General features: G+C 43.7%; 1 protein-coding gene across 1 annotated transcript; it reads right to left on the reverse strand.

Moving 5' to 3' along the window:
* Positions 1-2,531: 2,531 nt before the first annotated feature.
* Positions 2,532-111,353, reverse strand: TRMU (tRNA mitochondrial 2-thiouridylase). The gene is made up of 11 exons (XM_069229731.1): positions 111,183-111,353; positions 100,527-100,692; positions 98,556-98,662; positions 80,223-80,345; positions 59,580-59,752; positions 55,161-55,214; positions 54,433-54,499; positions 43,516-43,616; positions 36,827-36,971; positions 29,557-29,639; positions 2,532-4,317 (listed from the first exon to the last, which is right to left on the reverse strand). Exons 1-11 carry the CDS (start codon positions 111,262-111,264, stop codon positions 4,162-4,164), a joined length of 1,257 nt encoding a protein of 418 aa, XP_069085832.1. The 5' UTR covers positions 111,265-111,353; the 3' UTR covers positions 2,532-4,161.
* Between the last annotated feature and the right edge of the window lie 21,460 nt (positions 111,354-132,813).

Here is a 132,813-nt window from a genome sequence, read left to right on the forward strand (position 1 = left end):
AGTCCCAGCGACCTTCTAAAAGCTCACATAGGTTTGGAGTCCATTCGTGGTTCATATTCCACTTTTGGAGCATATGGTTTGTGTTGCCCCTATACCTATGTGCTCCTATTGCAATTTATTGTAACTTTACACTGCTTGCATTACTTCCTTTTGCTATTACTGCATATTTTTGGTATTGTGTACATATATCTTGTGTATATTTGTCATCCTCATACTGAGGGTACTCACTGAGATACTTTTGGCATATTGTCATAAAAATAAAGTACCTTTATTTTTAGTATATCTGTGTATTGTGTTTTCTTATGATATTGTGCATATGACACCAGTGGTATAGTAGGAGCTTTACATGTCTCCTAGTTCAGCCTAAGCTGCTTTGCCATAGCTACCTTCTATCAGCCTAAGCTGCTAAAAACACCTCTTCTACACTAATAAGGGATACCTGGACCTGGCACAAGGTGTAAGTACCTCTGGTACCCACTAAAAGCCAGGCCAGCCTCGTACAGGAAGCCGCTGGTGCAGAACCGAACGGGTGTCCTTCTGACTCTGAGGGGCCCAAAGGTTCACCAGCGGTGTTGAGCAGCATCATAAAACTCTTGGAGTTTGGCAGGGGTTGCTCCGGCTCCCGGAAACTCAGGGAGGTGCAGAGTCAGCCCAGACACAGGTTTTGCAAAACGAGGCCTAGAGTGTCGACTCTCCCTCGTCTTGTCGTCCAATGGACACGGAGAAGTCAAAGAACGCTTTGACTTCCTAGATTTCTTTCTATGGCTTGTCTTACTCAATCGCTCCGAGTGCTTGGACTGGGGTGCTGATCACGGAGGACTCTGCAACCAATCCCGGGACCATCCTCTCGACCGAGATCTTGACTTGCGTGGAGTCGAGAGCCGGGCCACCATCAGCTTCAGGGAACGTTCCCTCAAAGCCTTCGGATGAATAGCCCAGCACTTGAAGCATGACTTTGGTTATGGTCGCACTCCAGGCACCAAAGATACACAAGATGAGGATCTGTCATGGACAGCGCCCGATGACAGGGTCTGCAGGGCTTGAAGCCGGTCTTTCTGGAGGACACCCTTGATGATGAGTAGAAACTTGAAAAAGAGTCAACAAAAAGTCGAAAAAAGCCAGTCAAAAATTGATTGAGGGTAGCTCTCTTTGGATCAGTGCTCGACGACGCGGAAAGGCCAGCGTGCCACCTATATAAGACATGGAACATCATACAGGGGGCGGACAGCGCTGATGACAAATGCAGAGCTTATCGGGACCACCTAATGGCGGGCAGGGGTACTTCTCACAAAAATCTTCCAGATCCAGTCTGATGCCTGGGGAGACTTTAAAAGGTAAGGAATCTGCAGATAGAAGTCTCTATCAGATTCAGTTTTACAGGCAAGTCCTCCAAAGGATGGTATTTGGATACCATATATGTGAATCATTAAAAAAAAAGTTCAAACTACTTCTGAGTCAGAGGTCTGCAATCAGATTCTTTTGCCGGAATTCAATGTAGTTCATGTTTTTTCACTTTGCAAAGTTGTGAAGTGCTGAACTTTTGACCCAATTCTGATTTGTAAAAGTTTCAATGGCATTAAAATTATTTTTGGAAAGTGTCTTCGCCAAATTGTCTTTGCGACTTTTCACAAACAGAAAAATAATGTGCTGGATTGTTCTCTTGTAAAACCAATGTTTCTGTATTTTCTCGTTTGCATCTAAAAAAAGAAAAAGTATAAACAAACGCTGACGAGAGTTCCCCAGAAGAAAAAAAAGTATGCAGAAGCAAAGTCCTGTGACTATGCACTCCTAGTAATTAGGATCTCTTAACTCTGAATGTATGGATGAGATTGACTTGGTAGATAGCAAAAAAGGTCTGACGAAGTATATACTTACTGTCTTGAAGATGGAAGATAATGTGGGATGGCCACAGATTCAAGGTAACTTTTCAAGCTAACTGAATATGAAGAGGATGCGGGGGTTGAACTCTGATAAACATCACATGCAATCCGTGCTTCATTTGAAATAAAAACATGCTGGTGTCCAAAGCTTTCCTCTGAAACACGGTGTTGCTGCAATTAAATGTGCAAGCACAGAAAACTGAGGCAGTGTAATCCTAAAACCATCTCAGACCTCTTTTACCCATTTACAGCCACTCCCTGCCCCTCCTACTCACTCTGCAGCATTATGCTTTTCTCCCTTTGTGAAGCTTTTCCATTTTTCTTTTCTTCCGTCTTTCCCATATGTGTCTTTTGCTCACAGTAAATTCCTGATACAGAAAAATAAGTTCTGGCCCACAAAAATAAATGCTGGTGCCCCCCACCGGCAACCACCAGCTCAAATTAAGCACTGCATACAATGCATGACAGGGTTCTATTGATACCGTTAAAAAACAGAAGCTAAGGGAAACACATTTTCAATCCCAAAAGCAATGTAATGTAACATAAAACCTTTCACAAATAATATTAACATAACAAGGTTCAACCTCAGCCACTTCATGAATACAAAAACGACCAAGGAGGAATTATAAAACAAAGCAAACAAGTCATATGTAGAAATAACCATTTTATTTATCTTACACAAATATCAACAGTTTCAGGTTTCCAAGATTTTTAAATACATGTTTTGTATAAAACAGCACCACATAAATGTTGTGAGACATTCTAGAAATGTTTTTCATCACTTGTAAGATGTACTACATACAAGTCACCCACTCGTATGCATATGTAGGCCTTTGTGCCCCTGAGAAGTCCTGAGCAGATGGAGAAACAGTATGTCCACCAGAAAGTCTGCAATACTAAAACGCTCCTGGTCCCCACAATTAAGTATCACAGGGAGGTGGGCTTATTTGCAGAGGCAGAAGGGGGACTAAAGACTACTAGTACGAGCCCTATTTTTCTCTCTGAGGTAGTATGAATTAAGTCCTCGAAAATATAAATTATCAAGTGGTATCAAGTTTGTGGTGGCGGTGCCTTTTGGAACTGCTGAATCAGAAAACAGACAATAGAAATATGCATCACAGTGGATGTTGATGCACATACCAAGGATATATCAATAGCATGCAGTGTGTGTAATAGCATTCTTTGTAATATATGCTCAGATACTCTACATCACTCTTAGATGACCCCAGTAGATAGATTCTGAAAGCCATACGCTTTCAGGTATCTTACAGGTACACAGGCAGAGCTGGTGCGAGCATATAACAACTCTCCAGATGCTAAAGAACACAGTGGTTGCAGTTCGTTAAGCTCAACTTCCTCTTGCCCTTACCATGCATTTGGGATTTCTGCTGTAGAAAGGCCTCCTCCATCTCCAGAATGTTGATGTGAATGAGACATCTGCTTGTCCAGGCAACCACCGTGGCCCTCAAAAAGACCTAGCAATGCTTTAGGGGGTGCTATGGTGTAGGGAGCAACAGACCTGCCAAGACACCTCAGGATTCCCTCAAGTGTTGCAATCACCAGTGGTATTGTGGCTTCAGGGTCCCCTCATCAATGGACAAGACACAGTGTCTTGGAAAAATAAGGTTCATGGTCGGCATACGTTTTAAAATCAATTATGAGTAAGCTGACAAAACTGATGCCTCTATTTGCACTTGGTGATGTTTGCCTGAATATTTTGTTGGCTGTCAAATCTAAAAATGATCTGCGATCCATGAAACTGATTTAAAACTGCCCTGTAGGAGAAAGCCTTACATTGCATTCTTGGCACCAATATGTAGGCCACCTTCAGAGAATGGGCCTTGATATTAACAATCTGGATAAGGATTGAATGGATTCCCCAGCAGTGAAAGGCAAGCTATGCAGCCACTACTGACTGCCTTGAGTGGAAGGAAGAGCAAGATGTATTGCAGTCAACGAGTTCATAAGTTAGCAGAAGTTCATAAGTTAGCAGAACCTGTAGTGTGCATGTTCCAGACTCGCATCTATTGAAGTCTGAAGACTGAACGATGTGTTCTGTAACTTGCTTGTGTTTTGGGACACGCTCAATGTCTTGAAGAAAAGAAGACTTAACAAATGAGTAAGTTGCATCAATGTTTTTAAATGCTTCTCAGGCAACAAGTCAGCAAGTATATTCCAAAATGACTTGTCCTAAACTCATATCTTGCCTGCCAACCAAAATGGGTACTTAGTTCTTCATATTTTCCAGGGCTAACAAAGACCAGATGGGAATAATATTAAATCAGGACAATGGGCCACAAGTCTCCGCTTCCTCCTTTGACATATTTGTTGAAGAAGTATTTTCATTTTTACTTTGCCCTAATGTGTACAGAGATGGACCCAGTCTCATGATTTTCCCGCTGCCGAGGCATTTATCGCCTTTGTAGAATACAGCAAACTAAAAATAAATACAGACAAAAACAGTGATTAAAAAATAATTCTAGAACAAAATATATACAGTAAATTGAACATTGTAGTGCACATGTGATTGTTACTGCTGGTTCGTTTTTCATATTTTTAAAATTGAAAAATAGGATTTCAAACATAATACTTAGCAATGGACCTCCACGTTCTGTTTGTTATAGATGGTAACTGAAAACGTTCTCTGCTTTGGTCAGTAACTCGCTGAAATGTTTAATTTCCTTATGTTAAGAGCTTAGGGGGAACTCAGTGGCTACTACCATTCCACCCTCATTCAAGCCATTATTTGACATCCGTACCTTCACTCCTGTTTTAGATAGATTTCGATTTACGAAATGGAAAATTGTCACTTTTTTAAATTGTGCGGTGTTCAGTTCACGTTCAATAACATCTTTAGAATCCTGTAATTAAGCCTTCAACATTGTTGGAAGTGCAAGAGATTTGAGTATGTACAAATAAGGCATTGGGTTGTGGATTTGGAGACACAGAAGAGAAATAAGTGGACCCTCACGTCACTCAAACTTTTCCTACAGAATTCCCAGAGAAAAACAAATTTAATCTCTAAACCTCATAAATGTGTGATGGTGCCTTGATAGGAGAGAAATGGTCTTAACAAGAAAAACAGTCACAGGAATTACAAGAAGTTCTTGCTGACAGGGTGGTTCCTGTCAGAGACGAAAAAGCGTTGCTCCCCCATGTGAGGGGCCCAGTGCCTAATTTTAGAAATAATTAAGTCCTTTCCTAGGAATGGGTGCCTCACTGTGCATGCAATGCGGGCAGCTGAACTCCAGTGTGCATGTCGGGTTGGACAGGTCTCGAACGGCGACCAATTTGACATGCGTACTTCAGTCCTTGAACCAGCATTCTGTTATGGAGCTAGGGGCAGCACAGGCCTCCTGGTCTCCTTTGGAGTGCTTGGTGCACCTATCCCAACCAATACTTACTTTGCTCTCATGCAGCTTAAGTATAAAAAAGTACGTCAGCAAAGCCTGGTTGGTTTGGGAAAGGCTACCTGTCCCCACGCCTGGGTTTTGAAGGCAGCGCAGGGGTGGGATCACTAAAGACATGACCAATCACTCTGTGGCTGTATTTTAATGCCACACAGTGGTTGGTCACGTTTCTTACATGGTGTTGCCACGATGACGCTGCTTTTCCTTCTATACATGAGGGGAGTTGAGAATATCAGTTGCCTTCTGTTGTTTTCACTTATCACTTGTCGTACAGGCCTACTTTTAGGCCTGGTGGTTAAATGAGTCCTTTCCTTAAGTGAATCAGGTCGACGCACGTACTTTGAGACTCAGCGGAGGTGGAGTTCCGACATCCAGCTACTGTGAGGCCTGATTTAGGTAAATTTAATTTAGGACTTCGCTCTGTGGCGGCGAGGCACAGCAGGGGATTATTTGTCTTTGAGAACATGGTTCAAATACAAGCAAGCAAATGTACTTTCACAAGGAGTGCAAAACACCTTCAAAGGAAACATAATTGCACCGATTGCTATTTGCAACAGGGAAAGAACAGCTGAAATCAGACGTTTGCTTAGATGAATTCGATGAGAGAACGATTGCATTATCTTGAAATAAAAATCTTCATTCGTTTATGCAGGGCTGTCCACATTCTTTTTCAGGAGCAAAGATTTACTATTGTTGAATGTTTTGTAAGCTGGGGAGGAATTTATGTCTGACCCACTGTCACAGTGAAGTGATTGAGTCATTTGGGGAGGGGTGTTTCTAGGGCTATGGTATTAGTGGGATAGTCTGAGTGTGACATGGATTCTTCAATAAAAACCTGCCTGTGCTTGGGGTGGGGTTAGTAAACCTAATACTGTGCTCTTGCCTCTTTAAGCTGCAAGCACAGATGCCAGGCTCACCAGCACCCTATTATAGGGTGACCAGATCCTCAAAGGAAACAAATTGGGACAGGTCATAGACATAGAAGTAGGACTTCAGTTTGCTGCAACCATTGACATAATAGTAGGACTACTTGAGAGCTGTCATAGACATAGAAAAGGGACTACGACAGCCTCCTCCACTGACACATATGAAGAATTACAGATAAATTAGAGGTCTTTTATTGGTAGTAACCCCCACATTCAGCAGAGTTGAATGAAATAGAAATAATTTTTGCTTCAATAAAAAAAAAGGTTCACATTTCCAAGATACTTGCACATAGGGCCGGCTATAGGGCGATGCAACTTTGTGACTTTGTGTGGCAGCTCCATGTTTGCAGATTTATTATGGTTTTAAAAGCACCAGCTGCCATGTTCCTTGCCTCTAGCAATTTTTAAGCAACAAAAAATATGGCAACATATCTCTGGTTATTATTGTTCTGCCTGGCCGGAAATCGGATTCTTGACATTTTAAGGCAGCGTAGAGGCTGTAAAGAATGTGAAACATGCAGATTAAGTGCCTATAATGCAACTAGGTCAGTGGCTTACTTAGTATGTCATAGAAATCCTTTTAAGTTAGAATCCTAATATATATCAGTGAGCCATTACCGGTCGTTAATGAGCTGCATGCAAACTGCAGGTTATAGTTTAGAGCGTTATGATTTTTCCCCAGTCTCATTATTCTAATGTTGCAAAAATTATTCATTTGGGTAGGAATCAATTTTTTTTTATTAAAGAAACCCCACAGCGTGGTGTTACATTTTAAATTCTGAGTTTGTGTTTTTGCACACCAAGCACTCAAACTATACTGCCTACCAGTATGGATGACATATGACTCCCGCAACTTGTAGTCCTCTGCCATATGTAACATTTCTTATACACTGATTTACACACATGATTGATTGTCAGTGTAATGTGTGTGCAATGGAAAGTGCTCTGATGCCCTCGACTACTATGAGTGGCACTATAAATCTTACCAGTGCTTAATTTGTAAATAAAAAGGTGCCGGTGCCCAAAGCCCTCCTCCTAAACATGTGGCTGCTGCAATTAAATGCGTGAACATGGAATAATGAGGTCGATTAATCCTGAAGCCGTATCGGGCCACTTCAATCTATTTACAGCCGCTCGCTGCCCCTTGAGCTCCCTCTTGCAGCTTTCTGCTTTCTCCCATTGTGAGCTTTTTGGTTTTTCTCTTCCTCTTCCTCCTTCTTTCCCATATGTTTTTTGCTCTCAGTAAATGCTTGAGGCAGAAAAATAAGTGCCGGCCCTCAAAAATAAGTGCCGGTGCTCCGCACCGGAAACAACAAGCGCAAATTAAGCACTGAATCTTACTAAATTAGTCTGAGAGAGAGGGGTTGGGGAGACTTGAGGGGTATTAGCCTATATTTGAAGTGTGGTATTGAGGGAATTTGTGGCAGAGGTGGTCGGGGGGAGTGAGAACAAACACTGCCCTACTGGGTGCCACTAGCACTAAGGCTGGCCCTCCTCACACATCCGGCTTGTGCCCATTAAACTTTAAACACATTGGCCATCCCTCCTAAAAAAAAAAATACTGGCAAAAACAAGCCAAACAGAACACAAATCGCAAAGTGAAAATTTTGCATTGGCAGCTGAAGCAGCTTGTCCTGAGTCTTTTGCTGTCTTGCCACTCATAGGGCAAGTCTGTGTGGCTGCCGCAGGATCTGATTCCTGGATGGAGCAGCTCCGATGCAGAGGATGGGTCCCGGCTTGCTGGTGTTGTTAGGGCTGGGGAAGGATCACGCAGGATGATTCCACTCCTGCCAGGCCCCCTTAGACTTTGGCAGATGCTGGACGTAGAGCGAGGTATAGCCTGTGCTGCAGTAACAGAGTCTATAATTTCCACCTGGGGATATTTTGAAAAGTCATCTATCACAACAAAAGTGTGACGACCATCTGGCAGACTGCCAAAATCAACACTTGCTCTAAACCAGGAAACAGGATGGATGAACTCGGTAATAATCGGTGGAGGACGTTCACCAGGACCAACAGCTTGACACATCATACTCTGACATACCACCCGCTCAACATGGTCAACCAGTCCCGGAAACCACACCTTACTCCTCTGTCTGGATTTAGTCTTTACCATGCCTTGATGAGAAGCATGGGCCAGCTCCATGACCGAGTGTTGCAATACCATAGGAATAACAAGCCTATGTCCTCTCAACAAACATCCATCAGGTGACACAGCCAGTTCTTGTCGTACTTTATACAGCGAAGATAACATGGTACGTGCTGCCGCCGCTCGGAGAGTCAGGTTCCTGAGAAGGGAATGCCACTTTCCAGATGCCACAGCTGATATCTCCATCTGCAGACACTCATCATCATTCGTTGCTAACCGAATCTCATCAAGAGACATAGGCAGCGGGCGAGACCGTTCCACAATCAGCCTAACGTACTCCTCAACATCCTCTGCATCTGCACCCTTGCGAGACGTAGCAGGCCTGGCATGTCGTGACAGATAGTCAGCAGGATTCAAACTGCCAGGACGAAAGACCACCAAAAAATGATAATCTTGCAGTTGCAAAATCCACTTCTCAATACGTGGTGGAGGCTTGGATGAGGATCCATTAAGCAACTGAATCAAAGGCTTATGATCAGTATATATCACAATGGGTTGACCATACAAATAGAAATGAAAATGTCTACAGCCCCAGTGTACTGCAATGGCTTCTTTTTCAATCTGTGAATAACGTTGCTCAGTCTCTGTTAAAGCTCTGCTGGCATAGGCCACAGGAGCCCATTCCCCATCCATCTGCTTTTGTGCCAACACTGCTCCCAACCCCGTAGGACTAGCATCAACCGACAGTTCCGAGTCCTTAGTAGGATCAAAGTAGACTAAGGTGGTATGCTCAGAGAGTGCTGATTTAGTGGCCTGAAAAGTAGCTTCTTGATCAGGCCCCCACTCCCAAACAGCATTAGCCTTAATAAGATCTCTCAGAGGAGCCGTCAAAGCTGTCAAATTTTTGATGAAACGCCCACAGTAATTTAGCATACCCAGATAACTGCGAACACCAGATACATTGATGGGAGCCATGGCAGCTTGAATATCCTTACCTTTGTCCGGGTCAGGCAACACCCCATCTCCCGAGAACCGATACCCAAAGAAAGCCACTTCTGATTGCAAAAACGAACACTTATCCTTGTGGAGCGTCAGACCATTATCATAAAGCCTCTGAAATGTGGCTCTAAGTCATCTAAGATGCAACTCCTTATTTGGTGCATGCACCAGAATGTCATCGCTGATATTGATGACTCCGGTTAGACCAGCAAGCACCCCACGAATAGTGTCCTGAAAAACCTCAGCAGCGCTAGAAATCCCAAAACTCAAACGTTTATAGCACCTGAGGCCCACATGAGTAGAAAACGTGGTAATGTGCCTAGAATCAGGATGTAACAGTAGCTGATGGTATCCTGCCCGTAAATCCATCTTCGAAAACCATTTTGACCCTGCCACCTCAGCAACATGGTCATCCACAGTAGGTGTCAAATGCCGTACACGCTTAATGGCAATGTTGGGCAGGGGCATATCAACACAAATCCTCACCTCCCCAGGTTGACGGGGTTTCCTGGCAATCACAATGGGTGACACCCAAGGCGTAGGCCCATCGACCTTCTCAATGATATCAGCTTGTTCCAGCTTCTTCAACTCCTCCTCCACCTTAGGCCTCAGATGGAATGCAACCCTACGATGTTTCAAAGCCACGGGTTGTATGGATTTATCAATATGTAAACACACCATGCGATCCTTTAAGCAACCTATGCTTTCAAACAGTGATCGAAACTCGGTTATCAAATTCTCCACAGTCCCCAAATGAACACTGAAAGCAAAAGATATAAGATTAAGCCGCTCTGCCGTCCGGCAACTTAATAGCATGTCTGATCCAGTGGTGGTAACAAATACATTAGCTTGTACCAACTGGTTTTCATGAGACAGTATCGTTGTAAACACCCCTGCCAATGGCAATGGTTTTGAAGATCCAAACGCATACACCTGAGTCGTCGTAGGACGTAGATGGGGCTGAAGAGGAAGACGCCGCAAAACAGATGTTGCTATAACATTAATGGAAGCACCAGTATCAATCAGCGCATCAACTTTATGACCCGCCAACAAGACTGGACATCTTGGTACTCGCTTCCGAGGATGTCCACTGGGTTGCAAGGCATGTATCATATGCACCGTACCTTCACCACTTTCATCATCGTCCAAATCGTCATCATCCATGACAACGAACAGCTGCACTGAGTGGACAGCCTTGAACCTCTGTGACCGAGGACGGGACACAGACTTGCAGACTTTAGCAAAATGATTGAGTTTTTGAACATGTTTTGCCTTGCGCCGGACACACCCCTGGATGAGGAAATGGACCCCCACAAGAATAACAAAAACGGGCCGACGTGGGGGTTTAGACTTAAACTTCTTCCTCTCCCCAGTTGCTGTAGTAACAGCATTCACTGGCTCCACTTTGACCTGTGTCTGCAACGCCGCTTCCATATGGGCTGCACGTACCTTAGAAAGCTCTTTAGACCACCCCAATGTAAGAATGTTCACCATTGACATGCCAGGCACCTGCAATATAGGTTCCCTCAATTTCACAGAGGTGCACCCTTGTATAAATTGCACACGTACTTCATCCTCCACATCCACCAAAGTGCAAGTACGAGCCAGGTCTTTAAGCCTAGCATAAAAGGCATCAACCGACTCATGCGGAAATTTCCTCGCTTGTCTAAGAAGTCGTCGTTCATAATCAGGATTCGCCAAAGGCTCAAAATGGGCTGTCAACGCCTGTTTCAACGATTGATAAGTATATGGCGGACCCTCCTCAACCACTGATCGTCCCAACTTATGAATTGCCGCACCCCCAAGATGCAACAGCATAGGACGGCGTTGATCATTCTCCAAAGCCGTTGCAGCAAAATAGGTTTCCAAATGGTCCACCCATTCCTTCCACCGGGCAGCAAGGGCAGACGGAGGGCCATCAATGACAAAAGATTCCAACACAGGGATGGATGCCATAATTACACCAACCAACAAAAATAAATCACAGCAGGTGCAATATCACAGAGGCACACCCCCAGTACGGTGAAAAGACAAAGTCCAACTTCCGTAATACAGTGCCGGGATCACTGTCCTGCACCACCCCGGGAAGCACAGTCACGTAGAGGCACAAGGATCCAGCAAAATACGAATGAGGACAGAAGTCGAGGGACCAGCCAAGATAATCTCAGTCAAAATCGGCCATCCAAAGGTCGTGGAAGCCACATGGGAACCTCAGCCAACACCAAACACCGCAGCGCTGGAAGCACAATCACTGCAAAGTAGGCCAAACTCACCCTACAATAAGGATGACAGGACAAGCCTGAGGGGCCCGAGGACCCATCAAAAGTCACCGTAAAGTTCCAGGACTCCAAAACGGCTGGGAGCGAAGAAGAAGCTTCGTAACGCCCCGGGGCACAACAGGTTGCCCCGACAACCCCCACAGCACCACAAGGCAGCGTCCTCCAGGCAGCGTCAGATGCGGTTGCTCCAGCAACCACCAAAACACTCCAGCTCAGCGCCGCAGGAACAACACAACGCGCCCCCAGGCAGGCGCCTATCACCACCAGCCGAAACCGGCGAAGAAAGAAAACAAAGTCAGCGAAGCCGAAGAAAGAGCCAGAACCACCCTCGTCGTCAATCTGTGGTGTTGAAAGGGCCGCGAGAGCACCCAGCAGCAAGCAGCAACCAACCGGTAACAGAAACACTCCACATCCAAATGTTCCGTTGCTCCACACACCTGGGAAAACCTCCCAAGGCTATTTATTTACAAATCAAACAATTAAACAATCAATTACGTCACTGACCCTTCCATTGCTTGATATCACGATAGGGGGAATTAAAGACATTCCTCCTCACTAATACGAACCATGGAAGAGTCCATGTACAAAACGTAACAACGTCATGCCGCAACTTTTTCAGTGGTGAAAAGTGAGCATGCGCACCCAAAATATATTGCAAAGCTGGGACATTTATTAAAATATCCCGAACGCTCCTCAAAAACCGGGACATTTCTGTACAGAAACGTCTGCAGCGAATACAAAACGCCTCCGCCCGCCTCGTCCTCGACATACCCCGCAGCAGCCACATCTCCGCCCACCTGAGACACCTGCACTGGCTTCCCGTCAACAAAAGGATCACCTTCCGGCTCCTCACCCACGCACACAAAGCCCTCCACAACAAGGGACCCGAATACCTCAACCGTCGCCTCAGTTTCTACACGCCCACCCGTCAACTTCGCTCCGACAACCACGCACTCGCCGCCGTCCCTCGCATCCGCTGCACCACGGCAGGTGGGAAATCCTTCTCCTACCTGGCAGCCAAGACATGGAACTCCCTCCCCGCCAACCTCAGGACCATCCAGGACCACCCTGCATTCCGGAGGCAGCTCAAAACCTGGCTCTTCGAGCAGCAGTAACCCCCTACCCCTAGCGCCTTGAGACCCTCACGGGTGAGTAGCGCGCTTTATAAATGTTTTTGATTTGATTTGATTTGATACTTTTCAGAAAAGTGTCGGGACACTGAGACATTTCTAAAAAAAAACGGGACCGTCCGGGGAATCCCAGACGTCTGGTCACCCTAACACTATAACAACCCCCTCAGACCCAGGACACATGCTGTTAGCTGAGCAAAAGAGCAGCAGCTCTGGGCCAATCATGAAGGGTAGAGCTAGCCTGCATCTCCGGAGGCGGGCTCCCAGACTGTTATCTATTCTGCCTTTTCTGCAGTGTACGACGGCGATGAGCACAGCGGGTGACAGAAAGTAGCAATTAGTTATTGGTTCGACCTCTCATCCTGCTTCAGTGCAAAATATATAACAAACTCCGCTTGCAGCACAGGCCATGAAAGGCTAGTATGAAATCACTGCGAAAGGCTAGTATGAAATCACTGTGAAATGATGCCAATGCGCATAGCGGCATAACATAGCGGCATAACTTGAATGCTTGGACCCCACCGAGCTTTGTGGTATACAACTATGGGCAACACCACCTCAGGGACTGAATTTCAATTTAATGAGGATCTGGATTGCCCGCTACACCAACAGGAAAGAGTGGTTTCCCCCAGTAAGAGGTGCCCGTGGTTACCAGTTCAGATACTGAGTAGTGGGTGCCACCAAGCGCAAAACACTCAGGGCCATATTTATACTTTTTGACGCAAAACTGCGCTAACGCAGTTTTGCGTCAAAAAAATTAGCGCCGGCTAACGCCATTCTGAAGCACCATGCGGGCGCCGTATTTATTCAATGACGTTAGCCGGCGTTAGCTGCCGGCGCTGCCTGGTGTGCGTGAAAAAAAACGACGTACACCAGGCAGCGCCGGCGTAGGGGGATATGGAGCTTGGGCGCCAAAAAATGGGGCAAGTGAGGCTGAGGCAAATTTTTCGCCTCAACCCGATTTGCGCCATTTTTTTGGACTCCCAACCCCCATAGAAATGACTCCTGTCTTAGCAAAGACAGGAGTCATGGCCCCTTGCCCAATGGCCATGCCCAGGGGACTTCTGTCCCCTGGGCATGGTCATTGGGCATAGTGGCATGTAGGGGGGCACAAATCAGGCCCCACTATGCCACAAAAAAAAACACTTACCTGAACTTACCTTAATGTCCCTGGGATGGGTCCCTCCAGCCTTGGGTGTCCTCCTGGGGTGGGCAAGGGTGACAGGGGGGGTCCCTGGGGGCATGGGAGGGCACCTCTGGGCTCCTTCCGAGCCCACAGGTCCCTTAACGCCTGCCCTGACCAGGCGCTAAAAAACGGCGCAAAAGCGTCCGTACGTCATTTTTTTTTACCCGACCACTCCCGGGCGTGAATTTTGCCCGGGAGTGTAAATACGGCGCACATGCCTCGGAGTCACTTTTTTAGACGGGAACGCCTACCTTGCATATAATTAACGCAAGGTAGGTGTCCACGCAAAAAAATTACGCAAACTCCATGGACTTTGGCGCTAGATGCGTTTAACGCCAAAGTATAAATATGGAGTTAGTTTTGCGTCGGAATTGCGTAAAAAAAAACGACGCAAATCCGGCGCAAACAGAGTATAAATATGCCCCTCACTTCTGTCCTCCTTTGGAACTCGGAAACCAAGTTTGTGTCTGGACGTCGACTTCAAATTTTGTGTTTCTTTGCAGATCATTTGATTTCCTGGTGCTTAAAAAACACCCTGACTTTATGTAATGCAGAGTTCCAGATTTAGATTTTTCAAATTGTGCAGATTTCATGATGCAGATACTGCATGGCAGTCGTCTTGTTTTCGGAAAAAACGCTGTTGTCTACATAAGAACTGAGACTTTACTATGTCAAACAACTAAAACGATACTCGAAATTTCAAGGCTCACGTTTTAATATAGACACTGGTAGGTTTGGAAAGTAAACTGGCATATTTATGAGCCATATGAAGCATGATGTCCTCTCTGATGTTACCATTACTGAATCTTTCAATGCGTCTCAGGTTTTAAATGCTGCAAATAAAAATACTGTCTTTTGCATTCTAAGAGCAGTGGATGGAAATAGGCACATTTTGAAACTACAGTTGTGTCTATGAAGAGTAATTTTTCCTGCAATCGAACAATTACGTTATTGGCTATTTGGTACATAAATGTATTTGGCCATTTCAGTCAGAGTGGGCACTACAGTGCTATAATCTCGCACTGATGGCCGTACGTCAGGCAAATGTGCTGTGTATACTTAGGCCTGCTTTTGTTCTGTACAACTGGTATGGAGAGATACTGACCACTTTGGCTGCACTTATTTACAATTTTTTTTAAACGATTCCTTGATTTACAACAGCCATTACTGTAGCTTAAGTATTGTTTAATGTTTTAATCTATAGAAATGCCGTGCATGCCGGGGGATTTGTGAACCAATGATGAAGGCTCTCACTGTCTGCACCTCATAAAGGTGACTGTTTTAAATTGATGCTCCTCAATCTGCAAACTTCTTGTGACCTTTTAACAATATGTAGGGCAAGAAAATTCAAAGCCTCAATCAGTTTTATATAGTAGGCTGAGTAGATAACTTGATGGGAGAGCATGTGTAGATGAATTGAGGCTACCTGGATAGGTGCATGGAAAGATGGATAGATGATAGATTATTGGATGGATGGATGGATACATGGATGGATGGTTGAGAGATCTTCTGGGAATGGCTAGATGGTCAGGTGATTGACCAGTGGTGAAAGGATACATACATGGATTGATGTGGGGAAGGGTTACAGAAGAGTGTGTCCAGGAGGGTGAGTGAATGTATACATGAATGACTGGATAAATGTTCTATAAAATGGACAAAAGAATGGATGATTTTCTAGTGAATGGATACATGGATGTATGGGTGGGTGAATGAGTGAATGGGAGAGCCTCTAGAAGGATGGATGGATGCATGAACATATAAATGCAGTGGATGATGGAAACATGGATGAATTAATGGGGGGGTGATTGGGTGAATAATGAATGGGCTGAACGCCCTTATGTTGGCCGAACTCACACGCTGCGTAAAATTCATCCCCAACTTTTACACCCCACCACTTTGAAATGTCACTATCCGCCACTGTTTGCTGATGTTGTCTCATATCACATATGGCCTAGGGCATTTAAAGTTGCCAGGAGTACACATAAGGTAGATGCACTGTAAGGGGTAGCCAAAGGGGTGCCTTACATCATATAATTCACAGTTGCCCGAAAATCTCACACTTATGACCAGAGAGACTGGATGAAATACATTATAAAATGAGATCTGATATCCTGAGTGAACCGGATTATGTTCTTTAGGGTCCCCCTTGATCGAAAGCGTATCCACTTCACCGGAAAAGTCATATCAGCAACTTACTTCTTATTGGTCTGTCAATTGCCCATATTATCCAAGTGGAGTACACTGTTATTTCCAGTGTGTGATGGATGGTGTGAAGGATCTGGAAGATGATGGGCATGAGAAAATTGACTTACCTATGCAAACAATTCTCACATCTTTTCTGCAATATGAATACCAACAATACGATGCAAGTCCTCGCAATTCAAATATATTCCATGTCTTAAATGGATGACGTGGCTTCACTAGTTGAAGATGCTTTGCCAAGTCCTCTCTGAAAATTTGGGCAAGGAGACCGTGTTGCACCAGGACACTGTTACATGTTAAAAAACACTTCAGTGCGAAATGCAGTATAGGCCCAACGCAAGACTTTTGGTTGGAGTAGAGAGAGGTTCAGGTTTACATTTTTTTTTAAATGTCTTAATTCTATCATGTGTAAAAATAATAATCCATTCAAGATTGCCACTGTTTGCAAAGGAAACATTTAGTGGCTAGATTGTATTATGGTTAATTTTGTTTTATGCTTTGTGAAACACCAATAAAACCAGTCTGAAAAACAAAAATAAAATACCTGGAATAACATGTAAAAGAGATGTATACATGTAGTGAGATATATCACTGAGCTAAAGACTAAACCAACTCCGATTTCTGACTTCCAGGGCATGATAACCGGCTACTATTCCAAACCGAAAAATAAACACTTCTCTGCATTGTGTGTGAGACTTCCCTATAGGTGTAACTCATGTTTGAAGAAGGTGACACAGAAATAACAGTACATAGCAGCGGCTTCTCCATCAGGGTGGAGAGGCGATGCGCCCCGTGCCGCCTGCAGAGAAAACAAGCAAAATAAAATGGTAATAAAACCATTGTTACCATTTTATTTTTTACTGCTGCCAGAGTGTGAGGGCAGGGCCACTGATGCTGAATGGCACAGGGAGGAGTAATGGTGGCTACTCCACCAGTCTAAACTGCACATTTCATTTTGGCCGGCTGTCTTGCAATGGCCAGTAAGACAGGCACACTTTAAACCTCTCCTCCCAGAGCAGCCAGGTGGAGAGCAGGCACAGGCGCCCAGTGTCTCAAACATCAGGGAGCCAGGCCACTCCAATCAATTCTAGCGCTTCTCTCATGATGGTTAACATTATTAACAGCTCAAGAGACACAGTGCTCGGACGACTGGAGAAAAACAGAGATCTGGAGGACGCAAAGCCAGTGGGTAAATAAATGTTTTCTTTTTAAATATTTAAGCAATGTAAACAGTAACTAAATCGCTGACATGCATTACACTAACATATTAAAGCTAAACATTTTAACTTTAAAACGTTAATGTAATGCGTATCAGCGGTTTAGTTACTGTTTATTGCATATGTTACTTATAATTTAATCTTGCTTGAGTGGACACCTTCCTGAGCCACTGACAGGCGATGTGAGAAACTCGCACTGCCTTCAGTCTCAACTCCAAGCTCTCAGTCGCGATCCGTCATAAACACTGTCGATAATGAGCCACGATTGAGACCTCTGGCACTGAGACTAATGACTTGCTGGTTTCTGGCAGTGCCAGGTTGCTTGCCCCACCACTTCCAAATATCTCCAGCCGCCACTGCGTACTATTCAATATTACATCAGTGTGATAGACAGTCACATCTAAAAACTGGTTCCACTTGTGGTTGTACTAAAACCCAGTGAAGTGCATCTTGGCAGCTGGCATAAAGTGCTAGTCTAAACCAATCAAGGTAAAGCATCTATAGGTTCAAGGCCCAGCATTTATGCTTAGATGTAAAGTGGAAAGAAAAAGATTCTCCCTTTTCACCACTGAAGGTAAAGACTCTGCCTAGAGAGAGTTGCAAGATTAAGTCACTGAGAAAAGATGCCATCTGAAAAACATATTTGCTCTGTCTACATTAGAGCAATTCAGATCATTTTACAAGGGTTGTTGTGCCTCAGCATTCAGATGTATTTTTGAATGACTCACACAATAAAGTCTGGATGAAACAAGTTGTCGGCTACCACCAGTGGCGTAGTGTGGGTTGTCAGCACCCGGGGCAAGGCAAGTAATTTGCGCCCCCTAACCCGGGGCAAGGCAAGTAATTTGCGCCCCCTAACCTGTGGATTTTAGCACTCGAGTCTCTTCCAAGATGTTGCACCCGGTGCGGCCGGCCCCCCCTGCACCCCCCACGCTACGCCACTGGCTACCACAGGAGAAACGACTGGGTGACCTAATACTTTGGCTTCATGTTGATGGCCAGCGAGGATAAACTCCGTATGGGGCGGTCCCTGGGGTGGATGCCTCACTAACTTGTCTACAGGAAATGGACTGTTCTACGGCTGGTGAGAGTGACTGGCCCATCATCCTGAAGATATGCAACGTATCTTGATGGGCTTCTGAACCCTTACTCACACTTTAGCCAGGCGACTCCAGAGGACCTCATGCTGATGCTAGAGAAAAGAGCACAGGGGAGTACTGGATGCCTGTACCTTCAAATACGAGACACGCCCCACAGAAAATGACACTAAGCACATGGATTCAACCAGAGTGATGCAGGTACGCAGGCTGTAAGAAGAAGAGGATGGAGCTAAAAAAACAATAGAAATAAATGCATAAAGACCCAGAGCACTGGGTTGAGCAGTGAAACGATATTGCTAAGCAACAGATAAAAAAGGAACTAGCAGGGATGCACATATACGGAGGGACGAAGGCAGGCATGTGCTCACAGCACAGATGCATCTTAACAACATTAGAAGCAGATGTCAGTCCTGCCACTCCCAGCAGAGGTACCAACAATCTGAGAAGGGCAAAGAGCCAGGATGCAAGAGTAGGTTTAATGCCAAATCCTGTGAGAAATTCCAAGTAATATTGCTTAGCTGTACGAAGTGGTGTGAAATGCTAGTTGAGCTACTGCTATAATATGAGAGAAGACTGCTCACTATCACAAAAGCAGGAAAGCCCAGAGATAGACCAACAGAGAGAAGTGAATGTCTCTGCCAGAGATTTATTTTATCATAAGAAAGAAAGCAGCTTTGAAATTAAGAAGAACCATTAAAATCAGTCAATGCAGACACATACACTGAAATCATGAGAACGCTTGAAATCAGAAAGAATACCAAGACACACACAGAAAAAAAACTCTCTTTTGTGGCTATAATAATGTGGACGGTGCACTATAATTTTTTTTAATTCTGCTCACTGTAGTAAAATATCCAAGAAACGAAAGATGTCTTGGGGAGTTCATGAGGAAGGCATTGTCTATTAGTATTAGACAAGGCCAAAACAACAGTTTAAAAAAAAAACCTTTTGACTGCTGTATTGACATATGCAGTTCAAGCACCTGTACGCTATATGCCCTTATAAGGTATTTACCCGTCAAGGACACAAGCCCAGCCTTTAAGAAGATTGCCCCTAGAATGTCTGTGCAGGGTCTGTGCAAACCTCGCATAAACCACTTGACACACAAGGGTACAACCAGCCCGGACATCAAAGGGTTGACATTCTGGGGGTTTTCCATGAGAAGGACCAGATCATTGTAAATCACAACAATAAATGAAGTGTTTATTATCAGCCGGGAATACACAGCATGAGCCCATTGACAGGCTGCAGGCATTGAGACTTTTTAAACTGCCTGATACTGTGCACTGTGAGCAGAACCGTGCACCAATAATGCCACTTTAAATCATAATTACAAGCACTGTTTTTATGGGTCCGGTATAAATTTAAAAACATGTTTTCTACAGACAAATGATAAACTGATGGATGGTCGACATAATATGCAGTGAGTGTGCTTGGAACATAGATAAAGTGAAAAGGATATATTGATTCAGAATTAATAACAGAATTAGGGTTGATGTGCAAAAAGGCGATGCAAATGTAAATCCTTGGACAGAGGACAAACAGGAACAAGTTTAGGAAACTGTATTCCTGATCAAATTTCAACTGAAGCGATTCTTTGTAATGCTGCACCGCAATCTGCATAATAAATAGTGATTTTTTCTTCTGCTAAAGCATGTCACAATTACTTTACTTTAAAAGACGGGTCACTGACCCTCTCCAGGGTGAACGGAGAGGATCAGAATCAAAATTTGGAGACATGAAGAGCGTGGCCGGGCCCTGAAAGCTATATTGGCAGATCTTAGTTTAGCTACTCGTACACAAAGTCTGTGCCATTAACCATGCAAAAGTCAACTTTCATGCCCAGCTTCGGCAGCTAACATTTGCATGCCTCATTTGCCTGCCTGAAAGTAAAGCCACAGTAGTTTATTTTCTTGGTTGGTGGTGACACAGTCATTCACGCTGGGTCTCTGCCTCTATGCAATGTAGCTGTGGAGCTCACTGGATCATTACATGTGCCGAACACAGACCAGTTCCGTCGCCTGGGATCTGAGCTGTATGCTAAACGGCTTGACTACTAACGAGGAAATGTAACATTTTATCAGAGGGGACAAAGAACGCCCAGGAAGTCCTTCTGAATGTATCTATTCTTTTAAAATTATTTTCAAAAAGCACCAAGTTGAAAACACATTTATCAAGATATCTGTTTGGGTCCTTCACATCAATGACCAGAATAACTAGTCATCCTTCTGGGATGTCTTAAACAAATGAATATCTACAGCTTCTGAGAAGAAAGATCTACTATTATTTAAAAAAAAAAAAAAAAAACTAAATAGCTTGAGGACTGAAAAACGTTTTAGCAGACCAGATGCCAGCCAAACTGTCACAGCTACTTGACCGTTCTTGTCTATTTGATAAAAAGAACTAAAATGAAGAACATAATTATTTGGATTCTGCTGAATATCGTGAACATTTGTTAAGATTGCAGAGTCGGGACGTGAGTACCAATGTCCTCTGTGCTTGTTTGAAAAGTAAAACATTGCCATAATGAAGAGCTGACAACAGCGCCATATTTTTAGCTTTGATGTGTAGATTATGAAGGATACCTACTTTGTTGAAGAAGCTGCTATATTTGGTTTCAAACTGAAAAATTTAAAGGGGTGAAAACTTACTTAACAATAACAAAACTTTTCAAGCTATGGAATGCTTTAATAGTTTAATGTGCAGGGAATTACTCCCCCCTCTATAACGAAGGGGACTTTAGAAATGCCAACTATAAACTGAACAATACACTTAATACATCTGCCATATGCAACCTTAAAAGCAGAATGAACACTGCCAGAATGCGAGAGAAGCTGCACGGTTCAAATAAAAGGGGATATGTGGGAGAAGAGTCATAATTAAAATAGTCCCACAGCAAAGAATCTAGCTGCAAGATCCCAAGAATTCCTGACTTGCTGTGGCACATTTTGCAACACCGAGAATCCTCTAGACCAGTGGTTCTTAACCTTTTGACTTCTGTGGACCCCCACTTTATCATTACTGGACCCGGGGACCCCCACTGAATCATTATTGGAGTCTGGGGACCCCCTCTGAGTCATTGCTGGAGGCCTGGGACTCTGGCCTAAACACTGTCAATGATTTGAACCACAAAACAATACACAAAAAATACAGAAACAAACATTCATAAAAAACATACACATATAAGACATTTTATTTAATTTTGCAAACAAACTAGAGCATTTCTAAATACAATTGAAGCACACATCGTCCATACTATCATACTATATTGGGTTTGACGAACCTGCACTGCTCCCACGAATCAATCTGAAGATACTAATTTAATTTTCTAGCTTCCAATTTCAAATTCCTTGACATTTACATCACGTTTTAAAATGTTAAATTGTACATCTAGCCACCTTATTTATATACACTTTATTAATCTGTTAATATTATTAAAATTTCAAAGCAGTCACAGACCCACTGAGGAGGCTTTGCAAACCCCCAGACCACAGGTTGGGAACCACTGCTCAAGACCAGAAAACTAAAGCCCTCATTACATGTTCAGCAGTATTTCGGCATGACTGCTGCGCTTTCGGCTGCCGACATACAGCCAATGATGGCAGTCTCCTGACCGCCGTATTACGAGACAAACACGGGAGACTACCCAAATATGGTCAGATTACAAAGACCGCCAGGGCAGGAGAGAGGCGGTCCAACCACCAACACCGCCATAATGTCATGACTCCGCCCACCATATTACGTGGCAAATCACTGCACGGTGGTCACTGAACATTGGTGAACCATTGGCGGTTCGCACCACCGTACACCAACCAATGGGGCGCCGTCATCAGCCCCCTACCAGACTGCCTCCTCGACGTGGGCCACTGTGTGGTTCAGGTAGGTAGGTGGGATGACTGTAATGGGGGGGGTTGCGAAAATTGTATATTTGAGGTGTGTGCATGTGCAGGCGTGTGTGTGTCTGTATGGGTGCCTGCAGGTGCAACAGGAATGTTTTTTCCTGTTGACAGGTGAGTTACCACCAGGGTTTTCGTGGCGGGGCGACTGCTGCGAAAACCCTGGCAGTTTGCACCATCGTAATACAGCCAGCGGTGTGAGGCATGCCGCCGGCCCAGAGAAATATTTCACCAGCCATGGCGATCTGCCAGCACTGGCGGGACTGGCAGCGGTGTGGCTGTTTCCAGTCGGCCACACCGCCATGCTCATTATGCAGAAGTCTTTACCACCGGGCCTGAGGCGGTGATACTGCCACCTCCACCACAACAGTCCTCGGACTAGTCGTAATGAAGGTCTGCGTCTGAATTCAAAATTAACTATTCCTAAAGGAGATCGTGAGGCCATGGAAGAACTCCACCTGCTCCACTCCTCCCACAACCAACAGAATCATGGTTGCATAAGAGGACATACATGGAGGGAGGCCTTTGGCAATGGCAGGTTGACATTAGAGTTCTAGAACATTTGCAAACCTACAGTTATATCACTTCTTAAAAACGAAAAAAGCAAAGCATTCCTGAGTAGGACAAAGACAGAAATGCATCTAACTGTAAAAATAAACAGTTTAAAAGCCATCTTGCCAACAGCACTCAGGTTATTTTCATAAGTATTCCTGTTTTTTCGCTTGTGTCACGTTTTGCACACTCGCCCTAATCCAGAGCAAAGTCTATTAAACTGAAGGAAAAATTGGGATCTTCGGGTCTGGGGCCAGCAGCTCACCATGTCTGTGATTACCTTTCAGTAAAGTAATTTTGTATTTCTTATATGCAGCCCATTTCCCTTAAGGGAAACAGGACTGTGTTTAAAAAGAAAAGTTTAATGTTTTTTTTAAAGAGTTGGCAGTGGACATTTGGACAACTCCTTACTCTTCAACAAACTTTTACATTGACAAAGAGGAAATGGTCCCAAAAGGACCACTTCGTTTTTGCGAATGTATTACCATCTCCATGAGGAACCAATAAAATATCAATGTTTTAAACCGAATTTCTGTCGCAAAACACTGCTACATTGGACACCGATTTGGTATTTACAACATGCCATTTCCTGATAAAGAATCGGTATACATATGCAATCCCATTTTAAGATCTTAAAAAACTTTTCTGACTCCTAAAATGGGATTAGTACAGAAGGAAAAGCATGTTAACAGTGACAAACGCCGACCTCGAATGTTTGCAACATTAAAATGCTCCGAATATCTGGCCCTAAAATCACTCTTCATTTAATACTTCAACAGATTTTTGAAAATATTAATAACATCAATGAAATCGCATATAATTTTAACCCGGTGAATTCTAACTAATGTCCTTTGTCTATCAGACTATTTATTAAAATAATGACGATTGATGTGATTTTTTTATCATGCCACTGATGTATGGATCTTTCACGTATGGCACGCAAATTCACAGCATGCGAATTATAGATTTATTTTTTTAAAAAACTAATCCATTTCCATTTACATATTGATCATTTTCACATAATAAATGGCCATGCACAAATTATCGGATTTATATACTTAAAAGTACTGCCATCTACTGGTGAATGGTATATTATTCTACATTTAAAGATCGATGATGAAAATTGAAAACACCATTTTTACCTTCTCTAACAAAACCCTAACCCATTTTCCTAGCAGACTTCAGCATCGGGCATGTTTCAACACATCCTGTTTCATCGTGTGCAGGAGTGGACCTTATTTTTATTTTTTTAAAGCTGTGAATCACAAAAAGGGATCTTTTCAAGCTTGGTTAAAACTGTCCGGGATGTCTAGTCAATTGAGTTTCCAAACCTGGTATTAACTAAGGCTACTTCTTCACGCAATATAAATTCGATTTCAATCAGTAAAGAAAAACCAGACAAGGAATGATGCTGAACAAGTATTAGAAGTTTCTTAATAGATGCAATTGAAGGAGAAGAGGCCCAGGAATGATGGTCATTCGGGTGAACATAGGGTGACGTGTCACTGAGTAAAATTTTGGACTATAACTGAAAAAAGTCCTGACAAAGAGGCAATTTTACAAAAATGCACTCTAGACCGGGTGCCAACCTTCCAGCTCCAACCAAAGCACAGAAAGTAATGTTTACAACTGTAAAAATTAACAAGTGACTCAACGAACACAATACATCTCATTTATAAATCTCCCAATTGTGTAACAAAGGCAATTAGATTAACATTTCAAACTGTACTCTTGTTTTAAACACCCAACACGTGTCCCACAAAATAAAGTATGTGTTCTTTTCCAGACCTCTTTTTCTCAACCTGGGGCATTATCTATGACCTGGAGTGCATTCAGGTCCTCCGCGCCTTAATTCTGCTGTGCACATCCGCCGCAGGTCTGTCTGCAATAAGCCTGGCCTCTAGCTTCACTGCCTGGATTCTGCGTGCATACAAATCAAGCTGGAGAACGGGGTCTGGTGGTCCCGAGGTTGGCAGGTGGAAAACACACAAAACAGAAATGTATGGGAGCCGCTCCTCTCACACTCAACTGGAGATTGCCCCTGTTGTGATGGTACTGCCCATGTACTCCCTCCAGACTGTCCACTTGGCCCATGCAGCTGTTGCAAAGGATGCTGGTCCTTCCCTGTGGTTTCCTTCACTCCTGGCTACGTCCTCCAACGCCCGCCCTGTGCCTTACAGCACAGAGGGTTGAGATCAGACAGAGTAGGGGGTGACATTGGGATTCCGGAAACCCTGATGTACTGCCATCTACAAGATCCCAGTGTATCCACATCCAGGAGTTTAGTTAGGGAGCCGACAGGTGAGTGGCAAGCAGAGAGTGCCCCAACCAGCTTCTCATTCTTTCACCTGTACCAGCCTGAGAAGCTCGAAGGACAGAGAGGGAGTACGAGAAAGGAGCAGACAGTCTTTTCTTTTCCACTGGGTAAGGGGCTAACCCTGTAACGAAGCTAGACTTAACAGGATGACTACCAGTCGAAGGTTTAGATATTGAGCCCTTCCTCATTACACAATCATGACCTCTAGTTGCTTAAATGTTTTAATGGTGCTCCTAAAACCACCGCTGCTTCTGAAAACTTCTTGTATATCATCGGAGACTCTTCCAGAGTTAAGAACATTGCTTAATTTGGATTCAAATGCCACTCCGGATTGTGGAAACTATTTGTATCATGTCAGTGTTAGACCTGACCTGTTTTCCACTGTCTTTTTGCTTCTGACCTCCTGTTTTTGATCCTGTGCTGAATTTTGGTTTTGCTGGCTTTAGGACTCTGGGCACTTTACCACTGCTAAAGTGTTCCATATCTAAATTGTATTGGTGATTGGCTTATCCATGATTGGCATATTTGATTTACTAATAAGTCCCTAGTAAAGTTCACTATGTGTGCCCAGGGCCTGTAAATCAAATGCTATTAGTGGGCCTGCAGCACTGATTGTACCACCCACATGAGTAGCCTTGTGAACATGTCTCAGACCTGCCACTGCAGTGTCTATGTGTGTGTGCAGTGTTAAACTGCTATGTCGACCTGGCAAGTGCACCCACTTGCCAGGCCCAAACATTCCCTTTTATTACCTGTAAGTCACCCCTAAGGTAGGCCCAAGGCAGCCCCATGGGCAAGGTGCAGTATATTTAAAAGGTGGGACATGCTATGGTGTATTTTACATGTCCTGATAGTGAAATAATGCAAATTTCGTTTTTCACTATTACAAGGACTAGCTCTCCCATAGAGTAACATTGGAATTACCTTGAAATATCTTTTAAGTGTAACTTCCCATTGGGAGCAGATAGAAGTGGAGTTTGGGGTCTCTGAACTCACAAATAAAAAATACATCTTTTGGTGAAGTTGGTTTCTGAATTGGGAGTTTGAAAATGCCACTTTTAGAAAGTGGGCATTTTCTTGCTTAACCATTCTGTGCCTCTGCCCGTCTGCTGAGTACACGTCTGGGTCAGGATAACAGTTGAGCTATTTGTGCATTCACTCTAGACAGTCACACAAAGGGAGCTGAGGTGTGCCCTGCATATCCTGATGGCCCATCACCAGGCGATGGTGCTAGATTGGTGGGAGGAGCTGACACTTGCACCTGAACAGTTCTATGCCTGTCCTCCCACAAAACAGTCACCACCCCACTGGAGTGTGGCTTGAGTCAGGGCCAGGGCAGGGAAAGGCAGGTTCTTGTGCACTACAAAGACTTCTCTTTGAAGTTTGCCTACTTCAAAGACAGAAATGAGTATGACCTCTGACAACACATAGTTAGATTTCTTCTGGACTGAGGAAAGTCTGACAGGAAGAAGAGCTGGATGCTGTCGAAGGGACTGCCACTCTGCCTGTTGCTTTGTTGTGGTGCCCGCTGCTTCTGTCCTGGGAGTGAAAGGACTGGACTTGGCTTTCTACATCCTGCTTCCAAAGGTTTTACAAGGGCTTGGACCGAGCTTGAATCCTGATAAGAACTCTCAGAGACATCAAAGACTTCATCTGCCAGTACCTGGGCTCTTCTGCTGAGAGTCCTGAATTGCCAAGTGGTGCCAACACCAGTCCCTGGGCCCTGAAGGAGAAACCTGACACCTGAATGCACCAGAAGAATCGATGCAGAACCTGTCCCACGGCTGAATATTAGACGCAGCACCTGACTCATGGCTGCAGAATCGACCCAGCACCTGTTTCCCCGTGTTCTCATCAACACAGCGCATTTTGTTTTTCCACGCATCGTCCATGGGCAGCAATTTTTCATCAACCGCGCACCGCTGTAAGGAACTGAGGCCGCATGTCTGAAAATCGACACATTGCCTTTCTTGTGCAGAAAGAATCGACGCATCACCTCGCCTGCCAGTAAAGAAGCGATGTATCTTCTCACCTGCGAGGAAAGATTTGATGCATCACCTCCCATGCGCAGTAAGGAACCTATGCATCCTTTAGCTTTTCCGGCACCTCACCTCCCCTGTGGCCTTCATCGCCTTTGTTTTTGACACATCCCAGGTACTTTGTTCTAAAGTGATAAATCCACTGATTGCTGTGGATTAAGACTTGCTTAAACTTTTAAAAAGAGTTATTTTGACATGTGTATGTTGGATTTTTTTTCGTTTTGGTCTTGTTACACTAAGAACATTTTTTGGCTGTTTTTCTAAACTGGTGTGGAGTACTTTTGTGGTGTTTTCACTGTGTTACTGTGTGTGTGTACAAATTCTTCACAAATTGCCTCAGAGATAAGACTTACTGCTTGAGCCACGCTACCAAGGGGGTGAGCAGGGGTTATCTTAGCTATGTGAATACCTTACCCTGACTAGAGTGAGGGTCTCTACTTGGACAGGGTGCAAACCACTGCCAACTAGAGATCCCATTTCTAACAGTCATGGATTGTTCCTTACTGCTTGCCTTACTTGTGGAGAATGTCTGAAATCATACAAGTGGGCAAAAAAAGGCTGCCTAAGTATAATTCGACAGGGATTCCCTTCTGTGCTTCCGATATGAGAGCATATTTATGTAACGCTTCAACAACAATTGTGGAGGAATGGCATCCAGAACAAGAAAGCCCATCGTCTCCTGCATTGAACCAAACAAAGGGATCCTAAATAGCCACGGAACCATACTTAGGAATAAAGTAAAAACTATGAAACAACTTAAGTTTCATTTAGGGAATCTTGGGTGTGTGTTGGGGGGTGGGGTGTGTGAGTTTGTGTATATATATCTTCAGACAGTGCTAGTGATGGGCTTAGTGTGGGGAGGGAGCAGGGGTGGAAGGCATGGCGTCTGGCACTGGGAGATTATCAGGACTTTGCTAGTCCCTGATCTTTTTTTTTCCTATCCTGGCATCATTTGTTGCAGAGACTGAACAACTTTCCAGAGCTGCACATGGCATTTTAATATAGATTTTCTGTGGCACTAATAGGGTGAACTTCAACAGAATACCAAGGGTGATAAAATAGATAATGTGATGTTATTGCCACTAAGGATCAGTTAGCCTGTCTTCACCATCCTGTGCGAATCCTAAGGCTTGTGTGCCAATCTTTCTGGAGAGCTGCCAGAGAAACATGTATCAGAACTACACCTGAAGGGAACTAAGGGCCACGTGTACTAAAGTTTGAAATAGCAAGTTCCTAATTGCGATTTCCCACTAATCGCAATTAGAAAAACAAGATGTATGGAACTCTTTTGCATTTCATTTTTGATTCCCAGTGCGTCACAAATAGACCTACCACATGAATATTAATGAGGTCGATCTTGATTTGCGACCCATTGGGAATCACAAAAATCACTGCGATGGTGGCCTGCTGGGGTCTGCAGACCACCATGTCTGTGATTGCTTATAAATAAAGCAATCTTTTTTTTTGTTTTTTTAAATGAAGTCTGCTTTCCTTAAAAGAAAATGGGATACGTTAAAAGAAAAAAAAAAGAAATGTGTTCTTTTCATTTTTAAAAGAGCAGGCACTGCCTGCTCTTAAAAAATGCTTTTACAAACATTCAGAAAGACGAAGGGGTCATTTTCATTTGCAAATTTGTTACCCCCAATTTGAAATTGGTAGTAAAATGCAAATGTTTTACAATCACATCTCGGTCGCAAAACATTCATAAATACTACTGTGAGTCACTATTAGGAAGGGACGCCCTCAACGCGCCCCTTCCTAATACCAAACCGCAAACCCAAATTGTGATACGGTTACCGAATCGCTATTTGGGTTTGGTACATGTCACATTGCCTTTTTGTGTTGCAAAGGCTTCACACATGTGACCCCAGGAGAGGTTAAAAACAGACTTTTGAGGCATTTTACTTTGTGTGACTACGTCACACATACTTTTTAAGTATGGCCTAATCAATTTAATATCAACCAATAGCAGCGCAGCTGTGGAGGAAAAAATAAAATATTCTTTAAGTGTTTCGATACAACAGGTATAATTCAATTAGATTAAATGGCCTGAATGGGAGTCACATATAGGAAAAGCAAAAACCACCATTACCTCCAGTGGAGCGAAATTACAGAAATGTAGGTGCATTCTTACACTTTTCGCTGTTCTGCTTCCCGACAGGAAACTAAGACACTGATTGCAGGGAACACTGTAGTAAGGGTGCGCCATCCCATGGCTGTTCCATGCAAAGTTTGAAGTAGGAAATGGATGCAAACAAACATCTAAGAATACGCAAAAGTACAAAATGTTGTCAGCACTTAGTAAAAAAAAAAAATCCAATTGATCAGACTCACCTGGCCCTGTGTTAGTGCCCGAATTGGGTTGTTTAACGTCACCCATACAGTCCCGTCCTGATTGAGAGTTAGTGTGCAAGGAACTGCAAGGGGTGAATGAAAAGGAATGCAATCGACAGTTAAATGTACATTATGGTAAATTTCATTTTGCCAAACAAGTATGAAATAAAAATTAAATATATCACAGAAACAGGACATAGCAAGGAGCACATTTCTTTACGATTCCTAAATGACAAAGGTGCATAAGTAGACAAAAATGAAGGCGGCCTAAGTCTCGCTCTGCAAAAGGTGGCGACACAAACAGATGTGAGTTGGATACATGGGGCTAGACTCACTTTGAGCACAAGCAAGATTACCAGCTGGCTAATCCCATTTGTGGACCGGAGAGCAAAGTCGCTTCCATGAACAGCAGTTACCAAGACGCTCTGTGCATCTGTGTCAGGGACTAAGGGCCAGATGTATCATTAATTCCAATAGCGATTACCAAATTGCAATTTTTTGCAAATCGCAATTAAGTAATTGCTATTGGAATGTAAGAAACTCCAGGAGTTTCATATAGCAATTCGCAAGAGCTCGCAAATGGACCTACCTCATTAATATTCATGAGGTAGGTTGCAATTCGCGACCCACTATGGATCGCCACAATCACAGGGATGGTGGCCTGCTGGGCTCAGCAGACCATCATGCCTCTGATTGCTTTTAAATAAAGCAATCTTTTTTTTATTTTTTTTTAATTTTTTTTAAATGCAGCCCGTTTTCCTTAAAGGTAAACAGGATGCGTTTAAAAAAGAAAAATGAAAAGTTTCCTTTTCATTTTTTAAGAGCAGGCAGTGGTCGGGCTCTTACAAAATGTTTTCGCATGCATTCACAAAGAGGAAGGGGTCCCAGTACTGGTGTTTGCAAGGAAAACATTTCTCCTGCATTCAGGAGACATCGGCAGTGAGACTGCAGTCAACATATTTTCTGAGGACCTTTTAATGAGCAAACCTTGCCGCACTGCACACAATACAGCTCCTTCAGGGAACTTCAGTGCAAACAGAGTGTGTTGCAATACTTGCGAGAATGATGGAAAAATATACCACTTCCTGATAAGGTCCTTTTACCTTACTGTGGTGATTTTTGCTTGGGCAACACTGAATTTGACAGGTTTATTTTGGAGATGAGAGGGTTCCTTATTATTTACTGTTTTAACAAAGGAGAGGACTGCTGGAAATAGTATGTGAGAGCAGCAATGTCGTCATGCATTGGATCTCATATCTGTAAACGCACACTGGATGATAGTCAACATTTTGTTGTAGAGTGTGAGCACGTGAGGCAGATGTAGAGAGCAGGTAAGGGGAAAAGGAAAGAAGAAATCTATGCAAACACTCTGAATGTACAGACACCTACGTACTTTTGGATGAACACTGGGAAATTGCATTAAAATGGGGTCCCTGGAAAAATGATTTCTCCACTTGGTCATGGCAGTCTCCGGGCAGAACCTTTCTTATCAGAGGACGAGGTCCTTACCCTTCCATTTTTCCGTTCGGAAGACTGAGTGAGTGTGTAGAAGGGTTACTTGGCTTCACAGACGAGGAGAGAAGCAGTGAAGCGATGAATGGAGCTGAAGAATCTTTGAAGCAGCTGCAGGAGCACTGCTCCTCCAAGGGACACCTGAGCAGAGAGAGGAGGGGTCTTTTGAAGATCGTTTGTTCGCGTTTTGCGGGTTAGGCAGCAACCCACGCATTTGGTGATAACTGCAATGGATATTTTAGGATCACGTCATGAGGAGGTATAGGAAAAATGAAGGACACAATTTTCTTGAAAGGTGCGCCAGGATGGAGAAGGTAATAGATAAGGGAAAATTAGTGAATCCACCTCAGAAAGTGTGAAATCTTCGGACGTGTAAAAGAAGAGGGAATATAGACTAAATACATTTGAAAATGTCAAACAAAGGTGGTGCGGAACCAGTGGCATGTCATCCAAAAGCGAGGCAAGAGAATAAAACAAGAATATGTGGTAACCAAAGATTATTTTCCCATTTCGCAAGCCACACACATTCTGCGAGTGCAGACAGTGACCTGGATGGAGGGTAAACTGCAATATGTGTGGGAGAAAAAAACATTTTGCCAAATGTCGCAATTAAAGCAAAGGTGTGGTACAGGTTGTGAGGGATATATCAGAGGGAAGCAAATGAGAGGACAGATCTTTGAAAAGAAAGAAATGATTCAAAGTATAATGCTCAATCCCCAATGCTTACAGATTCTTGTGCTCTACCATGATTTCTGTGGAAATGCTGAAGGTATTTGTTGAAGATGTGATAAAGATGGTGAAATCAAACATGTCTCCTAGGATTCCAGGGGAGGGCGTAGGGTGTGGTGTAGGTGTGGGGAGAGGTCGTCCCTCCATCCCACGATATTCTTTTAAGAATGTGAAGCTAAAAGGAAGAGTATATGAGATCAGTGTCGTTGAGTCCTTTTTGGGATCTTCCTACCAAAGACAATTATACTGAATTGTATTATATTTCTGGATTTATATAAAGCTGCATACGCCTGATGAGGCCAGAATTTATTGGACACCAATAAAAAGGAAGTTACGTCACAGAGAAGGAAGGGACGAAGATTTATGAAAGTAGTGTGTGAACATTTAGGAAGACCATGAATGAAACTCTGTAGACAATATTAATCACAAATGTGTTTAGGAAAGAGCTGGGCTGGGTGAGTTGGTTAGACGGCAGTAAAGTCTCTAACTGCTGGTGTGTGGAAGGAGAAATGATTTGGCAAATTTGAAAGAGGCAGTGACAACGAAATCTTAAAGGGCTGAACAGCAAAGGGATCATAGAACCGACTACTGTAAACATCACTCTCCAATACATAGTTTATGAACATTTTGGTAAGTCACAAGCAACGCGCTGCTCTACTAGCCTAATTCATGTTTTTTGCAGCCCGGTCATGCATTGTTGCCACCAACCCTGAGGTGTGTGTGGTCTAAATATCTGTGCCTGGCTGGACATGGGAAAAGGGAATTTTGGGTTCAGAAAGTTGACTGCACCAAAATGGAAAGTATTGGCTACAGACGGGCGTGTTTGGGAAGCAAAGGGAAAACGATGGAAGGTAACTGATGTGCAGATTTTTTGTCATGCTGATGGAATACTCCTATTAGCATCACCTTTCTCTGCCCGACTCATCTGCACTGGTGCATTCATGTAGAACCCTTGTCCCTCTAGATTTCACTCTGTCGGTTATGAGAGTTGAGGGGAGTTAGTGGTTTGTGATGTTATGTTAAGATTACGCTGAATAAAGAGTTACTTTTTTCCTTTATTTCATGGTCCATACTACAAATTGGCAACAAGTTTGTTGACTCCAGACCTGAACTCTGCCACCGTTTTTAGATGAGCACCATCCAGCATCACCTTCACCAGTTGGCGCGCTCTACCTTACGTCTATGCTGAAAGCCAGTCCAATTGTGGCATCATCATTGGGCACTAACTGCAGGATGGACAATGGCTGCACCGGTGACGTGAAGGAGGAACAACTTTACCTTCCATGCAACTGATTCTCCCAATGACAAAGGTGCCACCTTTCGCAAGGCGCAATGTTCAGGGATCCAGTAAGTCTTAGTACAGCACAGTTGCATTCAATCATTAAGGGCAAAATTCTACGCCCTGTTGCCTTCTGCAACCGACTCCTCAGTTGGCTATGTAACAATATGTCTGCTGTCTAAAGCAGGCCTGCTGTCTAAAGAATGGAGAGGGGTGCTCTTTAATGACATCCAGTTCTTTCATCACTCCGTGACGTGAGGTGAGAAGCATCACCGTCATCTACTTTAACCTGCTCTGTGGTGGGAAGAACAGCAGCATCATATTATTGTGCTCCTCTATCTGTGATTCCCGTCAGAGAGGCGGCCATCTTGGAACGATGTGCTCACCGATATGCGCGCTCTACTTCTGGCAGCACAACCAGTGTGCATGTTATCAGCAACATATGGGTCATTTACAGGACTTACAACTGACTGCATATAATCTTTCACATCCCTACTGTGATGTACACAAATGAGATTTAATGGTTAAAAAAGGAAATAAGAGTGAAAACGTGTAATGTAGAAATTTCTACAGAGAGCACTTCCTTATTAACAATGTAACTTGTATATTTTCAAAAAGCTGATTTTCCACACTATCATTTTCTTTCATGTGCACATTGTTTTTGATAAGGATCTCAGTGCGCTCAAGACACTGAACTCTCGGTTGCTAAATACGCACTATTCTTAATACATACATGTATACTATTGCCTCAGTACAAGTTGCTGGTATTGACCGCAATTGTAATTAGTGTCACTGTAGTAAAAACCAAGATGTACTATAATTATACAAGCAAAATACTAAATAATTTCCCAAGGAGGTGAGAAAGGAAAAAAGAGCCATGTGCCTTTAGGTACAGGATTTCTTTCTACACTGCTTCCCTTGGGGGGTGTTATGTTTTGAGTAAGAACTAAATCAATTATGGACAAAAAGGTCATTTTTCAAGATTTGTAGGGAGAAATGAAGGATGTAGAAAAGTAAGGTAGCCCTAATTAGCCAAGGCAGTCTGAAGAGGATTGTTTGAAGCACAGAGATATTACTGTAGCTGTGATTAATGTAATGGTATTGCCAAGGAGATCAATTGGGACCTCCCATGTGCATTATCCACACAAGAAGCAAAGACTGAGGTAGTGGTAGATCCAGGCTCCCTTTTACCATAATCACCCAAAAGCTTTTTGACTGCAAACGTAAAGATGTGGTTGATGTGTTACAAATCCCAGACATGAAAGCAGAATCAGTCAATGTTATAAGACAGAATTTGTAAACAATATTCCTGGCGAAGCGTACTTCAAGAATAGAACTGCAATTTATCAAAACTTGTGCCAACATGAACTGAGATGGTATACTGGGATGGGGAGATCAATGTATGTTAAAATGTTATTTAACCCGTGCTCATTACAAGTATTGGCAATTAGCAGGACACTAAAGTACATTCTGAAGTAACTGTCAGAGAGAACTTTGGTGCAGCATTTTCATGAGCTCTAGGGAAGCTGTCCATTGACAATCAAAAAGCTTACCACTAAATTTGAAAAGGAGCAAGCACTCAATAGCAAAGCCATTGCGAACAGAGTTTTGACAAACAATTTTAATGCAAAATGACTCACAGCAAAAATAACAAAGCTACATCTGAATTTATAGAAGGAGACCTGGTCAATTTAATGCTCCATCAATCAATAATTTGTTAAGCGTGCTACTCACCCGGTAGGGTCTCAAGGCGCTGGAGGGGGGGAGAGGGGGTGCTACTGCTCAAAGAGCCATGTTTTGAGGCTCTTTCTGAAGGCTAGGAAGACCTGGGTCTTGCGTAGGTTGGTGGGGAGGGAGTTCCAGGTTTTGGCGGCAAGGAGGGAGAAGGATCTGCCGCCGGAGGTGGTGCATTGGATGCAGGGGACTGTTGTTTGCCACCCCTTCCTGTGCTCTGGCTGGTCAGGCCAAGATTTTTCCCAAGCTTGCTGCTGCCAAGACAGGTTTCTGGCCTCCTGCCAGGCAGCGTGGGCGCTCCCAGGAGTCAGAGACAATGCTGAGGCAGGAAGGAGGTCACACCTCCATATCCCAGCCGGGCCAGTGAAGAGAGCCTTCACAGCAGTGAATTACTAAGGCTTCCCTGCCCGTGATAGCTATCTGTGCTGTTCCCCAGCAGAGGAAACAGCCCTCTCCTGCCCCCAGGCACATTTGCTCGTGGTCAGGCAGGAAATTAGGTATGCATGACGATGCACACCCCCAACAGGCTGACCACACCTCTACGGTGAATAGCCCAGTCTGCCCACTAAATTTTGATTTCTGCCATCTTAGGAGTGGCATAATAGAGGGTTCTGGGTAGCTAAAAGGGACCTGCCCCCGCTAGATTTGGTCACTACAGTGACAGATTAGCTGTAGGAGCTAGCTGCCCGTTGATCACTAGTCTCCACACCCCTAACGCCCCTATACCTAGCATTTAAGGGACACCTCAGACACCAGAACCTCAGTTCTGATCGACCAACTTCGAAGAAGGACCAAGGGGAGTTCTGCATTACCGACAACCAGATTTTTGACCACTGTACCAAAGCAAAAGAGGGATACTCTGTCCTTGAGGCTACAGACTGGGAACTGGGTGAACCTTCCTCATCCTTGGCTGAAGCTAGACACTTCAGACCAGGGGGACCCTTGTGGAAGCCAGAAGCACCTTCTTACTCCCTTGGACTAGTGACACTAGTCCCCTGTAAACTTTAGGTAAAAACGCTCACAGGATCCGAAGTTTCACAGACCATCAAGCTCCATGTGGGATCGACAAAAGCCAGGTGGTCCAGTGACTGCTGGGAGTTGTAGTCTTGCCTGTCTTTAAGTTTAAGGCCGCTATGTCGCTCCTGCGGACACTGTGACGCTCCCAAATGATTTCTGCACCTTGACCCCTGCCAAGGCATGCTGGTTGCCAGTCCGGTAACTAACCCTGACAATGGATGCTGCAAGATACAGGCTTCTCCCAGGGGGGCTGAGTAGCATTCCCCTGTGTTAAGAATGCGTGCACCACGATCCCATCCCCAGCGGTGCATACCATGTCTTGTGTTGGGGTTGTGCATTCTACTGAGGACTCCATAGCCTCAAGAGTAAAAGGCAGCACAAGCGTCAAGAAACCCTCTTACGATCTCATACAGGGTTTAAACTCTATTTTGGTCTGCCACTGGTGTTCAGTTTGCTTGGGTTTATTCAAAGGGAAGGGATGCGCTATATTGCAAGTGTTTTTTCATTCTCACTTTATCGCTCCCATAACCTCTCCACTCCCCGATCCAGTTAGGATAACCTTGTACGACCTTTCTCCTTTTCACTGGAGCATTTCAGTAAAACCTTTGTTTCTTTAGATTCCATTCTGTCAGTTATGACTGGCGAGGGGTGTCACTGGTTTGTGGGGCTGAGCCGAGATTATTCTTACTAACGCGCCCTTCTTTCTAAACAAGTACTTGGCCCCCAGACGTTCCCACTACATGTGACCCATGATCTATAACAATAAAGCTGCAATCCTGGTTCACAATCATTACTGGTGGATGTGAAGGACCTGAAATCCCCCTGTGGTCGTAAAAACATTTTAAGGTGCCAGTAGTGAAAGAATGGCCGTTAGGAGTATGCTTGATTTGTCAGCAAACAGGCTGTTTTGCAAACAAGTGCTGCTTCTTTGTATTAGCATGCACTTCTCGGAAGTTAATAAAGGAAAAAAAAACACAAATGAGGGTGCAGCACGCTCACCTAGCGCCATCTGGTGCTGAAATCGAAAAAGGCACTCCATCATCTTATTAGCAACAAGCTCTGCCGGGGGCTCCTCTGTTATCCAGTGTACGCGGTCCGTCCGAAGCAGGGCTCTGTACAGCGCGGGGTGATCTCTGGTGGGAGCCTTAAAACAATTACATTTCTCAGGTCACAAGAACAGTAGCATAAAATAACATGCAGGTCTTATAGGCCGGCCACTTCCACTACTGCAATAATAGATGACGGCAATTATTAGTTCCTAAATTAAAAATGAAGTTCTATGAATATCGTCTCATCGTTCAACGGAATAACTGAAACGTTAATAGGTGAAAAGTAACTGCATATACTTTAACACATAAAAACAATTCGTTCCAGCTGTGAAAATAAGTTAAACGGTTCCTCTGATAATCACACAAAATGGAACCATATAAATGATCCTGCATGGATGAACAGTGCAGCTGTTGGAAGGACACATTCAGCAGAGTGTTTCTTTGTAACCATGCCTTCTGGGCTTAATTGAGCCAATGGCCCCTTAGGGTGAGAGAGGCGAAGCTTCATCACTTCTGACAGTCACCGCCAGCGTCGCACTGGGACAAAAAAAGGCCCGGGTACCAAAATAAAAGTAACTACCATTAGCGAACTTGGGGCCGTATTATGGAAGTGTCCCAAGGACGCAACAGGCATGTGCGCCCACTCTGCACTCCCCTGTGGGCACTTTGGAATTACAGTAGGGGCCGCAGACGCTCGTGGGGCCCCTTCTGTAATACTGATAGCACTGGAGCACATATGGCATCAGCAATATCACCAGAGGGTGTTGCCTCATTTGCAAGGGGGCCACAGTAATTCCTTTGCCTCCCACACCCACGCCATATTATAGATGTGGACGCAGAATTTTAACCAATAACAATAAGACAGAACACTAACCAAGATTTACAAAAACAGGTTCCCAATTGGAAAGTACTACTAACATTGTGGATTGATAGAAATTACATACATATGCTGTGTATATCTAGGAACACAATGGCATTGGCTGCTTTGGATATATTTATAAAAGAATATCATTTACGGAGAAAGACGTACATGTACTAAAACTTATAACATGGTATTTCAAGACTGAATAGTGTACTTTCAAGAAATGAAAAAAAAATATTTGAGAGCAAACAGGTTTATTTACTAAAATGACGTGATGGTGCTGCTGTCAGAAACATACAAGAAGGTGTTGGAAGGAATGCTTGAATTATTCTCAGCCGCTGATGATCACTTTGGACATGGGCGTAGGAAGTGTGGGGGACGCGGGGGATATGTCCCCCCCAGATTTTGGAGTGGGGGGGACACGGGGGACAAGGGTGGGGGGGACGAGGGGACAGAAGAATTTTCCCTTCTCCTGTAATTCGCAGGACCATTAGCGCATGAAAGCGCTACCTATACTGGCCCTGCACTTGACCTGTGACCTGGCTCCAGGACACTCGCCCTCTGCCCTTTTGTTGTGCTGCAGCACACAAGGGATTCTTTCTCACCTTGCCCCTCAGCAGTCTGCACTTCTGAGAACAAAGGGAGAAGAGAGGCCCTTTGTTGCTTGCTGTCTGCATCCCGTCCCTCCTGAGCTCTACCCTTCCCTTCCCTTGAAGATCGAACCCTGAAGACAGCAGCAAGATTTGAAGAAGGTAAGGAGGTTTGTGTAATTAAATAAAGTATTGCCAAGTAACTCCCTTTCTTTTTAAATACAGTGTTGTGTTGCAGAGTATCTCCCTTTCTAAAAACAGTATTGTTGAGTTACTGTGAGATATGAGCAGGGCAGGCTTTAGCGTGCTAGTGGCACCCTGTGCGCCAATGTTTGTTACGGCTCCCCTTTCTTTTGCCTCTCTCTCACTCTCTTCCCTCCTCTGTCTCCAGCTTGCCTGCCCCAGTGCTAATTATTGTCCCCTAAATTGACATCCTGCCCCCCCCAACATTTCGGTCCCCTGTCTCTCCCTCAGCCTTCCTGGTATTTGTGAAAGCCTGCTCTGAAGGCCAAGGGCTGTCTGTAAACCTCATTTCCTGCCAATGGCCTGTGCATGCGAAGCCAGCACTGTGGCAGCTCACAGGCTTTACAGGACTTCACAGGCTGTGGTGGAACAGAGCCTGACACTGCTGGATGGACAGCGGAGAGACCAGCACACAGCATGGGTCCCAGAAAGAACCAGATGGCCTGAGAGATGCACAGGACTAGGTAAGGCAGCTAGGGCGATGCAACCGGTGCTGCCGCACTGGGTGCTGACTTAGGATGGGGGTGCTGTGTTTGCAAGTATATTGTGACTTTAAAAGCACCTGCTGGATGTTCCTTGCCACCAACAGTTTTCAGGCAACAATAAAAATCTTAAAATAATTCCGGTGATTAATGGTCCTTCTGGAGAGAGATTGAAGTTTTGTCTAGTGGAAGTTTTGACTCATCATACCGTACAGGGTTACTATGCCTGCTACAAAGGCCGTCTACATGCAGATCACAAAGTGTATATAATGTGAATAGGTTAGTGGGTTACTGCTTTTGTCAGATGCAGAAAAGTACCCTCTTTTTGGCATGGTTACCCCACTTTTTGCCTGTTGTCAGTATGTTTTGACTGTGTTCACTGGGATCCTGCTAACCAGGACCCCAGTGCTCTCTCCCATTCAATTTGGTTGCTTGGACCACACACACCCCACACTTGGCATACTGGTGCCCCTTATAAGTCCCTAGTATATGGTACCCAGGGCATTGGGGGATCAGAGGTTCCCCATGGGCTGCAGCATTTATTATGTATTATGCCATCCATAGGAGCCCATGTAAACTGTGTCTGCAGGCCTGCCATTGCAGCCTGCGTGAAAAAGGTGCATGCACCCTTTCACTTCAGGTCACTGCACCAGGTCACTGTATGTCACCCCTATGGTAGGCCCTCCTAGCCCAGAGGGCAGGGTGCAAGTACCTGTGTGTGAGGGCACCTCTGCAGGAGCAGAGGTGCCCCCACGAACTCCAGCTCCATTTTCCTGGACCTCGTGAGTGCGGGGACGCCATTTTACGCTTGTACTGGACATAGGTCACCACCTATGTCCAGCTACATAATGGTAACTCCGAACCTGGGCATGTTTGGTAACAAACATGTCAGAATCATACCCCAATACTATTGTCAGTATTGATTGTATGATTCCATGCACTTTGGGGGCTCCTTAGAGGATCCCCAGCATTGCTCCTACCAGCTTTATGGGGTCTTCCGGACAGCCCACGCTGCTTCCACCCCTCAGACAGATTTCTGCCCTCCTTCTGCCACTTGAGCAGATCATGCCCAGGAAGGCAGAACAAAGGATTTCCTTTGGAAGAGGGAGGCAACACCCTCTCCGTTACAAGGCTTGGGAGAGGTAGCCTCGCCAAGCTACTAGTATGCTCTGAAGGGCACATTTGGTGCCCTCCTTGCATAAACCAGTCTGTACCAGTTCAGGGACCTCAGCCCCTACTCTGGCGTGAAACTGGACAATGGAAATGACGTAACCACTCCCCTGTCCATCAACACCCCAGGGGTGGTGCCCAGAGCTCCTCCAGGTGGCCACTTGATTCTTCCATCTTGAATCCAAGGTTGGCAGAGGCCTCTGTGAGAATCTGAGTGGCCAGTTCAGGGAGGTGACATCACAGCCCCTTCCTAGGTGGTCACCAGGCTAGGTGACCAATCCCCCTTTCTGGGCTATTTTGGGTTTCCCTCTTGGGTGGGTCCTCAGATTTGACGTGCAAGATTCCAGCAGGACTCCTCTGCAATGTTTACTTTGACTTCTGGCTACTGGAACCGCAACTGGACTTCACAGAAACCTGCAATCTGCAGCTCCAGTGATGACTTTGCCACGCAACATTGTTTCTCTGACTCCTTCCAGCAACTGCAACATTTGCCCAGCTGTGCTTCCTCTGAGGGCAGCAAGTCTTCGGTCTGCATGAGAAGAAAGAAGGAAAATTCCTTGGAGTGAAGGAGTCACTTACCTGCATCCGCAGGCACCAACTGCAACAACAACCGGCTGCGGGGATCTCCTCTCCTCCTGAGCTGCGTGGATCCTGCATCAGGGGTGGTAGTCTGGAGTGGTCTCCTTGGTCCTCTCTACCAGCTGCCCAACTTTGGGGTAGGTAGGTCCTTGCCTTCCCATGCAGGACAGTACCCCCATGCACTGCGTCTCTTGCAGCTACCAAGGCTTGTTGTTACCTCCTCCAAGGGATCTTCAGGCTCCGTGTAGCCTCACCACCTGGCACTCTTCTCTGTGAAGCACAGCCCTCAACGTGCTTCATCTGTGAAGTGGGACCTCTGTTCATGTGTGCTGTGGGCCTATCTACAGCTCCTGGGCTCCTTGCCTGTAGGTCTTCTGTGGGGGCTGCCTCTCCTACTCCAGACTCTCTGCCTTGCTGATGGTCACCTGGATCTTGCTGGTCCCCGGCAGCTCCACTTTTCTCCTACTGCGACATTTGCTTTTGCCAAGGCTTGTTGGTGGGTTTTCCACACCACAGACTGACTGCAATTCTTCATCTGGCATGGGACGTCAACTGCATCACCTAGGAACTCTTCATCTGCTCCAGTGCTGCATTGCTGACCATCTTCGTCTCCCCGTCGACCAACTCCTGCATCCACAGATGGGTGGGTAGTGGCTCCTGCCATGACCGGACCATCCTATGTAAACTGGACTTGGTGCCCTTCTTTTCCAGGTCTTACTCTTCCAGGATCCACCTCTAGTTTCTTGCAGTCTTGTCTCCCCCGTGGTGATCCCCTCTCCTTTTTTATGGCTGGGCAGCTGTCGGCCTGGATGGACATTGGCTATGGTTGGGGACTGCTTCCAGCTGGGAATTTTGCTCCTGATGGAGGATTTGGTGACCCAATATGATCTATCCCCTGGGCCAATTTTTAATTTATGAAGCACAGACCTTCGGGGACTTGTGGGCCAGAGAGTGTGATGAACCAATGACATATGCAGTACTACGACTGTTGATGGAACATTGGCACACACAGTGTCGCACTTGGTGAAGTGGTTCTATAGGTCGCTGACCAGAATGGCCCGGAAACTCCTGTTGATACCTAGGCGTAGGTGGGGAGAGATTTTTGGACGAGACCTTACAGATTCGGAGTAGCGTACAGTTCATGGTGCACCCTAAGAAGGCCTCCAGAAATATGAGATTTAAGTATACTCAATCTAATTATGTTCATATGACTTACCTGACTCCCCACAGACTACAGGTTATCTATGAAGATAAACCGCATGGCTGCCCCAGGTGTAAGCTTCTTGGACACAGACTTCTGCCATATGACCTGGAGCTGCCCCTGTCTGCGGCTGTTCTTGGGCGTAGTGATCCGAACTCTGAAAGCCACCCTGGGCCAAGCTCTTGCTTGCATACTGGAGGTCTGTTTATTGGGATTGTTTCCTAGACCCTGAAAATGAAAGGTAGGCTCTAGGGTCTTAGATTTGGCCCTAGTGCTGGCCAGGAGATGGATGTGATGGCATGGAAGTCCGCGATAGGGCCAGTGGTGGGTACATGGACAAACAATGTCATCAAGTGGGCTGGGGCAGAGGAAAGGGCCCTGATTTGTGAAGAGATTAAAGGGGTGTGGGAACATCTGATAGTGGGGTTGTGGACTGAGGTGATGGATCCTTGGGAGCATTCAGAGAGTGCCTGAGAGGGGAGTACCGACAGACGGGATGGATTGGCTGAGAGTGACGGGGAAGACTCCTCAGGAGATTTGGAAAAGGGAGTAGGGTCTAAAGGTAACGGTCTGCTGTGCCCTTTGGTTGCCCCCACCTCCTCCTCCTTTGGGTGGTAGCTCTACTTGTTATGTGCCCCCTCCTTCCTTCCCCAGAGTTCCGGTTTCCAGCTCTTACGGCCCAGGGTCTTCCATAGGTTTCCGTGGGGTTATTCTCCTTATCCGTTATGTTGCTTTCCTTTGTATAGATTGGCCTGTGAGACTCCTGAGACAGTTTGGTATACCCGTTTTAGTTACTAATTTTTAATATGATGGCTTTTGTGATACCCTTCCCCCTTACCCCTGAGGTTTAGTCTCTCATGACAGTGAGACTTGGAAGAACCAGGTACTCTTTTGGGGCATTGTATATTCTGTGTTTTAGGTCATAAACTGGATGGGACACAAATGGTGGAGAGCTGAGGCGGGCATGGTTTTCAATATCCCTCTGTGCTAGATCATTGAGTTGTGCCTCCCATGCGAGGTTATTCAAGTCAAGGTTATTTCTGATTATTACACTTCTGTGACCTCTGACTGCATATCTGCTGGTTCTCCTTGATAAACCATGTTTTTGAGGGGATACACATAGAAAGATATGTCAATACTTGAGTGTATTGTTTATTATAAATGACAATAAACATGTTAAAACAACTGTAAAACGTTTTCTACATAAATGCTAATAATAAATGTCACAGTAACCAAACATCAAAATACAATAATACCAGTCAAAATGACCATCCATTTAACAAGTGGTAATCAATAAAAGCGCCCCTTTAGTACCCCACACTCCGCTGCACATTCAAAACTCCATGCATTTTAGTCTACTGTCTACAGTCTACAAATAGTTACATTTATCTATTTGTGAGATATATTTGAAATAAATACACACAACACTTGTGTATGTGCCAGTGCTGTCCCAGGTCATAAAACAGGGGTACAGACAGTTGCAGTTCCTTTCAAAATGCCACAGATACTCACCACAAATACCGCTCTTGAAGCCACATCTTTATCCACAACAAACCATGGATCTCGCAAGCCCCCTATTCTGGCTCTCTGCCCCAAAGTAAATAGAAACCAACCTGTATGAACACCAGAATGAAAGAAGGAGGTTATTTTAAATAATTTTTAAATATACGTCTTCACATGTTTGCACCGGCCAGAAAATCACAGGGTGTGCAGCTACATGCTCGTACATGGGGGAAACCCACTGACTGTAGTCTACGTACTCAAACATTAGCCTGTGTGTATGTGTCACAGGTGAAAAGGCAAGGTTCTCAGTAAGAAGCTGGTGTTGAACACTGGCCATTTCACAGTCCTTCAAGATGATACAATGCTGAGCTGGACAGTCTACACCCCCCCAACTAGTGACTATTCAATAAGAACCATGTTAAATGCTGTTAGACCTTGAAGGACACTTCTACAAACAGCATAAACCTCCGGTAAGCTTACGGAGTTGCACTTTTGAAGGATGACCTGGTTTCAGACCTGTCAGATTCCAACTGATGATAAGACCTTGTAGAAGAAGAATGGGAAGAAGGAACACAAGCTGAGGTACAGCTCCCTAAAACATGACTACCACAAACAAAGGTGTCCACAAAGACAAAACCTTGCAATGACCAACGAAGAAACAAAAAGTACACTTGCTGAACAGAAAATACTGGCCAATACCTCATTGTCCCCAAAGAAAGAAGAGAGATATCAAGCATGCGATCACTATAGTCAGGGGCAAGACTTGAACCTACTAAAAGCACTTAGCAAGGTGTCACCCGTACATGAATTAAGACATCAACTGATACAAAATAAAAAACCTCATAGAAGCTGAGAACAGATGACAAGTAGAAGACATCACCTCCGAAATTGCTTCTCCATTGCCCGTTTATAAACTTGAGTAATGCTGACTATATTAAGAGATGACCTTTCTCCTTGAAAGTTGTCTATACCTGCTTCTCGGACTGTGCTGCTTGCATCTTTATACTTCACCAAAACTGATATCTTGGATTGGTTTTGTTTAATGGTGTAGAGTGCAGACCTCACAGTACTTCAATGTTAAACATGGCAACATTTCGGCAGGTGGAGACCACTTGTGAATTGGGTATTTGTGATAGCATGTTCCAATGATTTGTCCCGACAAGGGACAGGACCTTCCTCAAAGTATCCATGCATGAGTTTAAAGTTAAATTATTGGTTGGTTTTGGCCCACAAATAGTTAAATCAGGTCTCGAATAATTATTATCCAAACTGAGCTCATCCATAAAAGAAACAAATACATCAATAATTTATTTTTAACCATTTACAGTTTGGTGATAACACAAAGTCATCTGCGTGGAGCAGAACGGAAATAGGTCTGTGGGCAATTTGTGGTATGTCTTGCCCATTAATATCCAAATGAGAGTTCAAATTGTTTATGTACAAAATAAAAAGCAGAGGGACAAGAACACAACCTTGGCGGACCCCTCTTTCTAAGTTCAAATAATGGGTACTATAAAAAAGCGCCTCTCTTTTTATGATTACCCCCAATTTTGTTTCTAACAGGTGCTGCTGGTCTTTGGTCTCGAGTTGCACTGGGCCCTACTGATTAGAACCAAATGCACGCGCTGTGACCTTTAACGTGTATGTTCGAACTGGCTAATCCCTGATTGGCATATTTACATTATCTATGTGTACCCTGGGCTAGTGAGTTAAATGTCACAAATGGACTTCAGCACTTATTGTGCCACAGCTGCAGTGCCAACGTGAAGACAGGGCTCTAGGTTTGTCACTGCAGACTAGTCAGACAGCTTTACACTGCCATCTCAACGTGGAAAAATAACACTCTTGCCAACTTGAGACCTTCCTTTTGTAATGTTCATAAGTCACCCATAAGAAAGAGTGATAAACATTAAAAAGAAAGCCCTCTGGCCAGAAGACATGAAGCACTCCCAGAAACAGGGAACAAAGGGACCTATTGGGGGAGAGGAGGTGGGACCCTCTCCGGCCGGATGGCTAGAGGGTTGTGGCCTTAGATGGCCCAGCTTCAAAGAGGCCACTACCTCGGATAAGCAAATGAGAATCACACTGTAGCTGCAGGCTCCTTTGTGTAGGAAGACAGATTGGCATATCTCCCAAAGGGGGAAACCTGTTGTGGAACCGGTTTTCTAGGAGGGCTGGCTCAATATACTGGACACCCCATCATAGGTCTGACTCAAAATAAGTGACTCGTCATTTTGGATTTGGGCAGAGAGGTGCACTGTGGGATTGCTTAGTGCCAAACCCACAGGAAAAGTGGAAGAGTGGGTAGGTTTGGCCCGTGGGAATTGTAGCCCCATTGGCTAGGGGGGTCCTTCTCATCGACATTGAAACTGGCATAAAAGTGGCACTTTGAGATACATGCCTCAGTTCAATGCCGGACTCTGAAGGAAAAGAAGGACAGCACCTGCTGAACCTGCGGACCTCAGAAACAAAACGATGCAACAAGGAAGACTGCACCTAACACATTCACAGAACCATGACAGGGCTTAAGAAAGAGGAGGACTGCTCCTGCTGTTTAAGCATGGAGAAAGGCACAAATGGCTGGACCTGCTCCCACTTGTGCCACGGATCAATGAGTGGGCTCAGGGTCCTAGTTGGCTAGCCTCCTGTTAAGCTTCTGGGACATAAAAGCTAAAGAAGCTTGCACCAGCAGAGTGCCCAGCTACCAGTTCGCACTGCACTTGTCCTGTTCTCCGCTGGTATAGCTCATGAGATCAAATCTTTGCTCCCAATATGTGCCTCTGAGGTACTGGACCATTGGCTGGAGCTAGAATGTACTCTTTCTTCCCAAAGAACAGCAATTTGAGTCCACGGCTCAGACTACTGCCACATGCTAGTTTGCATGTAGCCTCAAATGCTGCTGAGAGACTAGACTCTTCTCTGGACCACTGGACTTTGAGTGTCCTTCAATGTCAAGCCCAATGATGGACTCAAACTTCAGAGGACCCCACTAACCTGACCGTTAACGAGAAACAGAACCAGCTAAATTTTTAAGTGCAAAGGTAAAATCTTGACTTGGACTGACCCGAAACCTACATTCTACCCAAACGTCCATCGTAGTCAGTCTGAAACTTTGACTTTGCCACAGTCCCTAGCGTTCGAGGCTCATAGACTACTGCTAAGAGTGAAAAGCAGCGATTTATGAAAATCTTGCAAAAATTATAACTTAGGTTACCTTCATCAGATTTTTGTTGTTTTCGCTCCTATTTAAGGATAAAAACATACACACTGTTTATAAACTGGATTGGAGGTTTTATTGTGTTGTGTCTCTTACTTATTAACTATTTTGGTACTGATAAATGCTTTGCACTTGGTTTCCTTTGAGTTAATCCTGACTCCTCTATGCCACAGCTACCCAAGACTGAGCGATGGTTTGATTTAGAGCATGGGTACTCGCAAACATTTTCCCAGGGGCCACAAAGTTTGGTTTGTGATGTGACTGAGGGCCGCATTGATGCTAGCAGGGTGGGGGGCGGTGGCGGGGAGGGTGGGGGGGGGGGTTTGGGGTGGTGGGGGGTGTTCAGTATGGTGGGTGTAGGAGAAGCGAAGCATATACATCTAGTGGCTGAAATGCATAATGTGAAACCAGAAAACCTGCTATGAATCCTGGCTTCCCCACTTTACCAAAATGCGTTATCCTAGACAATTCTTTTATTTCACTTTCCCTCCTTTTTCTTCATTAGTGCATATACGAGAATCTCAAAATACATGACTTCAGGATGTGCGCTGTACAAAACCTTTTCCTGGGTTTGATTTAATAAACTATAATAATGTTCATGTGTAATATAAACTCAGGCCACCCAAAGAGTGAATATGAAAACCAACTTGACTCTTAGTTCAGTATTGGCATTGTTTTCAAGTGGGGGAAGGGGAAATTAATGTTTCTGGATTTATGTTTGAAAACCATCACTTAAAAAGAAAATGCTTATCCATGCACTGATATAATCTGATGTACTATGTTGAAACGACTCTGCATGTTAATGATAAACAGTTTTTGATTCTTGAAGAGCCATTATTATATATTTTTTAATTTTGGTGTAGCGTGTCTTTAAAAATGAAGGTGTTCCTACAGGTGCTGGACAATGTACTTACTTACTTTCTTTGCCTCCGAATAACATTTAAATAAAGGCATGCCTTTTATTTAACATATTTTGAATCATTGTGCAGAGTTGAGTAAACAGCAGCCCAGTCTTGCTGTTGAGCAGGGGGCCGCATGTAAAGGTCAGGAGGCCGCATGCGACCCCCGGGCTGTACTTTGAGTATCACTGATTTAGAGAAACCAAACTTCACCTGATAAGGAATAGTGGCATTATTACTTTCTCAGGACTCACAACCACCCCAACTAATAATCCACTTTTTTCAAAGGTACATTCATCATTATACCCAAACCTAACTTTAGCAGAAAGTTCAGCATGCACGCTGTAAGAAACTGGGTTGCTGGTCGAGGTGGATGAAACCCTTCTCAAGTAGGAACCACAATCCTCGGCAAGGTGAAGTCACAAGAAAACCCCAAATTAACCTGTGTTCAACATTCTGGAAGCTTGGCACAGAGCAGTCAGGCTTAACTAAGAAGCAATCTGTAAAGTATTTGTGCAACACTTCAAACAGTAACAAAGTGAAAACACATCACAAAAAGAATCCCACACCAGTTGAGAAAATTGAAGTAAATTTTAATAAATAAAACAAGGCCAAAATGACAAAAATCCAATCAGTAGAACCAGTGGTTATCTGGTCACGTTAGACCGGGTAAAGTCATAAGTTCATAATGACCTAGATGGAATTCGGTCAACGACAGGGACCCAGTTCGGCGAACTGAACAAAAGTACCTTGAATCCTGGCTGAAAAGGGTTGAGGAGTCCTGTGTCAAGGATGCATCACGCACCCAAGGGGATGCGTTGGTACCGAGGTGCTCGACGAGGGCTTGTGATGTGAAGGCAGGCGCAGAGGATGTGCTGCGCAGCCAAGGAGATGAGTCTGTTTGGAGGGGCTGCAAGGCTGCGACGCAAGGTCCTGCATCGACAGCATGTATCCCATCAACAAGAGATTTGCGATGTGAAGGCCTAGGTCACGGGAGCATCGCACAGCAGGGGTTCCAATGAAGCTGAGGGGCTGCGTTGTTAAGTCCTTGCATCAGAAAATTCTGCACAGAAGAGGTGATGCATCGGTTCTGCTTGGGGTTGAGCCGTGCAGCAGAGGAGATGAATCAGGATTGCCGGATACACAGATAGGCTAGCAGTGCACTTTCAAGTCCACTTCCAAGGATCTAGGACTGGGGTGGCACCACTTGGCAGGGCAGGACACCATATTGCCAAGGCCAGGTACTGGTTACAAGAGACTACCATTGGAGTCACTCTGGTGCTCCTGGTTACAGGTTCAGTCCTTCTCATCCAGGCAAGAGGTATGCAGGCAGCAGGTCAGTATAGCAGGCAGCAGTCCTTTAGGGCAGCAGTCTAGTATTGTGACAGTCCTTTTAGCAGCACAGCAGTCCTCAAGCTGGCAGAGTCTTTCAAAGAGACAGAAGTGTACTCAAGAGTTGATGTCTGAAGTCCAATATTTATAACTGATGCCTCCTGCAAAGTAGGAGAAGCTTCTAGAGGTTTCCTGCCTCCCCTGGCCTCACTCCAGACTAATTACAGGGGGTATGCAATCCTTTTTATGCAGTCAGGACACAGCCTATTCAGGTGTCTAAGTAGGGCAGTGCCTAACTCTACCCTCCCATCCTGCAAGTGATGGCCCATACAGGCACACCTTGCCTCTTGAATGTGTGTGGTTGTCTAAAAGTGGCTTTTTCAACATTGTAATCAACATCTGACTTCACCATGAAATAGGATTTTCCATTACACTTCCAAAGACACCAAATATGAACTGTTTACCTGTTTCCATTTGGAAGTTACAGCTTATTAAATGTAACAAGGTAACTCCAATGATATCCTATAGGAGCAGGATTTGCAGTAGTGAAAAACGAATTTAAGAGTTTTTCACTACTAGGACATGTAGAACGTAAAATGACCTGTCCTTCATTTTAAATACTTTGCACTGTGCTCTGTGAGCTGTTTAGGGCATACCCTAGGGGTGACATGTATTAAAAAGGAAGGTTTGGGCCTGGCAAAAGGTTTAATTGGCACATCAAAATGGCAGTTTAAAACTGCACACACAGGCTGCAATGGCAGGCCTGAGACATGTGTCAAAGGGCTACTAAGGTGGGTTGCACAATCGGTGCTGCAGGCCCACTAGAAGCATTTAATTTGCACGCCCTAGGTACACATACTACCACTTTACCAGGGACCTATAAGTAAAATGAAAATGCCAATCGGGGATAAGCAAATGTTATTATGTTTTAAGGAGTGAGCACGTGCACTTTAGCACTGATTAGCAGTGGTAAGGTGCACAGAGTCCTAAGGCCAGCAAAAATGAGATCAGCAAAAATGGATGAGGAGGAAGGTAAAAAAAAGTGTCGGGAAAGACCACAAGTCTAACACAGACATTGCAAAACGTTGATTACTGCTGGATCAATACCCACTGTTTCGAGACTGACCATAATCTGAAACTGTTCACATGAGCAAAGGGGCTGCTAAGGTCTATTAAGACCAAATGAATCACACCCTGCCAACCACTGTGCATTTAATGATGAGCAAATGACAATTAAATTGTCCCTAATTCCTCCCTGATGTCATACTGAACATCAGCAAGAATGTTCAGTTGCCCAGGATCAAATTATGTGAAGAAGAAACCTTCGGACAACTTTAACTATCATTGATCTGGGCCGGAAACACAAGGCTCATTTCTACTGCTCTTTTAAAACACAGAACTATAACACAATGAGACAAGGAAACTGGCAGGGTGGGGGCTACTGGCTGGAGTGAGCACATTTGGTGTTACTGGATCCCAAAACCCTTTGTTGGATTTATAAAGATTCATACCCAGGGCAGGTGTTTCTCCCGAGGGGCTATTACTTACTGCACAGGATACCTTGTCAAGTCTGAAAGGAAGGTGAGTACCTACATTTCTCAAAGGAGGCACATTAGACGGAACATCAATAAAGGGGTATTGATAAATGCTAGTGAAATAAGAAACACAATATTAGGGTAAAATGTGAGCATCCCGACACTGGACCAGGAGAACACTTTGCAAAAGAGTTATTAATCACCTTCCAACACAAGGAAACATCTTTCAATCTACTTGCATCTAGCAAACGAACAAGGCATTCATTCTATGACAGATTTCCTATGGTGCAGAGCTATTTTATAAAGAGCTCTGCAGCAGGCAACCTCTTCCTTACCTCTGGGGGACCACTTTAAAATGGTGCGTGTAGAGCTGTCAGTTAGCAAATTAAATTCAAACTATTTGTGTAGGTTGTGTAACTTCTCTTTTTTTTAGAAAAATGTTTTATTGAGATTTACCTGACACAACACAGTTACAGGTATAAATTTGGATCCTCAAGCACAATGGCTTTTGGCTTAGGGAGTAGAAATAACAAATTATAGATTTTTAAGAGCATGAAGGATCATGTATTAGTATGAAGCAATCTCAGATATATGAAGAAGTAATTGTAGAGTGCTGCCTGGTGTTAATATTAAGTGTTAATATTGCTTTCCCACTTTTGTGATGAGGCTTTGCAAGACAGAAGGAAGGACCAAGAAACAAGTCTATATTCCAATCAACGTGAAGGATCAGTCAGGGAAACCTTATTGAGCACCACCCTAACATAGGCCCTTATTACGAGTCTGGCGGTCTTAAGACCACAGATAGGCCGGCGGTGAAGACAGTCAAATTATGAGTTCGGCAGTTTGGCCTAAGCCAAACCGCCGATACTCCTCCAGTCCCGCTGCTTTTCTGCGGTCCGCCGGGCTGGAGGTGAGCACCTCCAGCCCAGCTGATGCAGTAATACTGCTAGCAGTATTATGACGTGGAAGACCACAAGCATTTTCTGCCGGTTGCACCGCCAGAAAAATCTGGCGATCTTGTATCCCGGTGACAGGAATCTGCATTCCTGTCGCCGGGATACTCCTGCACACACGTCCACATACCCGCACACATGCACCCACATACTCCCACAAACACTCCCCACTCACCTACGCACTTGCGTCATACACCCCAATTCACCCTAACATACATACACAAACACCACACTCACGCATGCATTCACTCTCCCCTCCAGCGCATATATACATTTACACCCCCTTCCTCCCTCCAGCGCATACATACATTCACTCTTCAAGAGTATTAAGGTTTGTGTTTACATAGACTTGTGTTCAGAATTCAACCTTATGTGCGTAAGAAGGCTAGTACATAAGAAGGTGTTATCTGGTGTGTCTTCAAGGGAATACTTTTGTAACACACAGACAGTATATGTTCTGAGGAGAAATAATGGATACATTTCTGAGTTCATCTCTAGGTTGGCTTTCAACTGCTCCGGTCAGTCTTGGTTCTATTACTTTACACTCCTTAGCTGTTTTGCGGTTTTTAAGTTCTCCATGCTATATTAGGGTAAAATAATACTTCCCCCTCTCATGCAGCTCTGGCCTGACAGACTTTTCTGGAGGTTTCTTGCTTATATTTCCTATTCACAGTAAGGGAACTATGTTTATTTTATCTAGTACATTTTTGTGCTGTGCACATATCACTCTCAGCGACTTCAGATTACTAACACAACAACTACCAGGATGTCCTTACTTTTATTACTCAACGTGGAAAAGCTGTGCGTCTATACAGTTCATCTAGTTCAAGTCTCCATTGAGGCTCGTTCTCAAAGGAACAACTTCCCTCGCCCCCTAAGACCTACATTACCCTTCAGTAGGCTCTAACATATTTTGAGGATTACCTGGTTAACTGCCTGGGGAGACTGTAGATTGTCCCAGCACTTGTGCATTCTCTGTACTGCATGGTTCTTGGCGAGCAGGAGAATACAAACCCAAAGGGCTCAACTGGCCTACCTGCACACCCTTTCTGCACCTTGGCCAGTGGAAGTTTACTGGACCAGCAAAATCTGGCCACCACAACGGCACACTGGTCCATACTAGCATCATCTACAAAAGTGTCAGGCAGGAGCCTGATACATTACTGACATATTACAGGAGAATAATTTCTTAACGTGGCATAACTTTTAATCGGCTACTTACAGGTTAGAGTTACTATGAAATAGGATGATAGAAGATCTGGTGAATGCAACCCCTTGCAAGATTTTGAAGTGGGCATTCTATTCTTCCTCGAAACAGAGAAGGCACAATTCTAAAATATTCAGGGGTGCAACACCAGATCTCGAGCATACTGTACCCAGAGAACACTTATCCATTCTCTTGCTGTAAATTGCAGGTAGGTATTTCCTGGTTGAGGCGCCACCTCAACAATGCTATAAAGCAGTGGTTCCCAACCTTTTGACTTCTGTGGACCCCCACTTTATCATTACTGCAACCTGGGGACCCCAGTGACTCATTATTGGAATCCGGGGACCCCCCCACTAAGTGATCACTTAAAGAGGGGGACCTAATCTGTTAATAATATTTCATTTTCTAAGCAGTCGCGGACGCCCTGAGGAGGCTTCGCGGACCCCCAGGGGTCCCCGGACCACAGGTTGGGAACCACTGCTATAAAGCTCCCAAGAGAATTCAAAATGCTTCCATTCAACTAGTAGCCATTCAGGCAAACACCTTATCTGTACTCTAATGGTTTCTTAAATGATCCATTCAGTGCTGGATTAATTGAGTATGCAATGGAGGGTGATCTTAAGAGCACGAGTTATCTACATCCTGGATGTACTGCCAGCTTCGCTTCAAGCAAGTAATGTTCTGCGTATATATATATATATATATAATTTTATATTGGTGCACACAATTCGCCTATGGTACATCAGTACCACAGGGAAACCTACTCGTGATCCTGGTTTAGAATTATTACAAATAGGACACCATGGTAGGCACGGCATTCTTTCATTCTAGAGATCAAGAGCTCCAAGAACAAGGGAGCCGATACTGCCAGCCTGGAACAGACAGGATTCTGTGAGCTGAACTTGGCTCAACCTTGGCAGCAGATATACAATTGCAGTATTTCATCTAACAGTAGACCTTTTACCTGCTAATCACTAGTAGCAGAGACTCAGTAGGAACGGAAATATCGAAAATACTATGTAAGTTCCTTAGATTTTCTACAGCCACAATAATAGTGGTATTTGCTATTATTATTGTTTTGCCTATGTTCTGTACTAGATTGGGTTCTAATAAAAACCCCTAATTCCGCTACTCCAGATGTCTTGTCTGTGTGCTGGCTTGAGAGAAAGGGTGATGGGCGCCCAGAAAAATATACCAGTTGTCAATGGAGGGTTTGTTTGCTCCCAACGTAGATTCTTTCCAGGTAAGATCTGGGAGTGGTTGACGGGACCACGGACCCTATTCAACACTTCAAATAGTTATGTTCATATACTTGCACTGCCTCGCTGCTAAGGGAAATCTACTGGAAGTCACCAAAATAGTTTGGCAAAACATCAAGGATAGGATCATCACACTAAGCTGCTGCAGGTACTCCTCTAGAAGACTTTTCTCTCTACTCTAGAAACCACTTGGTACGTGCTTTCAGTTATGGCAAACAAGGGAACGTGTCAAAACAACTTGTGCCATGTGAAAAATGAACACAGAATATTCTTGCATACCACAACCTCACTTCATCCTTCCGAGCTGAATAGTTATGATCCACCTAATGGATCCAGTTTTCTAGTCTTCCCTGAAAACTAATAATTACAGCCACACAATCACAAACTGCAGCCATTACTATAAGTCTAAAGATGAGGGGGGGGGGGGGGCTCCAGTCTGTTTGGACCTGTGCTACCAAAATGTAGATATTTGCACAAACAAAATATTTGTTTTAAAAAAAACAAGAAGAGGAATAGTTTCTTACCTTTGTGTGTTCCCATGATTTTTCCATCTTCTATAGACACAAAATTACCAGGTTGAGGATGCAAATACTAAAAAAAATAAAAACAACACTATAAAATGTCAATACATTTAAGGCAATTAGAGGCAACATGTTGCTTGAAATTGAAGTTGCTTGAAATCTGAGCATTTACAAATTCCCCAATAACTTTACATTCGAAATAGGGTTCTCATTCTGAGTTTGACTTCTCGAGAATGTAACTGCCCCAGAGAGAAACATTCACCACACCTTGGGTTTTTATTCATGGTGATTTTACCACCCATTACAAATTTCACCGGTTGCAATGGGAATACTGCACTCCAAAAACCTGCACATTTATTTTGTTATAAACATGCTTCCCCTGCGTCAAAATGTGTCTGGAAAAAATGGCGGAAACCTGTCATTTTGCACCACTCAGCAACCAGATTGAGGCATCAACACTGTTTAAAGCTGAGTTTGATTTATCTCAAGACTCAGAACGATGGTGTAGGAAGTTGGGCTACAACCCGAGGGTCTGGTATGTTATGAGTAATTTCTGCTGTTCTTCAGCTGATAACAAAGACTCTAGCACTTAGGGAACGATGCAAGACTCATATTTTCCGATTAACTCTTCCTTAAATAAATACACGTAAAGGACAACAATATGATGCAAGTTTCATGTGAGAAATGTTTTATATTAACATTAATAAAAGGAAACGAAAACGATCACTCACCTCAAGAATAAAGTCTGCAAAATGTCTTTCACCAATGAAACATATCCCCATGCTCTAGAGAGGAACCAAACACAAATAGCATATTAACCAAGCGGTAAAGCTAGACGAAGGTAAAATAATGTTACTTTATCATTCACTGCAGAACTCCAGTGAGATCCTGTCTCCGTTGATCTGTAAAATCTGAATTACAATCCACAGTGGGAAGACGGCAGGACCCTTTTAAAATGTCTTGACAACTGTAATTCTCCATACATACTAGGTGGAGCATAGCCAGCAGTAATGTAAGCTAACCAATATCCTCACAGAAAAGATACATCGGTGCTAAGTCCCTGACAGACTACAATGTACTTAAGGATACTCATGGCTCTGGCAGCCTCAGTGCCTGATCTGCGTTCACGCCGTGGCCTGACAATGCTTATTTTGATACTTGCTATTCTGTCCAGCGATCGGGGCTACCAAAGATATAGGGAGCGAATATTCATGCAACAACCCTTCTTCACAATTTTTCAGCATTGCAATGTGATTGGCTTGTATCAAGAGGAAGTATTTAAGCTTGGGTCAGCCCCAAAGCTATTCACCAGTTAATGTAAAGGATGGCTGGAGCGCAATGACTATTTGTCCACACTCTGTGCTACACGCATTACATCAGCCAGGCAAAGCTAAAAGGTAGACCTTGGGGTACTCCTCAGGAGGGACAGAACGCCTACAAACAAGCTATCTTCAACCACCTTTTTGATACTCTTGTATACAATGCATAGTGAAACTCAGAAATTTGGGAGGGGAGGTATCCACACTGCAGTTGGTGTAAACTACTGTAGAGTAAGTTATACTAGTTCACACTAAGTTGGATAGAATACACATTTATGGAAATATTCAGCTTAGTTTGTGGATGCCATCCTGCAGCAGCCACTTCCTTAGATGTGTCTCCCTCTATCAGCCGACGCATTCTGGGAGAATCCAGACACGTAGACCATTCCGTCAAAAGCCAGCCGACATAGAGGCCTACATAATGAAAAGCGGATGCAGCTAATGGTGCAGGGACCCCAGAACTGAAGCCACTGTGTATTTGATGATGGTGAGCAGGCACAGGCACCTATACCACTTCAGAGCTCACACAACATCCAAATACAAGAATCACAGTCTCTCCTGCCTAGGAGTCACTGCACTACAATCTATTTCTGTATAGCATTAGTTGGCCCTGTGCCGGAACACCATTACTGATTTTCAGAACTTGGGCTCAACAGACAACCAGCAAGCTTGGCTGCTCTGGTGTTTCCTAGCTTCAGAAGCACAGTTCCACTGCCTGCCTGGGGTTGTCACAACTTGGATCTTCTACAGCAGTGGTTCTTAACCTTTTGACTCCTATGGATGCCCACTTAATCATTACTGGAAACCAGGGACCACCACTTAATCATTATTTGACTCCTGTGGCCCCCACTGAATGATTAATAGAAGCTAGGACCACAACCAAAGCATTTTGGATGATCTGAACCGCAAAGCAATACACAAAAAAATATAGAAACAAATATTCAAACAAATACACAAATTATGACATATTTTAAATCATAAATAATATATTTAACAAATAATTTTTTTTATTTTAATGGAATGGATAACGATTTTCCAAGTTCAATTGAGGCCATTTATCATCCATAATATATTTGACGGGCTTGTGCTGCTCCTACAAACCAATCTGAGTATATTCAGTTAATTTGTAGCCTCCAATTTCAAATTCCTTCACATTCACAGAATAATTTAAAATTTACAATTTTACATTTTGCCTCTTTACTTTTATACACTCTGTGCTAATATTATTTAATTTCCTAAACAGAAGCGGATTCCCTGAGTAGGCTTTGCAGACTCCCAGGGGTCCCTGGATCACAGGTTTAGAACCACTGCTCTACAGGACTGGATCAGGCAGGGGGAGGCCAGGTAGTGCTGACTGATGTGAAGCCACTCTCATCCCAACAGGGCCTGAAAGTACTCCTAAATGTATAGTGGGAAATGTTGCACTATTGATCTGCGCAGGGACGGAAATCCTGCCACTCAGCAAACAACTGTCCTGCCATTTTGTGTCTGACAATTTTTTCCTTCTAGGGCCAAACATATGGGAACATAGTGAGGGTGGTCATCTTTGTTTGCTCAACGGGTAGAGCTAAAGGCACTCATAGGCTCCAAATAATCTTCCTGAGGGCAGCATACCTTTAGCAGACCCAGCGCCAGGACACCTCCGGGTAATCACGTGCTTTATAAATTAATTTAACATTAACATTAACCCATAGCAGAGGGTGAACCCTGCACCTGCCAATGTCTATGGGGAGACTGGTGATTGATCGCAGCTAACTATTATACAGGAGTACAGACCTGAACATCTTGGGAAAAGTGTTTGCTGACCTTCTGTATGCTGTGTGAATGGGTCCTTTGCATGTGCTACACAAGATAAAGGGAGCTTGCATTAGAGTTATGGCCATCCAGGCATCTTTGCATCTCAGAGACCCAGAGTGTTTTCACTGATATCTAGTTTCTGGGATGACTGGCCTACAGTTTCCTAATTCACATCCAACAAACACATTCTTTCCCCTCCAGTATAGGAAGCCAAAACTAATACTAGCGAAGATTATCTATCTAGCTGACTATATGAATTCAAAAGTGGCATGCCTTGCAATTGAACTTTTGGAAATTTAGCAGTGTTAACTCTAAAAATGGCATACCAGAAACAGGACACCCTGTTACTGCTGCTTAAAGGCTGAGACTAGGCCTAGGACAAGACAATAAGGCTAACCCTGCTGCCCCAGGTAGGATGTCAAGGAAATGGACTGACCATTGTAGAAGATCTTGAGCAAGGCCCAGCTAACTCAGGCGTGTGTGAAGGACCTAATTAAAGAAAAAGCCTGTTCAGGATCCAAGAAGATAAGTAGCTGAGCTGATCTGGATAGGAAACGAATTCCAAGAGCAATATCTGCATCTTAGGAGGGTCGAAAATGTGCACGAAAGAAAGTTCTCTATTCGAATTTCAGACTGGACTGTGATATTGCTGCTACCTGGATGGAATGACTTGGTGGAATGAGGCCCTAAGGCCTCAATGATCGGATGGATCCAAGTTGTTTTTGACTAAGGAACCTACATTAGAAAAATGAAGAGCTGTCTCACAACAGCACATGATCAGTGCGAGCACTGTAAGACGGGCGGGAAAGAGATCAAGAGTTAAGTCAGGCTTGGAGCATAGGGTGACAATGTATGGAGATGTACTTCTCGGCATACAAGACTTTGAATGGTTGCGGTCATGGGTCACAAATGTAACTCAAAAGCAGGACCAAGAGACAGTAATAAGGCTTTGTATTATTTAATTTCATTCTGTTTCTTTGCAGGAATTGTTATTTGCAAACCATGTTGATTAAAAGATTGTGAGCTTTCCTGATGTTGCAGACAGTCGTACGAAATGCATTGAAACTGACCTTCCGTAATCCTTGTATGTATTAATAGACTTTGATGCAAACAACTTCAAAATACTTTTTTAACATAGCTAAATGAATTGTGCTTAATTTCTCAATCCGAAAATGATTTAGTTGATTGACAAGCTTCCAATGAATGCAGGCATTATAAACACCGAATCACTTGACTGAAAAGAAAACTCAATTTGATTAATGTGCAGGGTGGGTCTGAAGAGAAGCTCTCTCTTCAGCAACCGTTCGTTCTGCTTCTGACCCATAAAAATGAGCACATGTCTAAGAAACAAAACAGTTGAAGCGATGTTAAGGATCAGTAACAAAAGATAGAAAATACTGAAATTTGCCAGTTATGATTATGTGCACAAACTATAACGTGCACCTCAATGCGCTGCTTGTGACTTCACACATGACATGAGAAAAGACAATACTGAGGTTATCATTTAGCAGCTCACCACTGACATCATCTGTGACACCACTATGACAACATAGGCATTGTGGCTACTCTACCAAAGGACTAGCAGGGAAGCAATACAGTGCCAGTGGAAATAGGGCGTGGGTCCACAAAGTGCTGGGTTACAGCCGCTCCACTCAACCAATCTTGTGCATGTCTAAATGTCATGTGCAAGAGATATGAGAACATTTGGTTGACCGCTCAACCCTTTTGTACACAGCCACAAAGTGTGAAGGAGTTTGGCACAGGGCCTGGCACTATGCTCAATCCTGTGCACAGTGGTGGATCAGGCACAGTGGATAACATCTATAAAAGAGCTTTGCACACGTCGGTCAAACCTTGCAAACAACTTCCACTGTATGAGGCTTTGCCCCGGCAGTGGGTTAAGCCTACTTGCAGGATCTGTGAAGAGCTGGCCGAGAGACAGGCCCAAGCCCTGCAACGTATGGCCAGATGGCCATCTGCAGTTATGTAACGTGTACAGTAACACAATCACTGCAGGACACAATGTTCACTCACCTCCTTCCTCTTCAGTACGTGATGAAAACCAGCTTCAGCTGCCATCTTTTTTACAAAACCTTTTGTTAATCCTCCAAGTGGGAAAATGGTCCTTCTCAAAGCATTCTGGGAAATCTGACTCAGGAAGAATGTCTGGTCTTTAAAATGGTCTGCTGCCTGAAGAAGGTGGACAACTGTAGCAATAATATTGATGATGATAATAATAATAAAAATAACAATAACAACAATAATAATAATGTACACTAGTTTATTCAGTTTAAATTAACCTAATACAAAATTCCACACAAGAAAAGACAAATGCAATAAGTACATTTTATTTTACAAAAACGATTTTTGAAAAAATATCCCAGTGTAAAATCATGTAGAAACATTCATTACAGCTATTTAAATTCATTACAATTGTAATAACCTTTTTTTTCCAGTCGTACGTATTAATACTACCCATCACTAAGTATAACAACTTGTTACACCAATAAAACATTCGGTAACAATGAATCAATATATAGCTTACTGTCTTCCTATAGTTGCTACACAATTTGCATTTATGGTCTGCCTGGCATATAACTATCTGGGCGCCCACTAGGTCTAAAACCAGAAACTGGCCCAACTTGAATACTGCTACCCTATGGAGGTCAGCCTTTTCCACTTTTCAAATAAGAAAAATATGGGAATATTACTCCCAAATCCACATAAATATGAAGGCATATGAATGACAAGCAACTTAATGAAATGCTTAGTGTCAAATCTTAATTTTGATATATGTTGGACCTGAATGCCACTGTTCGAGAAAACTGCACTAGTGACTTTCAATCAAAAGTTAACTACAGCCAAAAGACACTGTGGAACAAAAAGTGTAGTATGAATAGTATATTTGTGATTAAAAATTAACTTGTACATTGTATTGTTGCAAGACCTTTTACCAAGAATATACCTGGGGTAGAGTGCCACCTGTCATGTATAGATGAGAGTATACCCTGACTTTTGTAGCAACTGGTGACTTTTGTAGTATTGTAAGTCTGTAAAAGAATTCTGCTGTGTAAAATGGCCACCTGTATTAATTAGTATGCAGAAGAATATGAATAATACAAACTAGTTATTTACCCAATAATAGTTTTTTTTTTTATAGTAGGTAAAGCTCTAACTTGATCCACACTCTGTACTTACTTCCCTCTAGTGGCAGGATGTGAAACCCTAGGTGTTACATACAAAGGTGGAATGTGATCCACACAATTATGTACATTCTTGGCACAGTGATCAATCAATCAATCACTGCATTTGTAAAGCGCGCTACATACCCGCAAGGGTCTCAAGGCGCTGGGGAGGGGGGCGGTGCTACTGGTCGAAGAGCCAGGTCTTGAGGAGTCTTCTGAAGGCCAGCAGGTCCTGGGTCTGTCGTAGGATGGTGGGGAGAGTGTTCCAGGTCTTGGCGGCGAGGTAGGAGAAGGATCTGCCGCCGGCGGTGGTTTTTCGGATGCGGGGGACTGTGGCGAGGGCGAGGTTGGCTGAGCGGAGGCTTTGGGTGGGGGTGTGGAAGCTGAGTCGGTTGTTGAGGTAGGTGGGTCCGGTGTTGTGCAGTGCTTTGTGTGCGTGGATCAGGAGCTTGAAGGTGATCCTTTTGTTGACGGGGAGCCAGTGCAGGCCTCTCAGGTGGAGTGTGATGTGGCTGCGGCGGGGGACATCGAGGATGAGTCGGGCCGAGGCGTTCTGGATGCGTTGGAGTCGTCTCAGGAGCTTGTTTGTAATTCCTGAGTAGAGGGCGTTCCCGTAGTCGAGTCTGTTGGTGATGAGGGCCTGAATAACGGTTTTTCTCGTGTCGAGGGGGATCCATTTGAAGATCCTGCGGAGCATACGGAGGGTGTTGAAGCAGGACGCGGAGACGGAGTTGACTTGCCTGGTCATGGAGAGAGTGGAGTCGAGGATGACCCCCAGGTTGCGTGCGTGGTCCGTGGGTTCCGGGGCTGTGCCTAGTGACGTGGGCCACCAAGAGTCGTCCCAGGCTGATGGGGTGGGTCCGAGAATGAGGACCTCCGTCTTGTCTGAGTTCAGCTTCAGTCTGCTGTCCTTCATCCAGTCGGCTACGGCCTTCATTCCTCGGTGGAGGTTAGCTTTGGCGGTGTGGGGATCTTCGGTGAGGGATATGATCAGCTGGGTGTCGTCGGCGTAGGAGATGATGTTGAGGTTGTGTTGTCGTGCGACGTGGGTGAGGGGGGCCATGTAGATATTGAACAGTGTCGGGCTGAGGGAGGATCCCCGTGGGACGCCGCAGATCATCTCGGTGGTTTTGGAGCGGAAGGGTGGGAGGCGGACGCTCTGGGTTCTGCCGGAGAGGAAGGATGTGGTCCAGGCCAGGGCCTTCTCTTGGATACCGGCATCATGGAGGCGTGCTGATAGGGTGCGGTGGCAGACCGTGTCAAAGGCTGCTGATAGGTCCAGGAGGATGAGGGCGGCTGTTTCTCCTTTGTCCATCAGGGTCCGGATGTCGTCAGTGGCGGCGATGAGGGCGGTCTCGGTGCTGTGGTTGCTGCGAAAACCGGATTGGGAAGGGTCCAGGATGTTGTTGACTTCGAGGTAGCGGGTCAGCTGTTTGTTGACAATCTTCTTGGTCACTTTTGCCGGGAAAGGGAGCAGGGAGATGGGCCCGAAGTTCTTGAGGTCCTTGGGGTCCGCCTTGGGCTTCTTCAGAAGGGCGTTGATCTCGGCGTGCTTCCAGCTTTCTGGGAAGGTTCCTGTCTCGAAGGAACAGTTGATTGTTTTCCGGAGGAGGGGCGCGATGGCTGCGCTGGCTTTGTTGAAGACGTGGTGAGGGCAGGGGTCCGATGGGGATCCGGAGTGGATGGAGTTCATGGTTTTGATGGTGTCTTCATCGCTGACGCTGGACCAGACGGTCAGGCGACTGGTGTGAGTGGTAGTCGCAGGGGTGGTGGACTCGGTGGTGGGTGCGGGGGGGGGGGGGGTCGAGGTTGAAGCTGTCGTCAATGTCGGTGATCTTGCGGTGGAAGAAGGTGGCCAGGGAGTCGCACAGGTCTTGAGATGGCGGGATGTCGTTGGTGATGGAGCTGGGGTTGGAGAGTTCTTTCACGATGCTGAGGAGCTCTTTGGTGTTGTGTGCGTTGTTGTCTAGGCGGTCCTTGAAGGCGGTCTTCTTGGCGGTCCTGATGAGTTGGTGATGTCTGCGGGTGGCGCTCTTGAGGGCTGTGTGGTTGTCTGGTGTTCGGTCATGGAGCCATTTCTTCTCCAGCTTCCGACAGGTGTGCTTGGAGATCCGGAGGTCCTCGGTGAACCAGGCGGCTTTCTTGTTGGTGTGGTTGGTTGTAAAGGTCTTGAGAGGGGCGAGGGTGTTGGTGCAGTCGTTGATCCACTGTGTGAGGTTGGTTGCGGCGGTGTCTGGGTCGGTGGGGTCGGTGGGTGGTCTCAGGGTGGTGTGTGGTGGGTTTTCTGAAGGTGAAGTGGACGCATCTGTGATCGGTCCAGTGTGGTTCGGTGGTGTGGTTGAAGGAGACGTGGGGGCTTGCGGAGAAGATGGGGTCGAGCGTGTGTCCAGCGGCGTGAGTGGGTGTCGTTACGAGCTGTTTGAGTCCGAGGTTGGCGAGGTTGGCAATCAGGGCGGTGGAGTTGGCGTCGTTGTTGTTCTCGAGGTGGAAGTTCAGGTCCCCGAGGAGGATGTAGTCCGTGGAAGCGAGGGCGTGGGTGCTGATGAGGTAGGCGATGATGTCACTGAACTGTGGGCGGGGTCCGGGAGGTCTGTAGATGAGAGTTCCTCTGAGGGTGGTGTTGGGGTCGGTGTGGATCTGGAAGTGCATGTGCTCGGCGGTGGTGAGGGTGTCATCGGTCTTCGTTTAGATTTTGATGGAGTCTTTGTGGATGATGGCGATTCCTCCTCCCACTCCGTTGGTGCGGTCTCTGCAGGAGATCTTGTAGCCCTGTGGGATGGCTGTGGCGATGTCTGGTGCTGAGGTGGCGTTCAGCCAGGTCTCAGTCAGGAAGGCGACGTCGGGGCGGTGGAGTCTAGGAGGTCCCAAAGTTCGATGGCGTGCTTGCAAGCGGAGCGGGTGTTGAGGAGGATGCAGCGGAGGTGGTTGGGTTCTCTGGCTGGTGGTGTGGAGGGTTGGATGCTAGTGAATCTGCAGTTCCGGCAGGTGAAAGGCCCCTGGGTGTGTTTCGGGGTGGCCCGGTAGCAGGGGTGGTCTCGTCTGGTGTTGAGTGCGTGGAGGGTGCTTGCGTCGTAGTGCAGTCTGGCGTTGCGGGGGGTGCTGGTTCCAGGGGTTCTGGTGCTGGGTGCGGTCCAGGCGCGGACGGGCGCAGACGGGCTTGCCTTAGGCGCGCCCGCTGCGCGGGTCCGCTTCGTGCCCGCTTCGCGGCCTCCATATGAGGGCAGAGGGAGGGAGGAGCAGCTGGGAGGTGGGAGCGGGGCGGCCAATGGGAGTGAAGGGGGCGGGGCAGCAGGGGCTCAGCAGCAAGGGAAAAACCCGGGGGAAAACCCGGGGAAAAAACGGCGGGAAAAGATGGCGGGAGAGGGACAACAGAGCACAGGGGTACAGAAAGCAAAACACAGGGGCACAGAATGAAAAAACGAAGTGGCACAGAAGCTAAGCGCAGGGGTACAGAAAAAAGGGAGCGAGTAGTCAGGCGGCAAAAGCGGCAACGGAGGTTCAACCCACAGGGGGCTGCGTGGCAGATGGGGGGAGCGCCCTGCCTGGTGATGACTAAGACAACAAACATACAACTGCTGAAATCTTCTCAGAACTTTGTAACAAGCTGAACAAATGCTAAGCCTATTGTTGGTGTGGAATTAAATAAAGTATCTACTTGGCCATGGGACAGGTTGCTTCATAAATCTACTTGTCCTGTAAACAAATCCACTTGTCCCTTTAGTGCCATGTAATGCAGCAACACATTATGGCAGCAATATAATTATGGCTCTGATAACAGCTTCTCTGGGCTCATACTATAATAGGATTCAATACTAGCAATTTCCTTTTTTTTGCAACCTTTCCGCATATTAACATACTGGAGCTGGAGGTAACAGTAAGCAATAGGTCCGGGGATGAATTGCCATTTTGAGTCTGCAATCCTAATAACTTGCATGTTTTAGGGGTTTTCACCATGTCTTTTCTAATCTTTTCTCATACTGACAAAGGTTGGAAATGTATTCCTGACAAGAATAAAACTTCTTAGAGGGTTGGAAAAAAAGTAGTTAAAAGGAAAGTGAACTTGTAAAAGCTCAATAAATGTTTGCATGAACCAATCTACACAACAATATTTGAATTAAATTAAAATGCAGTTCACCAGTATTTTCTAGTAGTACAATGTAATGGCCTACTTCTCTAAATTCTTGAAAATTCATAAAAGCCGTACATCTGCACTAGTGAAAGACATACCATGGGTGCACTTTTGTGACTCTCTGTAAGGACTGAGCCACTAATTAGGTCTGGCTTAACCAAGACCTTTTTTTTATTTGTATTAAAAAGTGTCTGTCTCTCTATCGACTGGCTTCACTGAGTAGTTTTTTTGAGTGCCAGGAACTACTATGGCAATATGAGCTTTTGAGACCAAAAAACATCTTTGCTTTTTACCATTTTGTTAAAATGGTGAGGGCTTGGCAGCTTCCACAACAATAACGTTTTACAAAAACCGTGTTAACAGAAGAAGGATTGACAAAACCAAAAGGCTGACCACCAATGTCACACCTTTGGCTTTGCCAATGCTCTCTCGTTTTTATGTTTCCTATAATCTTGTTGAAACTGGTTACACTGATGTTATATTTCACTATAATTGTTTGGGGGAAATACTAGCATGCATCAACACATTTTATTAAATGATGCTTCAAAGAACCAGTGCCTAAAATTTCACAATAGTTTAGTAAAACATTTTTTTCCTAGTTGCATTTTGTTTGTGGACATCTTATTTTGAAAGCAAAGATTCATCAATCTTGCTATCAAGCTTCTGCAAATATCTGCATCTAAGAAGAGAGCATTCTATGAGCATTAAACATAGCCTTATATTGTTAAACTTTGTAAACATGTGCAGATATTTTTATACTGGAACCACTGTCATTAGTGCAGTCCGAACTAACATTTTCTTAGAGCGCTCATCCTAATAATAAAGGCTTTGCATTAATGAACCATAAATAAAAGTTTGAAAAGCATTAACATATGGGCACAAATATAACCTTAACAGCAGACAGTGCCCTGGCTGATCCATAATGTGGTACTGTAAACTAGCAGCCAAAAGGTTTATGCTGCAGGGGGTTGGATCTACTTGTCCCAAGGACAAAATAAAGATGAAAACATGTTGTCCTTGACCCCAAATAATATGTCTTCAGAGCAGGGCTATAGGAATTCCACACCCCTGCCGTGGGTATCTATCCCTTATCACATGCAGTTTAGACTACCATTTTTGCTCTTAACATGACAATCAATGTGCAAGCAACGTGTGTGTGCTCCTGGCAGATCAACTATTCACCCCTCATTCAGTTTATAAACAACAAGTGGTGTTCACCGGAACACAATATGCATTGTCAGGAGCAGGAATTGTTAATGTAAAGCCTTACACCTCTTCTCCTGCAGGACATACAACGAATAGTTCAAGGCGTACTGCACCCATGATTATAACCTTGTTACAAGATTGAGGTCTTCTGTGGCCTGGCTGTCAGAACATGTGTGCCCACATTGTATTTAGGGGTCCCCTGCTGCTAACCTGCTGTGCCAATCAAGTGGCACATAACATCACAGGTAGGAACATACAGAGTTTTTACTTGGAAAGTAGGATTTTAGAGAGAGAGAGAGAGTGTGTGTGTATGTGCGTATTAATATATATATATATATATATATATATTTATATTCACTGAAAAAAACAAAGGTTACAGGGACATTATAGTTACGTTCTAAATTTACTTGCACGCAACCATAGAGAATCAGCAGTTACAGTTATTTCAGAAAACTATAACTCACACTCTAAGGTGACTTTAACTTGGCGCCCGCCATGCACAGTTTTCTCTTCAATAACTTGTCTGCTAATGTTTCATTTATATTTTGAATGAGGTTATAGAAGTTGTCATGAGTGCTTTAACACCTGGGGTAATTAGCAGTGCATGGCGGGAGTGCAAGCTATAGTTACTTTAGGACGCGAGGTATAGTTACTTGAATTAACTCTAACTGCTGAATTTCTATGGTTTTGTGTGAGTAAATTCAGAAACTAACTATAACATCCCTGTAACCCTTGTTTTTTTTTCAGTGAATTTCTATGTTTTTTTTAACGTAAAGTAATTTTAATTACGTACGATAATCCAATCACCACCGTGCATAGCCTTCAGCCAGGCCCCTGTGAACAACGCCCTATAACCACTCAACCCCACGATGAGCAAGCCCTTTTGATGTGCGCAGCTGGAGTTGGCCTCAGGGCCTGTCTCTCTGGGGGTAAGAAGAACTGTGAGAGGGTGTCTCTGGGTGTGAGAGTGGTTGTGTGAGTGTTTGTCTGGGTGTGACAGTGAGTGTGAGAGAGTCTATGTGGGTGTCTGATCGCCATAGAGGAAAGATACATTCACCTCCACAAAGGATTCCAGTTAATTTTTCAATATGGAATCGTGGAGTAAACACACTGCTTTACCATCGCCAAGCCCAGGAGCTAGGATCATTTGTCCTTCCCGGAAGTGGAGCTTCAAATGGAGAACCTGTGTTTATATAATGGGCCAGGGTGTCTCTACCTTGGTCTCTTTTCTTTTTTTTTAATCTTCTTTTCTGGGACTTGGCTGAACAGAGTCCCAAGATGGCTGCCAACACTTCCTGGATGAAGTGTTGGCAGCCAATCAGAGGTCTGCAGATCTCTGCATGAGCGTGTTATTATTCACAAAGGCTTCATGCGTCCAGATATCTATATTTCTTTTTCTTTTAGTTTCTCAAAAACTACTGAAAGGATGTACACCAAATAACAAAAAGCACTCTTTCTGGCCCGGGAGCAACATTCCTGCCACATTTGGTGTAATTCCGTCCAGCAGTTCGGTCTGTAGTCATGTCTAAAATCTCTATGGGAATTAAAACAGGAAATTGACTTTTTTTCACCCCCCCCACCTTTTTCTTGGCCCCCGCTTGACAGATCACCCCAGAACTTCCCAAGTACAATAAGATTCTCAAGAACACTTTTTTAAAAACTTTGGTGAAGATTCGTCAGACGGCGACAAAGATACAGGCAAGTCAAAAAAATGCTTTTTCTATGGAAACATGACCCTAACTATAACTACCTACTGGTGACCGCCAGTAGTTAATACACACACACACACACACATATATACACATATATGTGAGTATGTGTCTACATATATATAGCTATATATCTAGACACAAACATATCTATTTATATACATATGTATATATATATATATGTATATATAGTCATACACAAATATGTGTATGTGGGTATACACTAAAACATATATTTTTAATGTAATGTCACTTAAAACACGTAAAGCAATAATAAACTCAAATTACAAGTAATTAGTAAGAAATATTAATTACACATACATAAATTAATTTTAAGTAATTAACAAACAAAAAATAATTTAAAAATACATATATAGGTATACCAGGGGGAGTAAACAGCTTTTAGGGCTCAGAAAAGGTGATTTGTAGAGGTACAATAGATGTTTTTAGTGTTCCAGAATTGGTAGTTATAGGGGTAGCAAGGATTTTTTAGGATTCAGAGATGGGTAGTGTGCAGAAGTAGTAAGAAGTGTTTAGAGCTACGGGATTAGTAGTGTGTAGAGGTAGTAAAGGATTTTACGGCTTAGTGATGAGTAGCGTATAGGTGTCGTAAGGAATTTTTAGGGTTCGGGATGTGTAGTATATAGGGGATGTAAAGAGTTTTTAGAGTTCAGGGATGGGTATGTATAGTAAGGAGTTCTTAGGGTTCAGTTATTGGTAGTGTGGAGACGTAGTAAGGAATTTGTAGGTGAGAAAGAGTTTTTAAGGTTCAATGATAGTTAGTGTAGGTTAACCGCTTCCACTCCCTTTATGGTGATTCTTGGGTTCCTTCCCCTTCACATCCCTCAGACCTGTCTAATAAAGCAACTGTTTCTTCCTTAACACACAATTCAATTTCATCCGGCCAAGACCTAGGAGACGTGCAGGGCTTTTTCACCTTCGAAGAAACTTATTTGGCTATTTGATCCAAGAACCCTGGTAAGGCTACAGGATTGGAGAGAATCCCGGCTGGCTTATTTATCTCCGAGCCAGTTATCTGGGTACCCTATCTTAATCCTATAGCCACTGCAATAATGGCAGGTGCCACAATCCCTGTCACCTAGAAAGGTGCAGAGATTATCCCAATCCACCAGAAGGGTCCCAAGTGTGATCCAGCTAATTATAGCCCCGTTAGTCTTATTGACTCCACCCAAAAATATTTTGTAAGCAGGTTTTGGACCGTCTGCTAGACTCGATTGATCACAACAAGATTTTATCTCCGTTTCAGGCTGGGTTCCGCCCAAGAACCAGCACGCTTGATCAAGTCTTTAGGTTTCAGTTCATAAGGAGGTCGATGTTAACAAGGGTAGTTTACACATTGCCTCAAGGCAGAGTTTGAGATGGTCTCAAGGACTAACCTCAGGTCCACCCTTAAAGATCGAGGTCTTCCTGGTCCCCTGTATAACATCATAATTAGACTCCATAGCGATAATTTGCCCAAGTCCGTTGGGGAAGTAATGGGGACACCACTGACCGCTTTGGGGTTGATAGGGGAGTCAGGCAGGGATGCGTTCTTGCCCCTACCCTGTTTCTTCTTTTTATCAACAGTTGTGTTGATTTCCTTATGGACTGCAACAATAATTTCCCTGTGCTCGGAGGTATCTAAATACCAGCATTATTGTTCGCAGAAGACATACTGCCACATGCATAAAAACCCTCCTCCTAAGGTTCCAGTCATTCTGTGCTACCTCTGGCCATACAATTAATGTGTACAAAACTAAGTTGATGGCAATAAATCCTCATTACTCATAGGGGTCATACAGGGGCATTAACCTTAGAGGGGTCCCAACTGCAGAGAGACCGTGAATTAGATTATGCTGGAATCCAACTATTTGCTTTTCTTTTGTCCCCTCTACTCAAAGCAGCATAAACGCTGGATAGTATCCCTACTTCACTTATTGGGTGTGCACCAACATAGGGGTGCGCTGAGAATCTACAGGGCTGACACCTCACCTGCATATTATATTCTCGATTGCTAAGTTCCTAGAAAGTGTTTGGCTGATCCGGCGCAAAGTTATCTCGTATCCATCCTAATGGTTGAGTCTAACTTTTTATTGTTACAGCTTTGTAGTTTAGAGTATGGACTATGTGTTGTTTTATATAGAGTATCTTATTATAGCAATTAGGCAAATTCAATGTGTTGTTCATACTTGAGGGTATTTTTAAGTTATCACATGGTTGTTTTTAATTATCACCTTATCCCACAGTTTTAAGATTTTAAAGGCGACTATTGTCATTTTAGCGAGCCCACATTCTACTTTAAACGCTTCTGCTTAATAATTGTGTTATCAACTTTGACTTTTATGGTCAATGACCAAAATAAAGTAATTCTACAGATAGGTAGTGTTTGATAGTGTTTAAGGTAGCAAGGCATTTTTAAAGCTCAGGTATGGGCAAGTTTATATTATTTTAACATAAAAAAGAAATTAAATTTTACCAGTTATAAGTACTACTTATCACCTACTCTACAAAGTAAAGTGCTCCTAAAGTAAAATACCACAGGGTAATAATTATAACAATGTGATTACTGCAATATAATGACTAACTGAAAGAAATCTGATTATTATTTGGGGTGGGTGACTAACCACTTCAAGCAAACGCCACAGCCCTCATAAGGGTGAATCCTAGAATTCACTAAGTTAACCTGAGCTCAACCCTTGGAAGCTACGACACAGAGCAGACAAGTTCAACTTAGAGCAATATGTGAAATATTTTTACAGTACCAAAACAGTAATAAAATCAAAATGCTTAAAATAAAAATCCTACACGAAATTATAAAATTGGGAAACATTTACTAAATACAAAGACACCATAATGACAAACAACTCATGCATGGGGGACCTGAGATATAGGTTTCTAAAGGTTTAAGGGAAAATAGCTGCAAAATTCCCAAAGTGTCAACATAGTCTATTGTCGACAAGAATCTATGTGCAATTTCAGTCTGATCGCAAAAAGGAGCTTGTTGGATACACTAACCGAGGTCGTCACAGTCAAAGATTTTATCTTCTGACATAGGGCCTGATTTAGAACTCATCGTGTTATCTTCAATGAGATTTAGATTTTGACGGACAGGATATGCGTCACTGTTGTGACAGAGTAAGTAAGTATTACGCTTAGGGCCTGATTGCAACTTTGGCGGAGGGGGTTAATCCGTCCCAAATGTGACAGATCACTCGCCCGCTGTATTACGAGTCCATTATATCCAATGGAACTCGTAATACGGTGGGCAGGATATCCTTCACATTTGGGACGGATTAACCCCTCGGCCAAAGTTGTAATCGGGCCCTAAGTCTTTAAAATTCCAACCAACCAAATAAGTACACTTCTAAACTTCCAAGGACCCTTTGAGACTCAATGGGTGTCAGGCAGAGGCCAAAAGCAGGGTTCAATCCAGAGTCAATTGCCACTGGTCAGCTAGGTACTTCCAGGAAAGGTATCCTGCAGCTTATTGTCTCCCTGTAGCCACACAAGCCATTAGAACTGTGGGATCCACTTCTTTGTCCAGAGTACAAGAGGGAACAGGTCTGATCATTCAGGGCTCCTCTCAGGTTGGAAGCCCAATCCTCTTCTGATCTTCCGCAGTTCTAGAAATTGTTCTGAAGAGGATGCCTGGGAATGCCACATTATTACCTGGCACTAGCTATATGGTGCGGGGTGACAAGCCCCTTCACTAACCAATGGGATAAAAGTTCCCAGGGCCTGATCTACCTACTTTTGCAGCAGTTTCTTTTTGCCTTACTTCAACAGACTGAAAATGCAATGCTTCAAGGCAAATTCAAGATGATGAGGGTCTTCGTCCAAACTAAACTTGGACTCTAGGGGTGTGAGTGGGTAGAATACTATGGTAATCCTAGTGCCCTCCCACACTGAACACTAAAATGCAGTTTAAAGCAGGTACTACAGCCACAACATAGCCAGAGACCGAAGACATGTAGGACAAAAGTATGGGCTTTCAGCAACCAGTCAGGGGGATCCACAAAAATTGCCTTGGCATCCTGTTCTCTCTCTTTCAAGTGTACCCCAAGTGTCACATGTGGCCCAGCAATCTGTCAAGCAGGATTTGACACTGTGGTGTCACAGAATGCCCACAGCCCAAACTGAGAATATTTAGTGGTGTTCAGATAAGTAGTGTATCCCTGCCCACTCAGGTCAGCCTATTGTTTTCTCCTGAGAGGCATTTCACACCTACTCAAGGCTGGCAGAAGCTTATGTTAATTAGTCCTCTGACAGTTCAGGCAGGTAATGGATAACTGTCTAAAAGTTACTTTTTCTTAATATTTATTACAAATCCGACTTCACCACTGGATTGGATTTTTAATATCTATTATAAATAGTTGCTTAATTATTTTTCTAGCTTGACCCATTTCTGAGATATAGAACTAGAGCCCGATTGGCAGCCAGGCAGTCACTCAGGTACAAAGCGGCAAATGTCACAAGGGAGAAGCACCCTTCCAGCAGTGTAGTCCACAATGGCACGCTCCGTGCAAGTGCCAAAGGTCAAGTAACGAAACAAGTGATTTTGGGCACACTTGGGTTAAGTTCCACAGGCTTACACTGGTTTCTGCTTCAGCGGTGCATACCGCTCTGGCACACTTAGGGCCAGTGCCATGGTTGTGACAGCAAAGTTATATAAGGCACACTTGGCGAGTGCCACAATTTAGTAATAGTCTCAGCACATTTTGAGGCAAGTACCATGGCTGCAACAGCAAAGTAGCAGGGCAATACACTCGAGCACACTTCGGCAGTGCTGCAAATCCTCTGCTAAAGCAATGGGCACTGGCTGCAAGCTTGGAGTGGGCCAGTCATGCTTCCACAAGTCTCTGTTAGATGGACCCATAGCACTGGTGTCGCCTGCTCGTGCCCATACACATGTAGTCCTCTCCTCCTGTAAATCTGGCTTGCTCCTTCCCTCTTCTTCCAGACTGGATCCTACAGGCATTCCAGGATAAGCAACAGATCTTCCTTCAGGTCAGACTCCAGAAGCTACTGCCCACTGAAAAGCTGGCTGTCAGGCAGACAGCAGGCCGGGCTCAGCAACAGCTCTCTGGCTACTCTGATGAGCATCCCCTTCTTGGTCTAAGAGAACTTAGAAGTGGGTCAACAGCTCCCACTTTTATACAAGTACAGCAAGCAAGGGAAAGTGAATTTTCAGTCTGCATTTCCAGAACCAGTTTGGGTCAGTTCTTCTTTCATGCGTCCTTCTCAGGCTTTTTACCAGACTGAGCCTTTGTTCAGCACCCACAACAGAGGCAAAATGATGTGTTGGTATTCAGCATCTGGCTATTACAGCAACACTTGACAGTGATCAGGAACAGTAACAAAAGACTGACCCATTTCTAAAGAATGCTTCACACTCTGACAACAGGAACCGAAGCTCAGCCACTGGCCTCGTCATCCACCAAATGGTAGTATTCAGGGAGACTAATCAACATCCCTCAAGGACCTCACTGAATTTCTCAGGGAACGTTGTCTTCTCTTTCCCCGCTTCAGTGTCTAGGTCTCCTCTGTCCAGCCTCAGAAACATCAGCAACACACTTCCACTGCAAAGGAAAATAACTTCACCTCTGTTGTAGGTGTATGGGCATGCCAGAGGCTTTTAAATGGAACCCACAGACCTCCTTCACTCAGACATACCCAGTGTGCGCAACACGCAAACCACATAAATACACACAAGTGCACAGGATGTCAGCATAGGGATCCCGGTTCACTTTTAGCAGTGGAAACTTACACAGATGAGCCAGTAGGCCACCACTCGTGACTCAGATAAGAAGGTCTAGTAACACTGAGATCACTGCAAAACACAGTATCACAGTATGCTGCCACCATTGCTCTACATGCTTGAATCCGTGACCAAGACAGTGGTCCCGGTAACTTTGGAGAATTCATTTGTTGTACCCCTCCAGGTCCAGGAGAGGGCAAGGGCAGATCCTTTGTGCACACACTAGATTTGCATAAGGCCGGCGACGAACATCCAAACATCAGGATACCATATACTCGCATATGCGCAATCAGGGCATGGAGCACAACTGCACACCATGCAGGTGACAGTCCCTTGTGCTGCCAGACACTGATTTCTTTCATACACTGTCAATTCTCACTTCTGTATTGGTGGCTTCCAGCCTCTAGATCAACTTACAGGGTAAGCTCTCATCCAGTTTTTGCAACTCCTTCCTCCTTTTTTTCTCTCTTGCTTATTATCATAATAGAATGAGGCAACACCTATTTTGCCGTAGTGAATATTCCTTTTTTCAGCTAACCACTGGTGCTTCTCAACCATTTTCTGTATACATTAATATTATTCACCCTTAGCGCCTTATTATTTATTTCAGTAAGTCATACCTCGTCGATGGCGCAGTTAATGTGCTTTTAAGCTAGTCTCCACATTCAATTATTCAACCATTTTTCATGAACTAATCTAATATCCCTTCACTGGTTTGTCTTGTAGACGTATTCTAGTTCAATCGCGATGTTTTAACTGTCCTGACCACCACCTTATAACTAATGAATAGGTAGATATGTCATTGATGCTTCAACAAACAGATGACAATCCCTCTCATAAATTCAAAAACTGTACTGTGGATCCACGCGTTTTAACCAAGGAACACCATTTGAACCACGGTTATTTTTGTTGTAGATACACAGTAGCAGTCAATACTATTGGTGGGGAGATGAGGGAATCCCTCTGTCAGTTTCGACCCGTACCCCCCCAACCGTGGCCATCACCAACAGAGCACACTGCACAGCACCTCTTACACCTGAATACGTTCTTGATGACCTAGGACTGTACAGGTTTAGGGCGAGTTTAAAGTTGGTTTAATTTCACACAAATGGAATATATTAGGTGGTCATGATGGTCAAATGTCACATTTTCCCTGCACACTCACCCAAGCCCTGTTGGGACCATAGCTGCCACACTCCCATCCTAAAGCACCACACTTGTTTGGAAGACTGGCCATGTGGTATTCATACGAAACTCCCGGAGATGCGTACCACAAACTCTGTACTAAAATTGGCAGATGAATATGCCAAGCCCCAAACTGTACTCATCTGTGTAAGTGTGATAATGAAGGAAATAGACATGCCTCGTTGTCTACCTCTGTTTATGAAATGCCAATAAAATAAAAGTGCCTTTCCACTGCATGATCACTTGGGAGATATGAGCACTACACTCATCGTCTTATTTGCTAATATTTTTTTGTTTTTAATTAAAAAACATGTTTCCTGGTTAGTTTTTCTTATGACATTTATAGCCTTGGCAATTAGGTTACTACAAACTGTGTGAATGCATATCTTAAAATGAGTCCCCAATGAACCACTGTTTCCAATAGACTCATTACCCAGGTTCCATTAAGCCATATTGGGTTGTCCTTGTTTTTAGGGTCGAGCTTGCGAGTGCTTGTGCATGCGTCTCACATGTGAGACACTGTTGTGTTCAGTAAAGGGCTTGGAGCCCGCCTGTTGCTCACCGTTTTTTGGTTTGCATGGCACTCTTTTTTACAGCCTCATAAATCGCCAAGGCATGTTTGCCATTCTTTCCATTCCTCTGTGTGTAGCAGGGATCAAGCACTAATTGATTTCAACTTATTTAGTTCCCGTCTGCTGCTCCCGATGTGATTGAGGTACTATTTTGTTCTAACCTCCAGTGCCCCAAAAACAGATGGCTAGTGACTGGCAAAAACGTGCCCAGCATGACAAACAAAATTCCAACTTTTTTTTCAAGGCTAACTTTATTTTGTTAAGTTGTCTTTTCTCAGTTTCCACTTGTTTTTCAGGGTTTTTTTTTGCACGTGGGCGTTGCTGTCAAAAGATAACAATTAACTTGTTAGAAATGTGCGAGACCTGTTGCATTGCAAATGTTTGTTTTTAGTGCCTCCCTATTACGATACATTTTATCACAAAAAACAGGAAACCAGCGATCTAGTCAATACAGAAGCTTGCTTTCACATCTTTACCATCTTGGAAGAAATGCTACCAGACAATATATGTGCAAAATAAAGACAAAAAAGGGTGACAGGGTGGCTTTTGGCATTCAGAACTCATTGCTCTAAAATCATTTTACAAATCCATGGATATTACGGCCACTTTTTTATGCTAAAATCTTGAAAGAACTGCAATCTTCAGAAGAAGTAGCACTCTAAATGCCAATGTCCTTTTGGTATCGGACTTTAATTTGCTAGGAAAAGAACTGCAGCAGAATAATTTATTGAGAGTTTTTAGTGTGGCCCTACTTGTCCAAGAGATCAAAGATAAGTCAAACTCTGGATTGGGCAATTGTTTCTGGTCTATGTTTCAAAGACTTGCAGGTATTGAAGCTAAGTTGTTCTGTTCCTAAAGTAATCAGATTTAACAATACTAGTAGTACTTAGGTCAACCAATCACAACCCGTCGTTTAATTAATGTTTAAGACCAGCCAAGACCCAACAAACAGCAACACCATAGATCTTAAGGTTCACCTAAACCACTTGCCAACATGAAAAAGAACATCCTAAATCGTTCTTGATAGCAAGATAAATATAATGTAGTAATCACAATCTTTTTATATTGTATTTATCCCGGCCTATTCAAACCAGACAACAGTCACCGTAGACATTACAGACAGAGCCCTCTGTAGACACCAACAATATATTCTTTAAAAACTGTTTACAAAAACACACAGACACTTTTCAGGATTATAACAGTGCCCAGCATCCATAATGGACAGCCTTTTACGTTTTATGACGCTTTCAAGCCCTCTGCAGAGAATAATTGCACTTCCTCACCACAATCTCTTTGAGAAGGGGTACAGGAGTGTTTGGGGCAAAGATCACATTGATCTGTGAAAAAGTATTGTTTGATCAATGGGAAAACACTAAGAAAATCATTCCATCAGTTCTGGCTTAAATGCTGGAACACTGTAACAATTATTTTGGTCATTGAATCACAGACTGTACAACCAGTAAAAAACTTAACACGTCAAGATCACCAGTAGGACCTGGACCAGCCATTCTTGTAAGTCCCATCCAACAATCATGGATCCCATTCTCACAGAAACTAGAAACTCCTGGTGACTGATGTTTCCTTATCTAGCATAATTCATCCATATAATTACTATGCCATTTGACAATACAATGAGACTCAACTAAGGGTTAATATCCTTTCTCCATTTTTTCTGAAAAGCCATGGGAAAACAAGTTGTTACTCAGTAACAACCAAATGGTCAATAGTTGGACGCAAAGGTCATAGCTGCGCCTCATGTGGAACCTGCCAGAAGTATGGGTTAAAGTATGGGTTAAAGTATGGGTTACTTCTTCCTGAAACCATTGTTTTACTTTGTACTTAGGAATATCAAGTGAAAGTGGCATGGTTGTCACAGATGCTTGCCTCCACCCCATTCATCTCTGGCCCTGGTCATTACGATTAGCCCCTTCCCCTCCTTGCTCCGGGGGTTGCTACTCAGGATGTTGTCTGTGCTGGCTGCCCAAGATAATAAGTGTCACAAGTGTGCTGTGCAGTTGTTAGTCACCCCCCCCCCCCACCACACTTAATCATGTACCCATGTAGACACCTCAAAAACTGTGACTATGTGCCTCATCTGAGAGAGAGGCTGAAACCAGATTGAAGAATTTACTGCAGTATTCTAGGATCCTGGGATTTGTGGATCTAACACCTTACCTCAAAGACTCCCCTTGCATCTTTGGAATTATTCAACCTATGTCATGGCTGTCTCCATAGGCCTCAAGTCAATGATAGCTAGTTGGATATTACTTGCTTGGTTTGTGGGACTTCTGTTAGGGCTCTGTATGGCCCACCACACAAATGTACTGGGAACCTATCATGTTCTCAAAGTTGTGCTGTTATAATGGTCTCTTGGGCCTCCACAGTGTTATATGTAAGTCCTGTCTGAATTTTTTTTTCTGATCACTGCATGGAGCATTACCAACTGCTACGGGACATCAGCAGAAGACCAATCTCATGAAGATTTGTTTGGCTCTGGCAAGATAAAAGTACAGTTCCATGAGAGCGAATCTAAGATCAATGCAAATGGTAAACACAAAGGATAATGTTGTCACTATTTTTTTCTTTTTATGCTCAAACTCAACACACTGTTAAGGACTCTGATCTCCCCCTAATTTGCTTCAAATCATCAGGCCAAATTAGAAAACTAAGTATAGGGTTGAGAAAACAGTGAAAACCTCTTGAATTGGCACAGAATGAGGCTACTAGAATGATCTATGGCATGAAACCTTGAGACCAAATTCAACATGCATTAAAGAGCCTGTAGTGGATCCTGGTTCACAACAGGAATCATTTGAAAATTCTGAGTAATAATCACCAAATACATTCCTTAGAGATCACGCTTAACCATAAATCTGGTAAAAGTGATGCCTAAACGATAAAGCCTAGGTAGCTTGAACCAGTGGAACATCCTACCTCTCCTTCTGAGCACCATACACCGTCTGCAGTTTTTCACTCTTACAAACACATTAGTCTTAGAACGTATAACCTTTCGTCACTGTCTTTTTTTAGGGCACAACTGCCTTGTCTGAAACTGGCACCTAGCAACCTGCAAACTGAGGCTGCCCTGCAACCCAAGGCTCAATATAAGAAACACAAGCATTAGCAAATCGCAAGTAATTTCGCTAGCATTTTGAATGTATGGCCTGCAACACCCACACAAGTGCACAAGGTGGCGCCGTTGCTCTATGTACGTTATACTGAAAGAACTACTTTAAGTCAAGAAAAGCCATTATGTAAAGTCAAAGGGACAGCTTTTGGCCAAAAAAACATCGGGAGAATGCAAGCCCTGAATGAATAATGGATTACATCGGTCCTCGGAAACAGCAGCCACGGCCCATCCATTGGGGCTGAGGGGTCATGCCCCCCCCCCACCTTTTGCCCCTCAAGAAGAATGTCTGTCAGGCTGAGCAAAGGTCAGCCTGACAGAAACTATTCATTTTCAGATCAGGCAGACAGGAGCTAGACATGCACAATTTGCAGCAGGCTCCTGGCTGCCTGAGCTAAACTTTGCTGGGCTGAAGAGGTCACCGCTTCCTATGGGTGTGACCTTTTCAGCTGAGCAAAGGTGCCTCGAGGCCCTCCCCCTCGGTTACAAGGGGAGGCGTCACCCATTGACTTCGACCTGGGCACTTCTGGTTTAAGACCTGAAGCGCCCAGGGCGAGTGTCAATCAGTGACACCTCGTCACAGAGTGGGGTCGGGTCAGGCGTCTCACTGACCCCATCCCACTCTGTGACGAAGTTGGGACTGGTACCTTCCCTCAAGGCAGCAGTCCCACTCCTCCTGGCACCTCCGAGGCAGAGCTAAAGGTAAGTGTGTGTGTTTTTTAAAATGAATGTTTGGTGCGTGCGTGTATGTTTGCAATACTTGATAATGAGTGATGTGAATGGATGAGTGTGTGTGTGTGAATGAATGAATGAATGAATGAGTGAGTGATTGAGTGAGTGTGCATGTGTGTCCCCACCTTCCTCCTAAATTTACCGGCTGCCACTGGGAAACAGACAACTAAAGATTTCCGTGAAAGAAAGCTTACAGGAATATACCATCAAATTGTATTTTGTAGCTCTAAAGCACCCCTGCTCGAGCACAACAGTTGAAAGACAAAGCCCCTTGCACCACTGAAGCGTCACTTTTAGGGACGCTCCAGTGGCGCAAAGCCCTGTGCCATATTTAAAAGGCGGCGTTAAGCCACTTCTTGTGGCTTGATGCCGCCTTGTTAAAAGGCCCCTCTACACGCATCACTTAGCGTGAATGGGGCATGCAATGGGTGTTGATGTGGGCTGTTCCACTGCAACACCCACTGCATTTTGAGCTGTCCCAGATTTACAATAAATCGTAAACTTGAGGTAGCACCAAAAACTAACGCCACCACAGGGGTGGAGTTAGAATGGCGTAAAAAGTTGAAATACTAATCATTAAATAATGAAGATTTGCTACTTTTATGTGTGCCTCATTCTGCAGCACACAGAGAAGTATAAATCGCTATTATTCATTGTTTATGTGCAGGAAGGAAAACCTTCCTGCACATAAACAATCAGTTCCTGCAACGCAGGCACCCTTGCACTTTGGTGCAAGGGTGCCTGCGTTGTCGCTAGGCAGCTAAATTTAGCACCAGCGCTAGGGAAAACACAGAGGTGTGCCGTATTGCTTTAAATACGACACATCCCTGCATTTCTGAAGTGATGCGTCGCAGCACTGCCAAATTGGGTGCCGCACTGCACCACTTTCTAGTAAATGAAACCTAAGGTTTGAAGCAACAGTTTCTAAATGTGTCTGTAGCAGACACAAAGCTGACACAACATCTCTAACTAAACAATTATCTGCTTCAAGTTACAGGCAACCGTACAAATCATGCCAGTATCCACTCTTTATATTTAAATGTCGTTAAATGCAAATATGATCATGCCACTTACCATTCCTGACTTCAAATCTGTTCCTAAAAAGTCCCTCAGGCCTCTTGACGTATTTCTGCTGAAAAACATCATCATCATCTTGTGACGTTCTTGCATAATGGCCTGTTGCCACAGCATCCGCTCCTGTTCCATACAAATAAGCTATGTTACACATATAAATACTATTCACAGTTGAATGTATCATATACGGATGCCACATAGGTGAAAAGGAATTGTGTGGCACTTTTGAATTATTATTAAGAGGCATAAATAAATTTGCATAAATTCCTAACAGTGCAGAGTTTAATATCTATATACTTACCATAGCAAACTTGAAGATTCACATCAACCCTCCGCACTTCTCTCATACTGACTTAAGTACCAGATAATGTACCTTTAAATCGGAGACTAATCAAACCACCAAATAAAGGTGCAGCACCTCAGAAACGTATAAGAATGTCTACCACCGTTTGCTTTCACTGACAGTAAACATGAGCTAAACCTATCAACAAAGGAAGCTAAAAAAGAACAAGCATTTGCAATGCAACTGGTCTCGCGTTTGCTCATGTTAGAGCTGATCGCGTTGTAAACTCCTAACCCGACTTTTCATCTATCGGCAAAAGTGCTTTTATGTACGTAACCCGAAAAAGTGAAATTTACGGTGTAAAGCGCTCGACTTCTGCCAAGCGAAATCACGCTAGGAAAATAGAGAAAAAGTAGTCCACGATTCGACAGAAAACAGCGAGCCTCGCATGTTTTCTGTACTTGGTCGCTGCGCTCGAGGAGGGCTAACCACCGGAAAAGGCATGACGTGTGCATGCCTTCCACTAATGAAAGCAAGCAGATTTTACTAGGCAAGCCCACGAACCAATGAAACACACTGACGTGACGTCGACAGGGCTCCGAGCCCTTTTCCAATAACTAAAAACGTGTGACGCACCCTGAAGACAAATGACAATGGCCAAATCTTCACACTCAAACAAAAATGTTGCAGTTGAAGAGCAATTTTCTGAGTTTTTTTTGGATAACTTTTTTCTTTGGAAAATTTTCCACACAGGAACAATAGGTCTGCCCTAAGAAAATTACACTTGTTATGCTGAAAGTTCACCCTGCTTTTAATTTCTCAGGATACACTATCTGAGGCGGAGAAGGATATATGGAGGTACAGAACATGCCCAAATTGAAAACTGTAGCAGCATAGGGTACAGTAATGAAGTAATTAATGTGCTCGCTGCTTGGAATGAGCCATTTATGCAGAAACATGGAATGTAATACGACATTCATTATCAATGTAGAGGGGGCAGACAAGGAACTCAACTCTCAATCAAGGCTTTATTTCTCTAGCGTCATGGGCCCATATGTCTGAAATTCCGATTCCCAAATATCGAGCCTGTAGAAATTGCAATTTGGGAACCAGTTGCAAATTGTAAGTAATTTGGCTAACATTCTGAATGTAACGCCTGCAAAAAATACACGAGTGCACAAGGTAGCGCTGTTGTTCTATGTTCTTTATACTGCAAGACCTACTTTATGTAACGAAAGGGCATTATGTAAAGTCAAAGGGACAGTGTTTGGCCAAATAACCATCGGCAAAATGCATGCCCTAATCAGTGGTTCCTAACCTTTTAACTTCGGTGGACCCCATATTTTTCATTGCGGGGTCCCGGGGACACCCACTGAATCATTATTGGAATCCGGGTACCCCTCCCCCACTGAGTCATTACTGAAAGCTGGGGACCTAATCTGTGAATATTATTTCCCGGTCCTCGAGAACAGACAACTAAAGATTTCCGTGAAAGAAAGCTTACAGGGCTATACCATCAAATTGTATTTTGCGTCTCTAAAGCTCCCTTGCGCGAGCACAGCAGATGAAAGACAAGGGGGCTTATCTACAAGCCCCTTGCGCCAAAGTAGAAAATGCTCTCTACATGTGGTTACCGAATCGCAAATAGAAAATTCCTATTTTGAAATTCCCAAAATGCGATTTCTACTGGGTAGAAATCACATTTTCCACGCTGCTTATGCCTTTCGTTCCTACGTAAAGGCAATTTTGCATTTCCTAACAGCCTGAAATAGCTACTTGCAGTGTTAAGAAATGCAAAATTGGTTCATACATAAGGTCTATGGTCCATAATCGCAATCAACATTTGCAAGGAGTAATATTCTTGGTGCATTTTATGACGATAGTGGTTATGTGCAATGCAAGACTTTTCTGTGCAGTACAGAAAAAAACGTGCTAGGGAAGTATCTAAGACCGTACATCCCTCTGATGACAGATTACACACCAGAGTCAAGTCACCTGTTGAGGCTACGGCTATGATAATAACCCTCAATTTACCTTAGGTGAGACCAAGGAGAAATTCAAGACAAGATCATGTTCTTACGAAAGTGATAATTCAAACTGGACTGTGGTAGCAATCGGCAGACATCTCTTAAGTATTTCCACCTACCAGGGATGTTCCACCCAGTTTGGGGTTCATCAGTGCAATCCAATGCAGTTGACTTGTCCGAGTGTAATCGGGGTCAAGGAGCATGAATAACAAACAACCTGTGAGGATTCTCTCTGAGCCCAATCAGATTGCGAGATTTTCAAACACATGCAAAGTCAAAACTTCACCAGTAATGTGGGCGAAAGTTAAGGTTAGTAGAGCAACAGGAAATCAGAAGAGCAAGGGCCTGGCCTTGTGGATGCTGGGTCACAGCTGACATGACTCAGGCCAGTTGGGTATGTTCAGCCCTGCCAAGGGGCATGCATCATGGGTAAAACTATTGCCTGCTAGTTTAGCCACCGCACTGGCTCAGTTGAACCTTATGTCATGCATCTTCAGAGCTCATGTGAGCTCCCACCCAGTCGGTGCCAGTCCGCTGCTGGGTTTGGAAAGGCATGAGAAGTGTTTTCTGATTAGGAGTAGCATGCTCGGTGGTACATTCCCTGTGTTGCTCCCACCAGCCCGCACTTTACTGTTGGAAAAGGGGGGCTGGGGAGGGTTGCCACGTGGCCGGTTTAACACTGGCATGACTGGTATTGTAATGATCCGGCTGGTACAAAAATTACAAAAAGCAATGAGAGCAGGTATTTTCCCCTTATCAGAACATTACTTAAACAGCAAATGTAAGAAGAAAACACTTAAGAATGTGTTCAACAGCTGCCCTAGTGACCCCTGACTGAAAACTAAACTACACAAAGGGGAAAATGCCATGTTAAAAATGATCATAGATAATTTCATATAATGTTCTAATTGAGAATCATGTCCAGGCCTTTGCAGAATGGTAATGCGTGAACAAGTGGATAGTATTCTTCTCTGGGCAGGGTGGCAAACCTAGGACTGTTTCATTGGCACTGGCTGCTGAGAGTCCATTCTGGATGGCAAGGGTAGGGCTGACGGTACAAGGTGTCCAGGCTGATGTACCCAGATGGGCAAAGGGGTTTGCATGGTGGGACTGAGAGGAAGGAGAAGCTAGTTACTGGTTCAGACATAATCATTAGCACAATAATTATAATTAGCATGCCATGAGAGGCAGCCAACACTTGTGAAATAATTCTTTGGTCATTATTGTTATATTTGATTGCCCCGTTTAAAACATATAATGCTGAGTGTTTTAGGGCCAGATGTATCAAGAATGCATTTTGTGATTCGGTAATAGCGATTTCTTAAAAATCGCAAATGCTATTACCGAATCGCAAATTGCGATACCGGCCCCATTCGCACCTATGGGCCTGTAGTCCCATATTTGCGAATTTTTTGCATTTCCAAAATTGCGAATTCCTAACTGGAATTCACAATTTTGGAAATGCAAAACCCCAGGGTGCTGGGGGCCTAAGGCCACCTCTGCTGCACCCCAAAACATTTTTTTGCAACATGTAAGGTGCACACATGCCAAAAGGGCATGTGTGCTTTACATGTACATTTAAAAATTGCATTCTAAATGCATTTTTAAAATTTGCACATGGTTACCACCAAGTTCAACTTGGTGGTAAATAGCGATTCCATAATGCCCAATTCGCATTAAGGAATTGCTTCTTACATGTGCTTAAGAAATCGCAAATAAGGATTCCTTATTTGCGATTTTTTATTTAGAGAGTGGCAATTTGAGACTCTCTAAATAGGGTCGCAATTATAAGGAATTGCTATTTTAGCGATTCCTTAAAATTGCATTCTGAATGCCTTTGATATATTCTGAAATGGCTTTTTGCATTTGCAAACGGGCATTCGCACCGTTTGCGAATGCAAAAAGCTTTGATACATCTGGCCCCATCTCTCCTGTAGTAGAAAAGCATGGCACAGCTGCTAGTGGTGCAGCAAGGGTGCCATGTGCCTCCAGAGCTATAACTGGGTGCACAATAGTGCTGTGCGTGCTGCACTAATACTGGCTCTGTCCCCGGCGCAGCGCCTTGCGCAACGTACATTCTTCGGGTAACACTGTCCAGACCACATTTCACGTCTGGGCTTCCACATGTCTTGCTTACTCTGAATGATACAGAGGGATGTCATGTTTTTAGTGCCTGTTGAGGCAAAAGTCAAATCCGTCACTGCCTGGCGGCGCTTTCTCAAAGAGGTAAACATAACTAATTTAATTGCACTCATCTTGTTTCCTGCAGTGCTGCCCTAGTCAGTGGGACAGTGAGGCAGATTTTTTGCTGGAAGCACCCTGAGGTGCAACTGCAGGATCCACATTGGACGAGATACTCAAATATGGACCTGGAAAACATGCATTTGCGCCATGGCACAGTCAGACATTGAACCGCTAGGATGCTGGTAGCATTGCAGACTCCACGGCTCACACCAATTCATCAGGTGGATGGTGACCCCGTATCAGACACCCGATGTTCACGGGGCTCTGTTTTGATGCTATTCAGGAGGATCTCTGCTCTGAGGGATTTTCGCATGAACTTCTAGAGCCGAGCCATGACTCCCAACTGAAACATGTATCCAGGACTACACAATTTTATGGCAAGAACGGAGGCTCGTATTATACTTCTCTTACTTGCTTTAATCTCAATAGCAGCAGTCAAGAAAACTACAACTCCCAAATGGCTTAGAACAACAAAAGCCAATGGGAGCGAAAAACGTAATAACAGATGCACCACTCACAATCATGACAGCTATGCATACATCACACTTGACTGCGACCAGCCCTCTTTCTTGATGCTCGCAGTCAAGATAAGTCACGTTATTTTTCACTGTTATATGTTTATATTTAATGCATGTTTACTGTACCTCTTGTTTATATGCCTTTTGTGGTTTATAGTTGGGCGCGTATCAGTGGTTGAATTTGGGCGTTTTCGCGGCGCGCAGCACGCGAGGCTTCATTCCGGTCCCAGGGCCCGGTTCTGCACGACGCGCTTGAGCGCGTCTGAGGCAGGGTTTCTGCCTCCAACGTTCTAACGGACGCGCTTCAATTGAAGAGCGTCCGTTCCACAGCGCGGCTCGGCGCTTATCTGATTACTGCTCCAGGCCATAAATTCTCTCCGTTTTCGGTGCCAGCTTGCCATTCCTTGTGCTGGACCTCGCGTTACAAACTGTGAGGTTTCCGGTTTTCTCTCTCCTCTCGGGTTTCCTGCTGGGCCACGCCTTTTGGGCGTGTTTTATCCTCTCCTTCAGCTTTACACAATTTTAACCCTTGCTATCCTGGTTTTTTCTTTATAATATGGAAGGGCAAAACTCTTTTTCCGATTTTTCTACCAGTAATGATATTGGAGACTTTATTAACGAGGCTGTGACTAAGGCTGTGTCAGCCTCCATGAGTAAAATGTCAAAGAACTTTGAAAGTTCAGTTCAAAATATGGTTTTCCAATCCTTTTTGGCCCAGTCTGCGGGGGATAGCAGAAAGAGAAAAAATAAGGATTTGGTAAAACAAAAAGATGGCGCTTTGGTTGGTGAAGCTTCTTCACCCCTGACTGAGGATGATATGCCTCCCAGGCCTCCTTCAAAGGAGGGGAATATTATTAACGCTTCCGGAAAGCGTAAGTCTAAGATAAAAAATACTGGTCCAGCGCCAAAACAAGTGATAATCACTCATATTTCAGATACCGATGAGGACATCGGGGAGATTGATGAGGATGACGATGATTCTGACGTATGGGGCTCGCTCTCACAGGTTTCTTACCCTAAAAAGCCTAAACTTGAAATTTCTACTCCTTTTTCTGCAAAAATTATTTTAGACTCTGAAGGTAACCCCATGTTCGATCCCTCTTACCTCCACCATCCTAACTCTACTGAGTGGTCTCCTGCGAGTCACGTTGGACAGTACATTGCTTCCAGGTTAAGGCTTCCCCTGGATAAACAGACGAGAGCTAAGTTAAGGTCTGAATGCCCCAGACCCTCTCTCTCTTCCAATATCACTACCACACCAGTGATTGACGAATCACTCTTGACGTTCTTTTCAAAATTTGGCAAGGACCCCCGTAAAGGGGTAGATAAAGCCTGGTCGAATTGCCAGGATAAACTCCTGGATTTGGTGGGGCCTTTGGCTCGTATTTTGGATCTGGCAGAATCAGCCAAAACAGACAATGCTGATATTGACCCTTCAGAACTCTCCCTCTGGACTCATAGAGCTTTCTGTTTGTTGGGCAACGCGAATGCAGCCATTACACATGAAAGAAGGAAGGGATTGCTACTTAAGTTGGATCCCAAACTCTCTAATTTGGCGTCCATGGATCCTGGAGTCAAAGCGGAAGGCCGTCTCTTCGGGGACTTGTTTATCAAGGATTTAGGAAAGTTTGTGGCAACTTTTTCCTCTATTGATAAGGCTCAGCAGAATATCAAAAAAGTGTTTAATCAACGGGTTTTCACCAGGGCCGGTACAGGCAGGAGCCGCTCTACCGGCCGTTTCACTCATCCGCAAGGATTCAGAGGCTCCTCATTCGCGTATTCTAATTACGGATACCATGGACAACGGGGATTCAGATCCACCAAAACCCAAGGTAAGCCTTTCCTCTGGTCCTCCTACAATTGGGGGCAGACTAAGTTCTTTCCTTCAAAAATGGCGCTCTTTAATTACCGATCCATGGGTTCTAAACACTATTCAGGGATACCAAATAGAATTCTATGCGCAACCTCTCCAAGTTTATTTCCCTCCTCCGCCAATTTTCTCGACGGAAATGTCTCTTCTTATTTCAGAAGAGGTAAAGTCTCTCCTTTCCAAAAACGCCATCCAAATCTCAGCTCCAGATCCCTCAGGTTTCCTCAGTTCGTTATTCCTAGTCCAGAAGAAAAACAATAAATTCAGACCAGTCATAAATGTAAAGTATTTCAACCAGTTTGTCGTCTACCGACATTTCAAAATGGAGACAATTCTTCACTTACGGGATATTCTCCTCCCGCTCGACTTCATGGTCCGATTAGATCTGCAAGATGCATACCTCTCAGTTCCCATTCACAAAGGTCACCGCAAATACCTTCAGTTTCAGTGGCTCGGTCTGACTTATCAGTTTTCTTCCCTGACGTTCGGTCTCTCGTCAGCACCCTGGTGCTTCACAAAGCTGATGAAACCAGTGACGGCACATCTCAGATCTTTGGGCATCAGACTGCTGATTTATCTCGACGATATTCTCATCTTACATCAGAATCGCGAGACTCTTCCTCTTCAAAAAGTGAACTCCATCAAGTCAGAGATTCGGAGAACGCTTCGGAAAACCCAGATTTCCCTAAGACCCTAGCCAGGGTTGTGGGCCTCTTATCCTCTTCAATTCAGGCCATATTTCCCGGCCCATTACATTATCGGGCTCTTCAAAGACAAAAAATCTGTCATCTCAGGAAAGGTCTAGCTTATTCAGACATGGTCTTTATGGATCAGGAATCCCGCCTCGAACTCCAATGGTGGATAGACCATTTAGATGCCTGGAATGGCAGAACTATCTTTCCATCAGCCCCAGATCTTGTGTTAGAATCCGATGCAAGCCTGACGGGCTGGGGAGCCCGCTATGGACCAATCTCGACTGGCGGTACATGGTTGTTACGGGAGTCCAGATTGCACATCAATTATTTAGAGATGCTTGCAGGTTCCTTTGCAATAAAGAGTCTGGCAAAAGGCAGGGTTCAGTGTACCATCCTCCTCCGTATGGACAATGTTTCGGCTGTCCGATACATAAACCATCTGGGAGGAACCAGATCGAAGCCGTTGGCAGACTTGGCAAAAAGCCTGTGGGAATATTGCTTGAGCAACCAGATTTCGCTCACTGCGGAATATCTTCCTGGCTCCCTCAATCAGACAGCGGACTGGCATTCCCGCTTCCTCAGAGACTGGAAACTTCACCCCTCAACTTTTCAATCTATCCTCCACAAGTGGGGTCCCTTCCATATAGACCTGTTCGCCTCCCGCCTCAACGCCCAACTTCCTCTCTTCTTCAGTTGGCGCCCGGATCCTTCAGCATTGGCTTCAGATGCTTTTCTTCAGGATTTGTCCCAATCGACCAACTACGCCTTTCCTCCTTTTATTATGATTACCAGAGTTCTGGCCCAAGTCAGGCGCCAGAGAGCAACTCTGGTTCTCGTAGTACCCTTTTGGCAATCCCAGATTTAGTTTCCCCCCCTTCTGGAATTGGCGATCGATTTTCCCTCTCTACTACCCTCTTTTCCATCCCTTCTGCTAGATCCCTTTGGGAATCCCCATCCCTTGGTGCTCAACAATACGCTCACCCTGTCAGCTTGGAAGGTATCAGGAATACCTCATCTACCATTCCAATTTCGGAAGAAGCTACTGACTTCATCAATAAGGCATGGGCCCCCGGTACCAGGAAAGCATATTCTTCCGCCTGGTCCCTTTGGTCTAGCTGCTGTATGGGAAGGGACCTCAATCCCCTTTCAGCAGATATAAATTATGTAATTAATTTTCTGGCGGCACAAGCTAGTGCAGGTAAGTCTTATAGAACAATTAACTTATATAGGTCTGCTATTTCCATGCATCACGAACACGTCAATGGCAAACCGGTAGGAGAACACCCCCTACTCTGTCGTCTGTTGAAGGGAGTAAGATTTTCAGTTCCTCCATTACCTAAATATTCAAAGTTATGGGATGTCAATTTGGTTTTGAATTTGTTCCTTTCCTGGCAGGACAATGCTGATTTGTCTTTGAAGATGCTTTCAGCGAAACTTACTATGTTGCTTTGTTTAGTCTCTATTAAGCGATTATCTGATGTTAGAGCACTTGATGTTACTTCTCGGCAATTTGCCCCCACAGGGGTACTATTTTCCATTAATAAACGCATAAAAACCAATTTACGTACAGTCTTTTATCCATATTTTCCAGATCAACCTAAGCTCTGTGTGGGGCAATGTCTCAAATGTTATGAAGAACGGACAGCCAATCTCAGAAAGTCCTCCGTTTCCCAACTACTAATCTCTTTCCAAAGACCACATAATCCGGTGGCCGCTGCAACTCTAGCCAGATGGGTTAGTTGGGTTATGTCCCTGGCGGGTATCGATACTTCCATATTTGGAGCTCACTCAGTCAGGGGTGCTATGGCTTCCAAGGCCTTCTGGGTTGGATCCAGGTTAGAGGACATTCTGAGATCGGCTGATTGGTCCAATGATAATGTATTTAGGACGTTTTATTGTAAACCAGTGCACACAGCTACTTCAATAGTGATTAATATGCTTTAAAATAGCATAATATGAGCCTCCGTTCTTGCCATAAAATGTAGATTTTCCTAGTAGATTATGACAGAAAGTCTTAATTTTATTAAAGATACGGAGGCGAGTATTATCCCGCCTCAACAAGGAGATATTTCTGATTTGTCTTGTTTCTTCCCTCCCCTGCAGCTACTTCCACTCCAGCTCAAGCCTCTACCTGATCAACAGAAGTATTTGTTGGATGCCATCACATCGACCGGACGTCCAGTTTCTTTCCGAAACATCCCTTCTTCTCCTCTCCGGATTCCTGCTTCAATACGGTTTTGCCTAGCATTGATCCAGGACTTTTGTTCCCTGACTTTAGCAATTGCTATAATTTTTGCCATTTTTCCATTGTTTTCTCGTAACTCCTAGCCTTCTCGCATCAAGAAAGAGGGCTGGTCGCAGTCAAGTGTGCTGTATGCATAGCTGTCATGATTGTGATTGGTGCATCTGTTATTACGTTTTTCGCTCCCATTGGCTTTTGTTGTTCTAAGCCATTTGGGAGTTGTAGTTTTCTTGACTGCTGCTATTGAGATTAAAGCAAGTAAGAGAAGCATAATACTCACCTCCATATCTTTAATAAAATTAAGACTTTCTGTCATAATCTACTAGGAAAATCTACATTATACACAGAGAGAGAGGATTTCTCCATTGTTCTCCTCCTGTGTGACAAATCATGGGCAAAGGTTACTGCTAACGGGCAGTATGCATTTAATTACGATTAGTATTGAGCAGGACACATGGCATTATCAAACTAAAGTAGTCAACAAGTCAGAAGTGTTGTTTTTTATGTTGGCCCTAGGTTGTTCCGCGGGTAAATTAGGTGAAGGAGGAAGGTTAGAAACCTATTGAGGTGCATTAGGTGTACTACAGGTGTTTATGGCTCTTTCTAAGCCTTTTAATTGCACACAAAAGGGCAGTTCTTAAATTAATTTTATAAAAAAAGCACAGACACTTTATTTGACTTGAGATAAAGTGTCACTCAAATTGTCACAAATAAGGTAAAAAATGTCACATATAAGCATGCGCCAACCAGGGAAATGTCACTCATAAACAAAATGGAAACTTAGCAGCTCTGTAGGTAGCACAGAAGGCTCGAGGGGCATTTAGGCAGAGCCAGCCAGTATCACCGTGCCTAGCAACTTTTACAAGTTCTAAGTTTCCCACTTGCAGCTTTAGTTCATACTCAACTTTGCTTCCTCATATTTGTTTTGTTTTCTTGTCGGCTCCCCTGATCTTAGAGCTGCTTTGTCTTTGCTATTCTCCCTTTTTATTTTTTGTGTGTCACTCTCCTGGAGAAGCAGGGAACACTCAGAGTCAGTGAGTCTTTATCTGTCTTATATCTTGGAGAGGGTGCTTTTCGGAAAGTAATTGAGTGCTGGTGTGTTTTATAGGACTTAGCTTTGTGTGGTACCCTCACAACTTTGAGACCAAACAGTAACCACGCCACAGGATTCGGTGGCTGTGACAATCCAGTGCGCTTCCACTGAAGTGTAGTCTGGATCTTTTTCTCTCACCCCTAACCCTCTGTCTTCCCCGTCCTCTATACATTCTCAGAAGGGGGTTCAGTCAAATGATCCCAAGCCACATCTAGAGAGAAGTTTGGGATTAGCAAATAGGTCGTGCCCTACTCATCCTTCAAACCTGACACTACCTCAGTGGCACATGGAATTAAGTAGAGAAGAAACATAATTTATGGCCCAGAGATTGTTCTACACTAGATAAATGGTCTATGAGTGTTATTTATTTATTTTTAGCTATAGCTGTCAAAAAGATGATTTTCTGTCCCAATCTAGGCAGCGGTGAGCACGCTAAGCAACTGCTCAAGAGAAAAAACTTCAAGTTATTTAGATAAAGTCGCCAGTACAGACACATGACAATAAAAAGATGTAAGGATATTACTCCTGAGAATAGAAGAGGACATCACATATCTACAGCTTGGGGGACAATAGCTTGTGTAAGAATTTATAAAAAAAACAATTACGATCTTAGACATTTATGTGTGCAGCCAACTGATAGTTATATAAAACCAGGCAACAAAAGCTTGGCAACACAGTTGTCCTTTCTTTATTTTTGGCACACAGCAGTCCCCAATATGTCAGTCAATAGTTAGTCCTCCAGTTGTGTTGTTATCCAGGAGATACGCTTAATGGAACAATGCACAACAGCTGGCGTTATGTGAGGTGTGGGATAAACAGCAGCCCCTTCAGTGAGCTCACAATGCGACGGAAACACGGACATCGGCGGTAGGAGGCATCCTATGGATGGGCGAGTCTCTTAGGAAGGCGCATTCACCACATAGGAAAGGGCAACTATTGGTGCCTAAGGGCCAGATGTACCAAAGGATTTTACCCATTCTGTGTCTATGGGAAAAAGCTTTCGTACATATGGCCCTAAATCTCTTATTCGTCTTTTTTGTTACGCGGAGGACAGGAGCAACGTTAGCAGGATAACAATAGTGGCTCCAATTGGATGGTCCCATGTTGATGGTGTTGATTCGTGTAAGGCCACACTGAAGACAATGGGGGTGAGCAATATTTCATTTTAGAAAGATCGGAAGATTGAAGTTGATAAGATATACTGAGCGTTTGTTACGATTTTAGATTTACAGCGAGGAGATTCCAGACACAACGGACATAGCTCACCGAACACCTTGGAGGTGAGTGGTATAGTTGTCATGGAAGAATGGAGGGTTTAATATGGTGCTATTTGTGAAATGAATTAGTATTTTAAATATTTTAGATTCCAAAAGAAAGGTTGCAATATATAATGAATATTACTCACCGAGTGATCCCTACTCTCCAGAAGCTGTTTAGTGAAAGATTAGCTTGTAGCAGGAGTCAGACTGCCTTACTGGGGTTTTTAACACTAGCACGCCGCAGGTGGGTTGTTTGTTTATATAATGTGAGTGGCCAATAAACAATGTGATGATCTGAATGAGTCAACTTAAAATTGGGAGATTATGAGTTGCCTCCTTTCAATTAGTGTGATTTTTTTATTTCCCCCAGTTTGGATAGGGTAAGCAACTTGGTAAGCAAGAGCTGAATAATTCTTTAGTGAAAGATGTATTTGATATGTGCCGGAGTAATGTTAAAGAATGGCGCAAAAGCAATCTGTTCTCAGTCACGGCGCATTGAGCATGAAACATGAGGGTATGGCATGGAATGTATATGGATAGCTGGTCAATTCCTAATCTCCAGAGTGGGGATGGGGTAGATTATGTGGTAAATAAAGGTTAAGAAACATTGAAATGGAAGGTGGTGTTTGTGTGTGCCAATATTTGTCTGATTAAGGGTGTATATGAAATGAATGATGATATATTAGTAATGGATATATTTTAGAACAGTGTGAACAACAATTGGGGAGCATAGGTACAAGGGTTATAGGTGTCCTGTAGTTTTGGTAATGTTGCATTTAATTTTAAATTTGAATTTACTTTCAATAGGATTTGTTGTATTTGAATAGAACTGTATTGTTATATGTGTGTGATGGTAATGTTTTTGTTTGTTGATCTGGTATTTATATGTACAATATAAGAAAAATACATTTTATGGGAAGAATATTAATTCAAATGTCCTGAAGAAGGTGGTTTTAAAGCCGTGGAGAGGCTGGCATGCATTATCAGACAGAGGCATGCCGCTACGTCCCTTAGATGCAAACAACAGCCTTTGGCCAGATCTCTCTATGCGGATGACATGGTGCTGTATGTGAGGGACTCTGAGACTCAACTACCTGCACTGATTCGGGAGGATGTGCGGTTTAAAGGGCAGTCAGGACTGCACATTAACTGGGAGAAATCCTATGTGTTACCACTAACAGCTGGCACAGTGGAGTTACCCACTGAGTTTGTAAGCAACTGTGGATTGTGTGGCAGCAGATGACTATCCCCTTTGACTGCGGAGGCATTCAGGCCCCGGATTTCTACCTTTATGTGACATGTGCGCAAGCACAATACACACATTACTGGGTGCACCCTAAACGATGCATACAAGATTTAGAAGTGGAACATGAAATAGTGTGCACAATAGCACAATACCACTGACCTCATTGCTATCGCATAAACAGGTGGAGGTAGTCTGCAGTGGTATTATCACGATAACTCCATCTTGCGCGTCTGGCAGGTCATTGGGGACAGTTGAGTGGCCCCTCTATGCCCCTGCTTTGCAGGCAGCATGGCATCCTTATTTGTCTGTCACACAAGAACAATAGCCCTGAGTTTACTCAAAGGAGGCGGTCTCAAGACAATGGGGGATCTGTTTTCAGAGGACCGCTTTATTCGATTTGCATCATTGCCGCATCGAAGTTGTGATTCCCTTTCATGCATTTCACCTACAGGTGCTTGAGGGTACATTATGCCATGTTTCTGCAGGCTCCTCCTACTTCCAAAACTCTACAACTAGAACTCACCAGTACCTCCCGTAAAGGGTTGTCCACAAATCTATATAATATGGTGCAGACTGAGGAGGACCGATCAGATACTACTGTACTGGATAGGTCGAATGGGGTACTTGAGACCCTGCTTATGAAGGTTGAGTCGGGGTTCTGCTGTGCATTAACGGGCAAGCTGACTGCAAATAGGAATTTATGTACCATACACCAAGTTTCTGCAGCAGGTATACGATACACCTACACAGTTGGTCAGCTACAGACTTCAACAGGAGCATACTTGTTACAGATGTGGAGGGCGGGGGTCAGACTTCTTACATTTAGCGTGGTACGACAAATAAATATTGGGAATTGCTTACACAGATGCTCATGGGGGTGTCTCTGAACCGGTGAGGTATGGTCCTCATACATGTGTATTATGCTATGTGCAGTCTCTTCCTCCACCGAACCACAAGTTGGCAGCTATAGCTCTTTACTGGTGAAGAGGAGAGTTGCAATGCATTGGGGGAAGAAAACGTGCCCAACGGTAACACAGTTGGTGCGGGATACAGCTTACAATAGAGATCAGCTGGAGACATATGCAGAAGAACTTCCCACACCATCCCACCCTAAGGATTACTGGGCACCCATGACAGCATATCTCCTAACGCTGGCAGCTGAGAGGTCCTGAAATGGCAGCTGCAGCGACTTGGGGAATATATCGACATAAATGTAAATTTCAATGCTTGATGCTTCATATTGTACATGATGTACTGGAATGATACCGGGTACATTGTATGCTTGATGGACAGTGGTTGACTGTGGCTTTTTGTGGTTGTAACATGAAAATGCTTAATCTAAATGAAAAAAAGGTGTTTTCAAATATTTATTCCATTGAAATGCATAGGCAAAGAATATCCGCATAAACTATTAGCATTGATCAATTCAATACGAAAAATTAATTCCTGGTTGTACAGTGACATTGATCAATCGATAAGCACTCATTTCAAAAGCTGACATGCAAGCTTTATTTTGGAAACCACGGAACCCAGCAGAAGCTGCAGAAAGAAGCTGCTCTTCGGACTGCGTTTGTCACCTCTCAGGTGCCAGGGAGACAAAAGGTATGCCAGGGGTAGCAGCTGCTGCCTTGGACCACCGAAATGGAGGTCCTTGCTTATAGGAATCCCAGCACCATTTAAAGGAAGGAAGGAGGTGGCTCTTGTGAGGCATGCATTGAGCTGCACAGGAACAGCGGAACCCCTAGAGCTTCATGAATCGTGTGCCGCGTAGGGCCAGCAAAAGCAACCCTCTAGTTTCACTCAATGAACATAGCAGCTAAGACTATCCACATGAAAAGATACAGAAAGGTGCGAGACTGCATGGCTGAAGATGGATGAGCATCTGATTACTGAATCTTCAAATCTACAAACTGAAAAATGTGTTATTAGCTAAACTGAAGGCTTCCCTCAAAACATCAATATGTATCACTTGCAGCATTAGCAACAATCTAAGTATTAACAGCTAATGAGAAAACTGATTTGGGTGGCATTACACAGGTTTTAGATTTATCAGCCGGTAATCACACAGCTATGTGTTGTGAGTTCCCTAAACATCTGAATCCTGATCTTGGAGATGAGACAAGAATTGATGGAAATAACATTTAGAAATGCAGCGATGCGCGCAAATAGACAACTGTTAAGATCTTTCAACATGGATTAACTGTAGACTATATCGGTGTGGCATGACACAAATATCAGAAGCTGAATCACGCAAGGTGAACACCAAAACTCCAGTAGACTGTACACAGATGACGCCAGTATAAAAGTGACATTTGTGAACTCCTATCAATCCTACGTACAATGTAAGAGGAAGCGGGTATGGATTAAAAAGAGTCCAATGATAGTTACACTGATTATCAAATCAGGGAATAAGCTTGGAAAATGTAACATTGAGAAAGTTGTCACAAATGGCCCTCAAGAGTGTCCAAGCGAGAAAAGTTGGTTGATGTCATTCTAGATAAAACGTCCACTACAGGTGATAATAACGTGTGTGTCCCTGGCAAAGATGGTGATGTTACCAATGTCATGTGCCTCTAGTCTATTTAGGAAATTAGATCAGCTGTTGGTGAGATTGGTATGTGCTGCTATGCATAGTAGGGTCAAACTGAAAATCCATCCTGAACCTACAACATGAACAAGAGGGGAATGGCCTCCATGATTCTGAAGCATACTACCTGGCAACTCATCTACAACATGCAGCTGAAAAGCCCAGGGAGCGCTTCCAACCTAAGAGGGCAATATTGTATGAGACCTGTGGACAGGAAAGCATTTGAGTGCCACAACAAAGCAGTAGAACAATCCTAAAAAGCTTGCTCTACTTGATTTCCTCGATGGGAAAGTAGGTAATTAAATAAAACACTTTTATGTCCCAACTATTTTAATGTAGCCTACTTCTCCTTAAGAAAATGCAAAACGAAAAGACAATCGATGGATGCAGGGCAGATGTCAAGCTATCCTGATATGCCCTTAGCTTTAAAAGGGCCTCAGCTAAAATTGATACCCCGCCAATCCAATTTCTGATGTATGCTAGGCTTACGAATGAGGCGTAAGACGGCTGGGTTGATGATCTGAGCAGTTATTCTGGAAATGCTTGTCTTGTTGTTGGAGGGTGGAAGCCCAGTCCTCTAACTGTGGACAGTCCACGGAAAGGTGATAGAGTGAACAACAGATGGGAAAGTGACTGCACAACACCAACAGCAACACTGAATTTCAGTTGGGGCAGTTTAATATCTCACAAAAGCACATAATCAATGTCAACAGTACGCCATAGGATATACACACAGAATATATTTGAGTACCGGGGTGTAAATGAAGGTGCAGATTCTCTGTTCCATATGATATGATCCTGCTCGGTGGTAGTGGGAAAGTCATTCTGCAATGACTGAATAACATTGCAAACTGAAGTAGGCTGGTTAGCCCCACTAGAACTCTGCATGTGCTTGCATGGCCCGATGCAAATATTGACAAAGGACAAGATCAATCAAATGGTTGCTACGTTGGGGCTCTTGTTGGTTAAAAGGTTCATTCTGACTTAAGGCCCACATATCAAAATCTGGAAAACTTCCTCAAGACTATATCAAAATGAACCCTGACACAGGAACTTTACATGTTGAATTCAAGGAATGATGAAACTCTACAGGATGACAAACGCCTGCAAAAAATAAGCGCATTTGCTCTTTTATCCACCTGGCACTAGACCCCCACAGACTATACAAAGAATATAAATGCAGTATTGTGTGGACTGGTCCTCTAAAACTGATGGAGAAGGTCTGATATAATAAATACCAATGACACCTGCTGGGTGGAAATATAACGCTGAAAGGATTATGTCCACTGTGCCTCGTTTGTTGTGTAGTAGATGAAAGATCACAGGGCAGTCGGTGTGAACCAAAATGTACTTATAAGCACTCTAAGCGCCACCCTGCCAATACCCCCATGTTGTAATATAAACTAATAAGACCATGTTTAAAATAAGAGTGAAAAGCTCCAAGCATGGATGGACAGACTCTTAAGGTTTACTACAGGTTTACTACTGTTAAGGTTCGAGGTTATTTCCTCGCACCAATAAGACAGCACAGCTCCAACTCCAATCCCACAGCTAATCCTTCTGCTCTTGATGTACCGCAGTAACCATGGTACATTGACATCAGACGTGGTTAAAGATGTACACCGAGGAGTCAACAGCACACAAGTTACAACACTAACATTCAACGTAAATAACAGATTTGCACCATCCTTAATTCCAGGTGTTTTAGTATTATTCCATTAAATTTTAAATCAACACATGGGACCAGCCCTCTGGAGTCAAACTAACAATAACTAAAACTGAAAGTGTGCTTCATACCAGCCCATCTCATTTATCAATATAATTAATAATTAATATATATGTTATTAATATATGTTCATAAAAAGGCTGAAGCATTATAATCTTCTTTTATATTGGTGGGGTGTCCATGATATTCACTCAGACCAAAGATTATTCATGTCACATCAAAGCCTTTCAGGTCCTCCTCACATACTGTTATTGAGATATATATTACAACTATAGAAAAGATCTTCCTTTCATGAGATGGGGCTGTGGGGGCAGAACGATGCTTTAAGGTCAGGCTTATGGCCAAAGAGGAGGTCCAGAGGCAGATTAATGGAGGATCAGGGGTTAAAGGGACACTAATGTTGGGTGAAATACAAGGCTCACAAGAAGGCCATGTGGAACCAAGAGCTCTTAGGGGACTAGGGTTTTGGTAAAATACAGATCGTTCAGTCTAAAGGCATTTAAGTTTAACTCAATGTTCTATCTATCAAAACAGTATGCTTACCTAAAGACTCCAGAGCATGACGAAAGAAGTAATTGAACTTAATATGTTTGTTACACATTATGTCTGGATTAGGGGTTCGTCCTCTTTCATATTCGTTAAGTAAATAGCTGCAATAAAGGGGAGAACAAGATAAAATGTCATATCCATATTTCTATTAATCTGCGTTGTTATAGTAACTGGTCATTGCTCTCAACAGTCTCATGAAAGCGCAATGTGTAGAAGCCATGAGTGCTGTAATACACTCATGGATTTTATGCTAAAATAGAGTGGACCAACTTAAGGAGAAGGAATTTTGCTCACTCCTGCATGTCAAGGAGAAAAATTTCAATAGAATGTCATCACCGCCCACGAGATCGAAAACTGGTTGCTTGACAATGCACCAAGGCCCATTCCCAAGGTGACAACGTCCCAAAAAATGTTGAAAACCATGCAAATGGATGGTGCAATGTACACCACAGTTTCACAAAGTAATCATCTAACAAATACGAGGTTTTACAGGCATTTAAAATAATCTAGGGATGTAAGTGGAAAGATAAGCATGTGAACATTTCATTGCACTGCATTCTCAGGACTTAGACAGAAGTGCTAATCCTCTGGTTAGACAGATAGTAAAGGCTCTGGCAAACCAGAGTTAGGTGACATTGATCTCACTTGGCGCAGATCTGACAAACCATCTAAAGGGATAATATCACACAAATCTATCAAAGCAAATCATAAAATGTCTCAGCTTCTTGAAAGAACAAACACAGCAGCAAGAATACGCGCTAAGAGTTACGATACGAGTCCATAACATCATCAATAAGTGTCTAAAATCTACATGAGTTATTGCTCAAATTTCATTTTCAAACATTTTTCAAAAGTCATCATTTTATCCATGAATGTCTGCATTGTAAGTGAATTCACTCATTTCAGTAAGTCCCAGACTCTAACACAAGTTTGTCATTTTCATGTCCTGCAAATACCATCTTTTATTTTTTGTAAATAAATGCATGTCAGCCTTGGGACCAGCTGTCATTTAAAAAAAAAAAAAACTTGATTTAAAAGATTTTTAAAAATGCAGAACATGCAAAGGAACATAGATGCTCAGGGTTATAGGCATTGCAGATACTGTACATAACTAAGAGGTAAAGAAAGACACATCGTACAGTATTTCCCATATGGAAGAACCGGAATAGTACATGGTGGGTAAAAGACATCACATAAGCCACAAAGGTGAGGGGGCACAGTTCCATAACACCCAGTGCTGTAGTGATAAACGTTTAACAACCCAGCAGTCTATGATCCCCAAATGATGATGAGGGTGGGTATGAAGGGCCACAGTCGGCAGGCCAAGGAGACATCGTTTCATCCTAGTCGTCGGACCCCTGGGACAGCAAGTGTTCCTGTAAGGGGGACCACAAGTCTCTGGGCCGCGAGGTATGAGGGTGCAGCTGAGCATAGTCTTTGCTAATTTTACTGCATAGTGAGAAGCTCTTCAGCCAGGCAGGGTCCCTGGGGCAGTGTCTGCAGCCCCAGTGAAGCGCTAGTCCCCACTCTGTGAGCAGGAGGGCAATGGGGGTGAGCGCCATGTGTGTACCCCAGTACTGCCATCAGGGGACTTCACGAGTAGGAGGGCAATGAAGGTGAATCATCAGGTGCCTGGTGGGACATTATACGTGTACCCCAGTAGTCTCACTAGGGGAAGCTGTCATTTTCTTAAAACACACTCCTCTAGTCCTCAAATATCATTTTTTAGTAAATAAACTCAATTGCTTTCAAATATCAGCATGTCATTTTCAGCAAATAACATAATTTTGTTCAAAGGTTATTGCTTTTATTTTAGTAAATAAATAAATGTTCTTCATCACCATTCTGTCATTATGCTAGTTATTACCCTCATGTCATGGATTCTTACATGTCTGTATTTCAAGAGCATGAGTCACATATTCTGAGATATGTTTGTTTAACACGTAAATGAACAAATGCAAGTACCTAAAAACCTCGTGCCAGTATTCTTTGATGTATGAAACCTGGTGAAAGGGTATGTCGAGCTTCTGACACACTTGGTAAGCGTCGTCGCAGTCTTTGTCAGCAGTGCACACCCCGTGCTCATCCACCAGATCCCAGTTCTTCATGAACACTCCAATCACCTCATAACCTATGGAGCGAAGGGCAGAGTTCCAAACTTTATTAAGAATATCAGAAGATTAGGACTTCGGGCAAATCACTATTTCCATTGTGCCTCAGTTATATTCACGTTTGTCTACTTTCCATATTTATACAACATTCACATTGATAATCACAAAATTATTATGCTTTAAACTTTGCTACATAAAAATGTGACTCGTCCGTGGTAGCAACTTCAGGAATTAATGTCTGCTTTAGTATTTTTGTTCAGTTGAGCATTTGTGGAAGCAAGACAACCTCAAAGAAATAGAACACTGTACATATAGAAACAATAAAGTAACACAACAACTAGTAGGCATAATGCAAGTGTGGGGCATTTAAGAAGTGCACAGAAAATGTTATAAATCAAGAACTGCAAGTACCCGCTTTGGCATCTGCAGTCCTAGAGGGCACAAGTATCTTACAGGCCATGTTGGCCAAAAATTTCGAAGAGTTCCCAAGAAAATACAAGCATTTTCATGGTTGGTTTTTGTATAGTGCAAGCACAGAAACACCCACAACATATGAACACACATACAGCATGGTTAAAGACCAACATGCCTACAAACACTCATTTTCTCAAAGGCCACAGACAGAGATCAACCTCTGTACCCACACACATGCATGCATCAATGTACAGGGATCGTCAGTCAAAAATTTAATATTAGCACTTTTAGATAAACTAGTTGTGCATTATGCTACGGATTATAAACAGGCAGTATAATAAATTCTGGTTAATTTTGCCATCTTATAGGTCAGCCATACTGTTGGGATGGGAATGCCACTGCATAGTGCATAGTTCTGTTCCCCTGCCCTGAGTGGCCGACTGGGAGTATATGGTATCCTGATGTTTGATTTTCACTGTAGCCTCTCACTAATCAAGTGTGCGTGCAGAGGACTAGACCTGTCCCTTGACATGAATGAGCTCTTGGACCCATCCTGTGACCAATAGGTACATAGCAAGCGTACCCTCATTTTTACTTACTGTGGGTTTAGCATGTATAGAGGTGGTGGCAGTGTAACAGGTTTTGTGAATCTATAGCTGTGACCAGAGTCACTAGAGTAGAGGCCTACTATCCCACTTATGTAAATTACAGCTAATGAGCACTACCCCAACATTGGTGCTAACATCCCAAGTATATGTAGTGCACGTTTGAGTATGGGGCCTGCCTGGTACATGCATTGTGTATATGAGTTAGCCAGAGTAAAGGAGGTCTGTGAGTTCTATTCAGAAAGCTTCTGGCCTGTTCCTGTGTACAATATGGAAATTAGGCTGTTTTGTATTTGGAGCGCAAGAGATAAACAGGCCCTGCCAGGTGCCCATCTGCTGCAGCATGTGCATAAGCATCACAATGCAGCAACATAGACACCCCACTAGTGCAGAGTACACATACTGTTCAGCTGTTCCTGACATGCACTCACGCACAGATTACTGGCTATTGGCAATGGATATACAAACATGTACGCACTTGGTATGCATATGCTCGGACCACTCACCTATAATATTAAATAAATATAATCATATCAAATGAACAATCTAGTGGATTCACTTGGAGATTCCCATCAGGCTCTATTCGAGACTGTTTTGTATGCTGGATTAGCTGTTGCTATTAAAGAATATTTTGAGCACAACATGAACTCAGTGAGACAGGTTGAGATGGTTTGGGAGACCCTTAAAGTCTATACATGGGGAATCAGTATTTCCCAACATGCAGAAGTACAGAGATTGTTGCACAGAAGCTAGGCACAAACAGCAGGAAATAGGAAGGTAATAGCTTCTAATAGAATATAAAAACATTCTTGGAGAGATGAACCAAGCTGAGAGAACATCAAGAAATGGCAGACAGGGAAGTCAATCATCTGGGGCAATCTCCAGTGGCAAGAGGGTATCTGGAAGACAGAAGGCCCGTTTATGATGCTGGCATCACTACTGCGCCCTAGATACACAGATGGGATAATCATCACTATCCGCTCGGGGAATGGTGACATGGTGTACGGTCTGGAGCGAGTCACTGAAAGGTTCAGACAGTACTATAAAGACTTGTATACCTTGCACTCCACTTACCCAACACAAGAAGCAAATGATTACTTAGAGAACCTGGCGATGAAGTGGTTAGGAAACGTGCAGAGAAACACTGCTTGCTCACCTCGCACTGGAGGAAATCAGAAACACAACCAGAAGCATGCCGGGAGGAGGGCACCGGCACTGACGGACTCACAGTCCTAAACATTTCACTACCCGATGATATGCATTAGAAAGAGGGACCCCGGAGGAATTTAAGAGTTGACAGGACTGGCCTGTAGACTTGCGCCATCAGATTACAGATGCTTGATAATGAAGAGTATATACCTAAATAGTCGTCACAGGCTAATACTCTTTAAATACATTCAGAAATGCTATTACACCCCTGCTTGACTGAAATTATGTCTGGAAATCAGTGAATATTTATCATTTGCACATCAACAAGTAGACTGTCTTGATTTGATCCTATTAAAATGTTTGTTCCCATCACACTTCATAATTTTAAAAAGTGCTTTGTTTGTGCTTTCCTAAATGCTGATATAATTTGAAATATGAGTATATTTCATTTTCTGATATTCTAAAACTGATAGCCTTTCCTTTCATTTCCTGTACCCCAGCTGAATTGTCAGCTAGATCACAATATCCTCTCACTTTTCAGTCCAAGAAAGAAAAGTATAGCCCAGTTTCCGAAATAGTAGCAATTTTCAGAAGACATAGACCGCTGTCTTTGAACAGCATCTAATGTGACAAGATAAACATAATATATGAAGGACTCTTTATAGCTCATTCACCTTCTGAACTCCATTATGATTATTTCTGGGGGTGCACTTTACTTGGTGATGCAAAATGATAAATATGCACCGGTATCCGATCTCCACACATTGTCATTTGTGTGCTGAATAGTTTTATCAGTAAAACTGTGTCTCTGCAAACATAGTGGCCATTTCAGTGGAACATGTGCTGTCTATAAATAACAGTGCGCTGCTACACGATGCTTTAGATATACTAAAAAAACACCAGTCTAAATTCCATTAAAGGTAGGTGGGTCACAAAGGTTTGGTGTTTTAAGTGGGTTGTGCTTGCAAAAAGTCTGAGAAGCACTGCCCTAGATGCAGTGCAAAGGGGAGTTGAACTGCTGAAAGCGGTCGCAGAATAGTTGTGATTGTGGTGCAAGCAGCAATGAATGAGGAAAATGGATGGACAAAAGTATGCTGAAAGTGGGGATTCCAAGTCATCAGCATGGGCTTGAATGTTAAGTTATGACATGGAATGTAAGGGGTCTAAACTGCAATCATAAAGAGGGAAGGGAGGGTACACGTATCAAGAAGCTAAAATCACGAGTTGTCTTTATGCAGGTGCCACATCTCACCTGGTAAATAAAGACAAAGTGAAACTCAAAAAGAATGGAATAGAAATTTATTACATGCATCCTAGACATTGCAACCAGGAGATTAGGGATATTGATAGTACCTGGAGTGCCCCTCGAGACCTTGCAAAAACTTGGATATCAAGGGCAAACAAATAATGCTAAGGGCAAACTGAATGGAAGAAATGTATTATTAATAAACGTCTAAGGCCCATATACTGAAGATTTCCACTCATTCCTTAAGTTGGTGGGTACATGCCCCCTATCTAGGGAAATTGATAGTTGGAACTAGCAAGTTAACTGCATACATGACGAGAAGCTTGCCAGATATCCTGTGATGTCCAATCGAATGTCATCAAAGACAAAAGACTGAGAGGGCAGTATGTGATTTAGGCTTGATGGATATATGGAGCCAGTAACAAGGGTTCCTGCATGTATATTCATATTACTCAGCAGTTCAAAATGCATACAGCAGTAATGTCATGTAGATCACTTTTTCTGACAGAGTCACACATACAGATTATCTAAGCACATGGTTGTCAGACCTCACGTAATGTATAGCAGAGTACACACTATCTAGGAACAGGACGAGAGCGTCAACACAATATCCTCTTTATGATCATCCGAGGCAAAAACTGGCAAGATTTTTTTTAAGTGAACGAGGGTTCAAGTAAGAGTAGAGCTAATGAATGGGACCAAAGAAGACAGGGCTCAAATGTCCATATAGTTCATTATACATGGTCACTTTTCCTCTTTGTCCATTGGGTACTGACATACAGCGCCAAGCTGTAAAGTGGTCCGTGGCAAGCATGACAAATATAACTGGTCTCCGCTATTTAGCCAAACACGCTCTGCATACCGCCACTTGGAGACCTGTAGAACAGATGATGGAATTGAAACCACAAGTTCCAGATTAGAAAATGCCAGTGGCTCTGAAACCAGGACTGATCGAAGGTGCACGGGCCACATGGAAACGATTACATTGAAAGACGCCCTGTTTGAGAATAAAGTTGGTGTAATGTGTGTTTGGAACTCGCTGGTTCAATTTATTCTTGTTTGTAGTGATTAAGTGCTGGATTATTGCTTAATGCGGAAAATTGGGTATTGCTTTGTTAAATAACACCATAGTGTACCGCTATGTTTATTATACTGTTTTACACCACCCATAGTTCTCAGGTTGCATATTGGATGGCCCTTATCATTTTTGACTGAGATGGAGTAAAGGCAGACTACTTAAGGAGACAGCACTTAGAAATCAAGGGTCATGACTCTCTGGTGGCACAGCATCCTGTCGCTAGCACCATGTGATGGTTTGACAGAAGATGTGGCACACATTTAGCTGTAAAATATCACTCAGAAGTACACTAAAACCATGAAAATGTCACACATAGTCAATGCCAAAACTTGGCAGTTACAAGGTGCATATGGGGACAAAAGGTGATTATACATTTCCAGAAATGTGGGACACCTGAGCATAGCATTGCCACATGCTAGTTGCATCTTCCCTATCATTAATAAATAGGGAGCACTATAAAATAAGCACTAAGCTACGCAGAATCCACTGTATGATAGATATAAACAAAAGCGTGAAGAAACACACAAAACCTGCATCCGAGACATTCTGTAAGCATGCTGCAAAGCAAAGTCATAAGGAGGGTGAGTGATGTTGCATTCAGCCCATGATTTGACTGAGGAGTTCAAAGCTACGGCAAACCCAATTTCAAGCTGGCAAGCTAGTTACTTTGGGAACAAATGAAAAGTTCTCTCCGTAGGAGGATGGCTTCGTTTATGGTGTACACATATGGTATGGCACCGTATACTGAGTCAAGGCAACCCTTAGTGATAGTAAATAGGTGTCCAGATAGCAGAAGCTCTCCAGCGGTAGCTGAGGCGAGCAGCTGAAGTAATGGAGACAAGCCACCACCCAAACATTTTCCTTTGTGAACACTTTTGGGGCTGATTTCAAACCAAAAGGAAGGATCTTGAACTGCCAATATTCGTCCTGAACTGCAACCCTCAAAAACTTGTGGAGACTTGGTGATCAGAATATGGAGATATGCATCAATCAGATCCAATGTGATAAGGAAGTGATTTTGAGGAATTAAAGGTATAACACTCTGGACTGTCTCCATTTTGAATTTGATGGTCATGATGAATGTTTTGAGCATTTTCGTGTCTATCACCAACTGGTAACCCCTTGAAGACGCTGGAACCAGAAATACAATGGAGTGTACACCTTGGCCCCTCTCTTGTCTGGGACTAATACAATCTATATTTTCCTCTGAAAGGTCAATATCCCTTTCAGTAGGGCCTCCTTGTTAGATTGATGTTGAGATAAAGGAGTACAAAAGGTCCCTGTAGACTCTAGGACTGTGGAGAAGTCTATCCTCTAACCTTTGGAGATGACTTGATGGACCCATCTGTCTGATAACTCCATCCTGTAATGATGACACCTCTTCCTCAGCATAGTCAGAATTGCTGCCCCTTGATACTGGGCTCTGTCAAAAAGATTTGAAAGAAGATTTTACCAGGAGCTTCAAGGATTGCTCCTAATGCTGCTGTCTCCGAGAAGGTTGACTAAGGGAAGCTTTTGATTTCGTGAAACTGATACCCTTGAGGGTGGTCTCTGAAACAATGAAGAATGTTTGTGCTCTTTAAAAGTACAATGAAGCTTATAATCGAACTCTGCTCCAAAAAGCCTGGGACCTACAAAAGGCATCTTGAGCACAGTTGATCTCTGTGCTGCATCAGTGTTACAGTCCTCCAGATAGAAGTTTCGTCTCACCGCAACAGAATACTCCACTTGTTAAGTCTGCCCTATCAGATCACATCAAATGAGATACTGGAGAGGAACTGAATCATATTCACCAGAAGCGTTGACAATCGTATTGCTCCGGAATAGCCATAAATAAGCTCTTAAATCAATAATCAGAGATTGAGCTGTGTAAACTCATAAATCCCATCTCTTAAAGCAACATGCAAATCAGCAAAATGTTTCATTACAGCAGAATCCACCTCCCTGTCTGAAGGATTGTTCCGAATATTTTCCTCTGCCATAGAAGCACGGCCCATAAAGCTTGGCACTATTGAATTCACATGAACACTATCGGGTAGCACTGTCTCCATATTTTCCGAAGGATAAAGCTTTGTCATGAAGCGTGGCAAAATTAAATTATCAGGGTCCTTCCATTCCTATTTGACAACATACAATACAACTGAAGAATGGGTAAATCGAAATCAAATGGTTAATGAAACTGTATCAACAAAAGTAATCCGAAATTCCAGGCCTCTCAACAACTGTAAAATTGATGTTACTTCTGATATGGGCCAATAAATCCCCCATCGTCTCTTTGGAAACATATTTGCCCTAACGTCCAATGAGGAGGAGGGGGCATCATCAACAGATAAAGAATCATCAGAATCCTGCACAGTCTCTGAAGCCTTCTTCTATGGTAGTGAGGAGGAAGTACCCTTACTGAAGGCTTCCAAAGTTTGGATGACAGTCCTCCTGATCTACTCCTCCTCATCCTCTCTGGTATGCCTAGTGCGTTTAGCAGGAAGAGAGTGTGCGGATTAAGTAAAAAGGCAAAGGAGAGGTATGCCTTCTTTTCTGTGTGCTTGCACTGCCTGCCACACCAGTCAAGACAGAACAATTAGCCAAAACCAAATGAATGCCACCAAATGCATGACATATAAGCAAATGTTTTCCTTCTAGCGTAAAATAGTGGAAAAAGGTAGCGCTTATACCCCGGGCCGAAATGAAAGCCTGCACAGACCAAACCAGCCTCACCACGCATGATCTTGGAGCGCGTCCTGCTCCGATGGCAAATCCCCTCCACCTACACACCAGACCACAGAGGGAGGAAGAAAAACAATGGCCACTTCGCCAAGCCCAGGGCAGAGGGGAAAAGATGCCTGGCCTCCTCCAAATGGAGGATCACACCAACCTCATTCCAGGTATGCCGATTCCACCACAGGGGCTAGAACCCTCGAAGGCTTTGCAAAGGAGGATCGCTGAGCCCCAGGAAATGGCCTGAGCTCAGCAGGGACCTCCCTCGTCTTCGTCCCAGTGCAGGAAACAAAAAAGGCGAGCCGGAGTGCAAGTCCCCTTTATGGGACCCAGGCATCTGACTTCGAAACCCTCCTGCATTGTTACTCGTGTGAGGTGATATTACCTTACTTGTAGTGACTGGAATGAGGACGAGGGACGTAGGAGTAATGGTGCAGTAGTTTGGATCACTAGGATGGTGACCTCACATTCCATTAGGGGAACTACTGGGCCTTTCTTGATGGAGTCAATGGCATGGCCTACTGATTGTGAATAGTTCATAAGTCACTTCTATCACAGGAAATGACATCCCTTAAAAAAACATATACGGAGAATGAAAGCAAGTTGATAAAATCACAAAAAGGTAGGCAAGCAGATAAATCTATCTATGACAGTAAAAGTTATTTACCATGACTTTTTCTCAACCCCTGAACGTATCATATTTGCCTTCCTGTCATACTGCTTTTCATCACTTTATCTCCTGCTCATTTGATTACCCTCAATGTTTATTTTTAAACCACTTTTACATCTCTTTGGTAGTTTTATGAATTTGTAAAGTCCAGCCTTTTTTAAAGGTACTAATGACTCTTGTATACTTTATAATTTATTCATATGTTTAGCTAACACTTTATGAGAGATGCCTTCTGCATAGCTGCCAAGGTTTTATATTGCTATGTGTGACATTTTCTAATTTCAGTGTAATTATGAGTGATAATTCAACAACTATGAGTTACAATTTCTTGTGAGCAAAGTCAAGCAATGAAGATGAGGTAAACATATAAATATCTGAAATTACACCCATTAGAGCAACGAAAACTCTAAGAAGATATTAAAACTGCAGCAGAGCACCAGACATGGAAGGGCACATCACTAACATAGTCCCCTTGCAACCTGATCTCACTGCTAAACAAATGTGTAACCATGATTTTAAACATTAAACAAGTCTTTCACAGGCAGTACTTGAAAGTATAAGTAAACGTCCAACGGGAGGCAGACAAATAGATACCTTGGAGAGAGAAAAAGCCATTTCTCATATGAATCACTGTCCCTTTTCCAAAGTGCTCTATGCAGTGTGTCATTATTGCAAGTACTTACATTAAAGTGAGTCAGTTGTTCACATCATCATGGCTCAGTCTATCTGCAATTCATACATGGCAGTCACATATTTTTAATTATATCACCGGCTCTCAGGCACTTGCCACTTACTAAGTGATCATTCATCATCATTACAGGGCAGCTGAGCCCGGCTGTCGGCACACTGCCTGGTGGACTGGGTGGGGTCTCGCTTGCATGTGATACCGAGGCTGCGATGCTGTCAATCATGCGACTGGTGAGCAACTTCTATACTGCTGCACCCACTCTCATGGCAACTGGCGGCCCACGGCGCTTCCTCATTGACTCATGAGTCAGCCTCCGGGCCTACCCTTGGTCGAGTCGGGCAGGCGGCATTTCATCCAGAAAGAAACCTTGTTTAAATGTTACCACCTGCCGCTGCGGCGGTGTCACCAGCTCTCAGGCTGGCTTGTCCTGCACAGCTGAGCCAAGCACTGACAACGGTGAAAGTCAGCTAGGGCCGGCGTTGGGTCACACTGGGAATCGATCACCTCATCTCCACCACCCCTGCTCCAGTACAAGATGCGAAGCCAGAGGCTCATTTTGACTTTAAGAAGTACTGCCAAAACTTAATAAATTGAAATGGTGCCTGCTCGCACTGTGGGAGACAGCAGAAGGACAAACCTGTGTCACCTAGCCTATTTAACTGTGTCTAACTGTCAGTCTACTTCACCACTGAGCGCCAACTGTGACATCAGTTTAAGTTATGCGCTGTGTGTGTAGGACTGGGGCTGTGTCTCTACATTGTAGAAGTACCCACAGAGAGCTGTGAGCAGATCTAACAAGCCTCCTTAGCTTGGCCTCTGCCTCCTGAGAGCAGCACACAGTCACTGCAGTTCAATCGATCAGATGCACTATAGCAGCGCTACGCTTGACAGCTGAGGAGGGGCTATAATGCGTGATTTTCCATAACAGTGAGGTGATGCGACCCACCACACTGAATTGCATTAGACTAACGCCTGATGCGTGGTACTTGGCCGGGCTGCTTCTGGTCATACTGCTGTTATAGTGTCTTACCTCCTGCTCCTTTGATTAGTTGACGCTTCGCCTCAGCTTTTTTTTAACCGTTAGGTATTTGCAGCGACCAGCCGTTTGAAGGTATTAAGGTCTCCTGTGCACCTTAAAATTCATTTTTTAAGAGCACCTGACACTAGTCGCGGCTGGTGTTGGGGAAAGTGGCAGGCCAGCACAAAGCAAAAACACAGACTGTCCTGCGGCCACTCCTGACGTTGCTCATGATTGGCCTGAGCGCCCTTAATTTGTACTCCTAGGCAGACCGGGAGTCTGTGCCTGCTGTCTCCAATCCGGCAACGCAGCTCGGGTTGGAGACAGCTCAGTGCGCATGTCGGTTTGCCCATCAGGCGGATGCCGACTAAACCCACGTGCACACTAACAGTGCACACCACTCCCCCTCGTACCTGTCACCACCCCATGGCCACACCCCTTTAAAATAAAACAATAATAAACATGGTTTATTATAATTTTATTTTTCAGTTTTGCAGCTGCTGCTGGCAGTGGGCAGGGGCGAGGTGGGGGCTGACGCTGCTGCCTGACACTATATAAGTTCTAATGGTTTTAACTAATTGTAGAATATATGTTATTCAATCTCTTTTCATTCTGGTGTTTGTTATAGAGCACAGAAACTGACAGTACTTACATTTCCATTTACTTAAAAATATATTTAAAAATATATATTTTGCTCGGTCTAAAAAGGGAAAAATAAAGCATGCTGTTATTTATATATGAGTGTCATTGGCTGATGAAATCAAGTTGTGAGATCTCGAAACACCAGCAGAGGGCACCACAGACCATTTCATTTCCTAAGCTGACAAAAAAAAGTGTGTCTTTTCATACCAGGCGACTGCCCCTAACTATCATACGATGGAATAGTTTTTGGTTTCTATTCCCGCTTTCAAGAAACAGAGTTCTCACCTCTACGCTTCAGCAGCAGCGCTGCCACTGAGCTGTCCACCCCGCCGGACATGGCACAGACCACCCGCCGCGCTGCCTGCATCGTGTACTGTCCCTCACCACCCAACCTAAGTCACACTTAGGTCAGATCAAAAACTAGGCTGCGGTCCTAGAATACACTCAAAGCAGAAGGGCACGATTGCATATTTCCGCGCTGACATCTAAGCCGGGGCAGTGATATGTGTGAATTTTGGCGGCCATATTTGATTAGTGTTGATTCTTGTTATTTTCTGAAAAATACATTGACGCATCAGCAACTTTTGAAGATTTAAACATGAACTGTGGCTTTGTATGAACTAAAGCAATCTTTTCGAAAAAAAAGGACCAAGGAGGCTCGTGCGTGTGTATTTAAATGTACATCCCTATGACAATTATACTGTACGTTAATATGTTTTAAAATGTAAATCCGATTATGTGTTCATTCTATATTTTGGAACGGTTGTTCTGCTATTTGATTTTGCTTTGCTATACTGACAAATGTAAATATCTGTTCCGTTTACCAGTCAAAATGAGGAAGTAATAAGCAACCAGAAGCCGCGCTTGTCCTCTTCGAACTGCAAGTTGAGTCCTACTTTCCTTTCCATTACTCGTTCCTCATCCAAAATTTGGAAGTGTTACGTTCCAGCTTATCAAAGGGACCATGCAATGTGCTGCTCTCGCGAATCACAACCGCCAAGTGCTAGCTATGTTTTTATGCTGTAAGGGGTATTACTCAATGAAACCCCCAAAATATAATAAACTTGCGTCCTTTTTTCTAACTCCCTAGGTATTCTTAAGCTACCATGGGTTTGTAGGTTGCAGTGAACAGAGACAATAGTCAAATATTGCTAACTATTGTTTTTGAGGGAAAAATGGGAAAAAGTGCTGCGAAAAGTGTGAAAATGTTATCAACGAAAGGTTTGCTCTGTGCTAGGACCATCATCTTCCCAGCTTCCAGGAGCAGAGCAAGCAGAGTTGTGGGAAAACATTGATTTAACCACAGTTTTTGCTTTTCCTAAAAGGTAGTCCATTTTCCCCACTTTTCGTGGTTTCAGCGTGCTTTCATTTTGTGGTTGAAACAGTTGCGAAGTGAAACCCATGGTAATCCCAGAAACAGCCCTTCCATGTGTCACGCATTTTGCGCTAGAATAATGCATTTCCGGGCATTTTTTCGCTTTACAATGCCTGAGATTGTCACACATGTCCTGCAGTGCGGCAAAACCTTCTTGTTCCAGTTTCTCACTTTGTCTAGGTAAGCTCTGAATAGTGTTTATCAAAGGCCATAAGGGGGTGCTGGTGTACGCCAGGAGGTATAGGATTCATCAAGGGGCCATTTGTGTAGCTCCCTCAAGGGTTCCCCAAAGACACTAACTGTTGAATTAAAAAAATAATGATAATGAGTTAGAAAAAAAAGCCATTTGTGACAACATTTTTATCTGTAAATTCTTGTCACCATGCACGATTTACAAAAACAGTACACCTTTACGTTTGACAGACCCTTCTGGTCTCGGAAATACATAAGGTTTTTAGGCTCTCCAAAAACACACGATATTCAGTGCAACCAACCGCACTTTACAATAATTTTTCATTGTGTATCGACTATACAGGAATTCATATGTTAAAATATAAAGAATGAAAAATTGGTATGAATGAAACCTATGTATTTCTGAAATGTACACAAAATAGTATAGGAACAGTGTTTATTTGTACACCTCTGAATTTGAAGTTACACATTCTATCGCATGATTCAGAGGGCGGTTGCAAAATGTCTTCTTTCTTGCACACTGGATTACATTTGAGAGCTACAAATGCAGAAAAATCCAGTTAGTAATAACAAATCTACTATTTTGTGCTCCCACTTGTCTCCCGATAAAACCTTTTCCCCACTTGTGTGGCTAGGCCTAGCGCATGCAAGACTAGAGGGGACCTGTAGGAAAGTAACATCTTGCCTGGCATGTTACCCCCATATTTCTCTGTATATATGTTGTTTTAGTGTATGTGTCACTGGGACCCTGCCAGCCAGGGCCCCAGTGCTCATAAGTGTGCCCTGTATGTGTTCCCTGTGTGATGACTAACTGTCTCACTGAGGCTCTGCTAACCAGAACCTCAGTGGTTATGCTCTCTCTTTACTTTCCAAATTGTCACTAACAGGCTAGTGACCAATTTCATCAATTCACATTGGCATACTGGAACACCCTTATAATTCCCTAGTATATGGTACTGAGGTACCCAGGGTACTGGGGTTCCAGGAAATCCCTATGGGCTGCAGCATTTCTTTTGCCACCCACAGGGAGCTCTGACAATTCTTACACAGGCCTGCTACTGCAGCCTGAGTGAAATAACGTCCACGTTATTTCACAGCCATTTACCACTGCACTTAAGTAACTTATAAGTCACCTATATGTCTAACCTTTACCTGGTAAAGGTTGGGTGCTAAGTTACTTAGTGTGTGGGCACCCTGGCACTAGCCAAGGTGCCCCCACATTGTTCAGGGCAAATTCCCCGGACTTTGTGGGTGCGGGGACACCATTACACGCGTGCACTGTACATAGGTCACTACCTATGTACAGCGTCACAATGGTAACTCCGAACATGGCCATGTAACATGTCTAAGTTTATGGAATTGTCACCCCAATGCCATTCTGGCATTGGGGAGACAATTCCATGATTCCCCGAGTCTCTAGCACAGACCTGGGTACTGCCAAACTACCTTTCCCGGGGTTTCACTGCAGCTCCTGCCAACCCCTCAGACAGGTTTCTGCCCTCCTGGGATCCAGCCAGGCTTGGCCGAGGAAGGCAGAACAAAGGACTTCCTCAGAGAGAGGGTGTTACACCCTCTCCCTTTGGAAAAAGGTGTCAGGGCTGGGGAGGAGTAGCCTCCCCCAGCCTCTGGAAATGCTTTGATGGGCACAGATGGTGCCCATCTCTGCATAAGCCAGTCTACACCGGTTCAGGGATCCCCCAGCCCTGCTCTGGCGCGAACCTGGACAAAGGAAAGGGGAGTGACTACTCCCCTGACCTGCACCTCCCAGAGGAGGTGCCCAGAGCTCCTCCAGCGTGCTCCAGACCTCTGCCATCTTGGAAACAGAGGTGCTGCTGGCACACTGGACTGCTCTGAGTGGCCAGTGCCAGCAGGTGACGTCAGAGACTCCTCCTGATAGGCTCTTACCTGTGTTGCTAGCCTATCCTCCTTCCTAGGTAGCCAAACCTCCTTTTCTGGCTATTTAGGGTCTCTGCTTTGGGGAATTCTTTAGATAACGAATGCAAGAGCACATCAGAGTTCCTCTGCATCTCTCTCTTCACCTTCTGCCAAGGAATCGACCGCTGACTGCGACATCCTGGTCCCTCCTGGGCCACAGCAGCATCCAAAAACCCTAACCGCAACCCTTGCAGCTAGCAAGGCTTGATTGCGGTCTTTCTGCATGGGAACACCTCTGCAAGCTTCTTCACGACGTGGGACATCCATCCTCCAAAGGAGAAGTTCCTAGTCCTCTTCGTTCTTGCAGAATCCACAGCTTCTACCATCCGGTGGCAGCTTCTTTGCACCCTCAGCTGGCATTTCCTGGGCATCTGCCCAATCTCGACTTTGTCGCGACTCTTGGACTTGGTCCCTTTGTTCCACAGGTACTCTCGTCCGGAAATCCACTTTGGTTGCATTGCTGGTGTTTGTCTTCCTTGCAGAATTCCCCTATCACGACTTCTGTGCTCTCTGGGGAATATAGGTGCACTTTACACCTACTTTTCAGGGTCTTGGGGTGGGCCATTTTTCTAACTCTCACTGTTTTCTTACAGTCCCAGCGACCCTATACAAGCTCACATAGGTTTGGGGTCCATTCGTGGTTCGCATTCCACTTCTAGAGTATATGGTTTGTGTTGCCCCTGTACCTATGTGCTCCTATTGCAATCTACTGTAACTTTACATTGCTTGCATTACTTCCTTCCTTTTGCTATTACTGCATATTTTTGGTATTGTGTACATATATCTTGTGTATATTTGGCATCCTCATACTGAGGGTACTCACTGAGATACTTTTGGCATATTGTCATAAAAATAAAGTACCTTTATTGTTAGTATATCTGTGTATTGTGTTTTCTTATGATATTGTGCATATGACACCAGTGGTATAGTAGGAGCTTTGCATGTCTCCTAGTTAAGCCTTAGCTGCTTTTCCATAGCTACCTTCTATCAGCCTAAGCTGCTAGAAACACCTCTTCTACACTAATAAGGGATAACTGGACCTGGTACAGAGTGTAAGTACCCCTTGGTACCCACTACAAGCCAGGCCAGCCTCCTACAGGACCTGGATACATAACATTTCAGCCAGCAAAATCAATTTTATTTTGTATACAATGTGAGAAACTGCCAATTTTGGCTCATAGTTTAGCTGCCACCCAGTGAAATCTACCATACCCGGACATTTCTGAAAACTAGTCATACAGGGGAGTACAGGGTGCTGTGACTTGGGTTATTCTCCTGAGGAGTTCTTACCTAGAAGCACTTGCAAACCTCACAGTTTGGGTAAAAATACATTGTTTTACATTTCTGTGTGGGAAAGTTCCAGAGTCTGCGGGGATCCACAAATTTCTTAGCACCCAGCATTCCATATATCTTGTGATATTAATGGCACTCCACTTGTGTGAGTGGGCCTAGCACCCCAATATAAAAGGGCACAAAACACAATGGGGAGACATCGGCAACAGTGATAGCTGCGATAATTGGGCCCCAGTTTGGTCGCCTCCCAGGGAAACCTACCAAACCCAGACATTTCTGAAAAACAGACACCAAGGGCAGTCCAGGGTGATATGCCTCTCGTGGCTCCCACAACCTTTTCCTATCCACAAAGGCATGCAAACCTCAAACTTTGTTTAAAATCATGCATTTTACTTGCATTTCTGCCTGTGATGTTACATTGACCCTGGTTTGATTATTTTCTATATCGGGTACAAGGCCCAACAGGTTCTTATCGGGATGAGTGGAGAAATGCTGTCTAGTAGGAATTTTTTGGATCCCTTCATATTCTGGGAGTTTACATCACAGAATAGCAAGGAAAATGCATGCTTTTAGGCAAAGTTTGAGGCATATCACCATGGACTCCCATCCATGTCTGGTTTTCAGAAATTACTGAGTTTGGTAGGTTTTCCTGGGTGGCGGCTGACGCAAGCCCAAAAAATGCACCTTTGATAATGGCAAGTGAGACGGTATTGGTATTTACCCTGATCCTGCTGACTAATATGAAAAAACAAACATAATAAAAAAGAGATGTCCTGATGCTTGCTATTAGAATGGGAATGTTTTAGTCCCCAGAGGAGCAGAAAGACTGCGGAGACTTTAGAGGCGAGTGTGGGGCCTGATGTGATTGTGGCCAGACTCCAACCCATTATTTAAAAAAAAAAAATCCAGACATCTAGTGAGCTTTCGTTCCTACCCTGTGGGGTGAACTGGGGCAAACAGCCTCTCTGCGACTCCAAGGGGCAGAAAGACTGGTTTGTTCCTTTTTGTGAATGGGGTAAGGCCCAATGCCAGGGTAGTACACCCACATCCCTTACTTTTGCCAAATGTAAAATTCCTGATATCAGTTTGGCTTTCTACCCACAGAATTAAGTCATATTAGGGACAACTATTGGGACTGTATTGCCTCTTCTGGGGTTGGTGTGGCTTGATGCAGGTTAGACCGCCCAATCTTTTTGTTTGTTTTGGCACCACTTTGATGTCTAGTGGGCTTCCTGCCCCTATGGGGGCGAGTTGGTGGCAAACTCCCTCTCTGTCCCCAAGGGCGTCAGAAAGACTAGTTTGCCCATTTTGGGGTGGTGGTAAGACCCTGTGCCAGAGTAGAACATCCACCCTTTCTTTTGCCCAAATGGAAAATCCCTGTTGCATAGTGGGCTTTTTACACCCCCCTCTTTCAGGGGAACACATTTGGGTCAAGTTCTCCAGTTGTGACAAATCTCCTTTCTGACCCCAGTATGGCAAAAATAATCTATTCCCCCTTCAGGGTTTGGTGTGTAGCTCAATGCTAGGGTAAGGTGTCCCCATCATTTTATTTGTTTTGGTTCCATTTTGAATTTCCTGGTATCTAGGCCCTCCTTCCCTCCAGGGCACAGAATGACTGGTTTGCCCCTTCTGGGGCAGGGGTGTAGCACAATACCAGTGAGAGATGCCTGCACCCCTCTGATTTGCCTGAACATACAATCCCTTGTGTCTAGTGGGCTTTCTGCCTCCTGGAGGGGGACAGTGAGCCAAATGCATGAAATACTTTTGTGTCCTTGTTGGGGTAGGGACATGGCCCAGAGTATGGTGAGCTTCCCCAACCCCTTTGTGTTTTTTCCTTTTGTTACTCCTGGTGCCTATTGGGCCTTTTGTATTCCTGGTGGGAGCAGATTAAAAAAAAAAACGTAGCCCTGATGTCTAGTGACCTTTCCGCCCCTTGTGTTGAAAGACTGCAGTGCTTTTTGTTTGATGGGAAGGTCATGGCCTTGTGCATGGTGGGCCACCCCATCACGTTTTTTTCATCCCTGGTGCACCCAGGAAGCAGAAAGATTTCAGTGCCTTTTTTGAGATGTGGACCTGTACATTTTAGGCCACCTTCACCCCTTTTTTGATTTATTTTTATCTTGAGTGTTGAGTGGCCTTTCTCCAGGCCCTGGATGACGGTAGACAGAAAGACAGTAGTGCTTTTTTTTTGGGTGGGGATATGGCCCTGTGCACGGCCTACCTCCCCACCTCCTCATTTTATTTATGTTTGTTATTCATCAATGGAGTCTAGTGGTCTTTTTGCTTCCCGGGGAGGGCAACTTGGGGACATATTCCCAATGTACCCCCGAGTGTGGGGGGGAGGGGAGGGCTGAAAGACTGTAGTGCATTTTTTGGGTGTCCCCACCCCTTTATTTATTTATGTTTTTAATACCTGGTGTGTAGTAAGCTCTCTGTCACCCAAAGGGACAGATTGGGGTTGTCACCCCCATCCCCTCTCCCCCCTAGGGATGGGGTGTGGAAAGTCTAATGCTGGTGAGGGGTTTAGGGAGAGCAGAGGCCCTTGCCCAAGGGGCTACTTGCCCAGTTAAAAATCCCTGGAGTTTAAAGAAAGTGCTAGGCAATCACATGCTTCTGTGATCGCCTGAGGCTATACAGCAAAATGTAGGAGTGATGTGAAAGCTCAATTTCTTAGCTTTCAAACAACACTGCCCTTGCAGCACAATTCTCTAAGAGCTCGGAGAACAGGGCTGTTTAAAGCCCTTGTGGGCTCCCAGAGACACCAGGAAGTTGTTTCCTGGGCGCCAGCTGCTTGCCAATGATGTGATGACTTAACTGACACAATCCCTACATTGTCTGGGGAGTCTCACACTCCTGGACCAGAGTGGGAGAGTTTCCTGCTTCGATTCTCAGTGTTTGGATGTGACCTCCATGTCCATAGCGCTCGGTTTACAATACAGTGTGAACATATATTATATTGTGTTACTCTCATTGTGCCTGTGGGCATGCTGCCATGGCAAAATCCATTGACAATTTTTGCATCTGATTGCATGTCCAAGCTGAATGTCACATGTAGACCCTGTATTGCATTATATCTGTACAAGTGGTCTGCCTTTTTTCTTTACCAGATCACTACCTGTCATCAAGAATGCTGTGCTTCACTCCTTAGTGTAGTTTAAGTACTGAATGGATTTTGGGATTTTTAGTCTGTCTTCTTCACTACAGTTGATCCAATTGAACTAACCTGAAAACAGTGATTTGAAAAAGAAACACCCTGGACCAGGGCATTGTGTCTTTGGTGACATGCAGTAATTTGGTAAGCTTACATTTCTGCACACTTCCTCCGCCGCCTATGCAATTAACTTCATTACATGAGTTTGCCCAGTTACTTACCCATAAACCTCAATTTCCTTAGTCCTTCCTGTCCTCCTCACAGTTATTATCCATATGTCCCATGTCCTCATTCAAGTTATTACATAAGAGATTTTCCAAAGCCAAGCAGGCTTATGAAAACTCAAACTATAAAAAAAATCATATTCACCAGTCATGCACCACCGTTAGTTAGTGCATGACTTTTTCACTTTGACTACAAACCACCACCTTTAAGATATTATTACCAAAAGAGAGGTCAAGTCAGTACCACAAACATTCTTAATTCTGCAATGTGTCATACAAGTGTCAAAAGAAACCCATGTGGCTGTCCGACAAATCTCTGTCAAGAGTATGCCCTTAACCTCTGCCCATAAGGCCGCCACTTCCCTTGTGGATCTGCCTTGTAACCCCTCTGGGACAGCAGTGTCTGCCAAAAAGTAAGCAATCACAGTAGTGGAATGAACCCACTTACTGATAGTCATGTCAGAAGAATTATCTTCTCAATTAGAACCTCCAAATGTAATTAATAAATGGCCTTGCTTCCTAAACGTCTGGGACAACTCCAAATAATACTGCATGTTTAACATTCAATAGATAAAGAAGATGGCACAAATCCTGGGAGCCTTATGTCTCTGTGCATTCTTGAGTCAGTCTTAGGAAGAAAAGGAGATTAGATTTGAATAACACTATCATTCAACATTGTCATAAACGGTACTAATAATGCTCCAACTTCCCCACTTCTCCTGGAAGATATGAGTGCCACTAGAAAAGCTGCTTTCATATATAAGTACCTCAACTCTGTAGAAGATAAAAGTCCAAAAGGCAACCCCTGCAAAGATCTGAAAAATGAAGGGAAGTCCCATGGAGGATAGGACAAGATGCTGCTCTTGAGATTGAGAAGACTTTAAATAATTTGCCTACCACATCTTCAACTCCTAACAACCTCCCTAAGAATTCCTAAATGCCCTAATTGCAGCCTAATGTGCTCTTAACAAGAAAACAGCACTCTCTGTATGAAACTAATTTTGCTAAAATTGAAGAATACCAGCAATGTCACATGCAAACTGGCATCAAAGATCTAGAAGAACACCAGTGCTGAAAGTTCTTCCAGTGTTTATCAAAAGCCTTGAAAATACAAGGAAGCTTTGATCCTTGCATTGTAACAGCTATGTGTTCTAGAATCCCTCTATTCTGATGCCCTATCCTCACAACTTCCAGGCCAAGAGAAAAAGTCTTGATAGAGGAAAACACCCTGGTGCATGAAGAGGAAAGGGTGAAATAGGTATTCTGTAAGAAGGAGCTAGAGCCATGGATTTTACCAGCTGAAACCAGGTTATGCGAGACCAAAAGGGAAGGACAGCTTTTACTTGCACTACTTCCTCCTGGATCCTTGACAATGGGTGAGCTATAAGAGGAAAGATATAAATGAGATGAAGAGGCCACAAAATAGACAGATACTTCAGTCCAAGGTTTCTGGTACAGAAAATTGAGAAAAGAGCCTCCAAAGTTGTGTATCTTCTGGGAAAGCAAACAGATGTCAAAAGGGTTTCTACACATTTTTGATATATTACAGAAAACATTTGTGGAGTTCGGTGCAGGTCTTGAGATAACAGTAAAACTCTGCTCAGTCTGTCTGCTGTCATGTTGTCCTTTCCACTGATGTGGATCACCTTTAAAGAAAGAAGATGTTTCTTTAACCATGCTTCAATCTATAGTAATATCAGGTGGACAGCATAACTGTCACAGCCGGGTTCTTTGGGAGCTGTACCCTCTCAAAGCCCACCTTCAGGCAGCATCAACTCTGAGTCTAAATGATACAGAAGTTCGGAGTGGACAGATGGGGGAAGGTTTGGGGTAGGGTACTGCAGGAAGGGAGACCTGGAAAGGAAACGTTAGCTTGCACCTTGCGAATTCCAATGGCTCCTGTAGCAACCCTTTGACAGTCTTTTGTCCGATTATAATTCAGCTTAAAACACTTTGGCATCACCACACCATCAGCAGCTCACTGAAGAATAGCTGTGTAGTCGTTTTTTCAATAGTTTGAATTTTCATTGGCTTGACTTTTCAATAACAACTGTAGAATACACTGTTCCTCTAGCCTGAGGGGACTATTCAGATACATATACCTGGCTAGGAGCGCAGCCACCGCTCCCCATGGGAGTCCCCTCGAACCATAGGATGAGGCCGAACCACTATCGGGTCACCAGACGAGACCACTGGTACTGCTCTGGGACTGTTCCACGAATAACTGGTGTGATCATCTGGGATTGGTTGTCTAACATAGGCGCATCTCTTCTAAGACTGATGATGTGAGAGATTGCTACTGAATTGTCCATTTGAACAAGGACTTGATGTTGAACCAAGTAAGATCTGAAGTGGAGCAATGTCAGATATCTCCCCATCATTTCTCTTCAATTTGAAGATCTGTTCCTTATCTTCCACCTCTTCTAGATTGTCATGTTCAATAAGGTTGCACTCCAACCTGGTTAACTGGCATCTGTCACAATCTCTGTAGATCTCATCTGCAGAGTGTAAGGGTCCATCCACCACTTTAGATATGATTTGAACTGCAGTGCTTTTGGAAAAATCCATCTCCAAACTAATCAATGCAGGTTTCCAGTATTTCATTACATGAAGTAGCAAAGATACAAATTGCAGTCTCGGCCAAGACACCAGAAACACACAACACATTTTGGCCTTGAATTTTAACCACAGGCTAACTGGTCCTTGATCCATGGAGAGAAGTTGACAGAGCAGAGTTCTTACTTTGACTACTCTCTTCAAAGGTACAAACACTATCCCAATGTCTGTTATGAATTGTGCCTCTATAAATGTTATGTCCTATGCTGGATCCAATCTGAAATTTTACAGGTTGTTTAATAACTTGTGATACTGAAGGTAATGCCTTATCATCATCATCCAACCTTCCAAAGGTTTGTCTTATGTTGGAGCATGAAGGAGACAGTTATCCAATTTTTCTTTCTCCACACATGTAACAATGAAACTAAAGAAGACTTCATCTTTGTCAACAGTCTTGAGGCAGATATGATGCGAAAGAGCAGAACACAAAACTAAAAGTGCTTTCGAAAGACACATAGGCCCTCATTACGAGTGGCATTTGAACCACTTTGGTCGTGGCGGTCCGACCACCACATTACCACTGTGGGAGAGCCACAACGGTCCAGCCATTGACACCACAAGATTGCTGCCAATCAACAGCCTGGCGGTCTCAGTCCAACCTTGCAAGACTATTGTTGCCTTCATTTGACTGATCACAGGATGTTTCGTGTGTCTTTTGTGCTAATGGCAATAAAGCCAGGACTGGTTCCAAGTGCAACACACAATATTAGGACACGTGCCAGCTATCCACATATGGCAAGGGGTAACTGTTCACAAGCACCTATGCTTACATAGCAGCAAGTAGCTCCTTTCATGTGGGTCACCTTTAGCTTGCCCTAGCTTTTTAGCCAAGAGTTTTTTTGCATGCTAGAATTTGGACAGTGATAAAAATGAAACTACAAGCCCCGGAATGCAACATGGACAGTGATAAAAATGAAACTACAAGCCCCAGAATGCAACATGCTTTTGGCTAAAGAGTATTTTGGGCTCAAGTCGATACACATGACATTCTCATAGATTGAGATCCTGTTAAAATGTGTTTGATTAAACATGGTGTCCCAAGTACATTCCCCAGGGACATAAAGCAGCACCTACACTTACCTAGACACAAAGAGCACAAATGCTGTGAAAATGTACTGTGGTTTACCCGCATGTTCATTTTGTTCATCGCAAATTTCATATAAGAACGCATTTATTTTACTATGATACTGCTGGCTTCCAGTCATACCACAGAATGAAACAGCATTGGCAAAGCGAATAGGACTGGCATTGTCCACTAGTAGTATGGCTTCAGTAGCTCTTGTTTTGTTCCCTCATGGAATTTGCAAATCTTTGTTGTTGTGAAAGCTGCCAGGCCCCCATCAATCTAAAAAAGACAATTGGCTAACGGCAAAACTATTTTTGATCTCTAAAAAGCACACATTACCATAGCCAACCCTGGCACTGGAGAGAACTACTTTGCGTGTGAAAGTGCTCCTTGTCAAAGGGCAGATCATTGTAACTCATAGTGGAATCAGCCACTGGCTGAAGTGGGCTGACCCACTGCCTCATGTTGCATGCTGGAGTGGGTGGAAGAGAAATGTGATTGACAGAACCACAGAAAATGGTCTGGATGACCATTAGTCTGGATGAAAACCCTACAAGTAACTATGTTATTTACATAATTTTAAAATCAAAGAGTCTCGGCTAACGCCAGACCTAAAAAACCAATCGGTCTGGCATAGTTGCACCCTTTTGCCTTTGCTACTGGGTGTAAAAGATAGATAGATGGAAAGATAGATAGATAGATAGATAGATAGATAGATAGATAGATAGATAGATAGATAGATAGATAGATAGATAGATAGATTTGAAAAGATGGAGTGTTGAAAAGACAGATAAATAGAGAAGGTGGGAAAGTTAGATACACAAAGATGAGTAGAGATGGCCGAAAAGATGGATAGATAGAGAGGGTTGAAAATATAGATAGATAGATAGATAGATAGATAGATAGATAGATAGATAGATAGATAGATAGATAGATAGGCATAAGCTGCACATCTTCATTTAGTTATATAATAGTTAAATGTATCTATATGCACAACAGAGAAAAGCAAACTAGAAAGCCAGAAAAGCACAATATTCAGACTAAATTGGTTTAGATGTGTAACTGTAGTCCTCAATTAAAATACATATCAACATGACATACTGGAGTGCAGTTATAAAAGCACTTCATTGCGTGCATACTACAAAAGAAGATAACTTTATAAAGAAATGAACACAATCTGTTATGCTGTGAAATAGCTGCAGCCAGATAAATAAAGGTCACTCCTAAAGGAATTTACAACAGCATTAGCACGAGATGGGAACTGATAAAGCAGGAATGTTCCCTGTGCTCACATCCGGTAGAAAGTGTCTGGCTATCACATCAGGCTCTAAACACAAAGGCAATACTAAAGTAATAATAAATTAAAGGCAAACACACCAGTACTGAAGGAAACTACCTTGTGCGTGGATGTGCTGCATGTAAAAGACCAAAATGCAGTCACTAAAAGTGCAGTTAGCCAGTAGCTGAAGTAGGCTGACCCTTTGCTTGATGCTGTAGTGTGCTGAAGCAAAAGGTGGATGGCACAACAACTGCCCAAAGAATGAAGAGAGCTAGCTGAAATCCTCTTTGAGTAAGCACATTATCCATATCATTTTAGTAAAATCAAAAAGTCTTGGCAAACATCAGACCTAACAAAAATTAACATGGGCATTGCACATCTTAGAAAAGTTGCAGAAACTGGGTATCCATATAGGAATAGGTTGGTGCAGCTACACAGAGGCTAAAGAAACAAGAAAATAAATATATGATGATGGAAGTGTACAATATATAAACATCATCCATAAGTATACACAGTAAAAAATGTGTTGCATCTGGTTATAGATTCAAGTAAGCTGGTATGATTGCGAGACAAGCAAACAAGTGGTCCAGTGATACTAGCAACAAACAGAAAAAACACTAAACTTTGTTACTTTGTTAGCAAAACCACAATTTAATTTAATATTTTAGAGAATGGAAAGGAGAAAGGATACATGTTACAGAATGAAAACGCTTCTGCAAATTGTTACATATGTGAAAAAAGATAAACAGTGATGATATATCTCTCCTTCTTTCTTCGACTTGTAACTGCTGAACAAAATCTCTACCATGGGTAATAAGGTAACAGCAAATAAACTGCTTCATGAATGTAGGAGACTGATATTTCAAGGAGACAAGTGATTTTCTGTTTTGCATTGATTGATATTTAATACCGGATGAACTAAGACTCAATTTGAGTTTACAGTCCTTACAGAATACTTGAAAGAGAATCTGTTCAGAATGTACTTCAGCACTTAACTTTCCTCCCCTTCAATTCCTAGCCTCTATCAAGGTTACTTTCTTGTTGCACTGTCCTAGATTATTGTAAAGCACATTGGTTGCTTCTGCACTTTAAACAATGCGTAAAACACCTTTTCTCTGAGTGACTAGTCAGAGAGCAACATTTATTTGGTCGGTTTTGTTCCGCTTAGGACTTCAGGTAAATAAACTGAGCAAAGCAGTAAGGCAGAACATGAACAGATGCATGCATAAATCTGCTGTCTTTGGGCAGCCTCATTTATAAAAGCAGCCCATCAAAGCTCATAGGCAGAGAAAGCGATATTTGCTTAAAACTGACTGCTGCCGCATTGTTTCAAGAATAAGACTCAACCATCATTAAATGTGCACATAGCGGTGGCCGAAAACATGAGGGTGCCTATTATAGACCTTCTGGTGGAAAAGTATAGCATCCTAATTACTGTCAACAATTTCACACCCATCATAGATTAGCTTTCACACACTCCCAGGAGCATTCTCAAACCCTTCACATTCTTTTATCTATCTCTGCTGCCACACCAGGAAGAATCACCAACAATTCTTTAACTTCAGGAGTCTTCCCAGAAGACCTAAAAAAGACATACATATGCCCATTATTAAAGAAAACAAACCTGGACCCGCATAAGCCCAACAATTACAAATTAATTACAGATGGATAGAAAGAGCAGCATTTGCCCAGATGTCACAGTTCACTAAAGATAACTCCATACTTTCAGACTACCAAACTGGATTCCACAAAGGAAGAGGCATTTGGGATGACCTTAAAAACACAGTAGACCGCAATGCAGATGATGCACTACTTCTCCTAGACCTCTCATTTGCCTTTGAAATAGTTGACCATAACATCCTAATACAAAGACCCTACGAAGCCGGCATAGAGGGGACTGCTCTCGACAGGATCACATCCTACCTCCTAAACAGAACAAATGTCATCCATGCTCCCCCTTTCTCATTCAAACGTACTTTCAAAAGCAGGGTTCCCTTTAGGCTCCATCAGCTCAACCATGCTTTTCAACATCTACATGAAGTCATCACCAGCAATGATAAATGAATTTCAGCTCACATGCTATAACTATGCAGATAGCACTCAAATAGTCCTTAAACTGGAATGCACCAAAGACATTTGAAACTCACAAGTCTTCCATTGCCTCAGAGCCATTGATAAGTGGATAACATGGAGTCATCCCAAACTGAATACTTCAAAAACGGAAATACTCACATGTGGTGATTGAAAAAATTATGAACCACTCCGCGTCGGGCCTGACGATCTGGGACCACCCCTAAAATATGTAAGGAAGCAAGAAACCTTGGAATAACCATGGACTCCAAGTTAATAATGAATGCCCAAGTGAACAAATTAGCAAGATCAAGCTTCATCATCATGAGAACTCTGCAGCGCATCTTCCCTCACCTGGGATTTCCACACAAGGTCCAGGCTACTATCTTTCTTGTACTATGGATCATCTCTATTTACTATGAAAATACAGCAACAGATTCAGAACTGTGCTGCCAGACTACTCATACATGAAAAGCCACAAGCCTACATCTCCCCTGCCTTGTAGGCCCTACATTGGTTACCGTTTTCCAGAAGATCCACCTTCAAGATGTTTTGTATCACCCACAAAGCAATACATGGAACAGAATTGCTTTTCATCAGGAATAAAATCACCAAATACATTCAACAAAGGAACCTCGGCTAAAAATTGGCACCTTGCCTCAAAACCCCACCATATAAGAAAAGACAATATGTGGTACATCTTTCTCTGTTCCAGCGGCCAAACTATGGAATTCATTACCCGTAAATATAAGATCCACGGATAACTACCTTATCTTTAGAAGACTACTCAAGGGTTTGCTCTATCCTACATAACCACCAAACTCGGACAGCAATCTACTGCATATCACTGTGTATGTAAACATTTATAATTTGATTATATGTGTATAGCTAGAGATGTATATTTCTATGTTCAAATATGTATAATAACTATCTTTTTTTCTCTTAAAATATATACATATCCTTTAGGACTGCTTATAAAATGTACATATTATAGGGATATTTATATATATATATATATATATATATATATATATATATATATACATGAACGTTATAGTTAGACTCACATTTTAAACGTACAAAACCATAGAAATTCACCTGTTATATTTAGAGTTAACTCAAGTAACTATAACTCATGCCCTTAGATAACTATACCTTGCACCCCTGTTGTAAATAATGAAGGACCCGGGGAGGTGGTGGTCTCCGGGGCTGTGGGATAGCCAAGTGGCCCTTCCGCATTACAATTAACCACTTCACTGCCAAGCCTTTTCCCCCTCCTGTGCTGAGCCTTTTTCTGGCTATTTGGGGCAGTTTGTGCATAAGCCCTCATAACTGTTTGTCCACATAAGCTACCCACGCCAAATTTGTGTCCTTTTTTTCCAACATCCTAGGGATTCTAGAGGTACCCAGAGTTTGTGGGTCAGGCAGACATGAATCAGAAAACTCAATATTTCAAAACAATTTTGGCATTTTACTGGGACTTAACCCATTTTCACTATTTTTTGTGCTTTCAGCCTCCTTCCAGTTAGTGTCAGAAATGTGTCTGAAACCAATACTGGATCCCGGACAGCTAAACATTTCTGAAAAGTAGACACAATTCTGAATTCAGCAAGGGGTCATGTATATATATATATATATATATATATATATATATATATATATATATATATATATATATATATATATATATATGTATGTATTTGCCACCAGTTCTCTTGCGACGCAGCTTGCATCTTCAAAGCAATGCACATACTTCAACTGATTTGTTTCAACTGTAGCTTTTAGGCAGCAATAAAACAGTCAAGTCTTGTGATTTTGTTTCTGCTTCAAAAGGATCTGACTTTTGTCTAGTGGCAGTTTTAATGCCATAAAGTAGCACAGAAGGTTTATATGCCTACTGCAAAGATCAAATCTGTATTTTATGTAAATAACTGTGTAGATTAGTAAAGTCAGCCATTAACTGTGCTGTAATACAAATGAAATGTATGTGTGAGGGGGGCTATGGAGAGATGAAGGGCACTTTTGCTGGAAGGCAGGGAGGGAATCAGAGGTAATGGGAGTGGGAGCAGCAATAATGATTGTTGGACTGAGCGCTAGAGGCGCTAAAGACTCTGACGATGGGTATGTGACAAGGTGAAGTAATAGCGTGTCTTTTTTTGAGTGTCCTGAGAGAACGTGCTGAGGGAAGAAGCGATGGTAAGGTGACCACTACTGTTGCACGTATCATACACACACCCACCAGCCATTTTGTGACTGTCTACGTAGGCTGGTGTTTTAGAGCAACAGTTTAGTCAGTAATAGAGATGGCATCTCGTTGGATGACTGCTGCTCAAGCCCTCACTCGGGTTATAGAGGACAGCTCTAACGTAGGATCAGTGGCTGAGACAGCATCTGAGGGATAGACAATGGTACAGACTCTGGGAGTGATTTTTCAGTCGGAGGAGTCCCATTCGATATCTCCTCTTCCAGTGATTATGAGGGAGGTGATGGGGACAGTCCTGCTGTCCCCTTGCAAGCACAGTCTGTGCAGTGGGACAATAGCGGGTTAGCTCAACCCAGAGAGCAGGTGCATGTGGCAGCAAGCACAGAGAGAGTGCTCTCTTGGGAGCTTCCAATTTAGTTCAGCCACTACCGCCTAAATCGTATTGTGGAGACATCAAAATGATCTATCACAAAACAACCTGGCTTTGTAAGGCAGGCACCTGCGTTTTTTGTCCTGAGCTCGGCGGCCGTATAGGCAAACCTAACAAACCCAGACATTTCTGGAAACTAGACACCTGAGGGAGTCCACAGAGGTGTGACTTGTGTGGATTCCCCAAAGTTTTCTTACCCAGAATTCCCTGCAAAGGTAAAATGTTGAATACAAACTCATTTTTTTCTTGAATTTCTGTCACTCAAACTACAGGAATATACTTGGATCCACAAAATTCCTACCACCCAGTGTTTCCCCACCTGTCCTGATAAAAAAGCTACCCCTATACCTAGTGCCTGCATCAGGAATGGATCACCTCAGGGTCAACAGTTGTCCTCATGTAAGGACCAACATTGACCGTTGAGCGATCTGTTCCTGACACGGGCACGAGGCCTACCCACACAAGTGAGGTACCATTTTTATGAAGGGACTTGGGGGAATGCTGGGTGGAAGGAAATTTGTAGCTCCTCTCACATTCCAGAACTTTCTGCCACCGAAATGTGAGGAAAAAGTGTTTCTTTTGCCAAATATTGAGGTTTCCCAAGGATTCTGGGTAACAGAACCTGGTGAGAGCACCACAAGTTACCCCCTCCCGGGTTCCCCTAGGTGTCTAGTTTTAAAGAATGCACAGGTTTGGTAGGGTTCCCTAGGTACCGGCTGAGGTAGAGACCAAAATCCACAGCTAGGCACTTTCCAAAAAACACGTCAGTTTTCAATGTAAAAAATTTGATGTGTCCATGTTGGGTTTTGGGGTGTTTCCTGTCGCGGGCACGAGGCCTACCAACACAAGTGAGGTACCATTTTTATCAGGAGACTTAGGGAAATGCTGGGTGGAAGGAAATTTCTGGCTCCTCTCACATTCCAGAACTTTCCATCAACGAAATGTGAGGAAAAAGTGTTTTTTGCCAAATTTTGAGGTTTGCAAAGGATTCTGGGAAACTTAACCTGGGGCGAGCACCACAAGTTACCCCCTCATAGGTTCCCCTAGGGGTCCAGTTTTAAAAAATGCACAGGTTTCGTAGGGTTTCCTAGGTACCGGCTGAGCTAGAGACCAAAATCCACAGCTAGGTACTTTCCAAAAAACACATCAGTTTTCAATGTAAAAAATTTGATGTGTCCATGTTGCGTTTTGGGGTGTTTCCTGTCGCGGGCACGAGGCCTACCAACACAAGTGAGGTACCATTTTTATCAGGAGACTTAGGGAAATGCTGGGTGGAAGGAAATTTGTGGCTCCTCTCAGATTCCAGAACTTTCCATCACCAAAATGTGAGGAAAACGTGTTTTTGCCAAATTGTGAGGTTTGCAAAGGATTCTGGGAAACATTACCTGATGAGAGCCCCACAAGTCACCCCATTCTGAATTCCCCCAGATGTCTACTTTTCAAAAATGTATAGTTTTGCTAGGTTTCCCTAAGTGCCTGCTGAGCTAGAGGCCAAAGTCCACAGCTAGGCACTTTGCAAAAAACAGGTTCCTATTCTTTGGGAAAATGTGATGTGTCCACGTTGTGTTTGGGGCATTTCCTGTCACGGGCACTAGGCTTACCGACACAAGTGAGGTACCATTTTTATCAAGAGACGTGGGGGAATGCTGGGTGGAAGGAAGTTTGTGTCTCCTCAGATTCCAGAACTTTGCAGCACCGAAAACCGAGGGAAATATGTTTTTTGGCCAACTTTTCAGGTTTGCAAAGACCTGGTGAGAGCCCCACAAGTCACCCCATCCTGCATTCCCCTATGTGTCTAGTTTTCAAACAAGCACAGGTTTGCTATGTTTCCGTAGGTGCCGGCTGAGCTAGAGGCCAAAATCCACAGCCAGGCACTTTTAAAAAAACAGGTCATTTTTCTTTGGAAAATGTGATGTGTCCATGTTATGTTTTGGGTTTGGGGCATTTCCTGTCGCAGGCACTAGACCTAACCACACAAGTGAAGTACCATTGTTATCTGGAGACTCAGGGGAATGCTGGGTGAAAGGAAATTTGTGGCTCCTCTCACTTTCCAGAACTTTCTGTCACTGAATATGAGTTTGTTGACACATTTTTAGGTTTGCAAAGGTTTCTGGGTAACACAACCTCGTGAGAGCCCCACAAGTCACCCCATTCTAAAGTCCCCCAGGTGTCTAGTTTTGAAAAATGCACAGGATTGGTAGGTTTCCCTGGGTGCCGGCTGAGCTAGAGGCCAAAATCCACAGCTAGGCAGTTTCAATATAAAAATGTGATGTGTCTATGTTGCGTTTCCTGTCCGAGGCATTAGGCCTACCCACGCAAGTGAGGTACCATTTTTATCTGGAGACTTGGGGGAACACAGAATAGAAGAACAAGTGTTATTGCCCCTTGTCTTTCTCTTCATTTTTTCGTTCCAAATGTAAGACTGTATGTAAAAAAGACATCTATTTGAGAAATGCCCTGGAGTTCACATGCTGGTATGGGCACCCGGAATTCAGCAATGTGCAAATAACCACTGCTTGTCAACAACTTATCTATCCCCATTTTGTAAATACAAAGGTTTTCTTGATACCTATTTTTCACTCTTTATATTTCACCAAATAATTTGCTGTACACCCGGTACACAATGAAAACACATTGGAAGTTGCAGCTCCTTTATTGGCTCTGGGTACCTAAGGTTCTAAATGAACCTACAAGCCCTATGTAGCCCCACAACTAGAAGAGTCCAGCAGACGAAACAGTATATTACTTTTGAAAATCTGACATTGCAGGAAAAAGTTACAGAGTAAAACGTGAAGAAAAATGGCTGTTTTTTTTCACCTCAATTTCGATATTGTTTTATTTCAGCAGTTATTTTCTGTAGGAAAACCTTGAAAGATCTACACAAATGACCCCTTGCTGAATTCAAAATTGTGTCTACTTTTCAGAAATATTTAGTTGTCCGGGATCCAGCATTGGTTTCATACCCATTTCTGTCACTAACTGGAAGTAGGCTAAAAGCACAAAAAATAGTAAAAATGGGGTATGTCCCAGTAAAATATCAAACTTGTGTTGAAAAATGTGGTTTTCTGATTCAAGTCTGCCTGTTCCTGAAAGCTGGGAAGATGGTGATTTTAGCACTGCAAATCCTTTGTTGGTGCCATTTTCAGGAGAAAAAAAAACACATGCTTTCTTCTGCAGCCCTTTTCCGATTTTTCAGAAAAAAACACATTTTTTGCTGTATTTTGGCTAATTTCTTGGTCTTCTCCAGGGTAACCCACAAATTCTGGGTACCTTTAGAACCCCTAGGATGTTGGAAAAAAAGGCACAAATTTGGAGTGGATAGCTTATGTGGACAAAATGTTATGAAGGCCTAAGCACAGACTACCCCAAATAGCCAAAAAAAGAGCCCAGCCCTTGGGGAGGCGGAAGGCCCAGCAGCTAAGGGGTTAATTATTACAAAGTGTGGGAGACCGAGCTTTGTCTTTTTTTTCTTCTAATTTTCACCGGACCTGTGGATCTGCCGTGAATCACGGTGAACATTTTAAAAAAATGCTTTTTTGCACTTAGGGGTCCTTCTTGGACCCCAGCACCAGAGCTAAGGGGTCATGGTGTTTGTACCCTGGCCCCTTTTCTTTTTTGTTTACATTTTCTTCTGGGACTCGGCTCAAGCCAAGTCCCAAGATGGCTGCCAACATTTCCTTGTTGAAGTGTTAACAGCCTGTAAGATCTCAGCATGAGATCAAAAGAGGTCGCAAATCCTTCATGTCTCAATATATACAAATTTGGATTTTCTTTAATTTCTCAAAAACTACTGAACGGATTTACACCAAATATAAAAAAGGGCCTTTTCTGGGCAAGAGCTACCTTTTTGCCAAATTTGGTGTAATTCCGTCCAGTGGTTTTGGCACTATCCCTGTTCAAAAGTTCCTATGGGAATTATAATTGGAAACACTCTAATTTTGCCCCCCCTCACCCTATTATATCAGACCCTGCTTGACGGTTCACCCCGAAACCTTCCAGACAGCAGCTCACATGACTGTCTAATTTTGGGGAAACTTTTGTGAAGATTCTTAAAACGGCGCCAAAGATATATGCAAGTAAAA

The sequence above is a fragment of the Pleurodeles waltl genome, chromosome 4_1, assembly GCF_031143425.1.
Source record: "Pleurodeles waltl isolate 20211129_DDA chromosome 4_1, aPleWal1.hap1.20221129, whole genome shotgun sequence".
Classification (NCBI taxonomy): Eukaryota; Metazoa; Chordata; class Amphibia; order Caudata; family Salamandridae; genus Pleurodeles; species Pleurodeles waltl.

Excerpts from the sequence above, each read along its gene's own strand:
- TRMU (XM_069229731.1), bottom strand. The coding sequence starts at position 111,264 with ATGCAGGCAGCGCGGCGGGTGGTCTGTGCCATGTCCGGCGGGGTGGAC. Across the intron at positions 98,663-100,526 it reads TACTGGCACGAGGTTTTTAG|CTATTTACTTAACGAATATG; the intron begins GTACTTGCATTT and ends CCTTTATTGCAG. Across the intron at positions 59,753-80,222 it reads CAGATTTGAAGTCAGGAATG|TTGTCCACCTTCTTCAGGCA; the intron begins GTAAGTGGCATG and ends TTATTGCTACAG.